This window comes from Bos javanicus, chromosome X (genome assembly GCF_032452875.1).
Source record: "Bos javanicus breed banteng chromosome X, ARS-OSU_banteng_1.0, whole genome shotgun sequence".
Lineage (NCBI taxonomy): Eukaryota > Metazoa > Chordata > Mammalia > Artiodactyla > Bovidae > Bos > Bos javanicus.
This window is the reverse complement of record NC_083897.1, coordinates 90,484,380-90,614,272: the sequence shown is the minus strand read 5'-3', so window position 1 is coordinate 90,614,272 and position 129,893 is coordinate 90,484,380. Positions and strand designations below refer to the sequence as shown.

General features: G+C 39.8%; 2 protein-coding genes across 2 annotated transcripts; both read left to right on the top strand.

Moving 5' to 3' along the window:
* Positions 1–18,687: 18,687 nt before the first annotated feature.
* Positions 18,688–116,830, top strand: LOC133242629 (histone H2B type 1-H-like). Its single transcript, XM_061408796.1, has 2 exons — positions 18,688–19,048; positions 116,775–116,830. Exons 1-2 carry the CDS (start codon positions 18,688–18,690, stop codon positions 116,828–116,830), a joined length of 417 nt encoding a protein of 138 aa, XP_061264780.1.
* A 4,508-nt stretch (positions 116,831–121,338) lies between these two features.
* On the top strand, positions 121,339–121,968 carry LOC133242628 (diacylglycerol kinase kappa-like). Its single transcript, XM_061408795.1, has one exon. The coding sequence runs from the start codon at positions 121,339–121,341 to the stop codon at positions 121,966–121,968; it is 630 nt and encodes a 209-aa protein (XP_061264779.1).
* The last annotated feature ends 7,925 nt before the right edge of the window (positions 121,969–129,893 follow it).

The following is a 129,893-nucleotide window of genomic DNA, read 5'->3' as shown; positions in this document are numbered from 1 at the left end:
GCTGGGTCGGCCATGCTTCTTATATAATTGTTGCAATGTCTCTAGAATATAAAATCCTTTGAGGTTGGCTCCCTATTTACCTATCAAATTCTTCTATCTCACGGCTATCCCATTTGGGCCTCTATCCGCACACACCCTCATGAAAATATCTTGCACAATCCGGGAGGTAAGTAGGGTATTATTTACGACTGTAAGCTTAGAACCAGGTTGTCTGGATTCATAATGCCATTTTGGCCACTTTCCTGTTGTGTGGACTCAGTTTCCTAATCTGTAAAATTGGAATAATAATAGTCTCTACTTCATAGGCTTGTTTCAAGGATTAAATGAGATAGTGCACATAAAGCTCTTAGAATGGTGTTTGGCATAGAGTAAAAATTCTCTAAGTATTACGTAGTATTATTCTTGGCTCTGGGCCTTTCTTATTTCTGTTACATTTTCTTTGAAGAGTTCCCATCCTCTTCTTTCCAGGTACTTCTCAACTAACCTTCAAAGCCCAGCTCAAACCCCACATCCTCCAAGATTTCTTTGACCATCACAACTTTCCAGTACTTAATGTCTGGACATATCACCCACTCTCTGTTCACAGTCCCTAGCCTATGCTTTGAACCTAGAAGGTACTCAGTAAGTCCCTTTGGAGATGCATAAATGTGTGAATAAAGCAGTCATGTGCTAGCTGTTTTCCTTTTTGGTGAAAACTCTTCCCAGCTGCCTTCCCCACTCCTGCCCAATTAAGCAATGCAGACATTCCTGTTCTTTTATAGCTTAGCTTAACAAGACTTGGATTTCAGGGTAGGATTTTTTTGCCCAGGCAACTTGTTCACTTCTCACTCTCTGCCTGGTCTCTAGGAGACAGATTAACCTAACTTGATAACATTTTGTCTTCCTGACTAGGTGCCTTAGCTATATAGTGAGAAAAGTGTATATTTCCTCCTTTTTTTTTTTTTTTAAACTGGCCTGAGGATTTGAGGGGATTATGGGGGATTCTGATTTGAGGTTTTGAAGTTTCTCTTCCAAATCCAATTCATGCCACTCTGTACTTATTCTACCAGGGTGATCGCATCAATTCACATAATTTTAATTTCCACCTCTCTGTTAATGGCTGCCATGAAGTGTTGTGCTGGTAAATATTTAACCATGGGTTCTCTGAGGGAAAAGAAAAACTTCCTGATTTATAGTGTTTGCTAATTTCCATTGCGTAAATACCTCCAGAATGTTGGGTTTCAAGTTACCAGCAGAACATCACTGAACAGAGAGATGGAAAGAGATACAAGATAGCATACCATCATATAACATTTCCACCATACAAACACAAAAATATAAATAATCTCAAGAGCATAGAAAAAAATAAGAAGTGGTGAGTTTTTAGTTTTTACTTTTTTAATAAATTTAATAAGTTTATATAATTTAAATTTCAATAACTATTATATTTAATATCCAGCTCACTAAATCTCTGAAGATTTAGCAGTCTCTTACGATCCATTACAAGCCAGCTCCAGCCCACCACTGATCACATGTGATGGTCTCCCAAGCGATGGTCTCCCAAGCATATGTCTGCAGCCTAGATCACTTTCCTCAATTCCACACCTGTGTACACAATCTAGATTTCACCTCTACATGGATGTTCAACAGATCTCTAACACATCTCAACAACTGTAGAAAGTGAAAATGAAGTCGCTCAGTCATGCCTGACTCTTTTCAACCCCATGGACTGTAGCCTACCAGGCTCCTTCATCCATGGGATTTTCCAGGCAAGAATACTGGAGTGGGTTGCCATTTCCTTCTCTAGTCAACAACTGTATTCTCCATCAATTCTCACTGTCCAAAGTCTACTTCACATTTTGTCTTCCCTGTCTCAGAAAATGGTACCACTAGCCACCAATCACCCAAGTCAGAAACCTGGGAATCATCTTTGACTTCTCTCTCTTTCCCACTCCAGTACTCTTGCCTGGGAAATCCCATGGATGGAGGAACATGGTAGGCTACAGTCCATGGGGTCGCAAAGAGTCAGACACGATTGAGTGACTTCACTTTATCACTTTAAGTTACTCAAATATCCCTGGGCCTTGTCAATCCTAACTTTTTGGCCCTTCCCCCTGCTATTGCCTTAGTTTAGGCTTCTTCATCTCATGCCTAGAACATGACAACAATCTCCCAACTGGTCTACCTGAATTTCCACCATATCTCCCTAGTAATCTATCCTACACAAAATGACTAGAATGAAATTCAAAACTCACCATGTCAATAACAAGCTTAAAACTCCTCAGTGGAGATTGACTTCCAACAATGGCAATGTGAGGAGCTCCACTCACCACTCCTCAGTGAAACTGGTGAAAAGTATTTTGGAAATAATAAATCTCTGGAAATGGTCCTAAGAGCAAACAGCAAATGAAGAAACATCTGTTCAAGAAAAGCTGCAAAAAATCAGTTAAAATGGTAAGAATCTGTGGTGTTTGAACCAAGACCACATCCTCCATCCCCATTTTAGTGCAAGTTGGGTAACTGCACTCCAAACTTCTGCAGCTGATAACACAGGGTTCCTTCTCCCCAGCTCCCAATCAGAGGGTTTTCTTCCCATGAGAAGCAAGACTTCAGCATTTCTCATCCTGTCCTCAGCTACACATTGCTAAGCCTAAGTCCTGGGTGACTGTGCTCAAGAGGTGGTGTCTCACTTCTTCCACTCAGCCTCCACTCATGGCATGGAGACTCAGCCTTAATGAGCCATGCTGAGAATACTGGGGCCCTCATTGTCCTTTCCCTGCCTCTGCTGCTGCTGCTGCTAAGTCACTTTAGTCGTGTCCGACTCTGTGTGACCCTATGGACAGCAGCCCACCAGGCTCCCCTGTTCCTCCATGGCAGGAGAGGAAAGCCAAGAGGACTTCAGGTTACGAAGTGCCACCTCCCCCGCCCCCACCACCAGAAAATTAGCTCCTGGAGTGGGAATATTGCTCAGAGAGAGGACTGCCATTTCCTCATCCAGCTCCAGAGCATTGGCTCCGGGATTTTGCCTGGGGGGCAGGGGAGAGAAGCAACCATAAAACAGATAGATCCTAATCTCTTACCAAAGGAACTGATTCTATTTGCAACAGATCTTGAAGATGTACAAACTTAAGGAAACTCTCAAGAGTGGTGGAGGTTGCAGTGAAAAGCAATTGAGAGGATTGGGAGGTGTTCAAGGATTTTAATAAAGATACAGTCTAGGCTGTGGGCAGGCTAGTTTACAAGAGAGAACTTGGGAATAATTCAGCTTGAGGAGCCCTCTTAGGGTCAGAACGAATATCAAACACTGAACTCAGAAACTATTGCTTCTTAGAAAATGAAAATCCTGGAGTTTAAAAATATAATAATTGAACTTCTTGCTTCTGTTCCTCATAAGGAGCTAGGAACGTTGCCACTCCATCCTAACAACAAGTAAAAAGCTGAACAGATCAAAGCATCAACAAATCTTCTTGAATCCATGAGAGAAAAGAAGACACAAGGCAAACTGCTACTGTTAAGATTAGAGACAGACAGCCAAATAAGGATTATCATAGATTACTTCAGAAGAAACTTACCAGCAGAAACCACCACGGGAACCAGTGCCAGGGGGTTGGAACTGTAACTGACAGTTTTCTGGAGTCTAAATGCAGAAAACTCTGAAAAACTTAAAAACTCCATAGCAACCCAGCTGTGGTAGAGTCCCAGAGTACTTTGGGATTTACCTCCAGGAGCTCAATCAGTTTCCATAGTAAGTACTAGAGAAAAATCCCCTTAGGCTTCCAGCAGAGGAAGGGAAAAAGAACCATTTTGAGGTACTCCAGAGAACTGCTCTTAACAAGGGCTGCCGTCAGGGAAACCTTATTAATCAGAGTAACCTGCTAGAGTATTATCAGAACGTTCCAGTGGAAGAGAAATATCCAAATCTAGCTGTCTCTAGTCATGCTCTCCCACTGAGGGGGAGAGAAAAAGACTGAGAAACACTCATGAAGTTCCAAATCCAGAGGTATATGCATACTAAAATACTAGAACCTACTCATAGAACTATAGAATGTTTCCCATACCCACACTTCACCTCTACATTAATAAAGGCCCATTTGCAACGTATTTTAACCTTGTATATTTTGTTCAGCTATCAAGAAAAAAATTATAAGGCAAGTCAAAAATTAAAAACACAGTTTGAAGAAACACACCAAGCAACAGAACCAGATATGGCAAATGTGTTGGAATTACCAGACAGAGAATTTAAAGCAACTGCAATGAATATGCTAAGGGCTTTAATTGATGAAGTAGACAGCATGCAAGAACACATGATCAATGCAAACAGAGGGATAGAAATCCCAGAAAAAGAATAAAAATGAAATTCTAAAGATAAGAAAACACTATAACAAAAACAAAGAATTCCTTTGATAGGCCTCTTACTAGATTAGATATGGGTAAAAAGGGGATGTCTATGCTAGAAGATATACCAATCAGATCAGATCAGATCAGATCAGTCGCTCAGTCATGTCCGACTCTTTGGGACCCCATGAATCGCAGCACGCCAGGCCTCCCTGTCCATCACCAACTCCCAGAGTTCACTGAGACTCACGTCCATCGAGTCAGTGATGCCATCCAGCCATCTCATCCTCTGTCATCCCCTTCTCCTCCTGCCCCCAATCCCTCCCAGCATCAGAGTCTTTTCCAATGAGTCAACTCTTCGCATGAGGTGGCCAAAGTACTGGAGTTTCAGCTTTAGCATCATTCCTTCCAAAGAAATCCCAGGGCTGATCTCCTTCAGAATGGACTGGTTGGATCTCCTTGCAGTCCAAGGGACTCTCAAGAGTCTTCTCCAACACCACAGTTCAAAAGCATCAATTCTTCGGCGCTCAGCCTTCTTCACAGTCCAACTCTCACATCTATGCATGACCACAGGAAAAACCATAGCCTTGACTAGACGGACCTTTGTTGGCAAAGTAATGTCTCTGCTTTTGAATATGCTATCTAGGTTGGTCATAACTTTCCTTCCAAGGAGTAAGCGTCTTTTCATTTCATGGCTGCAGTCACCATCTCCAGTGATTTTGGAGCCCCAAAAATAAAGTCTGACACTGTTTCCACTGTTTCCCCATCTATTTCCCATGAAGTGATGGGACCAGATGCCATGATCTTCGTTTTCTGAATGTTGAGCTTTAAGCCAACTTTTTCACTCTCCACTTTCACTTTCATCAAGAGGCTTTTTAGTTCCTCTTCACTTTCTGCCATAAGGGTGGTGTCATCTGCAAATCCTCAAAAACCTAAAAGAAAACAAAGATTAAAAAAAAAAAAGATATCCAAGGACTAAGAAAACCTTCCAAACTAGAATCATATGGAGAAGGAAGACAGGAATTAAAGAAATATTTGAAACAATAATGACTGAAAATTTATGCAAATTAATGTCAGACACCAAACCGTAGATGCAGGAAGCTCAAAGAATACCCAGCAGGTTAAATATCCAAAAAGCAATACCTAAGTATATCATTTTCAAGTTACAAAATGTAAAACATAAAGAAAAATCCTAAAATAAGCCAAAGGGGGAGAAAACACCTTACCTATAGAGGAATAAAGATAAGAATTATATCCAGTTTCTCTTTAGAACCATACAAGTAAGATGAGAGTGGAATGTAATATTTAAAGTATTGAGAGAAAGTAACTACTAACCTAAAATTCTGTACCCAACAAAATTATTCTTCAAAAGTGAAGGAGAAATAAAGACTTTCTCAGACAAAGAAAAATTGAGGGAATTTGTTACTAGTAGACCTGCTGCTGCTGCTGAGTCACTTCAGTCGTGTCCAACTCTGTGCAACCCCATAGACGGCAGCCTACCAGGCTCCCTCGTCCCCAGGATTCTCCAGGCAAGAACACTGTAGTGGGTTGCCATTTCCTTCTCCAATGCATGAAAGTGAAAAGTGAAAGTGAAGTCACTCAGTCGTGTCCAACCCTCAACGACCCCATGGACTGCAGCCTACCAGGCTCCTCCATCCATGGGATTTTCCAGGCAAGAGTACTGGAGTGGGGTGTCATTGCCTTCTCCAACTAGTAGACCTACTTTTCAAGAAATGTTAAAAGATGTTCTATGGAGAGAAAGTAAATAATATAGATCAAAATCTTGAATCTACAGGAAGAAAGAAAAAGTATCAAAGAAGAAATAAAGATAAAATTAAAAGTTTTATTTTTCTTAGTTGAGCTAACAGGTAACAGTTTATTCAAAATAAAAATAGATACAGTGTATAAATAATATATGCTTATAGATATTTTATATATATTTAAGTATACTTATATATAAAATGAATAACAAGAATGATACAAGAGATAAGAAAAAGGAGCAAGGATTGTTTTGGTATTATAAGGTACACTACCTTTGAAGAGGTACAATGTTATTTGAAAATACACTTGGATTAGTTACAAATGTATGTTGAAAATTCTAAAGTGTTAATCACTCAGTTATGTCCAACTCTTTGCGATCCCATGAACTGTAGCCCACCAGGCTCCTCTGTCCATGGAATTCTTCAGGCAAGCATACTGGAGTGGTTAGCCATTCCCTTCTCCTGGGGATTTTCCCTACCCAGGGATCAAACCCAGGTCTCCTGCATTGCGGCAGATTTTTTATCATTTGAACCACTAGGAAGCCCTGCAAATTCTAGGACAACCACTAAAAATGTATAACTGAGTGCTCAATTAAAACAACAAAAGGCAAAACAGAGTGAAAGACAATATGAACAAAGAACATACTGATTCTATATCTTGGCTATTGTAAATAATGCTGAAAAGAACATTGAAGAGCATATAACTTTAGGAATTAGTGGTTTTGTTTTGTTTTGTTTTGTTTTTGAAATACCAAAGAAGTAAGTTTGCTTGTATTCTTAACTGAGACACTCCAAACTATTTTCCATGTAGCTGCACCAATTTACAATCCCAACAGTGCATGAGGGTTCCCTTTTCTCCATATACAAATCCTTGTATTTATTGTCTTTTTGATGATAGCAATTCTGACAAATGTGAGGTGATATCTCATTGTGGTTTTAATTTGCATTTCCATGTTGATTATTAATGTTGAGCATTTTTCCTGTGTCTGTTGTACATCTGTGTGTCTTTTTTTCAATGTCTATTAAGTTTCTCTATTTTTTACTAGTTTTTTTTTATGTTGAGTTGTGTGGATTCTTTGTATACTTTGGATATTAAGCCCTAATCAGATATGCCTTTTTCAAACATCTTCTCCCATTAAGTAGGTTGCATTTTCATTTTGTTGACAGTTTCCTTCACAGTGTGAAAGGTTTTTAGTTTGACTAGGTCCCATTTTTTAAATATTTGCTCTTGTTTCCCTTATCTGAGGAGACATAGGCAAAAAAAATATTGCTAAGACAGATGCCAAAGAGCATACTGTCTATGTTTTCTTCTAGGATTTTTATAGTTTCATGTCTTACATGTTTTACATTTAAGTCTTTAGTCCATTTTGAGTTCATTTTTATGTATGGTGTTATAAAGCAAACTGATTCTTTTATGGGCTTCTCTGGTGGCTCAGCTGGTAAGGAATCCACCTGCAATGTGGGAGACCTTCCCTGGGTTGGGAAGATCCTCTGGAAAAGGGAATGGCTACTCACTCCAGTATTCTGGCCTGGAAAATTCCATGGACTATATAGTCCAAGGGGGTCACAAAAAGTTGGATATGATATATGTAGCTGTCCAGTTTTTCCAGCACCACTTGTGTTTTCTCTATTATTTATTCCTGCCTCATTTGTCATAGATTAATTGATCATAGGTGTATGGGGTTATTTCTGGGCTTTCTATTTGGTTCCATTTATCTATGTATCTGTTTTTGTGCCAATACTGTACTGTTTTGATTACTATAACTTTGTAGTATATTTTGAAATCATGGAGTGTGAGACCACCTTTGTTCTTCTTTCTCAAGAATTTTTGGTTATCAAGGGTCTCTAATGTTGTACTATTTGTGGCCATTCTGTGAAAAAAAAATGCCTTTGGTATTTTGATAGAGATTACATTGAATCTATAGATTGCCTTGAGTAGTGTGGTCATTTTAACAATATCAATACTTTCAATCCATGAGCACAGTGTATCTATCCATTTGTTTGTATGACCTTCAACTTCTTTCACCAGCGTCTTATAAAGTTTTCTGAGTACAAATCTGCTTTGCATAGATTTATTCCTAGGTATTTTATTCTTTTGGTGCAATTATAAATGAGATCATTTTCTTAACTTCTCTTAAATTATCTTTCTGATAATTTACTGTTAGTCTAAAGAAACACAAAAAATTTATATTAAATTGTGTCCTACAGTATTACTTAAATTATTTATTAGTTCTAATAATGTTTTGGTGGCATCTTTAAGATTTTATATAGTAAGTTTAGTGTCATGTCATCTGTAAACAGTGACAGTTTTGCTTTTTCCATTAATATTTAGATTCCTTTTATTTTTTTTTTCCTGTCTGATTGATGTTGTGAGGACTTCAAATACTATGTTGAGAAAAAATAGCTAGAGTGGGCAACCTTGTTTTGTTCCCGATTATAGAGAAAATGCTGTCAGCTTTTCACCACTGGGTATGATGTCTGTTAGCTTGTCATATGCGGCATTAATTATGTTGAGATATGCTTCCCCTCTGGCTCAGCTGGTAAAGAATCCTCCTGCAATGAGGGAGACCTGGGTTCAATCCCTGGGCTGGGAAGATCCCCTGGAGAAAGGAATGGCTACCCACTCCAGTATTCTGGCCTGGAGAATTCCATGAATGGTATAGTCCATGGGATCGCAAAAAATCGGACGCAACTGAGTGACTTTCACTTTCATGTTACCTCTATAACCACTTTGTTAATAGTTATTATCATAAATGGATGTTGAATTTTGTCAAAAGTTTATCTATTGAGATTATTATATAATTTTTCTTCTATTTGTAAATGTTGTGTATCACACCAATTGTTTTGCAGATATTCAACCAGATTTGAAACATTGGGATAAATCCCACTTGATCATGGTGTATGATCCTTTTCATGTACTGTTGAATTTGGATTGCTAATACTGTAAGTTCCCTACACATGGAAGAGTTTCATTCTGAGAGTGCAATTTGTTTGAAAGTGCAGCAAAGTTAGCCTAGATACTCAGCTAACACAATCAGCTATATAGTATTGGACTGTAACAGGTTTATAATACTTTTCACACAAATGATACATTAAAAACAAACAAAAAATAAAGAAAACACTTTTAATCTTATAGTATAGTACCTTGAAAAGTACAGGAGTACAGTACAACAGCTGGCATACAGGGGCCAGCATCAAGTGAACAAACAAGAAGAGTTACTGACTGGAGGAGGGAGAGGAGGTAGGAGATGGTAGAGCTTAAGGATTGTCAGGAATAAGAGACAGAAGGCAAGCTGTAATTTCATTCATAATTGATGTTGATGACACAGGTTCTGGTTCCCTGCTGGTTTCAATTCTATCTACCTTCTTGAAAAAATGATCCAGTGATTTCTGGGTAGTAGCCCTTTTTTTCTCATCATAGATGACACGGTAGCACTGGATTGCATTCTGAACAGCTGTCCTGTGCCTCAAAAACTAACAATGCATCCCCAAACAAAAAAATCCCCTGCTATTTCCTGAATTGTGACTCTCTTTGGTTCCTCAGTTATTACTTCTTCCTGATTTTCTTTGTCCTTTCTCTGGGCCTTCAGTTACATCACATCTTCATTAGCAAGCTCCTCATGTTGCACAGCAAAGAGTTCAATGTTATAAGGAACGAGTAACATCTACCATCTTTTCACCTCACTCCACTCTCTCAATTATTTTCACTTTTGTTTCTATCATTATCACTTGATGCTTCTTAGCAGTACTGACTATTACTACATCACCACTGCTTTTATGCTTGCTTCTGGATATCCTGGGTCTGAAATAAAGATACTATACTACTGTATTCTACACAATACTTTACAGTAAAGTGCATAAAGGCACAACCACTTGAGGAGGATGCATGCACATGACAATGTATGCCAGACGTGTGAACCAACTTACGTCACTGGACATGTGAACGCACATTCACATCTTTGAAAGTTCACAACTTGAAGGTTTATATGTAGGGGACTTTTTTCTGACTTGTGTTTTTCTGAGGATTTTTGCATCTGTATTCATCAGAGAAAAGTTACAACCAATATTGACCTGTAATTTTCTTTCCTTATGGTATCTTTACCTGGTTTTGACATCAGTGTGACATGGCCCATGTAGAATGAGGTCAGAAATATTCCTTCCTCTTACATTTTTTGAAATAATTTCAGAAGGGTTTATGTTAACTCTTCTTTAAATGTATGGAAGAATTCAATCATGAAATGGTCTGGTTCAGGACTTTTATTTACTGGGAATACTGTTTTATTCCAGATTCAATTTCATTACATATAATTGTTGATAGTTTCTATTTTTTCCTCAGTCTGAGGGAGGTTATACATTTGTAAAAAGTGTCCCCTTTTTTTGATTGTCCATTTTATTGGCATATAATTGTTCTTAAGAATCTCTTACAATTCTTTGCATTTCTGTAATACCAGTTGTAACTTCTCTCTCTGATTTTATTTATTTGTGTCTTCTCTCTTTTTCCTTGATGAGTCTGGCTAAAGGTTTATCAATTTTGTCTATCTTTACAGAGAACCAGATTTCAGTTTCATTGATCTTTTCTACGTTGTTTTTAGTTCTATTTCATTTATTTCCGCTCTGATCCTTATTATTTTTTTTTCCTACTAAGTTTAGGTTTTGTTTGTTGCTCTTCTTAGAGTTCCTCAATGTGTAAGGTTAGATGATTTATTTCAGATTTTTCTTATTTCCTGAGGTAGGCTTGTGTCACTGCAATTTCCTTTTAAAGACTCTTCCCTTGCATTCCATAGGTTTTTGGATTATTGTGTTTCTCTTTTAATTTGTTGCCGGATATTTTTTTATTTCCTCTTTGACTTCCTCAGTGGTGCATTGGTTGTTTAGTAGCATATTGTTTAGCCTTCACATGTCTTCAGTCAGTTCAGTCGCTCAGTTGTGTTCAAATCTTTACCACCCCTTGGATTACAGGCTTCTCTGTCTATCACCAACTCCCAGAGCTTGTTCAAACTCATGTCCATCAAATCGGTGATGTCATCCAACCATCTCATCCTCTGTCGTCCCCTTCTCCTCCTGCCTTCAATCTTTCCCAGCATCAGGATCCTTATCAATGAGTCAGTTCTTCATATCAGGTGGCCAAAGTATAGGAGCTGCAGCTTCAGCATTATTCCTTCCAATGAATATGCAGGGTTGATTTCCTTTAGGATTGATTGATTTGATCTCCTTGCAGTCCAAGGGACTGTCAAGAGTCTTCCCGAATGCCACAGTCAAAAGCATCAATTTTTTTGGTGCTCAGCATTATTTATGGCCCAACTCTCACATCCATACATGACTACTGGAAAAACCATAGCTGTGACTATATGGACCTCTGTCGGCAAAGTAATGTCTGTGTTTTTTAATGTGCTATCTAGGTTGGTCATAGCTTTTCTTCCAAGGATCAAAAGTCTTTTAAATTCATGGCTTCAGTCACCATCTGCAGTATTTTGGAGCCCAAGAAACTAAAGTCTGTCACTGTTTCCATTGTTTCCCCATCTATTTGCCATGAAGTGATGGGACCAGATGCCATGATCTTCGTTTTTTGAATTTTGAGTTCTAAGCCAGCTTTTTCACTCTCCTCTTTCACTTTCATCAGGAGGATCTTTAGTTCTTCTTTGCTTTATGCCATAAGTGTGGTGTCATCTGCATATCTGAGGTTATTGATATTTCTCCTGGCAATCTTGATTCCAGCTTGTGTTTCATCCATTTTGACATTTTGTATAATGTACTCTGCATATAAGTTAAATAAGCAAGGTGACAATATACAGCTGTGACGTACTCCTTTCCCAATTTGGAACCAGTCTGTTGTTCCATGTCCAGTTCTGTTTCTTCTTCATCTGCACACAGATTTGTCAGGAGGCAGGTAAGGTGGTCTGGTATTCCCATCTCTTTAGGAATGTTCCACAGTTTGTTGTGATCTACAGAGCCAAAGGCTTTAGTATAGTCAATGAAGCAGAAATAGATGTTTTTCTGAATTTTTCTTTTTCTATGATACAACAAATGTTCGCAATTTGATCTCTGGTTCCTCTGCCTTTTCTAATTCCAACTTGAAATCTGGAAGTTCTCCATTCACATATTATTGAAGCCTAGCTTGGAGAATTTTGAGCATTACTTTGCTAGTGTGTGAGATAAGTACAACTGTGCAGTAGTTTGAACATTCTTTGAGATTGCCTTTCTCTGGAATTGGAATGAAAACTGACCTTTTCCAATCCTGTGGCCACTGCTGAGTTTTCCAAATTTGCTGGTATATTGAGTGCAGCACTTTCACAGCATCATATTTAGGACTTAAAATAGCTCAACTGGAATTCCATCACCTCCACTAGCTTTGTTCATAGTGATGCTTCCTAAGGCCCACTCAACTTTGCACTCCAGGATGTCTGGCTCTAGGTGAGTGATAACACCATTGTGGCTATCTGAGTCATTAAGATCTTTTTTAAAATAGTTTTTCTGTATATTCTTGCCACTCTTCTTAATATCTTCTGCTTCTCTTAGGTCCATACTATTTCTTTCCTTTATTGTGCCATCTTTGCTTGAAATGTTCCCTTGGTATCTCTAATTTTCTTGAAGAGATCTCTAGTCTTTCCCATTCTATAGTTTTCCTCTATTTGTTTGCATTGATCATTTGGGAAAGCTTTCTTATCTCTCCTTGCTATTCTTTGGAACTCTACATTCATTTGCATATATCTTTCCTTTTCTTCTTTGCCTTTTACATCTCTCCTTTTCTCAGCTATTTGTAAAGCCTCCTCAAACAACCATTTTGCCTTTTTTGCATTTCTTCTTCTTGGGGAAGGTTTTGATCACCACCTCCTGTACAATATTATGAATATCTGCCCATAGTTCTTCAGGCCCTCTATCTATCAGATCTAATCCCTTGAATTGATTTGTCACTTCCACTGTATAATCATAAGGGATTTGTTTTAGGTCATACCTGAATGGTCTAGTGGTTTTCCCTACTTTCTCTAAGTCTGAATTTGCAATAAGGAGTTCATGATCTGAGCCACAGTCAGCTCCCAGTCTTGTTTTTGCCGAATATATAGAGCTTCTCCATCTTCAGCTACAAAGAATATAATCAATCTGATTTTTGTATTGACCATCTGGTGATATCCATGTGTAGAGTCATCTCTTGCGTTGTTGGAAGGGGGTGTTTGGTATGACCAGTGCGTTCTCTTGGCAAAAGTCTTTTAGCCTTTGCCCTGCTTATTTTGTACTCCAAGGCCAAACTTGCCTGTTACTCCAGGTATTTCTTGACTTCCTACATTCCAGTCCCCTATGATGAAAAGGACATCTTTTTTTTGGTGTTAGTTCTAGAAGGTCTTTAAGTCACATGTCTTAGTCATGTGCAATTTTTTTCTTGTGGTTGATTTCCACTTGCATACTGTTGTTGTTGGAAAAATTCTTGAATGGTTTCAATTTTATTAGATTTGAGGCTTGTTTTGAGCCTAGTATGTGATCTATCCTAGACAGTGTTCCTTGTGCACTTGAAAATAATGTATATTCTTCTGCTTTGGGATGGAATGTCCTATATGTATATTAAATGCATCAGTCTAACATCATTTAAGGCATTTCCATATTGATTTTCTATCTGGATGATCTATTCAGGATGTAAATGAGATGTTAATGTCTCCTGCTAATATTGTGTTAATGTCAACTTCTCCCATTAAGTCTGTTAATATTTGGTCTATATATTTAGTTTTTCCTATTTTGGTTACATATGTATTTATAAATGTTATATCTTCTTATTGGATTGAAGTTTTTATCATTATTTAATGTCTTTCTTTGTCTCTTGTTACAACTTTTGTTGTAAATCTATTTTATCTTATATAAGTATTGCTACTTCAGTTTTCATTTTGTTTCCATTTGCATGAAATACCTTTTTCTATCTCCTCACTTTCAGTGTATGTACGTACTTAGATCTGAAATGAGTCTCTTGTAGACAGCATTTATATGTCTTGTTTTTAATCCATTCAGCCATTACCTGTATTCAATTGAAGTATTTTGTCCATTTACATTTAAATTAATTCTTGATAGGTATATAGATGCTGTCATTTTGTTAACTATTTTCTGGTTTTTTGGTAGTGTTTTTGTTATTCTCTTCTCTATGACTTGATAACTAACTTTGGTATATGTTTGGATTCCTTTCTCCTCTTTGTGCATAGGTTTTTGGTTTGCAAGAGCCCTGAGGTTTATACATGTTGTTGCTGTTCTGTTGCTCAATCATGTCAGAATCTTTGCCACCCCGTGGACTGCAGTGTGCCAGGCTTCCCTGTCCTTCACTATCTCCCAGAGATTGCTCAAACTCATGTCTATTGAGTTGGTGGTGCCATCCAACCATCTCATCCTCTGTCGTCCCCTTCTCCTCCTGCCTTCAATCTTTCCCAGCATCAGGGTCTTTTCCAATGAGTCAGCTCTTCACATCAGGTGGCCAAAGTATTGGAACTTCAGATTCAGCATCAATCCTTCCAATGAATATTCAGGTTTTATTTCCTTTAGGATTGACTGGTTTTGTCTCCTTGAAGTTCATTTAAGTTTATGTACTGTTGAAGCCTAGCTTGAAGGATTTTTGAGAATTACCTTGTTATTATGTGAAATAAGCACAATTGTACAGTAGTTTGAACATTCTTTAAATTGCCTTTCTTCTGGATTGGAATGAAAACTGACCTTTTCCAGTCCTGTGGTCACTGCTGAGGTTTCCAAATTTGCTAACATATTGAGTGTGGTACTGTAACAGCATCATCTTTTAAGATTTGAAATAGCTCAGCTGGAATTCCATCACCTCCACTAAATCAACTAACAGGAAGGGATCACAGTCTCATGCATCAGCAGAAAATTGGATTAAAGATTTACTGAGCATGTCTCTGTCCACCAGAGTAAGACCCAGGTTTCCCCACGGCCAGTCCCTCCCATCAGGAAGCTTGCACAAGCCTCTTATCCATCTTATCCATCAGAAGACAGATGGAAGAAGCAAGAGCTATAATCCCACAGCCTCCAGAATGAAAACCACAATCACAGAAAGCTAACCAAATTGATCACATGGATCACAGCCTTGTGTGGCTTAATGAAGCTATGAGCCATGCCATGCAGAGCCACCAAATACAGATGGGTCATGGTGGAGAGTTCTGTTGTTCACTGGAGAAGGAAATGGCACAGTATGATTCCTTCTGTTGTATTTTTAATTTCGATTATTGTATTCTTGAGCTGTTTGGTTCTTCTTTATATTTTTTAGTCTTTGTTAAATTTCTATGTTCATTCATTCTTTTCCTGAATTCATTGATCATCTTTACAATCATTAACTTGAACTCTTTATTGTGTTGATTGCTTATCTCCACTTGGCTTTATTCTTCTGGGATTTTGTCTTGTTCCTTTGTTCTGAACCAATTTTTCTGTCATCTCATTTTGCCTAAGTTCCTGTGTTTATTTCTATGTGTTATGGAGGTTTGGTTACATTTACTGATCTTAGAGACATGGACTTATGTAGGATATGTTCTACTGCACTCAGAAGCATACTTCCTTCTGGTCACCAAAGCTGTATGCTCTCAGGGTACCATCTATGTGGGCCCTTATGTGTTAGTGGAGCCATCTACTGTGGGTACACAGATGGGTGTTGCTGGTCCCTGGCCCAGTTGGCTTTCAGGCCTGCCTCATGCTGGGCTGCCTGCTTGATGGTGGGCACGGCCAAGTCCTGGTGCATCTGGTTGTGTAGACAAGTAGAACTGGGAGCTAGGTGGCTCCCAGGCCAAGGGGGCCCAGGGCTGGTACCAGCCCCCAGTGCTAATAGGCTAGAGGAAGGACTCCAGAGCTATCATTGTCAGCACCAGTGTCTTTGTGGTAGAATGAGCTCCCCAAAATGGCTTCCAAGTATCTGTGTCTCCAAGGTAAGTCCCAGTAGCCTCCTGCCCTTCAGGAGACACCAAGATCAGCAAGTGTGTATAACTCATATTCCTTTCAAATTATTGCTGCTGTACTGGGACTTGGAATGTGTAAGAGTTTGCATGTGCCGCTGAAGAGCAGAGTATCAGTTTCCTACAGCCCTTCAGCTCTCCTGTACAGAAACCTATTGGCCTTCAAAGCCAGACATTCTGAAGACTGTCTTCCTAGTGTAGGATCCTGAGTCTGGAGAGCATGATGTGGGGTTTGGACCACTTGCTCCTTGGATAGAATTTCTGCAATTGTAATTATCCTCCCTTTTTTGTGGGTCATTGACCCAGAGGTGTGGGTCTTGACTATACTCCATCTATACCCCTTCCTCCTGTCTTGTTATGGATTAAAGCTTTACTGAGCAAGGCAAGCCCACCAGAGCAAGACCCAGTTTTTCCCATTGCCAGTCCCTCCTATCAAAAGGCTTATGCAAGCCTCTTAGCCTCATCCATCAGAGGGCAAACAGAAGAAGAAAGAAGAATCACAGTCTCACAGTGGCTAAAATAAAAACCATATTACAGAAAGTTAATCATGATGAAAAAGCAGAAAGTTATGCCCCAGATGAATGGACAAGATAAAATCCCAGAAAAACAAATAAATGAAGTAGAGATAAGCAACCGTCCAGAAAAAGAATTCAGAATAATGATAGTGAAGATGATCCAGTATCTCAGGAAAAGAATGGAGGTAAAGATTGAGAAGATAAAATAAATGTTTACCAAAGGCCTAGAAGAACTAAAGAACAAACAAAGAGAGATACACTAGATACAAACTAGACACAAGCAGATATACTAGAAGGAATCAATAGCAGAATAACTGAGGCAGAAGAATGGATAAATGACCTGGAGGACAGAATAGTGTAAATCACTGCCATAGAACAGAATGTAGAAAAAAAAAAGAATGGAAAGAAACAAAGACAGCCTAAGAGACCCTTGGGACAACATTAAGCACACCAACATTTCACATTATAGAGGTCCCAGAAGAAGAGAGAAAGGACCTGAGGAAATATTTGTAGAGATAATAGCTTAAAACTTCCCTAACATGGGAAAGGAAATTAGTCAGCCAAGTCCAGGAAGCACAGAGAGTCCCAGGAAGAATAAACCCAAGGAGGAACACACTGAGACACATAGTAATCAAACAGACAAAAATTAAAGACTGATAAAATATTAAAAGAAACAAGGGAAAAACAACAAATAACATACTAGGGAATTCCCATCAGGCTATCAGCTGATTTCTCAACAGAAACTCTACAAGCCAGAAGAGAATGGCTTTAAATTATATATTTAAAGTGATGAAAGGGAAGAACCTACAACCAAGAATACTCTACCCAGCAAGATTCTCTTTCAGATTTGATAGAGAAATCAGAAGCTTTCCAGAAAAGCAAAAATTAAGAGAATTAAGCACCACCAAACCAGCTTTATGACAAATACTAAAGGAACTTCTCTAGGCAGGGAACACAAGAGAAGGGAATGACCTACAGAAAATAAACCCAAAACAATTAACAAAATGGTAATAGGATCATACATATTGATGCTACCTTAAATGTAAATGGATTAAATACACCAACCAAAAGACATAGACTGACTGGGTGGATGAAAACATGTGCATGTATGCATTTTAACTTACCACATCACTCTGCTTGACTCCCCAAATTGTGTGTAATTGTTTTATATTGTTAAGTTAACCATGTTCCCATTATGGCTTGCAATTGTAATTCTCTTTTATTTTTTGTCTGGCTACTGATTGTGAAAACTGATAAATATCTTTTATTATTATGATTATATAACTATTACTCACTTAATACCATTGTATCATGATTGATCAACAGAAAAATAATAGAACTGTATATTGCCAAAAATAGAAAAACCTGCAATCACTTTTTAAATTCCAGATGCGTATCAGAATTATCCTGAAATTTTTTTTTAAAATACAAATGCTTGGGTGTTGCTTTTTTCCTCCAAAGCTCCAAATGTTTCTAATGAAAACAACTAGGCTATATGATGAGCTTTTACTTTTATCTAGTTTGTTTCACTTTTTCTAGTTCATATTCAGTGCTCCCATTTCATTTAGTTTACGTTCTCTAATTTCTCCATCTCTTCTTTTTTTGATGTTCTTTCTCAAGTTTTTATCAAGTGTAGTGGAAAAGCTTTTGTATACATATATATAAATATGTGTGCTTCTCTGGTGGCTCAGAGGTTAAAGCATATAATATATACTTTAGAGAACATGAATTTTTGTCTATCTAAAAAATTATGACATTTTGATTTCACTTGTTTGAATTAGTATGAATAAAATGCTAGATTTTTAATTGAAAAATAGATATGCAACAAGCAACAAAGATAGACTGTATAGCATAGGGAACTATAGTCAATACCTTGTGATAATCTATGATGGAAAATAATTTCAAACATAATCTATGTGTATTTGTATAACTGAATCACCTTGCTGTGCACCTGAATCATTGTAAGTCAACTATACTTCAATAAAATATATATTTTAAAAAATAGAAAAAGTAAGTGGATGGAAAAAATTATACCATGCTAACACTAACTAGCACTTCTGCACAGCAGAAGAAATGATCAACAAAATGAAACGACAACCTATGGAATGGGAAAAATTATTTGTAAGCCATATATTTGAAGATCTTTCTGTGTTGTTTGGTATTGTCATTATAGACATGCCTGAACCGGCTAAGTCTGCTCCTGCCCCTAAAAAGGGCTCTAAAAAAGCTATGACCAAGGCCCAGAAGAAGGACGGCAAGAAGTGCAAGAGCAGCCGCAAGGAGAGCTACTCCGTGTATGTGTACAAGGTGCTGAAGCAAGTCCATCCGGACACCGGCATCTCGTCCAAGGCCATGGGAATCATGAACTCCTTCGTCAATGACATTTTCGAGTGTATCGCTGGTGAGGCATTGTGCCTGGCACATTACAACAAGCATTCGACTATCACATCCAGGGAGATCCAGACTGCCATGCTCTTGCTGCTACCTGGGGAGCTGGCCAAGCATGCTGTGTCTGAGGGCACTAAGGCTGTCACCAGTATACCAGCTCCAAGTAAATATGCCTAGCCGCTGTTAATGGAGAAGGCAATGGCACCCCACTCCAGTACTCTTGCCTGGAAAAATCCCATGGATGGAGGGCCTGGTGGGCTGTAGTCCATGGGGTCGCTAAGAGTTGGACACGACTGAGCAACTTCAGTTTTCACTTTTTTTTTCACTTAATATCCAAAAAATATAAAGAACTCAAACAACTCAACAGCAAAAACCCTAACAATCCAATTAAAAATGGGCATAGGACATGAAAAGACATTTTTCCAAGGAGACATGAAAATGGCCAACAAGTACATGAATAGATATTCAATATCACTAATCACTGGGAAGTGCAAATCAAAAGTACAATGAGGTATCACTTCATGCCTGTTGGAATGGCTTGCATCAAAAAACAGAGTTATTAAACCTGGTGAGGATGTGGAGAAAAGGAAGCCCTATAGCACTCTTGGTGTGATTGTAAAGTGTTATAGACATTTTGGGGGAAAAAATATAGAGCTTTCTCAAAAAATTAAAAATAGAACACCACATAACCCAATAATTCCACTTCTTCATATATATCCAAAGAAAATGAAAACTATATCAAAGAGATATATGCACACTTATGTTCACAGCAGCATTATTTATAATAGCCAAAATATGGAAACAGCCTTAGTGTCCATCAACAGATAAATGGATAAAGAAGTTGCTATACACACACACACATACACACACACACACATACACACACACATGATGGATTATTCATCCACAGAAAGAAGGAAATCCTGCCATATGTGACAACATGGATGGACTTTGAGAGCATTATGCTAAGTCAGACAAAGAAGGACAGATACTATATAATTTTACTTATATGCGGAACCAAAAGAAAAAACATGCATAGGAAAAGAGGTCAGATTTGTAGTTACCATTGGCAGGAGGCAGAAGAGGTAGAATTGGAGGAAGATGGTCAAGGGAACAAACTTCCAGTTATAAGAGAAATAAGTACTAAGAATATAATTTGCAATATGGTGTACAGTGTAGAACACTGCTGTATGGTATATATGAAAGTTGTCAAGAGTGTAAATCCTAAAAGTTGTCATCCTAAAAAAATGTTTTTTTTTTTTCATTTTGTTCTTTTTGTGTATCTATATGAGATGATGTATGTTAACTAAACTTACTGGGCCAATTATTTCACAATACAGTAGCCCCATCCTTATCCATGGGGTATACTATTCCAATATCCCCAATGGATGTTTGAAACCATGGATAGTACTGAAACCTATATATACCATGAATTTTCCTATACATACATATGATAAAACTCCAGGAGATAGTGAGGGGCATGGAGGCCTGGAATGCTACCTTCCATGGGTTTGCAAAAAGTCAGACACAACTTAATGACTGAACAACAAAACCATATGCTAAAGCTGAATTTATAAATTAGGCACAGTAAAAGATAAACAAAAATAACTACTTATAAAATAGAACAATTATAACAACTTTCATGGCAAATAAAAGGAGAAAAGGTGGAATCAGTGACAGACTGGGCTCTAAAATCACTGTGGACGGTGACTACAGCCATGAAATTAGAAGATGATTGCTTCTTGGCAGAAAAGCTATGACAAACCTAGACAGTGTGTTAAAAAGCAAAAACATCACTTTGCAAACAAAGGTCCATATAGTCAAGGCTATGGCATTTCCTATAGTCACATTAGGTTCATGAGAGCTGGACTGTGAAGAAGGCAGAGCACCAAAGAATTGATGCTTTCAAACTGTGGTGCTGGAGAAGACTCCTTAGAGTCCCTTGGACAGCAAGGAGATCAACCAGTCCATCCTAAAGGAAATCAGTGCTGAATATTCATTGGAAGGACTGTTGCTGAACCTGAAGCTCCAGTACCTGGTCACCAGATGTGAGCAGCTGACTCGTTGGAAGAGACACTGATGCTGGGAAAGATTGAAGGCAGAAGGAGAATAGGGTGTCAGAGAATGAGATGGCTGGATGACATTATTGATGCAATGGACATGAACTTGGGCAAACTCTGGAAGATGGTGAAGGACAGAGAGGTCTGGCATGCTGCAGTTCATGGAGTTACAAAGAGTTGGCCATTATTGGGTGACTGAACAACTGCAACAACAATACAGTAAAAGTTATGTGACTGGTCTCACTCTCTTTTTCCTCTCTGAAAATATCTTGATGTATAAATTTAATGCCTTTTCCATCTTAACTGCACATTTATGCACTATCGCCATAAATTTTGCAGTTCAATGTATGACAGCAAAACTAGCATGAATTTCCTTTTTCTTCACAATTTCATGAATAGAAGAATTGTTCTTACCGTAGATCTTAGCAACTTCAGCATATGATTTTTTTTCTTTCCTTATAAAGTCAAGAACTTTTACCTTTTCACTTAAAGGAAGCACTTTATAACTTGTCTTTGGCATATCCAAATTGCTAGCATCACTATTCTTGTCCTTTGGGGCCATTATTAAATAAAATAAGGCTTACTTTGGGGCTCCAAAATCACTGCAGATGGTGGCTGCAGCCATGAAATTAAAAGACGCTTTCTCCTTGGAAGAAAAGCAATGACAAACATAGACAGCATATTAAAAAGCAGAGACATTACTTTGCCAAAAAAGGTCCGTCTAGTCAAAGCTATGGTTTTTCCAGTAGTCATGTATGGGTTTGAGAGTTGAACCATAAAGAAAGCTGAGCTCAAGAGAACTGATGCTTTTGAACTGTGGTGTTGAGAAGACTCTTGGAGATATCCTTGGACCGCAAGGATATCCAACCAGTCGATCCTAAAGGAAATCAATCCTGAATATTCATTGGAAGGACTGGTGCTGAAGCTGAAACTCCAATACTTTGGCCACTTGATGTGAAGAACTGACTCATTGGAAAAGACCCTGATGCTGGAAAAGATTGAAGGTGGGAGGAGAAGGCGACAACAGAGGATGAGATGGTTCGATGGCATCACCGACTCAATGGACATGAGTTTGAGTATATTCCGGGAGTTGGTGATGGACAGGGAGGCCTGGCATGCTGCAGTCCATGGTGTCGCAAAGAGTCAGACATGACTGAGCGACTGAACTGAACTGAATTGAATGCAAGCACTGTGATTACCTCAACAGTGGACTGGATAATTGAGAAGGTGACTAAATGACCAACAGACAGAATACACTGGACAAAGGGATGATTCATGTCCCAGGCATGAGGAAGCTGTATGGTGCTTCAGACAAATGGATTATATGTGTGTATGTATGTATGTATGTATGTATGTATGTATGTGTGTGTGTGTGTATATATATAATGGAATATTACTCAGCCAAAAAAAAAATGAAATTCTGCCACTTGCAGCAGTGAGGATGTACTTAGAGTAATTAGTGAAATTAGTCATATAGAGAAAGACATACTTTATGTTATCACCTATTGTGGAATTTAAAATATAAAACAAATATATATAGCAAAACAGAAATAGATTCAAAGAGAAGACAAACTAGTGGTTACCAGTGGAGAGAGGGAAGGGTGGAGGGGTAAGACAAAGGTATGGAGATAAGAGATACAAACTACTATATATAAGATAGATAAGCAACAATATATATAGTATACTGTATAATACAATATATATTGTATAATACAATATAGTATATTGTATAATATAATATTTATACTATAACATGTAATATATTTTATAATATAATAATATTATGTATGTATATACAATATGTAATATTGTATAATACAGCCATTATCTTGTAATAACTTTTAATGGAGTATAATCTATGAAAATACTGAATCACTATGCTGTACACATGAAACTAATATAATATTGCAAAGCAACTATGGTGGTTTAGTCACTAAGTTGTGTCCAACTCTTATGACTGCATGGACTGCAGCCTACCAGACTACTCTGTCCATGGGATTCTCCAAGCAATAATACTGGAGTGGGTTGCCATTTACTTCTCCAGGGGATCTTCCCAACCCAGGGATTGAACCTAGGACTCCTGCATTGTAAACAGATTCTTACTGACTTGAACTATGAGGGAAGCCCTAAAGCAACCATACTTGAATGTTAAAAATTTATCATGCTACTTAGAATTTAAAACTTAAAAATTTTAACTTCATGAATTATATATTTCTGGAATTTTCTACTTAATATTTTCTGTATACAATTGACCACAGGTAACTGAAACCATAGAAAGCAAATCTGCAGGAGGGGGCCCTAAGATGGCAGAGGAATAGGACGGGGAGACCACTTTCTCCCCCACAAATTCATCAAAAGAACATTTGAAAGCTGAGCAAATTCCACAAAACAACTTCTGAATGCTGGCACAGGACATCAGGCACCCAGAAAGGTAGCCTATTGTCTTCAAAAGGAGGTAGGACAAAATATAAAAGATAAAAAGAGAGACAAAAGAGGTAGGGACAGAGATCCATCCAGGGAAAGGAGTCTTTAAAAAGAGAGGTTTCCAAACACCAGGAAACACTCTCACCGGCGGGTCTGTGGTGAGTCTTAGAATTTCAGAGGGCAACATAACCAGCAGGAAAAATAAATAAATAAATAAAACCCACAGATCCAGCAGAGAAGCAGCCCAGATGCTCGTATCCACCACTAGTGAGCAGCGGCTGGACAGGGAGGCGCCGGCTGCACTGCTTAGGCTAAGGACCGGGCCTAAATGCCCCAAGGGCAATCTGAGGGAATTATCGTGAGATAGCAGCCCAGACTGTGGGATAGCCAGAGAGAGAGAGAGGGGAAAAAAAAGAGATAGAGAGAGAACTATTCAGCGAAAAGCCCTAACCTAAGACACTTCCAGGCCCACTCACAGAACAAAGGACTGAGCAGAGCTAGCCAGCTTCTGACGAGCCCACCCCCCTGCCGGAGACAGGCAGGTAGGGGCAGCCAGAGCCATGATGGGGCAATCACGGCCCCAGAGAGGCATCCTCTACCAAACTACAAGCAGGCTTCATTGCAAACCAAGACTTCTTGGGATTCTGGATGGTGGACATCTGCCGGGAAGGTCGCAGCCAGAGATCAGCTCCCCAGGAAAGACACAGGGCACACCTGAGAAGGCGTGCCCATTGTACACCCAGAAAACCGAGCGGCTGGGATGGGGGAGGTGATACGACACACCCCCCACCTGCGGGTGCACTCGCCAAGCACCTGGTCACCTGAGCTGCTTGGAGCCAGGAAAGGCACAAAACGCAGGCCCAACCAAGTCTGCGCCTTTGTGGAGTACCCAAGAACCTGAACCTGAGCAACTTAGACCTGGGAAGTGCACGCAACCCAGGGCTCGCCTCAGACAGTTCCTGGCAGAGCAACCTAGAGCCTGAGAAGTGTAGACCATCAAAGCACACATGCCGTGAGTGGAGGCAAACCCAGTGTGGCTGTAACACTGCAGAACACTCCCCCCACACACCAGTGATATTTGTTTGCAGTGTTCCTCCCTCCCCACTTCACAACTGAACAACTGAGCCTAAAAAAGTGACCACCATCGCCCCCTTGTGTCAGGGCAGAAATTAGACACTAAAGAGACCAGCAAACAGAAGAAGCTAAAATAGAGGGAACCACTTTGGAAGTGACAGGTGCAACAGATTAAAACCCTGTAGTTAGCACCGACTACATAGGAAGGGGCCAATAGATCTTGAGAAGTATAAGCCGGATCAAGGAACTATCTGAAAATGATCAATCCCACACTATCCACAACAGCTCCAGAGAAATTCAAAGATATATTCTTACTATTATCATTTTTTTAAATAAAAAAAAATTATTTTTAAGTCCTTTATTGCTCCTTTAATTTTCATTTTTATAACCTACTATTACCTTGAAAAAAAAGGACCTGATTTTTAAAGCAAACTTCATATATATATTTTATAATTCTTGTGACTTTGTTTTTTTTTTTAATATTATATTTTTGAGAATATAACCTCTATACTAAATTTTTAATCTTTGCTTTTTGGTATTTGTTATCAATTTTGTACCTTTAAAAACCCAGTCTTCAGAACTGATTTTTACTTGGGGGTGAGATTACTGGCTTGATTGCTCTCTCTCCCTTTTGACTCTCCTTTTTCTCCACCAGGTTGCTTCTATTTCCTCCCTCCCCCTTCTCTTCTCTACCCAACTCTGTGAATCTCTTTGTGTGTTCCAGGCTGTGGAGAACACTTAGGGAACTGATTAATGGCTGGATCTGTCTCTCTCCTTTTGATTCCCCCTTTTCTCCTCTTGGCCATCTCTGTCTCCTTCCTCCCTCTTCTCTTCTTTGTGTAACTCCATGAACATTTCTGAGGGGTCAAGACTATGCAGAGCACATAGGGAAGTGATTACTGGCTAGCTTGCTCTCTCCCTCTTTGATTCCTCCTCTTCTCCTCCTGGTCACCTCTATCTCCCTCCTCCCTCTTCTCTTCTCCATGTAACTCTGTGTACCCCTCCAGATGTCCCTCACTATGGAGAAACTTTTCATCATTAACCTAGATATTTTATCATCAGTGCTGCATAAATGGAGAAGTCTTGAGGCTAATGTAAGAAGAAGACTAAAAGACAGAGTCAGGAGGCTTAAGTCCAAAACCTGAGAACACCAGAGAACTCCTAACTCCAGGGAACATTAATTGATAAGAGCTCATCAAAAGCCTCTATGCTGCTGCTAAGTCGCTTCAGTTGTGTCCGACCCCATGTGACCCCATAGATGGCAGCCCATACCTACACTGAAACCAAGCACCACCCAAGAGCCAACAAGTTCCAGAGCAAGACATACCATGCAAATTCTCCAGCAACACAGGAACATAGCCCTGAGCTTCACTATACAGGCTGCCTGAAGTCACACCAAATCCACTGACATATCAAAACTCACTACTAGACACTTCATTGCACTCCAGAGAGAAGAAATCCAGCTCCACCTACCAGAACACCGACACAAGCTTCCCTAACCAGGAAACATTGACAAGCCACCAGTCCAACTCCACCCACAGATAGGAACCTCCACAATAAACAGAAACCACAAACTGCCAAAATACAGAAAGCCCACCCCAAACACAGCAATATAAACAAGACGAAAAGGCAGAGAAATACTCAGCAGGTAAAGGAATGGGATAAATGTCCACGAAACCAAACAAAAGAGGAAGAAATAGGGAATCTACCTGATAAAGAATTCAGAATAATGATAGTGAAAATGATCTAAAATTTTCAAAACAAAATGGAGTTACAGATAAATAGCCTGGAGACAAGGATTGAGAAGATGCAAGAAATGTTTAACAAGGACCTAGAAGAGATAAAAAAGAGTCAAAATATAATGAATAATGCAATAAATGAGATCAAAAACACTCTGGAGGGAACCAACATTAGATAACAAAGGCAGAAGATAGGATAAGTGAGGTAGAAGATAGAATGGTAGAAATAAATGAAGCAGAGAGGGAAAAAGAAAAAAGAATTAAAAGAAATGAGGACAATCTCAGAGACCTCTGGGACAATGTTAAATGTTGGAATATTCAAGATATAGGAGTCCCAGAAGAAGACAAAAAGAAAGACCATGAGAAAATACTTGAGGAGATAATAGTTGAAAACTTCTCTAAAACAGGGAAGGAAATAATCACCCAGGTCCAAGAAACCCAGAGAGTCCCAAACAGGATAAACCCAAGGTGAAACACCCCAAGACACATATTAATCAAATTAACAAAGATCAAACACAAAGAACAAATATTAAAAGCAGCAAGGGAAAAACAACAAATAACACACAAGGGGATTCCCATAAGGATAACAGCTGATCTTTCAATAGAAACTCTTCAAGCCAGAAGGGAATGGCAGGACATACTTAAAGTGATGACAGAGAAAAACCTATAACCCAGATTACTATACCCAGTAAGGATCTCATTCAAATATGAAGGATAAATCAAAAGCTTTACAGACAAGCAAAAGCTGAGAGAATTCAGCACCACCAAACCAGCTCTCCAACAAATGCTAAAGCATCTTCTCTAGACAGGAAACACAGAAAGGGTGTATAAACTCAAACCCAAAACAACAAAGTAAATGGTGACAGGATCATACTTATCAATAATTACCTTAAATGTAAATGGGTTGAATGGCCCAACCAAAAGACAAAGACTGGCTGAATGGATACAAAAACAAGACCCCTATATATGTTACCTACAAGAAAGTGAAAGTGAAAGTAAAGTCACTCAGTCCTGTCCAACTCTTTGTGACCCTATGGACTATAGTCCACCAGGCTTTTCTTTCCACGGGATTCTCCAGGCAAGAGTACTGGAGTGGGTTGCCATTTCCTTCTCCAGGGGATCTTCATGACCCAGGGATCGAACTCAGGTCTCCCACATTCCAGGCAGACACTTAAACCTCTGAGCCACCAGGGAAGCCCGTCTCTATCTACAAGAGACCCACCTCAAACCAAGGGACACATACAGACTGAAAGTGAAGGGCTGGAAAAAGGTATTCCATGGAAATAGAAACCAAAAAAAGCAAGAGTAGCAATACTCAGAAAAAATAGACTTTAAAATAAAGGCTATGAAAAGAGACAAAGAAGGACACTACATAATGATCAAAGGATCAATCCAAGAAGAAGATATAACAATTATAAGTATAAATGCACCCAACATAGGAGCACCACACTATGTAAGACAAATGCTAACAAGTGAAGGGGGAAATTAACAATAACACAATAATAGTGGGAGACTTTAATACCCCACTCACATCTATGGATAGATCAACTAAACAGAAAATTAACAAGGAAACACAAACTTTAAATAATGCAATAGACCAGGTATACCTAATTGATATCTATAGGACATTTCACCCCAAAACAATGAATTTCACCTTTTTCTCAAGCGCACATGGAACCTTCTCCAGGATAGATCACATCCTGGGCCATAAATCTAGCCTTAGTAAAAAAATTTTTTTTTAAAAATGAAGTCACTCCAAGCATCTTTTCTGACCACAATGCAGTAAGATTAGATGTCAATTACAGGAGAAAAACTATTAAAAACTCCAACATATGGAGGCTGAACAACACGCTGCTGAATAACCAACAAATCAAAAAAGAAATCAAAATATGCATAGAAATGAATGAAAATGAAAACACAACAACCCAAAACCTATGGGACACTGTAAAAGCAATGCTAAGGGGAAGGTTCATAGCAACACAGGCTTACCTCAAGAAACAAGTTCAGTTCAGTCACTCAGTCATGTCCAACCTTTTGCAACCCCATAAACCGCAGCACAGCAGTCCTCCTTATCCATCACCAACTCCTGGAGTCCACCCAAACCCATGTCCATTGAGTCAGTGATGCCATCCAACCATCTCACCCTCTGTCATTCCCTTCTCCCTCTGCCCTCAATCTTTCCCAGCATCAGGGTCTTTTCCAATGAGTCAGCTCTTCATATCAGTTGGCCAAAGTATTGGAGTTTCAGCTTTAGTGTCAGTCCTTCCAATGAACATCCAGGACTGATCTCCTTTAGGATGGACTGGTTGGATCTCCTTGCAGTCCAAAGGACTCTCAAGAGTCTTCTCCAACACCACAATTCAAAAGCATCAGTTCTTCTGTGCTCAGATTTCTTTATAGTCAAACTCTCACATCCATACATGACCACTGGAAAAACCATAGCCTTGACTAGATGGACCTTTGTTGGCAAAGTAATGTCTCTGCTTTTTAATATGTTGTCCAGGTTGGTCATAACTTTCCTTCCAAGGAGTAAGTGTTTTTTAATTTCATGGCTGCAATCACCATCTGCAAGAAATAAGAAAAAAGTCAAATAAGTAACCTAACTCTACACCTAAAGCAACTAGGAAAGGAAGAAATGAAGAACCCCAGGGTTAGTAGAAGGAACAAAATCTTAAAAATTGAGGCAGAAATAAATGCAAAAGAAACAAAAGAGGCCATAGCAAAAATCAACAAAGCTAAAAGCTGGTTCTTTGAGAAGATAAATAAAATTGACAAACCATTGGCCAGACTCATCAGGAAACAAAGGGAGAAGAATCAAATCAATAAAATTAGAAATGAAAATGGAGAAATCACAACAGACAACACAGAAATACAAAGGATCATAAGAGACTTCTATCAGCAACTATATGCCAATAAAATGGACAACTTGAAGGAAATGGACAAATTCTTAGAAAAGTACAACTTTCAAAAACTGAACCAGGAATAAATAGAAAATCTTAACAGACCCATCACAAGCATGGAAATTGAAACTGTAATCAGAAATCTTCCAGCAAATAAAAGCCCAGGACCAGACGGATTCACAGCTGAATTCTACCAAAAATTTAAAGAGCTAATGCCTATCACACTCAAACTCTTCCAGAAAATTGCAGAGGAAGGTAAACTTCCAAACTCATTTTATGAGGCCACCATCACCCTAATATCAAAACCTGACAAAGATGCCACAAAAAAAGAAAACTACAGGCCAATACCACTGATGAATATAGATGCAAAAATCCTTAACAAAATTCTAGCTAACAGAATCCAACAACATGTTAAAAAGATCATACATCATGACCAAGTGGGCTTTATCCCAGGGATGCAAGGATTCTTCAATATTCACAAATCAATCAATGTAATACACCACATTAACAAATTGAAAGATAAAAACCACATGATTATCTCAATAGATGCAGAGAAAGCCTTTGACAAAAGTCAACATCCATTTATGATAAAAACCCTCCAGAAATCAGGCATAGAAGGAACATACCTCAACATAATAAAAGCTATATATGACAAACCCACAGCAAACATTATCCTCAATGGTGAAAAATTGAAAGCATTTCCCCTAAAGGCAGTAACAAGACAAAGGTGCCCACTCTCACCACTAATATTCAACATAGTTTTGGAAGTTTGGGCCAAAGCAATCAGAGCAGAAAAAAATAAATAAATAAAAGGACTCCAGATTGGAAAAGAAGAAGTAAAACTCTCACTGTTTGCAGATGACATGATCCTCTACATAGAAAACCCTACAGCCTACCAGAAAATTTCTAGAGCTAATCAATGAATATAGTAAAGTTGCAGGATATGAAATTAACACACAGAAATCCATTGAATTCCTATGCACTAACAATGAGAAAACAGAAAGAGAAATTAAGGAAACAATTCCATTCACGATTGCAACTAAAAGAATAAAATACTTAGGAATATATCTACCCAAAGAAACAAAAGACCTATATAAGACTCACATCCATCGAGTCAGTGCTGCCATCCAGCCATCTCATCCTCTGTTGTCCCCTTCTCCTCCTGTCCCCAATCCCTCCCAGCATCAGAGTCTTTTCCAATGAGTCAACTCTTCGCATGAAGACTAGAGTTTCAGCTTTAGCATATATAGAAAACTATAAAACACTAGTGAAAGAAATCAAAGCGGACACAAATAGATGGAGAAATATACCGTGTTCATGGATCAGAAGAATCAATATAGTGAAAATGAATATACTATCCAAAGCAATCTATAGATTCAGTGCAATCCCTATCAAGCTACCAAAGGTATTTTTCAGAAAACTAGAACAAATAAGTTCACAATTTGTATGGAACTACAAAGAAACTTCGAACAGCCAAAGCAATCTTGAGAAAAAGAATGGAACTGGAGGAATCAACCTGCCTGACTTCAGTCTCTACTACAAAGCCACAGTCATCAAGACAGTATGATACTGGCACAAAGACAGAAATATAGATCAATGGAACAAAATAGAAAGCCCAGAGATAAATCCATGCACCTATGGACACCTTATCTTTGACAAAGGAGACAAGAATATACAATGGAGAAAAGACAATCTCTTTAACAAGTGGTGCTGGTAAAACTGGTCAGTCACTCGTAAAACAATGAAACTAGAACACTTTCTAACACCATACACAAAAATAAACTCAAAATGGATTAAAAATCTAAATGTAAGACCAGAAACTATAAAACTCCTAGAGGAAAACATAGGCAAAACACTCTCTGACATAAATCACAGCAGGATCCTCTATGACCCACCTCCCAGAATATTGAAAATAAAAGCAAAAATAAACATATGGGACCTAATTAAACTTAAAAACTTTTGCATAACGAAGGAAACTAAGCAAGGTGAAAAGACAGCCTTCAGAATGGGAGAAAATAATAGCAAACAAAGCAATGGACAAAGAATTAATCTCAAAAATATACAAGCAACTCCTGCAGCTCAATTCCAGAAAAATAAACGACCCAATCAAAAAGTGGGCCAAAGAACAACAGACAGTTCTCCAAAGAAGACAGAGAGATGGCTAACAAACATATGAAAAGATGTTCAACATCACTCATTATCAGAGAAATGCAAATCAAAACCACAATGAGGTACCACTTCATGCTGGTCAGAATGGCTGCTATCCAAAAGTCTACAAGCAATAAATGCTGGAGCAGGTGTGGAGAAAAGGGAACCCTCTTACACTGTTGGTGGGAATGCAAACTAGTACAGCCACTATGGAGAACAGTGTGGACATTTCTTTAAAAACTGGAAATAGAATTGCCTTATGACCCAGCAATTCCACTGTTGAACATACACACCGAGGAAACCAGAATTAAAAGAGACACGTGTACCCCAATGTTCATCGCAGCAATGTTTATAATAGCCAGGACTTGGAATCAACCTAGATGTCCATCAGCAGATCAATGGATAATAAAGCTGAGGTACATATACACAATGGAGTATTACTCAGCTATTAAAAAGAATATATTTGAATCAGTTCTAATGAGGTGGATGAAACTGGAGCCTATTATATAGACTGAAGTAAGCCAGAAAGAAAAACACCAATACAGTATACTAACGCATAGATATGTAATATAGAAAGATGGTAACGATAACCGCATATGTGAGACAGCAATAGAGACACAGATGTATAGAACAGTCTTACGGACTCTGTGGGAGAGGGCGAGGGTGGAATGATTTGGGAGAATGGCATTGAAACATGTATATTATCATATGTGAAATGGATCACCAGTCCAGGTTCGAGGGATGAGACAGGGTGCTAGGGGCTGGTGCACTGGGATGACCCAGAGGGATGGGATGGGGAGGGAGGTGGGAGGCGGGGTTCAGGATGGGGAACACATGTGCACCTGTGGCAAATCCATGTCAATGTATGGCAAAACCACTACAATATTATAAAGTAATTAGCCTCCAATTAAAACAATAAATTTATATTAAAAAACAAATATCAAGAGAAAAAAGAAAGCAAATCTGCAGATAATTGGGGTTACTATGTATGCAAATCAAATTATTTTGTTGTACATCTTAAACTTATATAATGGTATATATCAATTATATCTCAATAATACTGAAACAAATGTAAACCCCCTCTGCCAATGAGCATTGTCACCAAATTTCTTTCCTCTTTAAATAGATTAAAATTTTTTTCTCATATTTGACTTTTTTGTCTATTTTATTCCCTAGCACCAACTGATCTCTATATCTAAGCAATTTTATTTCTTTCTGTTCTATTCCTTTCTCTCCAGTCCCATCATTATTGTATCTTTCTTTACCTTTAGCAGCTTAGGCTTGACCTTTTGCAGTAGTCTTCCAACTGCTCTATCTCCATCCTTCTCTGCCCTGTTACCAGTTCCGACTACCCAATGAAGATTACTCAAACAAAAATGTAGTTACATTTACCAGATGACATGCACAAGAATGTTTATAGCAGTACATTTGTGATAGCTCTAAACTCTGTACAACATACCAATAATAGAATGAATACATATATATTCTTCTATAGGCATACAATGCACTGCTTATGAAAATGAATAATCTAAACCTGCAAACAATAAACAGATGGACAGAGAAAAAATTTGATCAAAAGCTACAGAAAAAAACATTAAATGGTATGCTATATAATTCCATTTATATAAAGTTCAGTAACAGGCAAAATTAATATATAATGATCAAAGTAGTATAGTGGTTTTCATTGGTCAGTAATAGTGACTGGAAAGGGAACAGGAGGTCTTTGAGAGCTGGGGAAGGGGAAAGAGAATGTTCTGCTTCTTTATGAGTTTCAGTTGCACGGGTAGTTTCAGTATGTGATTATTTATTACCTTATTATCCATGTGCTTTTCTGTATGCACATTATAATTTAATAAAAATGTTTAGAAAATAACAAAATTATGGAGCCAATAAATCTTTAAATGAATCTGATTCACTCTTTTTCCGAACTTGGTACAATAGAATGAGCACAAGCTTTTGGCATCTGACAGGCCTAAATTAGAATATGAACTCTTCCAGATAATTGTATACAATCTTGGACATATCAGTTCATCAATCCTCAGTTTTCTCATCTGTAAATTGGGAGTAATAACATCTTCCTTGACTAATATTCCACTGTATGGATGTACCACAGTTCATTCATTAAGTCACCTACTGAAAGACATCTAGGCTGCTTCCAAGTTTTTGGAAGTTATGAATAAAACTGCTATAAACATCTCGATGCAGGTTTTGGTGGGAAATAGAATTTCAACTCCTTTGAATAAATAGCAAGGGGTAAGATTGATATATTAAGAGTATATTGAGATTTGTGAGAAATCACCAAGCTGTCTTCCAAACTGGCTATACTATTTTGCTTTCCCACCAGCAATGAATGAGAATTCCTGATGCTCCACATCTTCTCCAGCATTTGGCATTTTCAGTGTTCTGGATTTTGGACATTGCAATAGGTGTATAGTGGTTTCTCCTTGTTTTAATTTGTATTTTTCTGGTGGCATATGATGTGAAGTATACTTTTATATGCTTATTTGCCATCTGTTTATATTCTTTGAAGAGGTATCTGTTAAGATCTTCATCCCGTATTTTAATCAAATTGTTTTATTGATGAGTTTTAAGAGTTCTTTGTACATTTTAGATATTTCTCAGGAGCTTTTAACTCTCAAGATAGTCCACACTGAAACTCTAGAAATTCACTGAAATGATCATTTAGGTCTTCCTCCCATTTCCTTGCTCCAGCAGTTTCTGCTCCTTGTAAGCTGTGTTCCTCTGTAAGTCTCTGTCTCTCCAGATTTGAGTACAGCAGTTTGTTCTATTACCTCAACTCTCTGATAAATCTAAGACAAATAATTGATTTTAAGTTTGTTTAACTCTTACTGTGAAGGTCAGAGTGACCATTCCTAAGTTATTTGCATGTTGGAACTGAAACCAGAAGTTCTCTGTTCAAGCATTTTTATAATACACGCTTTGTTGTTTGCTGTTGTTTAGTCACTAAGTCATGTCCAACTCTTTGTGACCCCATGGACTGTAGCCTGCCAGGCTCCTCTGTCCATGGGATTCCCCAGGTAAGAATACTGGAGTGGGTTGCCATTTCCTTCTCCAGGGGGTCTTCCTGACCCAGGGATCAAACCAGGTCTCCTGCACTGCAGGTGGATTCTTTTTACCAGCGAGCCACCAGGGAAGCCAATGTTTGTGCCATCTTGTTTGCTTCTTTTCCTACATGAGTTGAGATTTTCATCATTCTTTGTATGTTAGTAATTTGGGATTACAATTTGGACATTTTAACTACTCTGTTGTGGGACCTTAGAATTTGTTTAAATCCTCTAGAAAAGATTAATATTTTGTTTCAGCAGACACTTGACCTTGTTTAGCTCAAGCCACAATTTCCAACCTACTTTTTGTAGGCTGTGGTTCCAACGTCAGTTTAGTTTTCAAAGTTTTTGCAGTGCTATTTGGATCTGTCCTGTATGTGCACCACCCAGTGGTCAATCTAGAACCTGGACTGCCGTCTGTCCATTATCTCAGTTCTCAAAATCTGTGTGATGCTAATGGAGATAAAACCCATGCATGAACAAGTCAGGATTTTTGTCCAAGAATTCAAAAACATTTTTATGGGATCATTTTCACATATTCCTTCTCTGCTATCTCTCTAGTGCTTTCTGGTTTCCTGGGTCTCCCCTTTTCTGTCCTCCATCCCCAAACTGCCCACTTGTGTGATTGTGCTGCACCCGGAGTCAAATCAACAGGAGAACTGAGGGCATGTAGAATAATCAATGGAATTTGGCCTGGCTTTCTTAGCATCACAGCTCCACTGAACAGAGCAGAAATTTTCTTTTTTTCATAGATTTGGATCCTTTGGTTTTGTGTTGCCATTCACATTCACTGCTACTTAATCTGCTACTGAGGAGTCACTTGTAGGCTGGGGCATGAGAAAATGGAGAAAAAGGAAAAAAAAAAAGAACCAAGGGATTTCTTCTTCTCTCTGAGTTCTAAGAGTTCCTATTTTCTTTCGTTGATCCAGGAATAGAATGTTTTTTTCCCTATTATTTTTCTCTGTCTTTACTATAGTGCTCACTTTTAGGTTTTGAGTTGCACTGACTTTAGGTCAGAATATTCCAGAAGAGGAAAAATAGTAAATTTGAAGTTAGTTCAGTGTTACTTTGATTTCTGTCAGTTTTCCTCTGTTGATATTTACTTTTCACAGTTCTAAAATAACTGCATATGAATTCTTTCCAGGTTTTATAGTTATACTCAACTGGAGAGAATGGCTGGGCATATATTTCTTCAATCTACCTGGAATCAGAACTCCTTCAGGAAAATTTTTGAAGCATAAATCAGATTATGTCACTCCCCTATTCTCAATCCATCACACTTACAATAAACTTGAAACACATACTTCCATCTAGTTTTCAAGAAAGCAATGTAGGAACAAACAGCAACTTCATTTTATTTATATCAATATCAACCCCTGTCAATGAAGAGATTATTAACAAATATGAATTCTTGCTGTTATATAATACACCCTCTGATTTCAAGAAAGGGGAAGAGAGAAACAAATAATAGTAAAACCAAATGAAAATAACAGAAATGAGACAAGAACTTTCCCAAGGAGAAACAGCTATCTGCTGAATATGTGAGCTCAAATGTAAATCTATGAAATTTCAACAGAAAAAGAGCCTTGTGACTTAAAGTGCTCTTATAAAGCCTCATGGAGGTGATAACACTTGCAAGAACCTCATTCATTCAGCAAATATTTATTGAGAAATTTTTGTGTGCTAGCACTCACTCTGACATTTCTTTTTTATATAATTCTCCCCTTTGGCTTTTGGATGTCTTGACTTATTTAATCATAATGTTTTAAGCACTCAGAGGCTGTTTATGAAATAAAACATTAGAATTAGTGTTTGAGAACATAAGCTAAATATTATATAAGGTATCCCAAGTATTAAGCATAGTGTTTGGCATGAGAAAAACTCTTAATACATAATAGCTGCTGTTATTGAGACCTAGTATAAATAAATATACATTAAATATATCCCAGGCAATGCCTTTAAGGTTAATTATTATTCAAATACATGGAAAAATGAGATGGTATATTGTATATGTTGCAGTGAAAGGGAGACTGTAGAGGGAACATGAAAGAGGGCATGGGTGCAGAAAAATTGAATTCGTAGCAAGAGACTGGTGAAATACGCCACTCTGTTTTAAATGAAAACTTTGCAAAAGATAATAATGGGGTCAGAAGATTAAGGGCCTTGGGTATTGGGCCTGGGATTCTTAACTCTATCCCATGGTGAGTAAAATGACAATGAAGAAACACCTTGACTTCAAAAAACAAACAAACAAACAAACAAAAAGGAACAAGTGCAACAAACATCAATGCAAAAGAGTTACAAGTATCAGATCAAATCAGATTAGTCACTCAGTTGTGTCTGACTCTTTGGGACCCCATGAATCGCAGCACGCCAGGCCTCCCTGTCCATCACCAACTCCCGGAGTTCACTCAGACTCACGTCCATCGAGTCAGTGATGCCATCCAGCCATCTCATCCTCTGTCGTCCCCTTCTCCTCCTGCCCCCAATCCCTCCCAGCATCAGAGTCTTTTCCAATGAGTCAACTCTTTGCATGAGGTGGCCAAAGTACTGGAGTTTCAGCTTTAGCATCATTCCTTCCAAAGAACACCCAGGGCTGACCTCCTTCAGAATAGACTGGTTGGATCTCCTTGCAGTCCAAGGGACTCTCAAGAGTCTTCTCCAACACCACAGTTCAAAAGCATCAGTTCTTCAGTCGTCAGCTTTCTTCACAGTCCAACTCTCACATCCATACATGACCACTGGAAAAACCATAGCTTTGACTAGACGGACCTTTGTTGGCAAAGTAATGTCTCTGCTTTTCAATATGCTCTCTAGGTTGGTCATAACTTTCCTTCCAAGGAGTAAGCTTCTTTTCATTTCATGGCTGCAGTCACCATCTCCAGTGATTTTGGAGCCCAAAAAAATAAAGTCTGACACTGTCTCCACTGTTTCCCCATCTATTTCCCATGAAGCGATGGGACCAGATGCCATGATCTTAGTTTTCTGAATGTTGAGCTTTAAGCCAACTTTTTCAATCTTCTCTTTCACTTTCATCAAGAGGCTTTTTAGTTCCTCTTTACTTTCTGCCATAAGGGTGGTGTCATCTGCATATCTGAGGTTATTGACATTTCTCCCGGCAATCTTGATTCCAGCTTGTGCTTCGTCCAGCATTTAAGTTATATGTGCTTCTCATATAAGTTAAATAAGCAGGGTGACAATATACAGCCTTGATGTACTCCTTTTCCTATTTGGAACCAGTCTGTTGTTCCATGTCCAGTTCTAACTGTTGCTTCCTGACCTGCATATAGGTTTCTCAAGAAGCAGGTCAGGTGGTCTGGTATTCCCATCTCTTTCAGAATTTTCCACAGTTTATTGTGATCCACGTAGTCAAAGGCTTTGGCATAGTCAATAAAGCAGAAATAGATGTTTTTCTGGAACTCTCTCGCTTTTTCAATGATACAGCAGATGTTGGCAATTTGATCTCTGGTTCCTTTGCCTTTTCTAAAACCAGCTTGAACATCTGGAAGTTCATGGTTCACGTATTGCTGAAGCCTGGCTTGGAGAATTTTGAACATTACTTTACTAGCGTGTGAGATGAGTGCAATTGTGCAGTAGTTTGAGCATTCTTTGGCATTGTCTTTCTTTGGGATTGGAATGAAAACTGACCTTTTCCAGTCCTGTGGCAACTGCTGAGTTTTCCAAATTTGCTCGCAGGTATTACCTAATAGATTTAAAGGACTAGATCTGATAGATAGAGTGCCTGATGAACTATGGACAGAGGTTCATGACATTGTACAGGAGACAGGGATCAAGACCATCCCCGTGGAAAAGAAATGCAAAAAAGCAAAATGGCTGTCTGGGGAGGCCTTACAAATAGCTGTGAAAATAAGAGAAGCGAAAAGCAAAGGAGAAAAGGAAAGATATAAACATCTGAATGCAAAGGTCCAAAGGATAGCAAGAAGAGATAAGAAAGCCTTCCTCATCAATCAGTACAAAGAAATAGAGGAAAACAACAGAATGGGAAAGACCAGAGATCTCTTCAAGAAAATTAGAGATACAAAGGGTACGTTTCATGCAAAGATGGGCTCGATAAAGGACAGAAATGGTATGGACCTAACAGAAGCAGAAGATATTAAGAAGAGGTGGCAAGAATACACAGAAGAACTGTACAAAAGAGATCTTCATGACCCAGATAATCACAATGGTGTGATCACTGACCTAGAGCCAGACATCCTGGAATGTGAAGTCAAGTGGGCCTTAGAAAGCATTACTACGAACAAAGCTAGTGGAGGTGATGGAATTCTAGTTGAGCTATTTCAAATCCTGAAAGATGATGCTGTGAAAGTGCTGCACTCTTTTAGCTGTAATTGATTGTTATTATAAAGGAACACTCTTGATGTTGTAGTTAGGTGTGAGAGGAAGGGAAATATTCTATAACCCTAAGATTGGATGCCATTTTTTAGTGGGCTTGTGTTTTTACACAATTTGGTGATCTCTCATTATTTTATTGAATTTTCAAATCCATTAACATTGAATATTATTATTGAGAGATTGGATTTGTGTCTCTTGTTTTACTTTTGGTTTCCTGTATGCCTCATGTCTTTTCTGTCCTCTTTTAATGCCTTTTTTTTTTGCATTGAGTGAGTATTCTTAGTGAAACATTTTAGTATCATTAATGATTTTTTCACTATGTATTCTTAGTCATATTCTTACTGGTTTCTCTAGGAATGGCCACATACCTCTTAACTTATCAGAATCTACTTTAGAATTATACTAACTTAATTCCAGTATGTGGAGTAGAAAATGGCAACCCAGTCCAGTATTCTTGCCTGGGAAATCCTGTGGAAAGAGGAGCCTGGTGGGCTACAGTCCATGGGATTGGAAAGAGTCGGGCACAACTGACTAACTAAACAACAAATTCCAGTATGATGTAGAAACTTTATTCCTATAAACCTGTATCTTCTCCTCTTTTGTGCTATTCTGGGCTTCCCAGGTGGCTCAGTGGTGAAGAATCCGTCTGCCAATGTAGGAGATGTGGATTCAATCCCTGGGTTGGGAAGATTCCCTGGAGGAGGAAATGGCAACTCATTCCAGTATTCTTGCCTGGAAAATCCCATAGACAGAGGAGGATGGCAGGCTATGGTCCACAGGGTCACAAAGAGTCAGACACGACTTAATGACTGAGTACACACATACATATCTATATATAATAAAACCAATATATATTGTTTTAATTATCATATTGTATAAATTTATATACTTGAAAGAAACTCAGAGAAGAAAGAACAGCTAGTATATTTTATACAGTTTATTATAGTAACCTTTTTAATTAACTATTTTCAGTTGTCTTTATTTCTTTCTGTGCATTCAAGCTACCATCTGGTGTCCTTTTCTTACTCCAAATCAGCTTTTTCCTGCCTGCATCCTTTGCCCTTTTATTATCAAATGGATTACATTCTATATGTCATAGGCTCAAAATATGACTGCTTTTTAAAATATCAACTAACCAACATATAAGCTTTATTGGGCAATTCCTGTGTACTAGAACATATTGGGATAAGAAAAATTCCTCTAAGATCTTATGTCATATGCAAAAGGCAGCAGATCTACAATGAGAGGGATTTGGGGTAAGATGCTAGGGCTATCTGTACATAGATATTAGACGGCAAGGATGATTAATGAAGAACAATATCCACAAGCAGCAAAATATTACTGTCCACTTTGCTACAAAAGACTGTTCAAAAAGAAAGATCTTTGTGGTGAGCAAAGTACAAAGTTAAGCAAAGCAATAGTCTCAAGAATCCTACACTGAGCATGGGCTCAGAAATTTGTGGATCCTGAGCTTATTTGGCCTCCTTGTCCATGTAGTTCTTCCAGAATTCAATTAAAAAAAAAAAACCTACATTCAACCTATCATGATGCCATAGAGTTACTACTTTCTTTAAGGTAAAGATGGAGAATATCTGTTTATTCTTATCAGCATAAGTGACACTTGTGTTTGCAGAGGACTCAAACTCCCCTGTTTGGGAGGTAACTTTGATGGGGTTGTGACTTGCTCTCCTCAGGTGTCTCCTGCACACGTGGGACTGACTTACAGTGAGGAGCATGTACCTCAAGGGCATTTCAGCACACCTTACTGACTGTAGGAGGTACAGGAAGAGTTGTTAGCACCAGGCTTCATTGCTGCAAGGCAGTTCTCCCTCTGGATAAACAGAAGTATTGGAATAGTGCCTTACCTTGGTCTGGTAGTCTTGACTCCTGCTGAAATAAGCTTAGGACAGAAGGAGAGTCTTTGACATTCAAGTATATTCAATGGTGTAAGAAAATCACTGGAGTATTACCTAGAAATATCATGGGCCCATAACAATTTCATACATGCAAGTGTCCCATAGCTCATTTGATACAGTCTGTATGTTTCTCATGTCATTGAATGGCTTTAGGTCACTTTAGGCTTCCTCGCTGTAATTTATTTAGTCCTTGATCTGCTACTAGGTTTGTGTATGATCTTGCCAGCATGTTGGGGTGGGATATGTGGTTGCAAGCTGATGTTTAAGACTTTGCATATCTGTTGAAAAATTTGCTTTTAAATTGACTATACTGTTATAATTTTTTACAAAATTACCTTTATAAGTGTTCATTTCTTTCTTATGGATTTTAATTACTATCTGGTGTGTCACTTGCTTTCAGCCTGAGGAAGTTTCTTTAGTATTTCTTGCAAATCATGTCTGCTAACAACAAGTTCTCTCAGGTTTTGCTGATCTGAGAATGTCTTTATTTCTTCTTCCTTTCTGAAAGATACTTTTACTACTTACAGTTGATCCTTGAACAATGCAGGAGTTAGGGGTGCCAACCTTCCTTGTAGTCAAAAATCTTTATATAACTTAAAGTCAGTTTTCTTGATATGTGATTCTTTTATATCTGTAGATACAGAGGAACCTTGGATACAGAGGAACCACATATTTGCACCCTTGGGTTCAATCAACTGTAGACTGTGTAGTATGACAGTATTGACTACTGAAAAAAAATTATGTAAAAGTGCACTGACACAGTTCAAACTCTTTCTGTTGAAAGGTCAACTGTATCAGACACTTGCTTGGCAGACTTTTTACCTCTTTTAAGATGTCATGTCACTGCTTCCTGGCCTCTATTGTTTCTGATGAGAAGCCATTTATCCATCTTATTGTGTCATCCTTGAACATAATGAATCAATTTTTTTCTCACTGATTTCAAGATTTTCTCTTTGTTGTCTTTCAGCATTTTGACTATTGATATGTTTGTATGTGGATCTTCTTAAATTTATTCTTCTTGGACTTTATTGATCTTCTTGCATATGTAGATTAAGATTTTCGATCAATTTGGGAAAATTTCAACCAATATTTTGATGTACTTTCCTGTTCATTTCTCTCTCTCTTCTCCTTCTGGTATTCCCACCACGCATATATTGGTATACTGAATGAGGTCCCATATTTATCTGAATCCCTATTCAATTGTTTTTTGCTCTTTTTCCTCTATGTTCAGATTGCCTAATATTTTAAATATATCTTCAAGTTCACTGATTTTTTTCTTTCTTTTGCCCACTCAGATAGATCTATTGTTGAGCCCTGTTACTGACTTTTTTCATTTTGGTTATTGTACTTTTCAAATCTAGAAATTTGTTTTGATTCTTTTTTATAATTTATCTATTTTGTAAGATATGTCATCATACTTCTACCTAGTTGAACAGAACATCTTTATAATGAGTCTGTGCCTACTTAGTCAATATCCAGGTCCCCTCAAAGGCAGTTTCCATTGTATGCTTTTTTCCTGTATATGAATCATACTCTTCTGTTTCTTTGTATGTCCCAATTTTTTGTTAAAATGGAAATTTTAGATAATATATTAAAACAGTTCTGGATATGGATTCCTTCTCTTCCATTTAGGTTTTTATTGCTTGATTGTTTGTTTGTTTTGTGATTTAGTCGGACTATTTCAGTGAAGTCTATTTCTCCCTTGATACAGAGCTTCTGTTGCTCGTCAGAGGGTACAGCCTTAGACATGCACAGTTTTCCTGCCCACCAGGAATGACTGTAGTTTTAATCTGTCTCTCTTTGACTATCTCTCTTCCTGGTGTTCTTATTAAACTTGTGGCTAATCTGCTCCTATTAGTATTATACCCAGCTGTTGGCCTCTGTTAATTGTTCATGATTGCTCTATAGTTTTCAAGAATGCTTTGCAGTATAAATTGCTCCACGGTCTGATCTAATTGTAGTTGCATTCCTTGGCAGAGATACAGTGTTGCCAGTCTTTTAGGCTTGCTCAGATCTGCTTCTGGGAAGAAATTTTGCATTATAGATCAGGAGCTGGTGGGTGGAGTGGGAATAAGAAATGGGAAACCTGTTAGGCACTAGATACTCCACCTAGATCCTCCCTCTAGTCAGTGGTGTATGTGTGTGTGTGCCTGAGTATGCAGGAGGCACTGATACATGCAGGAGGCACTGGTGTCACCCCCAATTGCTGACACAATGTAGTATGCATTTTTGCAGTCAAGAACTGCAGAAGATAGGATCTGCAATGTTCACTGGTCACTGATTCTACCTGGAATAGGTCTTCCTCCCTGGAAATCTTGGCATTGTGGGAGCTATGACTCAATACCAAGTGCTTAAACAGCTCTCTCATAAGACAGAGCTCTGCTGGAAAGAGGGACTATTTTCTTCATCAGCTGCCCTGCCCTGCCTGGATTCTCCATATATCCTGGGAGTTGGGGTGGGGAACAGGTACATCCTGGCTACTGCCACCTATTGTATATAGATTTTCCACGTAACAGAGCTATGGAAAATGAATTGCTGAAGTTTACCAACTTCCAAAAGCACACAAAATAGCTTATCCATCCCAGGGGTCTGGGGAGATGAGAATCGTCACTTGGCAGCAGAGACTGTTGAAATAGTTCTGCATGACAGAGCTGCCAGGGATGCCTGCAATATCTGCCTCAAAAGCCCTGACTTCTTTCCACTATTCTTGTTTTTATATATTTTTAAAATAAAACCAATACAATATTGTAAAGTTAAAAAATAAAATAAAATAAACATTTCTCAACTTTGTTAAGACCTTTGATCAATCTCCAGAGGCTTTGATAATTTTGCCAGCTTACTAAGTGTTTTTCTGAGGGAGAAATTTCCTTCAGCTCCATAGCCATTCTGGAAGTTGGAAGATCGTCCTTTTCCCTTTTATAACCACTCGTGTACAGTGAGTAGTTTACACTTAGCCTCTCCACTTCCTCATTACTTTCCCTCCTCAACCTACTAAAGTCGGGCTCCTGCCCCTACTATTCCCATGTGGTAGGAATAGTATCTAATACCATGCTTCCTGGTAATCTCCTCTCAGTCAAATCAATGGACACTTTTCAGTTCTAATTACACCTGCAACTCTTAGCAGAATCTGACTTATTGGACCAATCCCCTTTTGAAACTCTCTCCAATGTTAGTTTTTGTAATGTTTTTCACTCCTGAGTCTCCTACTTTTCCAACTATGCTTTGATATTCTTTCAGACTCTTCTTTATTTACCTTCTTCTCAAATGAAGAGTTTTCCAAGACTCTCCTTCTTGTTATTGCTTCTTCCTCTATAAACTCTCCTTTGGAAAGTAAATTCACCCTCTTTGTTTCAAGTACTTCTGATAATAAAGTGCCTCCCAAATCTACATGTATATTATCTTGCCTGGAACTTAATACTTGTGTATCCAAAAGCCTGCTGAAAATCTTCACACTGATGTTTCCTGAGCTCTTCAAATTCAACATCTATGAAACAAGCCTTATCGTCTATCTCCCCTGAAACCTGTTCCTTCTTCTGTATTTTAATTTTCAATAAATTGCTCCATATCCACAAACTCCTCAGTACAGAAACCAGTAAGTCATCCTTAATTGCTTCCCTTTGCTCCCCAGCAATCCAATCAAGTAACCAAGTCCCATTAATTTTATCCTTTTTAAAATATGTACACATGTACACCCATGGTTGATTAATGTCAATGTATGGCAAAAATCACCACAATATTATAAAGTAATTAGCCTTCAATTAAAATAAATAAATTAATTTTTAAAAACTCTCAGATTTTATCTTTAAAACTCTCAGATTTATTCTTTCGTCTTTGGTCTTTCTGCCCCTGCCTTAACTTGGCAACCATCATGTATAGCCTTTACCTAATGGTCTCCATGTTCTAGTCCAACCCCAGTGCCTCCCCATTCTTGATACAGCAGCCAGAATGAGGTATCTATAATATATATAAATGATGTTATTCTTATTGTTGTTCAGTCACTAAGTTGTGTCCGACCCCATGGACTGCAGCTTCCCAGTCCTTCACTATCTCCCAAGGTTTGCTCAAACTCATGTCCATTGAATTGGTGATGCTATCCAATCATCTCATTCTCTGTTGTCCCCTTCTCCTCCAGTTCTCAATCTTTCCCAGCATCAGGGTCTTTTCCAATGAGTCATCTCTTTGCATCAGGTGGTGAAAATATTCGAGTTTCAATATCAGCATCAGTCCTTCCAATGAATATTCAGGGTTGATTTCCTTTAGGGTTGACTTCTTTGATCTCCTTGCAGTCCAAAGGACTCTCAAGAGTCTTGTCCACACCACAATTCAAAAGCATAAATTCTTCAGAGCCCAGCCTTCTATAAAGAAGGAGGACCATAAGGTCCAGCTCTCACATCCATTCATGACTACTGGAAAAACCATGGCTTTAAATATATGGACCTTTGTCAGCAAGGTGATGTCTCTGCTTTTTAATATGCTGTCTAGGTTTTGATAGTTTTCCTTTCAAGGAACAAGTGTCTTAATTGCATGGCTGCAGTCAACATTCACAGTGATTTTGGAGCCCAAGAAAATAAAATCTGTCACTGCTTCCACTTTTCCCACTTCTATTTGCCATGAAGTGATGGGACCAGATGCCATGATCTTAGTTTTTTGAATGTTGAGTTTTAAGCCAGTTTTTTTCACTCTCCTTTCACCCTTATCAAGAGGCTCTTTAGTTCCTCTTTGCTTTCTGCCATTAGAATGGTATCATTTGCATATCTGAGGTTGTTGATATTTCTCCCAGCAATCTTGATTTCAGCCCATGATTCATCCAATCCAGCATTTCGCATGATATATTCTACATATAAGTTAAATAAGCAGGGTGACAATACACAGCCTTGACATACTCCTTTCCCAATTTTGAACCAGTCTGTTGTTGCATGTCTGGTTCTGTTGCTTCCTGACCTGCATACAGGTTTCTCAGGAGACAGATAAGGCGGTCTGGTATTCCTGTCTCTTTAAGAATTTTTCACAATTTGTTGTACTCCACACAGTCAAAGACCTTAGCATAGTCAATGAAGCACAAGTAGATGTTATTTCTGGAATTCCCTTGTTTTCTCTATGATACAACGAGTGTTGGCAATTTGATCTCTTGTTCCTCTGCCTTTTCTAAATCCAGATTGTGCATCTGGAAGTTCTCAGTTCATGTACTGCTGAAGCCTAGCTTGAATGATTTTGAGCATTACCTTGCTAGTATGTGAAATTAAGAAATTGTACAGTAGTTTGAACATTCTTTGGCATTGCCTTTCTTCGTGGTTGGAATGAAAAACAACCTTTTCCAGTCTTGTGATCACTGCTAAAAAATTCTATGACAGCTCCTCATCACCAGAAGGATAACATTCAAATTTTTTATGTTCTATAAAGCCCTACATGACCTTACCCCTGACCACTTATCTGATTGTATCTCTTACCAATTTCTGCCTTCCTCCATCTCTTCCAATCATATATCCAAAGTTACCAGATATTCTGTTAATGAACATCTTTCTTACTTTAGATTAAGTCTCCATTTCTCATGATAACAATTCCAACCAGTTCATGATCTCTTTGTGTTACTCAGCAAATGAACCAGGCTTTTGGTTGCTGTCTCATCTTCTCAGAAGCTCTTTAAAAAGTTAGAGTATCCTACCTACATATCTTCACTGCCTGACAATGTCTATAAATTCTTTAAAATTCATCCCAAAACCAACTCTTTCGTGAGGCCATCCTTGATATGCCTATACTAAATTAGGCATTGTCTCCTTCACTAGGCCTGTAGGTTTCAAGTGTAGTGTTCATCACTGTATCATGAGTCCTAGCACAGTGCCTACTCTAACCGAAGTTAAAGTGAAGGTGAAAGTTACTCGGTCATGTCTGACTCTTTGCAACCCCATGGACTATATAGTCCATGGAATTCTCTAGGCCAGAATACTGAAATGGGTAGCCTTTCCTACTCCAGGGGATCTTCCCAACCAAGGGATCAAACCCAGGTCTCCCACGTTGCATGCGGATTCTTTACCAGCTGAGCCACAAGGGAAGCCCAAGAATACTGGAGTGGGTAGCTTGTCCCTTCTCCAGCGGATCTTCCTGGCCCAGGAATCAAACTGGGGTCTCTTGCATTGCAGGCAGATTCTAGCCTAAGTGGTCTGTAAATGTTTCTTAAGTACATGAGTGATGGTTACCACTTAGATACTCTACCATTGTTTTTTTTTTTTTTTTTTACATGTTAGTGCAACACTTTCAATAACCCTGCACAATTTGTAGTATTATTATTTCTTTTTTGTACATGACGAAACTGAGGCACAGAGAAGCAAAGCCCTTGTCTAAGATCATATGGCTGATCAGTGGCAGTAACTGAATTGTAGCTCAGTTCTTCAGCACTCTGAAGCTTACACTTTATAAACTTCTGGAGTTAACCGCAGGCTGGGGATACAGTGAGTAGTATAAACAAAGGTGCAGAATTGAGAAGATAGAATACATATATGGGAAACAGTAAAGAGTTCGGCTAGTTTATAGATTTATAGAACCTGGCATGATAGGAAGAGATCTGAATGTAGATAGCTTCAAATGCCAAACAAAGAAGCATGGACTCATTTAGCAGACATATATAAGAGTGACATGCTGAATGTGTCCTTTTGAGAATATTAATCAAGTGTCACTGTGCAAGACGGATTTGAAGCCAAGAAATTGGAGGACAGGAAACAAGTCAGGGCTGTTGACGTTGCTCAGCAATCTTGTTCCTCAGCACGTCCCTCTGTCTTTCCTCTCAACATGTTCCAAGCTCTTAAATACATTTATTCAGCCCCTTACCTGCCCCATTGCTTGCACTTTCAGCAACTGACCTTTTTGAGATGAGTTAAAGGACTTCGGTAGGAACGCCTTCCATTCTTGACTTTCTACTGCCGAATTTATCCCTAGCTTGTCCCTATCTATTTTTCTTAGTAATGATAGCTACCATTTTGAGCACTTACTATCTCATGCAATCCTTGAAACTACACTGTGAGAAAGGTTTAGTTATCCTCAGTTAATAACTGAGAAAATTGAGGCCTGGAGTGGTTCAGTGCTTGGCAAGTTCATCCAGATAGCAAGTGGCTGATTTGGGATTTAAACCTAGGGCTATCTGATTCTAAGATCACCGTATTACTACTACGGAATGGGAGTGAAAGGTATACCGCTCTCCTCTTGGGCTCCATTCTTTCCATCTCCTTTCACCTACAAAGGGGGTCTTTTCCAACAGCTATTCCGTTTTTCTCCAGTAAACTGAACCTCTATTTCTGCAGACTTTTCCCTCTCAGTGAATACATACCCTAAATTCTCATGCACTAAAAAACAATATCAAGCCAACAAAAGAGTTCATTTAACCCATTTTTCCCCTATAAACATCATCCTAGTTCATATTCTTCATTCCATGTGCTGTAAATATTTGTCTACCCTGTCTCTACTTCCTCACCTCCTACCCTGGAATCTGGTCTCAGTTTCTACCACTACACGATATCACTTTTGCTAAAGCCACCAAATTGACAAATTTTACTTCAGTCCTTATATTACCTAATCTCTCCGTTTCAGTCTTTTCTCCTTGTTCCACTGTGTCCTCTGTTATTAACTTTCACACCATCACTTTACTTCAGGTCCCCATCATTGCTTGTCTGCATAAACCTTTCTCCACTTTTATCATCTCTCAGATGGATTCATTCTCCACACTGGCCATAAGACTGAGTTTTCTAAAATGTAAATCTAACCATATCATTGCCCTGCTTAAAATCCTTCAATTCAAATAAAAACCTACACAGTTCATTATACATGACCCTTATAGAATTATGGTCCTTCGTCAACATTTAGCTTCATCTTTCTCCTCTCTTTCCTGCATACTCTGTTTTCCAGCCATATTTAATGTCTTTTTTTTTTTCATTCCCTGATGCCTTTCATGTGCTTTGCTTCCTTTTTTCCACACATTTCTTTTCCCTGATCACTAAACTCCTCTTCCTTTAAGAGTCAGTTCAAATGTAGTTTCCTTTGTTCTATCTGACCTGCCTGCCTGCAATTTCTCCACTCCTATCTTTTCACATGTCTCAATCCATCAGACACAGTTTGTTGCTTTGTGCTCTGTTTCAAAACAGGACCTTTAATAGCAGTAACAGATTCCAATAACAATCATTATTATGTTCCTCAAAGACAAAAACTGTGTCACAAACATTGCTGTATCTTCAATGCCTGGTACAGAGCAGATGCTCAATGAATGTTGAATTTAAAGAATGAATTGTATGTGTGTATATATATATAATTTATATGTAAAATAAATGTCCAATATATAAAAATAACAGAGATCCAGTCAATGATAGCAACCATAGGAATATAACAGAAGAGAGAATTGACCTTGACTGGGTATGGAAAAGAGATGAACAAAACATCAAAGGTAATTGGAAATGTTGGTATCAATGGCAGAGAATGGAAAGTTAATAGGATTGAAGCATACATGATGATTGCCGAATTAAGGCAGGGGCAGAAAGACTAGAGACAAAAGAATAAATCTGAGAGTTATTTGAAGGATAAAATTAATGTGACTTGGTGACTTGATTGAATTGCTGGGGAGCAAAGGAGAACAACTAAGGATGACTTACTCTGCACTGGAATGCTGAAATGGGATTGGTTATATTAAAGGTAAACCTGATACATCCAGCTAGCAATTCAGACCACTGGAAATAGAGGGACAAATCTTGGGAAAGAAATTGAGATTTCCAATACAGAACCTGAAAATAGACTTCTCATATAGAAAACAGATGTCAAGGGCTTTTCTGGTAGCTCAGTGGTAAAGAATCCACCTGCCACTGTGGGGAACACAGGTTTGATCCCTGGTCTGGGAAGGTACCACATGCAGCGGAGCAACTAGGCCCATGTGCCACAACTATTGAGCCTGTGCTCTACAGCTTAGGGGCCACAACTACTGAGCTCACATGCCACAACTACTGAAAACTGTGTCCTAGACCCGTTGCTCTGCAACAAGAGAAGCCACCACAATGAGAAGCCTGCATACCACAACTAGAGAATAGCCCCTGCTCTCTGTAACTAGAGAAGAGCCTGTGCAGCAACGAAGACCCAGAGCAGTGAAAAATAAATAAGCAAACAAATAAACAGAATTACTTTTTTAAAAAAGAAAACTGATGTCACAACTGGAATTGGTTTGATTGAAATTTCCCTCTGTCACCTTATCTCCCACAGATTTGGGGAAGATAGTTATTAAGACCTTCCTATGTATAAACTAGGACCAGATTACTTTGGTTGCATGTATGTGATTGAATGAGTGATGAGGATAGACATCTAGGTTCCCTTTCAGTCACCCATTTATTCAACAAGTGCCTACTTTCTATCAGACTCTGTGCTGGGTACTGGTCTTAACAAGATGGATTAAGTGCCTGCCTTCATGTGATACACGGGATTGTGAATAAGGCACCATAAAACAAGTAATCACGTAGATGTATATAAAAGAGATATGTATGGCAAAACCACTGCAATATTGTAAAGCAATTAGCCTCCAATTAAAATGAATAAATTTATAAAAATAAAATTAAAAAAATAAAATGTCAGAGTTAGAACAACAAAAAAGAAATATAATAGAAAATTATGAAAACTATGATGACATGAAAGTAGAGAATAACTAGGGGAATTCCCCAAGAATTCTTTGAGGAAGTGATACTTGAGACCTTAATTTTCATCAACTTCCTCAGTGGTCAGCTACTTAGAAATAAGGCAAAAACCATAAATTAGGAATCATTTAATGTCAGGGAGGCCAGTGGCACATTCAACTGATCCTCTCAACCTCACTCCCATGCATATACACACCACCACCACCATTGTCCTCATCCCCACAAATCTGCCCAGCTGTAGCTTCAGAGAAGCAAAGACTGTTGGAATCAAGGGATAGGATGTGCTTTGTGGTGGCTAGTCTCCAAAAATGACCCCCAGCGAACCATACTTCCCAGTGTTCACACCTTTGCATAGCTCCCATCCCACACTGATTTTGAGCTGGCACTGTGACTCATTTTCACCAATAGTATGTAGCAGAAATGATGTTTTGTAACCTCTGAAGTCAGGTCTTAAGGGATCTGAAGTTTCTGTTTTCGCCACTTAGTACTCTCCTTCTTGAATCCAACTGTCTTGCTATGAGGCAGCCCAAGCAGTCTTGTGAAGAGGGCTGAATGAAGGAAAACCAAGCTCTCAGCCAACAGTCCAGATGATTTCTCAGACAACAGTTAGTAATGTGAATGAGATCATTTTGGACCTTCTAGTCATCCCAGAGGGCTTCCCAGGTGGCACTAGTGGTAAAGAGCCTGCCTGCCTATGCAGGAGACTTTAGAGACAAAGGTTCAATCCCTGGGTTGGAAAGATCCCCTGGAAGAGGGCACATCAACCCACTGCGGTATTCTTGCCAGGAGAATCCCATGGAGAGAGGAGCCTGGTGGGCTACAGTCCATAGGGTCGCAAAGAGTCGGACATAACTGAAGCAACTTAGTACAGCACAGCACAGTCATCCCAGCATCTCAACTGACAGCACATGAAACAAAACTGCCATGTCAACACTGCAGAATAATGAAATTTAAGAAACCATTATTCTTTTAAGCCACTAAATTTTGCAGCAGTGATTGAAATAAGTCCTAACATCCATGAAAGACCAAAAGAAAGATAATATGTTAAACCAAAGGAGCATAAGTTCTTTTATTGTGACTTTTTAGTCTTTGTTTATTTTGCATTTTCCAACCTTTTTCCTTTTATAAATATCAGTAATTTCTTTTGTAATTATAAAAAATAAACTTTCTAAGAATTTTAAAGTAGAAGCATGCTGGGATGATTTGGGTGTAGCCTTTGTCAGAGGATTGAGTGGTCAACTTGGTATTGAATAGATGACTGCCCACACAGTGCTCTTGCTGACTCTCCATTGATTGCATCAGTGTTTTTTACCTAGTCAGAGCAGTATCGGTAAAGTATCTTCCTGACTCATGAATCCAGTCCACAATTAGGGGTTGAATAAAAGGCACTCCAAACTTATTTGGAGATTAAGGAGTAGAACGGAGTAAAGCAAGGAAATACATCAATAACATAGAAAAACCACATCATGTAGCTAAAAGAGGTTGAAAGGTTTGGGGTCTTGGGTAGAGAATAACTGGACATTTCCGGAAATAGTTGAAACCCTGCTATTGGGAGAAAAGTCTGCAGCAGAACTTTAAGTATGTTAACAGAACTCTTGTCTTTCTCAATCCTCACCTTCCTGTTGCTGATTTCTTCGGCAAGAGGCATGCAGATAATGCAGGTAAACTTCAACTTGCCAAATAAGCAGATGAAAATGACAGCTGTCCAACTGATACTCTCTATCAGATAAGAACTCTTCCTTCTCTTGTCAGAAAGACATCCCAGTTGGCACCTAGAAACTTTATGGCAGCAAAACAATGTAGATTAATTGGACACAAAAATGCATTTTCATGTCACTTGCCACAAAAGCAACGAGTTGAAAATTGCTATTTCAGCTTTTAAAAAGACATTTTTAAAAAACTTTCTTCAGATTTACCCCTTTGGCAAAGACAGCTAAGTTTTAAATCTTTCCTCCTCTGTTATTCCATTCAATTAGCAGGTGACAATCCCTTTCCATCCAATATGTTGATTAAATTTGCATCAACTTATTCAAACTCAGTCAACCAGCAACTTAGGTGACAGTCTTCTCTTCAGTATGTAAAATGTAGCATAAACAGATATTCACAGCTTGATTATAAATATTTCTGCTTCGAAAACACAAAAAAATGTCGTTTATTGCCTGCCTCCAAATTAGGAATAAGCTAAATCAAAACCAAGTTCAACATTCAAAATAAAACCAAGGTTATTATGAAACAGCAGAATGAGAGAAGAAATGCTTTAACAATTTCAAGATAAATCATCAGTCTCAAATTTGTGGTTTAGTTAAAAAAGCTTTGCCAAATCCTACTTGTTGAAAGAAACAGCCAAAAAAAATGGACAAAGGGATGTGATTAGTCAGTTCCCTTCTTGTACCTTGATAGTGTGGGTGTTGGACTGTGCATGAGCTGAAGGTGCAAGAAAATGAACTCAACAGTAAAACGCATTCTGCTTCTTAATCAACTATAGTTTGATCACCTCCTTTTTATCTTATACTAGAGTTACAAAATAAAAAGAGTTCTGGTTCAGGAAAACACTCTGTATGAAAATCAAGGTCTGTAGAAGTAAGATACCTTCCTTCAGTGACACCTAGAAAGGCTGGTAAGAAGGTGACTGAGGGATGAGAACTTTGAGAAAATGTGGATTTTGAAATTGATGATGAAAGCTTTAAAACATGACCAGCCACTTCAGGAGCTGGGTATATAGGAAAGGGGCTTTGTTCTAGGTGATTCTGTAGACAGCATCTGAGGAACCTACAATATTTAGAATTTTACATAAAGGGCCTTGTTTATTGAGTCATCAGAAGAGATGTAAGAAAAAGTTCTGGTTTTGAATGAACAGCGGTATTCATTCATTGATTTATTCAAAGCATATTTATTGTGTTACTACTTCATATTATGCCTTGTTATAAGTTCTGGGGATATAGCAGTGAACAAAACAATGTCTTTGCTCTCACAGAACCTGAATTTTAGCAATTAAATTGAAAATGGCAGTACACAAAATTTTTAAATGCTTGTTAAGAGCAGGATTCATTTGTGAGTGATGTCTATAATTTCACTTGTACAACCTGTGCCTGACTCTTGAACTGACTTAAATTCCCTCATTGGTGTCTATATATCAACATCAGGGAGCCACACTGCACCCCCCAAGAATCTTCCCTTTCTGCTTCAGCTCATGACTTCCCATCCTTCAACCTCCTGTGGTTGACTTTTAGAGGGTTCTGGATGCATTAAGAATGTTAACTCCACATTATGGAATAGAACCTGCAGCTTGTTCCAGCCTCAAAGGAAGGTCCTAAGTGTCCCAGTCTATTGGCTGAAGCTCATACTAGATAAGAGAAAGTAGTGAGAGTGAAAGTAGGCCAGAAGGTAGGGGATGGATCTGGAAAAGGAAATGGCAACCCACTCCAGTATTCTTGCCCGGAGAATCTCATGGACAGAGGAGCCTGGTGGACTACAGTCCATGGGGTCGCAAAGAGTCAAACATGACTGAGCAACTAACAATTTCACTTTCTTTCACTTTCCCTTGTTAGTACTCTCAACCAAATTGAACACAGGATAATACACAGTTCTTCATATCTGTGTACGAAAATCATTACCTTCTCCTCCACATTATGGTCTCTTCTTTTCCTGTACTCCCAAACTCAATGAATAAATAATACCAACACCCACCTATCTGCATCAGGTGAAAAACCTAGGAAATTTCCTTTGACACATCCTACCTCTTCATTCCCACTTTATTCAACAAATCCTATAAGCCCAACCTGGCAAACATATTCTGAATTCACCTACTTCTCTCCTGCCATAGATACCTCCACTGCCTCCTCCATAGTCCAAGCCATCATCTCTCATCTGACTACCACAATATCCTCCCACATGCATACTTGCCACCTTCAACCAATCCACGCTGCAGTCAGAGTGACCTTTACAGAAAGCCAATTGGGTTGTGATACACACGTTTAACTACTCAGTGGTTTCCCACTGCTTTTAGAAAACAGAACTTCTTAACATGGCCTTCCATGGCTTGACCCCTACTGTATCTCCAACCACACCTCAAAACATACATCCCCTATTCTCTACAATCAGTCACACTAGCCTTCTTTCAGACCTTCTTCCTTCCCATGTCTCAGTTGCCATGGGGGTCTTTGAATACACTGTTCCTTCAGCCTAAAATGTTCTTTTTCTTCACCTACTTGGTTCTTATTCATTCTCAAATCTCTACTACATAGCAATTCCCCTAAGAAGCCTTACTTGATCTGCCAGTCTCAATTAGGCCCTCATAATTATTCTCTCACAGCATGTGGAAGTCTTTCTTCCCAGTACATTTCAAAGTCGGACCTTTAGGTTTGCCTAAGTGATTATTTAATTGATGTCTATCTCCCTCATTAGACTGTAAGCTGGGAGAAGGGGCAGGGATTGTATTTGTTGTGCTTCCCATTGTATCACTGATGCTTAGCACAGTAGGAAACATACAGTGAGTGCTCAATAGAAATTTGAATCCAGTCTCCTTTATCCCTTGCATTCCAGACATACTAGCGTCCTTTCTATTCCACTAACCTGTTCTTTGAACACTCTCATGCAGGAGCTTTGGCACGTTCTGCTCTTATACCTGTAAAACTCTTCCTCCAGCTCACTTTCCTAATTGTTCAGGTCTATGCTCAAATATTTTCTTTTTGAGCAAATATCTGTGGGGTGAACCCTTGCATAAAGTGTTACTATAGGTGATGGTAAGGATCATTAACATAGTCCCAGTGGAATATAAACTTCATGAGAGCAGAGATTTGGATCTACTTTTTTCCACTGATATATCCCCAACTCTTAGAACAGCACCAGAAATACAATTGGTACTCAACAAATATATGCTGAAAAAAATGGGTTATTCCAAGCACCTAACAAAACTTGCCTATATTATGCAATAAGACAATTTGAAAGACCACTGAAAAATGAAATCATTGGAAAATTAGTGGGAAGCCATCTGAAACAATTTGTGTGAGGAAGAAATGTTGGAATATTTACCTGTTTCTTAGAGATTCCATTAATGAGGGACACAATTTGAGGTCTCTCAGAGAGTGAGGTTTAGGTATGAAGAATTTCTCAGCTTCTATTCTCTTCCTCCCAGAATTGCCTAACATTGACTTATTTATTTGACAAGTTATTCTCATAAGGATTAGTCTGATTTTCCTAACTACTATACAGTGTAAACTCCTTGAGACAAGTGAGTATATTTCCCTCTTCTCTAGGAAAGACTCAATAGTTGCCCAACTCAATAGTTGCCCCATTTAGGAAGATGCTTCTGAAGCATCCTTTTTGCTTCTGCTTGAACTAATGCTCCTTTACCTTTTTCCCTCCTTTTCCAGAAATACTGGAAGTTGTGGGGAGAGAAGAATGGAGCTGTAATTATTACTACAAAAAAAAAAAAAAAAAAAACTTCTGACTGCTCTCAGTTTAATAAGAATACTGTTTTTTTTTCACATATGATCAAACTAGTATATTGCAGAAATAGAATAGAGATGTATTTCTTAATATAGTTAAGAGAAATACAGCATCTTCTCAATGGATCCAAAAGATAATGGACTTATATCTAAAATCATTTGCTGGAAACAAGTGATAGAACCAAATCACAACTCTATACCGCAAGCTTCATAATTCATATAATTGAGAGAGGGAACTGTAGGACTCATCTAATCAGTGTCATTGGGTCCTGAGTATGGTTCAAACATCAGAAACAAAATACAGAGTATGCTAAAAGAAAGTTTTCAGTTTTCCTGAGGTTACTTACTAACAAACCTAAGATTTTCTTTATTTGCTCTTCCATGAGATGTGTGTACATCCTTTCAAGTTTCTTAAACAGAATATAACAAAATAATAACTATGGACTGCAAATAGCCAGACTTTGAACTTCTTGGGTGAATATGACCTCAAACTATCCCTAACTATTCCTTCTAATTATTTCAACATCAAGAGGGAAAGCAGTGGATGTCTTTTCCTTTATTTGTATAAAGCATTGCCAGGCTGTCTTTATAGAGCTGACAGGCTCTACACCTAGAAAAAGAACCAAACACCACAACATACGCCATTCAAAGTCTTCAACCTACCAGGCCCATTTACAATGGTCCTAATGTGTGGGTATGAAAAATGTGCCAGGCAGGGGCCTGTCTTGGCTCTGTGAATTGATTCTTGGTAACTTTCAATCTCCTGTAGAGATGACCCCCTCCACATGCGAGTCAACTCTAAGCCTGTTCTGACACATGAGACACATACCAGAATGCCCCCGACTAGATGGATGAGGGAACGTCAGAATGTGTAAGCAGGAAAGGGAAATGAACTATGACACCAGAACAATCATATACAACAAGAAACTAACTTCACTATCTTTCATAATTGTCTTTGTTTTGTTTTCTCAAAGGTATCCCTAAAACCAACCTATCTATTATGAACTATCCTGCCTTATGACTCAGTAAGCAGTATCTAGAACCAGGCTGCTTCAATTCAAATTTCAGTTCTTCCACAGGAGCCTTGGGTAAATGGTTTAACTTTTGGTGTCCCTATTTCCTCCTCTAAAATAGGGCTACTAATAGTACCTACTTCCTAGGGTTTCTGTGACAAGAAAATATGTTTATAAGAGACTGTATTAAAAGTGCCTAAGTCATAGGACATTGATATTCAATAAGGGTAGCTATCATTATTTAACTAATGGGTAGGGTAATTAGCCAGTTGTATCAGCCACTTCATGGGAAATAGATGGGGAAACAGTGCAAACTGTGGCAGACTTTATTTTTCTGGGCTCCAAAATCACTACAGATGGTGACTGCAGCCATGAAATTGAAAGATGCTTACTCCTTGGAAGGAAAGTTATGACCAACCTAGATAGCGTATTCAAAAGCAGAGACATTACTTTGCCAACAAAGGTTCGTCTAGTCAAGGCTATGGTTTTTCCTGTGGTCATGCATACATGTGAAAGTTGGACTGTGAAGAAGGCTGAACGCCAAAGAATTGATGCTTTTGAACTGTGGTGTTGGAGAAGATTCTTGAGAGTCCCTTGGACTGCAAGGAGATCCAACCAGTCCATTCTGAAGGAGGTCAGCCCTGGGTGTTCTTTGGAAGGAATGATGCTAAAGCTGAAACTCCAGTACTTTGGCCACCTCATGCAAAGAGTTGACTCACTGGAAAAGACTCTGATGCTGGGAGGGATTGGGGGCAGGAGGAGAAGGGGACGACAGAGGATGAGATGGCTGGATGGCATCACTGACTCGATGGACGTGAGTCTGAGTGAACTCCGGGAGTTGGTGATGGACAGGGAGGCCTGGCGTGCTGTGATTCATGGGGTCGCAAAGAGTCGGACACGACTGAGCGACTGATCTGATCTGATCAGCCAAGACAAACTGTGCCTAAACTTTAGATCAGACAGCCATGATTTGTAAACCTATTTCTTTCAATACACTGACATGTTGCTTGCTTTCCCTTAGCTTTCAAATTAAAAAAAAAAAAAAAAAAAAAGGCTTGAGTTCAACTTGTGTCCCTATCACTGTGTGATATTCATTGAGTTACTTAACCTGACTGTCTCACTTTCTTCAATTACAAAAAGAGTATAATAAGAGCACTTTCATGATAAGGTAATGGTGAAGATTAAATGGGCTATTTCACATAAAATTCTTGAGACAATGCCTTCTAGGAAGACTGAGTGGGACAAGGGAAATATTGAAGAAAGCCCAGGGAAGTGAATTTTAACGATGAGGAAACTGGAATACAGAGATTAAGTAGCTTATCTAAAATCTTACAATTAGAAGTGGTATATCCAGGATTTGAGTATAGTCTGAATGTACATTTTCCTCGAGTTTTTTTTCCCCTTCCTTATTGCCCAACTCTCCCTTGCATGAACTTCCTTCTTCAGAGTAGTATAACCACTGGTCCCCAAATGTACCTTTCCCCAGCACACCTTCGTACACACTGCATCCTTTGCTTGAAATGCTGTTTCCCCTTTCTTAGCACTTCTCTTAATCAGATTCTAACTGAAATTATACCCTGCAAAATGGAGCTGCAGTGACTTGGTCTCCAGCCCACACTGATCTATTTGCCTCTCAACTCTGGAATTCTCAGTGTCTTCATCAAACTGTTGACTTTACTACTAGCGACTAACACTTTTTTTTTTTTTTGCCATGAGAAAAGTACTTTATTAATCTTTCAGAAATACATTAGATTGAATCAATTATAGATCTTTCATTAACATAATTTGATTTTTTTTCATCTTTGCACTATGTAGACTGCAATAAACATAAACCAAACATTTTGAGTAAACCTTCATTTTTTTAATATAAATTTATTTATTACTGAGGTGCCTAGTGTTTGCCCAAGTATCATGCTAAGCAGTTAAATGCATGATCTCATTTAATCCTCCCATAAAGCTCAGAGCTAAGTACTTTGATTAACAGCCTCATTTTATAAATGAAGAAACTGAGGCATAGCAAGGCTAAGTTATTTGTTAAGGGCTCATAAATGGAGGATACAGGGTTCCCATTCGGGGTATGTAATCCCTAAGACCACACTTTCCCCCACAACATTCCACTGGTTGATGTCCTTAGGCTTCTCTTCACATGTTTCTCTCAGCTCCCTAGCTTAATTCTTAGCTAATTGAGGGGAACAACTGTGTCTTATTTATCTTTATAGTTCCAGTGTGCCTAGTAGCATAGTACTGTCAAGAAAGAGGTATCATAAATATCTATTCAATAAAAATCGGCTTCCAACTTAATCCACAATTTCACCTTGAATACCAAACAGAAACAAACTTAAATCATGTTTATGGATGAAATTAGGCAAGGTAGTGTGGCTTGATCATCAATTTCATTAGTCATTAGTGGCAGGGTGATGTCTGCATATTCTGGAACCTGAGATAAGCTTCTTTTTGTCTTTCTGTCTTTCTTTCATCACTCACTCATTCAATAAACTGTGATAGAGGTAAAATCATACATAAGGTGCTATGGAAGCACAGAGAAAAGAATTGACTGGGGGTAGGGTGGGCAAGGTAAAGGTGTTAGAAAACATTTCTCAGAGATGGTGGCATAGCCCCATTCAACAGCCACTGCAGTGCCATTTCAATAAATGGATGCATAATAAATGGCAGTAATAATGCCATTACCTAAATAAATAATGGAAATAGAATAGAGTTGGCAGAGATCACTAGATTTTAGAATTCTTAGTGAAAACAAGTTAGAGAAAGGATCTTGAGGCTTAAGGGCATTGGATTTTCCAGGGCTTAAAGCACTGGTTCTTTATAAGAAATAAAAGATGGAGGAATAAAAAAAAATCCCCACGTGCCTCTTATGTGCTGTATATTTGATGTATATTATTTCCTTTAGTACTAGAGTTTTTCTCCCATTTTATAGTAATGATGCTGAAGACAGGAAGTGAAGTGATTTATAAATGATGAAGATCAGTTTAACTTCAGTTTTAGGGCTCTTCATGAATACTGGGAACAAACTCATATAGGCCTTATTAATTATAAAGCATATTTCTTAGGGTGTTACATTTAGTAAGTTGTTTAATTCTCTTAACATCCCATTGAGGTAGGTACTAATATTGCCATGTTATTTTACAGAAAATAAAATTGAAACAGAAGGAAATTAAGCAATTTGCACTAGATCATACAGCAAAAGTGCTTCCCTGATAGTGCAGTTGGTAAAGAATCTGCCTGCAATATAGGAGACCCGGTTCCATTCCCGGGTTGAGAAGATCAGCTGGAGAAGGGATAGGCTACCCACTCCAGTACTCTTGGGCTTCCCTTGTGGCTCAGCTGGTAAAGAATCTACCTGCAATATGGGTGACCTGGGTTTGATCCCTGGGTTGGGAATTCCCTAGAGAAGCGAAAGGCTACCCACTCCAGTATTCTGGCCTGGAAAATTCCATGGACTCTATAGTCCATGGGGTTGCAAAGAGTCCGACACGACTGAGAGACTTTCATTCACATAAAGCAAAAAATGATACAGCCAGAATTCAGACGAGATCAGGTGTGTTCAGGGTGGTATGGCCGTAGACTAGAGCCAGAATTCAAACATGAGTCATCTGTCTCTTAAACCATATATACTAGGCTGTTTCCATTATGTTAGGCCTCCTAGTTAGCTAGGAGGATGCATTTGCTTTCCCAATTCTACCAGAGCATTAGCACAATTCTTCCTGTAAAGTTGAGACTAGGATAGGTATAATAGAGAGAAGGAAAAGAGAACTGGGGTCAGCAGGGGAAACCAGCATTTCTTACTACCTCTTTTCTTCCCCTGCCTTACTCTAAGGTCAGAGAAGGGTGGGGTGGGCGACAGCCAAGGGGCACTGAGGTCACAAACTTCTCCCTCACCCTTGTCACTCAATCTAACAAGGGCATAGTCAGTCTTTTTAGGGATACTCCATGATGAACCCCCTCAACCTTATCCTAGAGAAATGCACAATGACTGACACTAGATCCTTACGTTTCTCCTCAGTTTGCCCTATTTTCTACCCAGAGATACCATGCCAAAGAGCGTTGGCAGAGTTAACTCATGATGGGAGTGTCCCATTTAAGGAAACTTGAGGGAAAGCACGACATTTTCTAGTTCTGAACTGCAAGGACACAAGGTAAGGAGTGAAAGAATGTTCTGAAAGTGAAAGTCACTCAGTCGTGTCAGACTCTTTGCAACTCCATGGGCTATAACAGTCCATGGAATTCTCCAGGCCAGAATACTAGAGTAGGTAGCCTTTCCCTTCTCCCCTGTGAGAAATCACTGTCCTTCCAGCAACAAGCCTGTTGATTTGTTGGATATGGGTTGTCAAAATTAATGTCTTTCCTGACCGCCTCACTATCCAACTTACCTTTCACTTCTGTTGCCTCGGTTTATAACAAAATAGCTGACTATGTGTCATTAACATTTGTCAGGTCACTTTGGTGAATGATTTTCTATAATGTTTTTTAGTTGGTTTTAATAGATAGCCAAGTAGAGCAGACAGAAGGGGCTGGTCCCAACTGTGTCTCCTAAAGGCACTTCCTTTAATGAAGACTGGGGAAGCCTGGTATGCTGTAGTCCATGGGGTTGCAAAGAGTCAGACACAACTTAGCGACTGAACAACAACAAAAGGCACTTCCATCTGAAACACCAATCGCTCGCTGCATGCCACTCAGTGAAATTCAACTCAGGTTCCCCCACACATTTGGAATTGAGTTCATCATTCCAGAGGCTGATTAAGCTGACCAGGACACCCCAGCTTACAGAAAGGCATACACTAATTGAAGTGGGCACTCTCCAATCCTATCATGAATAAGAAATGGTGCATATACTTGATCACAACTCCCTTCACAAGTTTCCAATCTGCAAAATAGTACAGAGAGTGGTTTGTAACAAGCTAGAGAATTACCATTCTAAGTGTTTTTCTGCAGCTTGACTTCATTACATCTTGAATTAAATCAATGTTGTGGCACCCACTCCCAGTAGAGGTGATGAATGGGGGTTAGCTCTGAAGATTTCAGAGAAAGAAAAGAGCTTCTCCAACCTGTAGGCAGAGAAAAGTGTTGGCTGAAACCAAGCCTGAAGCAACTGTTGTGGGAAAAGAAAGGAGGAGAGGAAGCGGGAGGGGAAGGGAGATAAGAAGTGAGAGTGAAGGGTGAGAGTGAGTGGAGTACTGGATAGCAAAGACCAGAGAGAAGGTGAAGGATGCAACAGCTGCTGATCAAGCCCCAGAGCACAGAGCCAATATATATGGGAAATTTTTTTTTTCCCTCTGGGAAATAACTAGATCAGGAAGCATATTAAGAACTTCATTGAGCAGAACTGTGGCTACAGCTGCTTGGAGCTATGGATTGGGGAGGGCAAAAGACAAACTTCTAGGTGTGGGAATGACTTGAGGGGGTCAGGGGTAGAAGAGGATAGAGAACAGAGGAAAATGCAACAATCTGTAAAAGAATAGAAAAAAAAAAACATTAAAGGTGAGATTCAGATGTTGACATTCCCTTTGCTGTTTAGTATCAGAGTCTCACGGGAGAAGAAAGAATTACACAATCCTCAAGGTGAAAGAAAGACATGTGCAGAATCACTGAAGGGAAGAGAAAACATCAGTAAACCATTCAAATGATGATTTGTTGTCAGGATTAGATACCCAGTGATATTAAGTAAATATTCACAAGGAGACTGTGTGGTGGGAACATTAATAATTCACACATTGGGATGCTTTCTGGGGATCTATTTGATACGATTCAAATCTGAGGCATGACAGAATTTGATGTAAGTTGGAAGCCTCAGTGATGGCTGCCTATTGTGGAGTTAGAAGTAAAGCTACAAAGGAAAGAATCAGATGAATTTTAGAACTAAGAAACCAGCTAATTGAATCCTCCCCTTGACAGATAAAGATGCTGTGGTTCATAAAGGAAAGGTATTTGCCTAGTGAATTACTGTGGGCTTTTAGGTCAGGAACAAGTGCTCCCCATACAGTTGATCACTCGTGCTATCTGTGTATGTCTAGAACTGAGGATAATTGGGACAAAGAGACACCAGAGCCAAATGCCATCTCCCACCCCCAAACTCATCTCCAGGAATCAGGAAGTAGATAGATCCAGAAATAGGTGTAAACAAAAGAGAAAAATGCCTGTGAGAAAGGTCTGGCCATCATAGCAAGAAACGGGCTTTCCATCTCATTATCTCAAGTAATTAAATGGAAACAGCACCAAATAACATGCAGTCAAAATGAAACTCTAATGTCATTTATAAATTGAAAAGCATTTTTGAGATGCTTTTATGTATTCCATACAATGTAAGTCTGTGAGAGATGTAGGTGAGACATGATGTTTAATTTGCTCTCCCAAAGGAGATCCTATGTGGGTGAGGAAAACAGCTCTAGCAAGTGAATCTGGCTACTAAAGGCCTGGGTTTTCCAGATCAGACCTCATTTAAAATATTCTACTCCATGATCCCGATTGTATATTCATAGTTGCAAAATAAAACATCTTAAACAACTTGGTTTAGAACTTTTGGTCATTCAATTATTCTATCTATCTATCTATATATATGTTACATATATATATTAGGTGTCTGCTGTGAGGCAAGCATTGCACAAGGTGGCTAGGGATACAGTGATAAACAAGACAAAGTCTCTGGCTTCATGGAACTCATAATCTGGTGAGAGACACAGACAAGTAAACACACCATTATAGACATTGAATAAAGGTTATCACGGAGTGGAACAGTGCTATAGGAACATAAAGGAGGGGACACTTTTATGCTTCTTGGAGGCTGAAAAGACTTCTGAGAGGTGGTGATAGCTAAGGCAATGACTAAAGGAAAGCAGGAATTAACAAGGCAAAAGAGAGAGTTAGGAAGGAGTGAAAGGCTATTCCTGGCAAAGAAAATAACATGTGCAATGTCCCCAAGGCAAGAAAGCAAAATATGGAAATTACTTAAGGTCAACTAAGTGTCAAATTGTTGGTGTATATCACAAGGTCAGAAAGGGAAAACTAAAGGGTTTTTGAAGGGGAGGGGGTGACAAGTAGGAATGAAGTCTGGGAAAAATTCTAAAATACTGGATATTGGCAAATATAATTTTGACTTTCAAAAAATGGGGGAAAGGGAGTTCCACAAACTATTAACCAGTATGTCTGTGTTAACCCAGGTCCATATTTCTAAATGTATTGGTAGTTTAAAAACATATTTAAAAAAAAATAAGTAGGCTTTACCAAGTGTTAGCCATGACAGGCTAACTTCATTTTCTTTATTTATGGAACTTTTAACTTAGGGAAATGCTACAAGCAGGGCATATCTGTATGCCAGACAGTTTCTCCTGATAATTTTTTCAACAACTGGAGAAATGAGGGTGGTTGATAGTAGAATTTGAAGATTCCCAATAGGGTGAATGAGCATCCACAAACATGTAAATGAAATCAGATGTGATGGAAAACTTAATAAGGAGGCACAAAAATCTTTCCTCTTAACCAGGCCATAAGTACTCTATAACTAGAATGACCATATAATTTATCATCCAAACTGGAACATTTTGAGAGTGACAGGGGTAATTTTTAACGATTATATCAGTGAAATATGCATGAACCAGGACTGACCCCAGGCAGATCAGGGTATACAGTCCCTGATCTGTAACAATTTACCACATGAACGAATGTACAAATGCATGAATCTCACCTAAGAATACCACTTCTTAAGTCCTTTTAAGTGTGCTATAGTCAGGAGACGGTATCAAGGATCTTTCTGATTCTCCACTGCTGCTTCCCAAGAACTACTCCTCATATAAAAAAAAAATCATTTTGGGGGGTTTATGCTTTCAGCAAGCAGTCAATATCATGCAAAAACCTCCTGGTCATTCTTCCACACTTATTTAAGACTTTGGAACCTACCCCTAGTTTCTTCCTGTCTCATACAAGTTTCAGTGCCATCCTCAGGGGACTTCAGTGGTCACTAACCCATTAATCCATGTGGCCTCACAGTTCTTTTTTTCTGCTTTTTTTAAAAAAAATTTTTATTTTAATTGGAAGATAATTTCTTTACAGTATTGTGATGGTTTTAGCCATACACCAACATGAATCGGTCACAGGGATACATGTGTCTCCCCCATCCTGATCACCCCCTCCCACTTCCCCCATCCTATTCCTCTGGGTTGTCCCAGAGCACTGGCTTTGGGTGCCCTGCTTCATGAATCAAACTTACACTGGTCATCTATTTTACATGTGGCAATGTACATGTTTCAATGCAGTTCTCTCAAATCATCCCACCTTTGCCTTCTCCCACTGAGTCCAAAAGTCTGTTCTTTACATCTATGTCTCCTTTACTGCCTTGCATGTAGGACTGTTGGTACTGTCTTTCTAAATTCCATACATATGCATTAATATACAGTATTTGTCTTTCTGACTTATTTCACTCTGTGTAATAGATTCTGGTGACCTTCTCTTTTTCTGTTTCAACTGTAACCACACCTTAGACTTTTTTTAACACTTGGAACAGTTCCATTTCTGAAAGTTGAACTTGAATATCCTATTATCTGACCATGCTTTCCTGTTTCTAACTCTCTTACTCCCTAACTCCTAGGACATCAATTTTTCAGTCTCATTGAAACTTTGTTACTTCCTTTAACCACCATAGAACCCTTGAGCAATAAATTTCACCTCTTTACTGTCCTCTCCCTGACATTGCCTTTCCATCTTGTCCCTCCACTGCACCCTAGCAACCAAACTTTTATAGGGTCACCTGCCCTTTCTTCACCTATCCTAGGCTGAATGTGATAGAGAAAAATCACACAAATCTGATTTTTGTGTGAAAAATCACACAAAAAAAATCTTGATCTCCAATCTTTGCCTGATCTTCAAATGACCAGAAAATCTTCCCATGCTACCCTAATCAGATTCCTTTTTCAATACCATCGGTGGCTGTTTGAAACTTTCACCAAGTACTTCAAGTCCCAATACATTCAGTAGATGAACTTGCCTCCTATCTACTAAGAAAGCAGAGGTCATCAGGATAGAAATTCTCCCAACTTTATTTCTCTACCTAGAAACTTATCTTCGTCTGCAACTACCCTAACCTTATCCCTCATGCCTCAGAGGAAAAGAGGTATCTCCTTCTAACCAAGGTTTATTTCTCTATCTGTGCCCTTTATCTCATATTTTGCTTCCTCAAGAATGTTGCTCCATTATCTTTTCTCTCTTCTCTACCTTCAACATCTCCTTTTCAACTGAAATGGCCCTTTTCAGTGTCTCCAATGACTACTTGGACAAAGTTTGTTTGTTTTTTCAAAATTTTGTTTAACTTATTTTGAAGTAATTATAGATTCACAGGAAATTACAAAGATATTATAGAGTGGTACCATGTACCCTTCATCCAGTTTTCCCCAATGATCACATCTTAATTATAGTACAAAATCAAAATAAGAAATTGTATTGGTACAATGTGTGTGTGCCATTTCATCATATCATGTGGATTCCTGTAATAACCACAGCATCAAGATACAGAACTACACCATCACCATAAGGGTCTTCATCATGCTACTCCTTTACACTCCAAACACCTCCTTACCCCCATTATCCTTAACTCTGGCTAATCATGGAACTGTTTTCCATCTCTATAATTTTGTGATTTTGAAGATGTTATATAAATGGCAAATAGTATGTGACTTTTTGAGATTTGTTTTTTTCACTCAAAACATTTCCTTTGAGATCCATCCAAGTTGTTGAATGGTTCATTCATTTTCATTGCCGAATAGTATTCCATGGTATAAGTATACGATAGTTTACCCATTCATCTGTGTAGGATATTATGGTTATTTCCAGTTTGAGGCAATTAAAAACAAAGAATTTTTAAACTATCCTAGAGCCTGTACATTTCCATATAAAATAAAAAATTTGTCTAATGTCTACAAATAATCTTGTTGGGATTTATAAGGACTGCAAAGTATAGCAAAATCAATACAATATTGTAAAGTAATTAGCCTCTAATTAAAATAAATAAATTTAAATTAAAAAAAAAACAGTTTAGGGAGAATTGTCATCCTTACTAGGTTGAATCTTCCAATCCATGAATACAGTATATATCTCCATTTAAATATATTTTTAATTCTTTCATCAGTATTTTATAATTTCAACATACAAATCTTATACATGTTTTGTTAGATTTACACCTAAGTGTTTAATTTTTATTTTTGAGTGATATTGTAAATGGTGCATGTGTGCATGCTAAGTTGCCTGTCGTGTCTGACTCTTTTTGACCCTATGGACAGTAGCCTGCCAGGCTCCTCTGTCCATGAGATTCTCCAGGCAAGAATACTGGAGTGAGTTGCCATGCCCTCCTCCAGGGATCTTCCCAATATAGGAATCAAACCTGCATTTCCTGTGTTGGTAAGCAGGTTCTTTACCACTAGCACCACCTGGGAAGCCCACTGTAAATGGTACTGTATTTTAAATTTTGGTTTCTACATGCTCATTGCTGGTGTATAGAAATAAAATTGACTTTTGTAGTTGACTTCAAATCCTATGTATTTGCTGAACTTACTGATTAGTTCCAGGAATTTTATTGCACCTTCCCTGAGATTCAATACTTAAGACAATCATGTCTTCTGGAAATGGAGAAAATTGTATTTCTTCCTTTCCTATCTGTATGCTTTTTATTTCCTTATTGAACTGGTTAAAACTTCCAGTGCTGTGTTGAATAGCAATGGTGAGAACAAAAATCCTTGCCTTGTTTTAGATCTTAGGAGAACATTCAGTCTTTAACCATTATGTTACCTGTGGATCTTTTGTATATTTTCTTTATCAACATTAGGATGTCTCACTCCATCCTAGTTTGCTGAGAGTTTTTGTTATGAATGAGTGTTGAATTTAGTCTACTGTATTTCCGCATCAATTGATATGAACACCTTATATTTGTCTTTTAGCCTCAGTGTGCTGGATGACATTGCTTGATTAACAAATAATGAAGCCATTTTGAATCCTTGAAATAAACACTTGTCTTTCTGTTAGTGATTTCTAGTTTGATTCTATTGCAGTCATAGAACAAATTCTGTATGATTTCACTTCTTTTAAATTTCTCGAAGTTTGCTTTATAACTCAGGGCATGGATTCTCTTGGTATATGTTCTTTGAGCACTTGGAAAAAATGTGTATGCTGATGTTTTGGAGTAAAATACTGTATAAAAATCCTGTTGAGTTCTTCTATAATCCTTGTTAATGTTCTGAAAAGTTGTTCTACTGATTCGTAAGAGAGAATATTTGAAGTCTACAATTATAATTCAGGATTTGTCTATTTCTTCTTTCAGTTTCACCAATTTTTGCTTCAATATTTATGTAGTTTGTTGGTTTGTTTCTATACATTTAAAATTCTTATGTCTTCTTGATGAATTGATCATTTTATCATGACGTAATATTCCTCTTGTAATAATACAAGAGTTTCAAGGAGGGTTTCAAAGAGGCAGAGGAACCAGAGGTCAAATTGCCAACATTTGTTGGATCATGGAGAAAGCAAGGGAGTTCCAGAAAAACATTGATTTCTGCTTCAGTGACTACACTAAAGACTTTGACTGTGTGGATCACAACAAACTGTGGAAAATTCTCAAAGAGATGAGATTACGAGACATCCTTACCTGTTTCCTGAGAAATCTGTAGGCCAAGAAGCAACAGTTAGAACTGGGCATGGAACAACTGACTGGTTAAAACATGGGAAGGGAGTACTACAAGCCTGTATACTGCACCCTGCTTATTTAACTTATATACAGAGTACATCATGTGAAACACTGGCCTGGATGAATCACAAGTTGGAATCAAGATTGCCAGGAGAAATATCAACAACCTCAGATATGCAGATGATACCACTCTAATGGCAGAAAGCAAAGAGCCCCTTGATGAGGGTGAAAGGGGAGAATGAAAAAGCAAAGCCAGCTCAACATAAAGAAACTAACATAAAGAAACTCAACTCAATATAAAGAAACTAAGATCATTGCATCTGGTCCCATCACTTCATGGCAAACAGAAGAGGAAAAAGTGGAAGCAGTGACAGATTTTATTTTCTTGGGCTCCAACATCACTGTGGACAGTGACTGCAGCTATGAAATTAAAAGATGTTTTCTCCTTGGAAGGAAGGCTATGACAAACCTATACAGAGTATTAAAAAGCAGAGACATCACTTTGCCAACAAAGATTCATATAGTCAAAGCTATGGTTTTTCCAGTAGTCATGTAAGGATGTGTCTATAAAGAAGGCTGAGCACCAAAGAATTGATGCTTTCGAATTGTGGTGCTGGAGAAGACTCTTGAGAGTCCCTTGGACAGCAAGGAGATCAAACCAGCCAATCCTGAAGGAAATCAACCCTGAATATTCTTTGGAAGGACTGTTGCTGAAGCTGAAGCTCCAATACTTTGGCAAAGAACCATTGGGGGAAAAAAAAAAAAAACCTGACACTGGGAAAGATTGAAAGCAAAAGGAGAAAGCAGCAACAGAGGATGAGATGGGTAGATAGCATCACTGACTCAGTGGACATGGATTTGAGCAAACTCTGGGAGATAGTGGAGGACAGAGGAGCCTAATGTGCTGCAGTTCATGGGGCCCCAAAGAGTCCAACACAATTTAGTGACTGAACAGCAACAAATATTCCTCTTTGTTCCTGGTGATTTTTATTTTTTGCTCTGAAATCTGCCTTACATAAATTCAATTTATCCCCTTTTGCTTTCTTCTTTTTTAAAAAGTTATTTGTTTGTTTGTTTGTTTTTGGCTGGGCTGGGTCTTTGTTGCTGCTTGGGCCTTTTTTTTAGTTGTGGAGAGCTACTCTGTAGTTGTGGCGCACTGGGCTTCTCATTGTGGTGGCTTCTCTTGTTACAGAACATCGGCTCTAGGGTGAGCAAACTTCAGTAGTTTTGGTTCCCGGTCTCGAGCACAGGCTCAACAGTTGTGGTGCCCAGAGTTAGTTGCTCTGCAGCATGTAAGATCTTCCTGAACCAGGGATCGAAGTCATGTCTCCTACATTGTAGGGCAGATTCTTTACCACTGGGTCACCAGGCAAGCCTCTTGCTTTCTTTTGATTAATGCTTGTATAATATATCTTTTTTCATACTTTTAATTTCATCCTATATATATATATATATATATATATATATATATATATATAAAAATTATATTTGAAGTGAGTTTCTTGTAGATGGCCTTTAGTTAGAATTTTTTTATTTCAATTCACTCTGTCAATCTCTGGTTTTGAATTGAAATATTTAGACTTCTTGAATTTAATGTAATTATTGATACTAGGGCTCTTAAGCCTACAGTTTTATTTTTAACAAATCTGGTTTTCTGTTATTTGGTTTCTCAGTTCTCTGTTTTTTTCCTTGTGCTGTGCTGTGCTGTGCTGTGCTAATTCACTTCAGTTGTGTCTGACTCTTCATGATCCTGTAGGCGGTAGCCCACCAGGCTCTTCTGTCCATGGGATTCTCCAGACAAGATCACTGGAGTGGGTTGCCATGCCATCCTTTAGGGGATCTTCCTGACCCAGGGATCTAAACTGTGTCTCTAAAGTCTCCTGCATTGGCAGGCAGGCTCTTTACCACTAGTAACACCTGGCCTTTCCTCTCTATAATTTATTTGAACATTTTAGTTTAGTTTTAATTTACTTCTTTGTATAGCATTTGAGTGATTAATCTTAGTTCTCCATTATACATGTATAACAACACATTCTACTGGTGTCAGTGTTTTTCTAGTTACAGTTAAGTATAGAGACCTTACTTCTCTTTATGTTCTTTGCTCTCCTACATTTATAACATAATTGTCTTAAATATCCCCTCTATATACATTGAGTACAGCATCAGTGTTATCATTTTTCTTCAATCATCAAGTATAATTTATAAACTTATGAGAGGGAAAGTGTATTAACTCTCTAGGGCTTCCATAACAAAATACCATAAACTGGGTGATTTAAACAACAAAAATTTGCTTTCTTACAGTTCTGAAGGCTCAAAGTCTAAAACCAAGGCATTTTTTTGTTTGTTTTTCCAAGGCCTCTCTGCTTAGCTTGTAGGTGGTCATTGTCTTGCTGTGTAGTCACATGATTTTTTCTTTGTTTGTGTGCATGTCTGTGTCCTAAGCTCCTCTTCCTATAAATAAGATCACCAGTCACATTGGATCAGTGTCCACCCATATGACCTTATATTACCTTAATCATCCCTTTAAAGTTTCCATCTCCAATGCAGTCACATGCTGAGGTCCTACAGGTTAAGACATCAACATCTGAATTTTAGAAGTACACCATTCTCTCCATAACAGAAAGCTTATTGTATTTACCTATATTTTTGCTCTTTTGGCTGTTCTTCCTTCCTTTCTTATGTTTCAAGATCCCTTATTTTATAATTTCTTTTCTGTTTTGAAAACTTTCCTTGCCATTCTTTTAAGGTAAATAGGTCTGCTAGCCCCAGTTTCCTTCCTCTGAGGATGTCTTTATTTCTCCATCGTATCTAAAGGATATTTTACTAGGTATAGAATTCTGATTCAGAAGTTAGCTTTTTTAAGTTCTTAAAAAATCTTGTGCCATTTCCTCCCAACCTTAATGGTTAATTCACTATCATTCTAGTTGTTTTTCTCTTGTAGGAAACACATTATTTTTCTGTTACTTTAAGATTGTTTTTATTTGTCTTTAATTTTCAAATCTTTTACAATGATGTGTCTTGGCACAGATTTCCTGGCATGGATGTTTTGAGTTCACTTACCATCTTGAATCTGTAGGTTTGTGTCTTTTGCCAAATTAGAAGAAATTTCAGCCATTTATTTTTCTCCAAATACTTTTTTAGCCCCACCCTTTTTTCCCTCTCCTTCTGGAACACCAATAACATGGAAGTTAGTGAGGCCTTCTTTGTTTTCAGTCTGTTATTCACATTGGGTATTTTTCTATTGCTCTAATTTCAAGTCCACAGAGTCTTTCCTCTGCCTTCTCTATCCTGATATTAAACCCATCCATTGACTTTTTGAATTTGGTTATTGTTTTGTAAGTTCTAAAATCTCCACTTGCTTCTTCTTTATATCTTTCATTTCTGTGCTGAGAATTTCTATTTCTTTGATAAAAGTTTTTCTTTTTTCATTTATTTCAAGAATGTTTGTAATTACTCACTGAAGCATTTTTATTGACATTTATTTATATTTGTTTTGATAATTGTAACATCTCTTGGTGTCATCTTGCTGTTGGTGTCTGTTGATAGGTTTTTGTCATTCAAGTGGAGATTACCCTAGTCCTTAGTATGAAGAGTCATTTTTTAAAATTGAAACCTGGACATTTGGGGTATTTTGTTGTGGGACATGGGTTTTTACTTAAACGTTCTGCTTTACAGGTCTTCTTTGATACCACTCTGGTGTGGGAAGGGTGGGTGCTGCCATTACTTCCATGCAAGAATTAAAGTCCAGGTTCTCCATAGGCCTCCACTGATATTTAGGGGGAGCATTGTTAAGAGTCTCAACTCTCCACAAGGCTTCTTCTGACATCACTCCAGCAAGTAGAGGGTGAGGTCTGTCATCACCGCCAGGTGGAAATGAAAGTCCAAGTTCTCCCTGTGATTTTCACTGACATCCTAAAAGGGTGGTCCTATCACCTCTTGGTGAGGATGAAAATCCAAACTTCCTACTCACACTCTCTGACACTTCCCTGGAAGGAGGTGGTGTGGGGTTGGGTACTTTGTTACAGCCTGGTCAGGGTGAAATTCTGCACTCATTTTGTCTTTTCTGACAATGTGGGTGGGGGAGTGGTCCACAGATTTTTCTGTGGTGTTGACTTGGAGTTTTCTATCTTGCTATTTTCCCCCTCTCCTGGTCTTTTGTCTGGAGATAACAAGCTTTTCTAGGCTATTTTTTCCTGTACCTATTGTTGTTGGCTTCTCTAACACCCAAGCTGGGATATATGAAACACAACAGAAATCAGTCCAGTGTCATTCCTTTGGATCCAAAGTTTCTAGCTGGCCTGCCTTCTTCTCTCTACCTAATAGTCTTTTTGTTCTATAGAAAATTTCCAGGGTTTTTAGATACATTTAGTGGGCTTTCCAGGTGGTGTAGTCATAAAGAATCCTCCTGCCGTTGCAGGAGATGCAGATCTGATCCCTGGGTCGGGAAGTTCCCGTGGAGTAGGAAATGACAACCCGCTCCAGTATTCTTGCCCGGAAAATTCCATGGACAGAGAAGCCTTGTGGGCTACAGTCCATGGGGTCACAAACAGTCGGACATGACTCAGTGACAGTACGAGCACAAGTGGGCAGAATAAGGAAAACTATGTCTACTCAATCTTACTGGAAGTACGAATCCCATAATCCCAAATAATTATCTTACATCTTTGATTTATTTGACCTCCCTGCAACATTTGACACTGTCAACTACACCTTCCTTCTTGAAATTCTCATATTTTGATTGCTATCCTATTCTCTGCTTTCCTTCAGAATCATCTTGCTGCTCATTCTTAATCAACATTATGGATTTCTTTTCCCCACTCATTTGATAAATTTTGGAGTTTCCCAGGTTCTACATCAGATTTCTAATTTTAGCACTCTATGCTCTATCAAGATTGACTTTCAGACCTATCAAGTTCAGCTTTCTTGGTCAAACTCTCCATGTGTATATCCAGTTGCCTGCAGGGCATAAACAGCGTAAATATCTATGCTGCTGCTGCTGCTAAGTCGCATCAGTCATGTCCGACTCTGTGCGACCCCATAGACGGCAGCCCAACAGGCTCCTCTGTCCCTGGGATTCTCCAGGCAAGAACACTGGAGTGAGTTGCCATTTCCTTCTTCAATGCATGAAAGTGAAAAGTGAAAATGGAGTCGTTCAGTCATGTCAGACTCTTAGCAACCCCGTGGACTGTAGCCTGTCAGGCTCCTCCATCCATGGGGTTCTCCAGGCAAGAGTACTGGAGTGGGTTGCCATTGCCTTCTATAAGTACCAGAAATATAAATACCTATAAGTATCAGAAATTTAACATGTCAAAAACTAAACTCATCATTTTTCACCTGAAACCTGATATTTTGCTGGTATTCTTGAAGGGGTGGTTAAGGATATAGTGGTTAAACATACATACTCTGTAGCCTAGATTCCCAAAGTTCAATTTATTACTAGCTACATAGATATGGGCAAGTTATTTAATTTTTCAGTGCATCAGCTTCATCATTTGTAATGCGAGATAGTAATTATCTCATAGGTTAAAGGATGGATCATTATGACTTAAAAATTTTCAAAGGCTTTCCCCCTCCTTCAGGATCCAATTCAAAGTCATTATCAGAGTAAATAAAGTTCAGTCCCATGTTTTGACACTTTCCCTGTCATTTCCTCCTCTGACATTGCTCATGCAGTCTATGCTGTATTAAATTTGTAGTTTTCAGAATGTACCATGTTCTTCCTATCCCTACTGCCTCAAACAGTTTGCCTGCCCTTTTAAAATAAATATTTTCTAAATCTTTTAAGAAACTACTCAAATGCTCAAACTCAAACCCCTGAAGAGCCTTTCTTGATTTCTTTAACACATATGTAAAGTTCCACACACATCAACTCATTTTATTCCTACAATTCCATGGATGGATGATATAATTATCCTCATTTTATTGATAAAGAGAATGAGGCACAGAGGGATCACACAACTAATAAGAGGTTAAGTGAATATATCACTCTAGGCTCATCCCTCCCAAGCCCAAGCTGAGACTTGGTACCCTTTTTATGTGCTTCCATTTAACTCTAAACATGAGATCAACTTAGCATTTATCTATTAGTCTTTAAATTGTCTATTCCTACCACAATATGTAAAGTTATGGGGCTGTTTTTGTATCTCAGCCCTGGCACAGGACCTGGCCCTCTAAATGTTTTCTGAGTGAATGAATGAGATAATGAGTTGAATGAAAAAAAAGTTAACAGGACTGAATGTAAGGGGTTGCCTTTGAGTCCCAAGAACAAGCTATACAATGTAAGATGGGCAGTGTATCTTAACACCAGCCTGTATAAGAACTATATAGATGTGTGGTTTGACAGGTATCCCTATTCCAATCAACAGTAGGGTGTAGCTGTCAAAAAAAGTCTAAAGGAACGGCGACCCTCATTAGCTCAGATTTTCATAACTAGAATCACTGCAACTTGGTTCTGTCCTCATTATGTGCCTTCCTGGCTTAGATAAGGCACAGTAGTACATTTCAAGTCTAAGATGGCATCAGGTGGAGGCTATTTCCAAATTTCAAAAGCATAAAAATGCAAAATGGCTGAGGGCCATTGGAAGATGCCATTAACTTTAAGACCCATTCTGTCTTCAAAGAAGACACCTTAAGGTTAAAACATGAGTATTTGCAGTCTTAGCCTCACCACTTGATGGGACCTAAAAGAGCTTCACTAGCAATCCATTGGCAATGCTAAGTCTAAGCACAAAGCTTTTGTATAACCTCTGAGTTACAGCACTTCCTTAAAACTGATTTCCCTTTTCCCACTTCCTCTCACTTTTTTATATTAGTCCACGCATTACAACAGGGAGTCTGTCCATCTCTATTTTTTTCTTAAGATTCTATTTCTGTGGTCTTAAGGCCCTACTCCAAACCCAAAGCCCATGGATGAGACTGAACCCAGATCTCTGAACTCCCCAATCCCCAAATGCAATCTATAGTTAATATGGTAATTTTCAGAAGCTCTTGACTTTGAGGACCCCTATAACCTTTGGACTTCTGACTATCAGCTTTTTCTGGTGGCCAAAGCTTGTCTCATCCTTTGGACACAGTGCTTTAGACCCACTGATGGCCCCTCAAAGGCTGGCCTCTGCAGCCCAGTTAGTGTCCACAGTACTGCTTTGCTCCACTATGAAAAACAGTCTCACAGCTGTGACAAGAGCAGGGCCAAAAAGCACTTCATCATGGCTTGAAGCCTGCTGCAGTGTTTAAAGCATATTCGCCACTTGATTATCAGCCTGTGGATCATTTACTTTGTGAATTATCTGTGGTCATTTAGAGCCCTTGTTTGCCCCTCCTCCCAATTGCAGAGGCTGCATCCAGGCGCCTCCACTCCCAACCACCAGGCTCCCCTTCTCCCTTTGCCAACAATTCTTATGTGCTCAGGAAATGCAAACTCATTCTAATATTGGCCCAAGAAAAACAGAATTAGGAACAGCGGTGGCTATACGGAAACTCTTAAATCCATCTCTAAGACAAAAAGAGAGAATTCAGAGCTTATCAATATCAATGATAACCTCAAGTAGTGCATATAATTAAGAGTGGGCTTGATTCTCTGAAGGCATGCTGAGGTACATATAAACATGTAATCTGGTGAAACTCATGCAGCAAAAATAGGCACTGTATATATTGTAGCTGTCCAGAGGTAGATCACTTTTGATATCTGGCTGAGAATAGACTAGAAATCAGAGAACTAGATGAAACACCAGAGAAAAAGGATGGAGTGGTCTGAAAGCTCATTGCCACTGAAAAATAAAAGATTTATAGATGCTAAAGAGGTAGGAGTAGGGAGATGAAGAACTAACAAATAGGAAAGAAGGGAAAGAAGAAAAAGTGGTGGGAGAAATACTTGTAGATACCCTGGGGATATTTGATGATAACAATGATGAAGACTGAGAAGAAAATCAGCAGTACTGACTTTCTGCCTGCTGTTGGTTAGGGTAATGCAGGGGACTCCAGGGTAGTACAGTGTGGAGCAACTGTAAGTCAGTATGGGGTGGCTCAGGGCTGTCTGCAAGGATGAGCTATAGGTATTTGCATTCATTGTTCAACAGGCTCAAAATAAAAAGGACATCAAAAGATAGGGGAAATAGTTAAAAAAAAGAGAGAAGAAGAAAAGAAATGATGAGGAAAACCAGAAACTGCAGCCCTAAAGAAGCTGGGAAAAGGACAAAGAGAAGCATATGGCAAAGAGTCAAGCTAAAAAGTACTTAAGGTCCAGCTATTTTAAGAGGTGCCTAAGGTGGAGAGCCAAATGAGACATAACCTTAGTCATCATTGTGCCCTAAATGCCTAGTTCAGTGCCTGGCACATTGTGAGTATTCACAAGGATTTTGTGTGATTTGGGATAGGTATATGTGTGCATGTGCACACAGGTACATATGCATACTCCTGTAGAAAGTTAGGTGCAAGCTAAAGAATAAAATTCTCTTCAGAGATATGACAAACCTAGCAGAGTTTATGCCTATCTCTATCTGCATGAATGCTTGATCCTCCAGACCACATCAAGCCTCAATCATGCCCCTCACCACTTGGGACTCTGATTGCCCTGTTTATGGTTCCCATCTTGCTCTGAGAGTCTGATTATACAGGTTGTTGCCTTTTCTGGGTACTCATTGAGCATAGAGATCTGTTGACCACAGCTCTTCCTAAAACAGAACTAGACACATAATAGGTGCTTGAAAAACAGTAGACTGAGTGAATTAACTAAGTAGAAAATCCCAGTATTCTTTAGATAAATCACAGATTGATCTTATTCTCCAAGAAACTGTCTTAAAGTAGAAAGGAACAGCAACTTCCCAGTAATGGTGGCTGAAGGCTGCTTATTGCTTTGGAGAATATATTGGGAATCACAAAACGGTTCTTAGTCAACCTACCTTCCTAGAAGAACCCCTTAATATATTCCTACTGAGTGATGACAGCTCTGCTGCCTACAAAATGTAACCTCACATTTTAGGACAAAGGCTAATTTTAAGGCATTTTTATTTTTATTTTTTCTCTAAAACAAATAAACTCTGTGTATTATTTTAAAGAGTTTCTAAGGAGTTTCCAAGGATGAATCTTATTTTGCACATAACCAAAAAGGTCCTTAGAAATGCCTTAACAGAAATAGGTCTAGGAGATGATAATGACACCTAACACTTGTGAGACACAATCTAGTTTGCAAAGGTTCCTCATATCAATTGTCACATTTAATCCTCACAGCAAGTGTGAGGTACAGTTTATATTACCATTTTATAGATTAAAAAATACTGAACCATAATGGAAAAGAATATATATATATATATATATACATATACATATACACACACACACATACATATATACACACACACACAAACGTATACAAACACACACACACCCAGACGTGTGTGTGTATAACTGAGTAACTTTGTGACTTTGCTCTACAAAAGAAATTAACACGACATTTGTAAATCAGCTATATCGCAATAATTTTTTTAATGTAAAAAAAAGCTGAGGTTTGGAGAACTGAAGTGACTTGCTGGTAAATGGTAAATGTAGGAATCTGCATTTATTGCAGGGATCAACTCTATCTAGAAACTTTAGCTGCCCAGATCCAGATCCATCTGCAAGAGCAGCTTGTCATGCCCTTCTAATAACTATGATTTAAAGCTCTTTCCTTTGGGAACTCTCTTATCCTATAAGGAGTCAGCCACAGCCTGGTTTATCCCCTCACCCACCAGCCTTCTTTTAGAGGGCCCAGTCTTTGGATGCAGATGAGTGATCTATGTAAGGCCTACCTGGATGCAAACGAACAGGTCACTAACCACTATGAGCCTCATCTCATCTCCATGCAGCAGTTATGAGGATAAAGTGTGACAGTGCACACCAATCTTCCAGCACAGTACTGATAGCAATGACAACAATGGTTGTCCACTATGTGATCAACTATGTTTCATTTTTAAAATATGACACACACACACACACAGAAATTCATGCTCACAAATGTTCATGCACGCATGTACATACACACAGGTGCACACATTATTGCAGATCCAATGGTGCACACTTTCCAATGGTTTCCAGGGGGTGCAGTTGTTTACATTAAAATAATTCAGAAAACTAAGATCATGGCATCTGGTCCCATCACTTCATGGCAAATAGATGGGGAGACAATGGAAACAATGAAAGACTTTATTGTTTTGGGCTCCAAAGTCACTGCAGATGGTGACTGCAACCATGAAAAAGTAGCTTGCTCCTTGGAAGAAAAGCTATGACCAACCTAGACAGCCTTTTAAAAAGCAGAGATGTTCTTTTTCTGACCAAGGTCCATCTAGTTTAAAGCTATGGTTTTTCCAGTAGTCAGGTATGGATGTGAGAGTTGGACTATAAAGAAAACTAAGCACCAAAGAATCGATGCTTTTGAACCATGGTGTTGGAGAAAATTCTTGAGAGTCCCTTGGACTGCCAGGAGATCAAACCAGTCCATCCTAAACGAAATCAGTCCTGAATATTCATTAGAAGGACTGATGCTGAAGCTGAAACTCCAATACTTTGGCCACCTGATGGAAGAACTGACTCATTGAAAAAGACCCTGATGCTGGGGAAAATTGAAGGCAGGAGGAGAAGGGGATGACAGAGGATGAGATGGTTGGATGACATCACTGACAGGATGGACATGAATTTGAGCAAACTCTGGGAGTTGGTGATGGACGGGGAAGCCTGGCCTGCTACAGCCCATGGGGATGCAAAGAGTTGGATTAGACAGAGCAACTAAACTGAACTGAATGTTAAACAATTTATGTTTCATGCATTTTTCTGTGTGTATTCTATATTTCACATACACACAAAGTTGTTGTTTTTTTTTTTTTTTTTTTTTGTCTGTTGTTTCCAATTGACAAAGTTAAGTATATGCTTGTGGAGATTTTTTATGAAGTATTAAAATGTAGAAAATGATTATAACATAGTGCTTCTGAAATATATAAAAGTAATCGGTTGTCTTTATTATCTCTGGAACAACATGTCACAAATGATAAGACCTCCATTAACTCTGAAAGCCCCATAAAAGGTCTTACTTTGCCCCTTTTTAAATGAAGGCAATAACCTCTAGAAGATCCACAGAGATTGGTTTGGGGTACAAATCTCTGAAAAAAAATTGTGTATGTGTTACTGTCCTCTAGAATCCTGTTGACATTGCATGCATGCTTAGTCACTCAGTCATGTCCGACTCTTTGCGACCCTAAGGACTGTAGCCCACTAGGCTCTTCTCCAGGTGAGAATACTAGAGTGGGTTGCCATTTCCTCTTCCAGGGGATCTTCCTAACCCAGGGATTGAACCTGTGTCTCCTGTATTAGAAGGCAATTTTTTTTTTTTTTTTTTTTTTTACCACTGAGCCACCTAGGAAGCCCGTTATCTGAAGCCAAATGACTAATTTGCAGCCCACTCCAGTACTCTTGCCTGGCAAATCCCATGGACGGAGGAACCTGGTAGGCTGCAGTCCATTGGGTCGCTAAGAGTCGGACATGACTGAGCGACTTCACTTTCACTTTTCACTTCCATGCATTGGAGAAGGAAATGGCAACCCACTCCAGTGTTCTTGCCTGGAGAATCCCAGGGACAGTGGAGCCTGGTGGGCTGCTGTCTATGGGGTTACACAGAGTCGGACACGACTGAAGCGACTTAGCAGCAATGACTAATTTGATACAATGCTGCCATGAAAAAAACAAACACCCAATAATGGTCATCTCACCTCTCTTTCCCAACCTACCCAGGACTAGTTGGGAATATAAGAATGGTGGTAGCTATTGCGGTATTTGTTATTGGATATTTCTTTGACTTAACCAAAGACACTTCATTACCAGTGGCTAATGAAAAGAACCTGATTGCTAAGGAGCAGCTGTACAAAATCTCTTACTGCAGATTCAAACTATAGTAACACAATAAAATGTCACGAAATTATTATCTTCAGTCACCATATCCTCTGCCTCTGTCTTCCTTTCCCTGTATACACCCTCAAGCCTTATTATATGCTGTTTCCTCTGTCTAGAACACTGTCCCCCGTTTTCATCCCAGCTCTTACTTTGCTAACCTATATTCTTGTTGTTGTTGTTCAGTCACTAAGTCATGTCCAAGTCTTTGTGACCTCATGGACTGCAGCAGACCAGGCTTCCTTGTCCTTTACCATTTCCGGGAGTTTGCTCAAATCCATGTCCATTGAGTTGGTGATGCTATCTAATCAACTCATCCTCTACCTCTGCCTTCTCCTTTTGCCCTAAGTCTTTCCCAGAATCAGGGTCTTTTCCAATGAGTCAGCTCTTCACATCAAGTGGCCAAAGTATTGGAACTTCAGCTTCAGTAACAGTCCTTCCAATGAATATTCAGGGTTGATTTCCTTTAGGATTGATTGGTTTGATCTCCTTGCTGTCCAAGGGACTTTCAAGAATCTTCTCCAGCTGCTGCTGCTGCTGCTGCTAAGTCACGTCAGTCGTGTCCGACTCTGTGTGACCCCATAGATGGCAGCCCGCCAGGCTCCCCCGTCCCTGGGATTCTCCAGGCAAGAACACTGGAATGGGTTGCCATTTCCTTCTCCAGTGCATGAAAGTAAAAAGTGAAAGTGAAGTCTCTCAGTCATGCCCGATTCTTCGCGATCCCATGGACTGGAGCCTACCAGGCTCCTCCACCCATGGGATTTTCCAGGCAAGAGTACTGGAGTGGGGTGCCATTGCCTTCTCCCATCTTCTCCAGCACCACAGTTCAAAAGCATGAATTCTTCAGTGCTCAGCCTTCTTTAGAAATGGCAACCCACTCCAGTATTCTTGCCTGGAGAATCCCAGGGACAGAGGAGCCTAGTGGGCTGCCATCTATGGGGTTGCACAGAGTCAGACATGACTGAAGTGACTTAGCAGCAGCAGCAGCAGCCTTCTTTATGGTCCAACTCTCACATCCATACATGACTACTAGAAAAACCATAGCTTTGACTATAAGGACCTTTGTTGGCCAAGTGATGTCTTTGCTTTTTAATATGCTGTCTAGGTTTGTCATAACTTTTCTTCCAAGGCTACCCAAGCTAGATTTGATGCCATTCCTCTTTACTCCCATAGCACCCTTTACTATCCCTCTCATAGTCCTGATCACACTAGATTGTACTGGCTTGTTTATGGTCTGGTTTACCATGGTAGTCTCAGCATCTATCACAGATTCTGGCACAGTGGCACAATGAAGGCTATTGAATGAGCAAATGAAAGAAAATTCATTTCTATGAAGCCTCCCCCACCTCTCTCAGTCAGGACAAACTGTTCTTTCCATGTTTTATAGCACTTTTTTACAGACCTCTATTCTAGGCTGTCTCATGTTATAATTAGTTGCGTACAAGATGTCTTCCCTCACAATGTTTCATGCTTCTAGGGGCAAGGAATTAACCTTATCTATCTCTGTATTTTCCCTAAGACCTACACTCTTCCTTATTTGTACAAAGTAGACCTCAATAAATGTTTGTTGAATTGAATTGAATTTTTCTGCCCTCTAGCCCCACTGTCACACAGTTGATGATTAGTAATGAGTGGTTCATGATCTGTAAACAAAAACTTAACTGCACTAGAGAAATTGCTATTTTAAAGAACCCCTTAGCAAATGTTTGGGGGTAGCAAAAAAAATATGGATGGTGTAATGTGAGTAATTATCTCTTAGTTTAGCTGGTTTGTAAATCCAATATTTCATAAATAGATTCTTTTTACTACAAAAAGAGGCATACTCTTGTGATTACTTCAGATTTTTCAATTTTACTGTTTTGCTTCTCAGAATATATATATGTATATGAAATGGTCAGGATTAACCTATATATATTTGTGTGTGTGTGTGCGTGTGTATGCCAGAATTAATTTAGAGAACTAAATGAGAAGACACTGAGATGTCATATGCATGCACACACACACGTATGGGAAAAGGTTGCAAATTAGAGAGACCTTTTTGGTCTTAGCTCTAATCTGAGAGGGCACAGTTAACTGAGATGAGAGGCAGCATAATGAACATAGCCTGACACTTTTGCAAGGCACTAATTTAAACTCAAGGCATGTATGCTGCTGCTGCTAAGTCGCTTCAGTCATGTCCGACTCTGCACGACCCCATAGATGGCAGCCCACCAGGCTCCTCCATCCATGGGATTTTCCAGGCAAGAACACTGGAGTGGGTTGCCATTTCCTTCTCCAATGCATGAAAGTGAAAAGAGAAAGTGAAATCGCTCAGTCGTGTCCGACTCTTAGCGACTTCATGGACTGCAGCCTTCCAGGCTCCTCCGTCCGTGGGATTTTCCAGGCAAGAGTACTGGAATGGAGTGCCATTGCCTTCTCCGCAAGGCATGTATATTCATTCTTTAATTTGTTGCTTATATTGCATACTTTGGTCACAACTTTGAAAAATTAAACAGAACATTGCCATCTCTACTCTACCGGTCTCCCAGTAGAAAAACTTTCCCTTGCGCAGTCCGTTTCCCACACAGCTTGCCAGAGTTTTCTAATGAAAACATAAATCATATCACATATGTATACTGCTTGCAACTCTCCAATGGCTTTACACAACATGAGGGCAAAAATACAAACTCCCTATCTCAGTCTAGCAGATCTCAGATGACTCAAACCCTGCATACTTCTCTTAACTATTCTCCACCTCACTCTGATTGTTGTTCAATTCCTTGAACAAGTCAAGCTATTCCCAGCTTAGAGACTTTGCAAATAGTTTCCTTGCCTTGAATACTCTTCTCTTAGCTCTTCCCAAGGCTGATTCCTTTTCATCTTCCTGGTCTCCAGTCAAATACCATACCCTGACCACTTTACTTAAAGAAATACTCCATCCCAACATTGGTCACTTTCTAAAGTCATTACCTTTATAGCACTTGGGCTTCCCTGATAGCTCAATTGGTAAAGAATCCACCTGCAATGCAGGAGACCCCAGTTTGATTCCTGGGTCAGGAAGATCCACTGGAGAATGGATAGGCTACCCGCTCCAGTATTCATGGGCTTCCCTTGTGGCTCAGCTGGTAAAGAATCCGCCTGCAATGCAGGAGACCTTGGTTCGATCCTTAGGTTGGGAAGATTCCCCAGAGAAGGGAAAAGCTACCCACTCTAGTATTCTGGCCTGGAGATTTCCACAGACTGTATAGTCCATGGGGTCGCAATGGGTCAGACATGACTGAGCAACTTTCACTTCACTCTACAGCACTTAACTGCCATCTAATATCATTATCTTATTTATATACTTGCTTATTGTGTGTCTTTTTCTTTAAGAAAGTAAGTTCTATTAAAGCAAAGGCCTTGTACACTGCTGTATCCTCTGCAGCTAGAATAGTGCCTCATACAGAGTAAGTGTTTAATAAATATTCATGAAATAAATGATTGTGAAAATCAGTTGGGATCCTTTTCAGTACTGAGATAGTTCAGTGTCTTGCCAAAGGCTGAAAAATTCAATCTGACTCAATTTAATTTAGTCCAGCAAGCATTTATTTGTGTTATTCACCTCTGATTCTCTAGAACCTAAGAATAGAGCCTGGCACATTGTAGATGCTCAACTAACCATGGTTAAATGAAGGAACAAGCTGTGCACCTACTGTGTGCAACAATGAGATAGGGATAGTCCCTGGGAAAGGGGGCCACAATAATGAAGAAAGCAGTCCAAGAATTATTTGTTGACTACCAAATGGCCAAAGGCAGAGGCTTGGTCTGGTCTCCATGGCAACCTTTCAACAGAAAGCATACGAAGGAATCTATCTTATACCCTTCTGTGAGGCCAAATAGGAGCTGTAAAGAAGTAGAGAGAAGGAAAGGAATTTTTTTCCAAGGCTCTATGTCACCTCTCCTTTCTACTAACAGGGTGTGGATCTTCAAACTGCATGCGGGAGGTCTGTTTGGGGAGAGGCCTCTCCGTCAATCTTGTTTCCACCAGAACTCACTGATGGAGGAGTAAGTACAGCACAGCACCAGTTTCCTAGTAAGGGGATCCCTGGAGGCCTACCTGAATCACTGCGGAGGAGGAGTTTCCATGGAGAGGGCTTCTTCCCTTAACTCCATTAGGCCTAGATGAAAGGTGGGGATGGCAAGTGGGAAGGGGCCTAGCCTGGATTAAAGCTGCAACTTACAAAGCAGGAAGGAGGCTCTGTGCCACTTCTTCCTACAGCTGCATCTCGCCCCTGCTGCCCTATTGGTGACATGTTCTGGAAAAGTACTGTCTATACTGTAGATTGTACAGAAAGTCTCTTTCTAAAAGCATCAGTTCAGCAGGGCTGAGCTGGATTATCTATGAAGAATTGGTCCCGAGATATGTTACTTCTATTTTTCCAAACTCTCCAAAGAAGGATAATACTGGCCTCATTTTACAAATGAGAAAACTGAGACTCAAGTTAAGTAGAAGTTTAAAAGTTCAGACTCTGAAGCCAGACTACCTGAGCTGAGTTCCATCACTTAACCCTTCAGAGCCTCAGCTTCCTCATCTCTAAAGTCATGGTGAAAATCCACAGGTATTACACAAACACACACACACACACATGCACACACACTAATCCTGTGAAAGTGCTTAACACATTATCTAGTAAATAGTACATCATTGTTCAATAAATATTAGCTGCTGTCATTATCCAAAGTTACCCAAGTAGTGTGGAGTCCAGATTCAAACCCAGCTCTGTCAGGCCCCAAAACCCAATTGCTTTCATTATACCATGGGTTCTCAAATCTTAGCATGCACCAGAATGACTTAGAGCATGAGCTAAAACACAAGTTACTAGGCTTTGCCCCTAGAGTTTTAGGTCTCGGTGGACTCTAAGAATTTACATTTCTAAGAAGTTCCCAGCTGCTACTGCTGCTATTGGTCTAGAGACCTTACTAGGGACCACTGCACAAAACCCCTAAACTGGAGGTTTGCTTTCAAAGAACATCTAAAACCAGTTCAAGAGATTTTAGATGATAATAAGGTGTGAATTCTTCCAGAGCAACTGCATTTTAAATAGGGGATTATAGAAGCTGAGAGACTGAGGCTCTGCCTACAGAGAACCACAAAGTAGGGCTGCATTTTTAGAGCCAGGAACTTGCCCCTCCAATCATAAAAACTATATGCCTGCTCTTCATCTAGAGACTATACAGCTACTGTGTGCAACATAAGAAGGCCCAAGGGGATAACCTCCTCTTGACTGCTCATCAAAGCCACAATGGCAAACAGCCAACCCTTGAGGGGAGGTGTTCAGGACTTTTCTAGGGCTTTTTGGGGCTTGTCCAAATCACATTATTGGCATTGGTTCAGGCCTGAGCTCACACCTTGGGGATTTGAGAGCTAATGGGATATATGGAGCCTATAGGTCTGTTTTAACAGTGAATCCACTTGGCTGGGATGGACTTTTCCTTTCAGTGGAACAACTGTAAAATACTGTCTCACCAACAATTCATTTCAAAAAGGATGGAACATAGATACATGGGCCTTTTCAGTTCTCCCACTAATTAAAGTATATGTCTGGGAATTCTGCACTCTGGAACATCCATATCAACTTTCCTAAACTCCTATCTACAGTCCAGCTACCATTGGAGGTAATAATGCATCACATAGGGCTTATGCAAAGCCCCTCTCCCCACTGCTTCTTAAGACTCTCTGTGCTATGCTTGATGCCCATAATAACTATCCACTTCTACTCTAGACTCTCAATTATTTATTTCCCCCTTATAACAACACCATCATAGGTATCCAGAGACCAGATTCAGATCCCTGATAGACAATATTTCCCTAATTTTCCAAGAAACATTGGTTCAAAATATAGTCTTTTGGCATAGGCTGCTCAAAATACAAACATCCCTGGCAGAATAAGACTTCAAAACACAATAATTCTTAATACCTTAATGTCAGTGATTCTGGAAGTCCTTTCCAAGTGTCAGCAAGCTAGGAAAAGATGGGGCATACAATGCAAGCTTCTAAAGAGCTGGGCCTATGGTTGCCATATCTCCATATTCATATTCCCAGGAAGGTCCTGCTTTTATTCTGCCCTGTTTCTTTTCATATTTTGTTGTTTCATTGGGAAAGCCAGTTAAGAGTGTGCATGCATTAGCTACTAAGTCTTTCAGAATGTATCTATACATTGAAAACATAGACATTTTACCTTACTGTGCCAGGTCTCCAGTTTTGACTTTTGTAAACAATAGATAGCTTTCTTTCCAGACAGTGTAAGTCCTATCTGGCTGTCTGTCTGTCTCTCTCTCTCTGTCACACACACATATACATGTCTCTTTATGTAATGTTACAGCTGGAAATGCCTTCATGATCATCTATTGCCCATGTTTCTCAGTTGGAGGAATGTATTAGAATCAGCTAGGTCACTTTATGGCCGCAAAGAATATAATCAATCTGATTTCAGTATTGGCCATCTGGTGATGTCCATGTGTAGAGTCTTCTCTTGTGTTGTTGGAAGAGGGTGTTTGCTATGACCAGTGCATTCTCTTGACAAAATTCTATTAGCCTTTGTCCTGCTTCATTCTGTATTCCAAGGCAAAATTTGCCTGCTACTCCAGGTATTTCTTAACTTCTGACTTTCACATTCTAGTCCCCTATAATGAAAAGGACATGTTTTGGGGCGTTAGTTCTAATGAAAAGGGGCTTCCCTTTTCACAACTAAGCAACTTCACTTTCACTTTCTAATGAAAAGGACATCTTTTTGGGGTGTTAGTCTTGTAGGTCTTCACAGAACCATTCAACTCTAGCTTCTTCAGCATTACTGGTCAGGGCATAGACTTGGATTACTGTGATATTGAATGGTTTGCCTTGGAAACGAACAGAGGCCATTCTGTCATTTTAAAAATTGTATCCAAGTACTGCATTTTGGACTCTTTTGTTGACTATGTTGGCCACTCCATATCTTCTAAGGGATTCTTACTCACAGTAGTAAATATAATGGTCATCTGAGTTAAATTCACCCATTCAGTCCATTTTAGTTCGCTGATTCCCAAAATGTCGATGTTCACTCTTGCCATCTCCTGTTTGACCACTTTCCATTTGCCTTGATTCATGGACCTAACATTCCAGGTTCCTATGCAATATTGCTCTTTACAGCATTGGACCTTGCTTTTATCACCAGTCACATCCACAACTGGGTATTGATTTTTCTTTGGCTCCCTCTCTTCATTATTTCTGGAGTTATTTCTCCACTGATCACCAGTAGCATATTGGGCACCTACCGACCTGGGTAGTTCATCCTTCAGTGTCCAATCTTTTTACCTTTTCATACTGTTCATGGTGTTCTCAAGGCAAGAATACTGAAGTGGTTTGCCATTCCCTTCACCAATGGACCACATTTTTTCAGAAGACCAGGAGTTGACTATGGCTCAGATCATGAACTCCTTACTGCAAAATTCAGATTTAAATTGAAGAAAGTAGGGAAAATCACTGGACCATTCAGGTATGACCTAAATCAAATCCCTTACGATTATACAGTGGAAGTGATAAACAGATTAAAGGGATTAGAGCTGATAGAGTGCCTGAAGAACTTTGGATGGAAGTTAGTGACATTCTGACTTCCCTGGTGGCTCAGATGGTAAAGCATCTGTCTACAATGTGGGAGACCCGGGTTCAATCCCTGGGTCCGGAAGGTCCGCTGGAGAAGGAAATGGCAATCCACTCCAGTACTATTGCCTGGAAAATCCCATGGACAGAGGAGGCTGGTAGGCTACAGTCCATGGGGTCGCAAAGAGTCGGACACGACTGAAGTGACATTCTACAGAAACAGGAATCAAGACGATCCCCAAGATAAAGAAATACAAAAAGGCAAAATGGTTGTCTGAGGAGGCCTTACAAATAGCTGAGGAAAGGAGAGAAGCAAAAGGCAAAGGAGAAAAGGAAAGATATACCCATTTGAATGCAGAATTCCAAAGAATAGCAAGGAGAGATAAGAAAGCCTTCCTCAGTGATCAATGCAAATAAATAGAGAAAATCAATAGAATGAAAAAGACTAGAGATCTGGTCAAGAAAATTAGAGATATCAAGGGACCATTTCATGCAAAGATGGGTACAATAAAGGACAGAAATGGTACGGATCTAACAGAAGCAGAAGATATTAAGAAGAGGTGGCAAGAATACACAGAAGAACTATACAAAAAGATCTTCACAACCCAGATAATCACGAAGGTGTGGTCACTCACCTAGAGCCAGACATCCTGGAATGAAAAGTCAAGTGGGCCTTAGGAAGCATCACTATGAATAAAGCTAGTGGAGGTGATGAAATTCCAGTTGAGCTATTTTAAATCCTAAAAGATGATGCTTTGAAAGTGCTGCACTCAGTGTGCCAGCAAATTTGGAAAACTCAGCAGTGGCCACAGGACTGGGAAAGGTCAGTTTTCATTCCAATCCCAAAGAAAGGCAATGACAAAGAATGCTCAAACTACTGCACAATTGCACTCATTTCACATGCTAGTAAAGTAATGCTCAAAATTCTCCAAGCCAGGCTTCAACAGTACGTGAACCATGAAATCCCAGATGTTCAAGCTGGTTTTAGAAAAGGCAGAGGAACCAGAAATCAAATTGCCAACATCTGTTGGATCATTGAAAAAGCAAGAGAGTTCTAGAAAAACATCTATTTCTGCTTTATTGATGATCCCAAAGCCTTTGACTATGTGGATCACAACAAACTGTGGAAAATTCTAAAAAAAGATGGGAATACCAGACCACCTGACCTGCCTCTTGAGAAATCTGTTTGCAGTTCAGGAAGCAACAGTTAGAACTGGACATGGAACAACAGGCTTGTTCCAAATTGAGAAAGGAGTATGTCAAGGCTGTATATTGTCACCATGCTTATTTAACTTATATGCAGAGTACATCATGAGAAACGCTGGGCTGGATGAAGCACAAGCTGGAATCAAGATTGTCTGGAGAAATATCAATAACCTCAGATATGCAGATGACACCACACTTATGGCAGAAAATGGAGAGAAACTAAAGAGCCTCTTGATGAAAGTGAGAGAGGAGAGTGAAAAAGCTGGTTTAAAACTCAACATTCAGAAAACTAAGATCATGGCATCTGGTCCCATCACTTCATGGCAAATAGATGGGGAAACAATGGAAACACTGAGAGACTTCATTTTGGGGGTTCCAAAATCACTGCAGATGGTGAGTGCAGCCATTAAATTAAAAGACACTTGCTCCTTGGAAGAAAAGCTTTGACCAACCTAGACAGCATATTAAAAAGCAGAGACATTATTTTGCCAACAAAGGTCCATCTAGTCGAAGTTATGGTTTTTCCAGTAGTCATGTATGGATGTGAGTTGGACTATAAAGAAAGCTGAGCACCGAAGAATTGATGGCTTTGAACTGTGGCGTTGGAGTCCCTTGGACTGCAAGGCGATCAAGCCAGTCTATCCTAAAAGAGATCAGTCCTGAATATTCATTGGAAGGACTGATGTTGAAGCTGAAACTCCAATACTTTGGCCACCTGATGTGAAGAACTGACTCACTGGAAAAGGCCCTGATGCTGGGAAACACTGAAGGTGGAGGAGAAGGGGATGACAGAGGATGAGATGGTTGGATGGCATCACCGACTCGATGGACATGAGTTTGAATAAACTCTGGGAGTTTGTGATAGATGGGGAGGCCTGGCGTGCTGCAGTCCATGGGGTCGCAAAGAGTCAAACATGACTGAGTGACTGAACTGAACTGAGCTGAGGTCACTTTTTAAAACAAGGCACCTAGGCCTTATTCTGTATTTATTGCGGCTCTAACAAGGAGACCTGAGCAACTAGATCTTCTAATGCACACAGTTGGTTGATCTAGTTCAGGCTCTTCATTTTTAAAAAATTTAGAACGTGAAGTCCAGGGAGGGAAGGCACTTGCCCAAGGTTACATTGTCAGTCATGACAGAACTGAAATAACCAATCTTGAAATAGCCAATTCATTGCCTTGACTCACAAATTTGTCCAGAACTATTCTGGTGACCTACAAGTTTAAGTGTACCCAACAAAAGCTATGAAACAGTGAACACAAAGATAAGGGATAAAGGAAAAACAGGGAGAAGGAAAAAGAAAGCACAGTGGATTTCAAATGATTCAGGAGCTTTGATGGGGATAAGGACCTGGGAAGTTGTGAAATTTCCAAAACTTACTAACTGAACAGAATCTGCACAGAAACTATTTGCAAGTCATACTGCAAATTCTATTGGGAATTATATGATCCTTGAGCTCAGTCACTGTCATCTTTGTATTGCTATTAGTCACCTTAGGTTGGTCTTCCATTCCCCCACTATAATCTCTTCAATTGTCCTTATCCCCAGGCTGTGCTATGTGACACTTTCACCCCACACTGAATTCTACCCAATCTTCTGTCTCTTTTTGGGTCAGACAGGCTCCCATCTATCCTTTGGTGTTACAGCCACTTGTGGATGGGCAGAGACAATGTCCCTACGGACTTATTTACATGAGTTAGTTTTCTTTTCAGATTTATTTTTGAGAAGGAGGGAACTGAAAGGCTCCAAAGCTTTTTCTACCAACACATCAATGATATCCCAATCGAGAGGAAGGATTTTTTAGTTGTCACAGCTGTCTGTTTGAAATAGGGTCCTGAAAGAAATTAAACTATTATAAATTCAAGATTAAGGAAACTGGCTAGAAGGCTTGTAGCATCAATTACTCAACCATCTTAACCTTCTATCAATACACAAGTAACCCCTACCACGTGCATTTGTGATTTCTGCCCTTCTGAGCCTTGATAACAGAGGTCATAAAATTATGCTGAAGTCATTTTCTTCAGCTTTGAGTTTTATTTTATTGTGTGAAATACATGTATAGTTACAAAATTGAAAAGGTACAAAAGGATATAATTTTACATGAATCACTTCCCCTTACCCACTCCCTCCCCGTTGCTGACCTCCACCCTTTTGCTCTGTCATTCAGTTCTGTGTACACAAAAGATACATAGTTTACACTCTTGTTTATCTTGCTTCTTTTACATAATATTTCTGTATAGTTTCATATCGATATGTATGAAACTACCTCATCCTTACTGCCTATAGTAACCATAACCAATTGGTGGGTAGTTCAATTCCTTATCTTATGCTTTTACAAATAATGCTATATTGAGTAATCTTGACCATACATCATTTTGCATACATACATCTTTATCAATATGATAAATTCTTAAGAATAGAATTATTGGGTCAAAGTCTAATATTTTAAACTAAGTTTTAAATTAATTTTCTGTTTATACCCAATAGGAGTCATAATATTCTAGATTTTCTGAGAGAAATAAGGATGTTTTAATTCTATTTTTTTAAACTTTTTATCTTGTATGGAGTAGAGCTGATTAACAATGTTGTGATAGTTTCAGGTGGACAGCAAAGAGACTCAGCTGTACATATACATGTAAATTCTAGAAACTCCTCAGCGTGTATTAAGAGCAAGACTTGAAAGCCTATACATAATTTTACTATAAGCAACAGTATATAAAGCACACAGGATGACAGATAGGAAATTTCTGTCACACTAAAAGAAGAAATCTTTTCCAGTGCTGAGAAGAGCCATAGGTCAGTGTCTTCATTCACCTACACACCTTTTCAGAGGCTGAAAATGAAAGTAGGAAATGGAGGTGCTGATGATAATAGTGATCATGATAAAAAGAGCTGGTTAGCTTCAGAAGGAAATCTGAGAACAACAGGATTGCCTTAAAAAATTGACGCTTTAGGGATAGAGAAATTCTAAGAGGGCTGGTCAGCTAGTCAAAGCCTATAAACAGAAAGCCTAGATGCCACCGAGTACCTGGACCTCAAAGCCAGAGGTTCTCAAACCCATAGACTATAGCAATATTCAAGGTCATCTCTCAGCTGAAAAGACCAGCCAAATCTCAGCTGACACATGCATTGAACACCTAGTGCTTAGGTAGAACGGCAAATGTCTAAGGTGAAGCCAGTTAGTTGCCTGGCCTACGGCAAGTGAATCACCACTGGTCTCCCCTTCCCCATGACTATGGGACAACTCAAACATCCTCCTTTTAATTTGCCACTATCTTAAAAAGAGCTTCTCCAGTGGCCCAGTGGTAAAGAACCCACCTGCAATGCAGGAGATGCAGGTTTGATCCCTAGGTCAGAAAGATCTCCTGGAGGAGGAAATGACAACCCACTCCAGTATTCTTGCCTGGAAAATCTCACGGACAGAGGAGCCTGGTGGACTATAGTCCATAGCATCACAGAGAGTAAGACACGACTTAGCAACAACAACACAACTTAATGACAATACATCCCAGGAAAAAAGAGATTTGGGGAAATTCCTTAAAGAGATTGAACTTGTAATTGAATGACACAAGGAAGTTAAGAAATTTTGTGTGGGATTTGAAGTAGAATACGCTCTAAACCAAGGAAATGGCATTGCGTCCAGTACCTTGAGTTTTTTGTTTGCATATGCTGAAGTCATTTTATACATAGATTTTGGCTCCTCCATTACATTCCCTAGAGTATTCATCACATATCTTCTCTACTCAGTCAAGCCCCCCTCTACGCAATCCTGCCTACCACTTTACTGAAAACATCATTCTAAGTGAGCACCATAGAATTCCCTTCTCCTTACATTTCTACCCAGCATTCTGTTTCCTTCTTTGTATTAACTACCTTCTCTGCAAAAACTGTCTATGTCCCTCTATTTGCCCTTTCCTTAACCTCCAGCCCTTCAGCTTCTAGCCCCACCACTCTCCTATACTCTTCTACTTTTTTTTTTCTTTTTTTAAATTTTATTTTATTTTTAAACTTCACATAATTGTATTAGTTTTGCCAAATATCAAAATGAATCCACCACAGGTATACATGTGTTCCTCATCCTGAACCCTCCTCCCTCCTCCCTCCCCATACCATCCCTCTGGGTCGTCCCAGTGCACTAGCCCGAAGCATCCAGTATCGTGCATCGAACCTGGACTGGCAACTCATTTCTTACATGATATTTTACATGTTTCAGTGTCATTCTCCCAAATCTTCCCACCCTCTCCCTCTCCCACAGAGTCCATAAGACTGTCTTACTCTTCTACTTTTATCAGTAAACCCATGAAATGAAATAATAATTTTAGAGTATATGGCACAGTTCATGACACAGAATTCATGTTTGATAACATTGTAGGTTTCCTCAAACATATGTGTATGTGTGCACCCATGCATACACACACACACACACACACACACACACACACACACACAGAGTCAACTCCAATGACTTTCCCTCTCTCATTCTTTACCTCTTTGTAGCATTTGACACTATTGACCACTCTCCTTCCATTTCTCAAAGTTTCTCTCACTTGATTCCAGGAACACTACCCATTAGTGTAGTGCCATAATATTTTTCTCTTTTCCTCCTATCCCCTCCAAATACAGTCACAGCCCAAGGTTCACAATGGAAATCCCTTATGTCTCTACATTGTCTCTCCCATAAAGCACTGCTACACAAACCATAGTTCATGTATCAGTACTGATACTCAAATTATTAGTTACTAGTCCACAATGAGATAAGAAGCTTGTCCAGAATGTAAATCACTCACATCACTAAGCACATAGATTAGCCCAGCTGGCAGTTTTGGGTAACAAAGCTTTCTCCATGAAGAAAGCAGTGCACTGATTTACATTCTACCCAAAGCGTCTGCTCTCATCACAGTCTGGTGCCTTGAGAAGTATTGCCTTTGAGGTCCTACATTGTTATGGCTTCACTACTGGCTTCTAGTCAACATCCCTAACCCCAGCTTCTCCCCCAAAGTTCCAAACCTGCATCTCTAGCTGACTGTTAGACCCTAACAACCAACAACAACCTGGATATTATATTAGCTCTTTAAACTCAACAAATCAAAAACTAAACTCATACCTAAAATCCTTTTTTGAAACACATAAAACTACAATAAAACCAAATACATCTTTTTATATAAATTTTTATCATATGCACAATATATGCATTCATTTTCCTTATAAATTTTTTGATGTTACAGATGAGGCTCATTCTGCATAACCATTAATAGTCAAGGTCCACTCCTTTCCTCCTCAGAAATAATCCTTGTTGACAGTTTGGGTTTTGGTATACTTCTAGATCTTTTTCTACATGTGTACATATATACATACAGAATATGTACTTATAGAAAACATAGGCATTTGGGCTTTTTCATCTCAGTGTTATATTGCAATGTATCATTTAAAATCTATCAGTGGAATGTGAATGGAAGTGATACATTCTACTGCTAAACCTTGGTGCTAAAATACAAGTCCTTCTGCTCTCTCTCTTTCCCTTCTATTGTGACCATGGGGCCCATATGTGGAAGATAGTGGTTTACAATATGGCAGAAACTGGATCTCTGGATGACTGTGAGAAGCAGATGATCCTTCACTGGCTTCATTGGACCATCTGTGTGAACAATATATCATTGGTCATATATGAACAAACAATATATTTTTATGGTTTAAAGTCACAGAGATTTCAGGGTTGTTTATTACAATATCTAGCATTTATTATCCTGATCAATATATACCTGTAGGTTGTCTTAAAGCTTTTGCCACTTCAAATAATGCCAAAATGAACAAGTTTTGCACATGTCCATTTGCTTTCCTGTGATAAATTCCTTTCTACAATTTATCCTCTACTTTGGCTCAAACTTCATGGTCATTGTTAACTATTTACAATTTTGCCCTCCTCCCCATCCAGTTAGTTATAAAACTTTGGTAAATTTTACTTGGTAATGTCTCTTACATTTCTCCTTTTCCCACCCCCTCTAATATCAACTCAGGTCAACCTCCTATCTGATCTCACTGCCTTAGTCCTCTACCTGCTCTAATCAATCCTCACAACCATAGTTGATCTGAGTTTCATACACTTCCACTTTGATCAAGAAATTATCATGAGCTCCTCATTCCATATACAATAAAATATAAACCCTCTGACCTGACACTTAGTCACAATCCAGTCCATTTCTACCTTTCCAACTTTAACATTAGTTACTTCCCCTAAGAAACTCCACTTCAATCAGAAATATTTTCCTTAAATATAAATTTGCTGCCTATATTTACAATGCTGCTTCTCTTTAGTTCCCCTTTCTATATATCTGAGTCCTACTATTTTTAATGATCATTATATCCTCTCTCTTCTGTGAAACTATTTCTGACCAGTTTACTTCACTGTAACTTCCAAGTCCACTAATTCCATCAGCAACTTTATTTCCTCATTTGGCTCATAGACACTCTCTGGTTTTTAATCTTTCAAACAATCAATTTCATATCACCACCCACATCAAGACCTTTATGTAGAATAATACAGCTTTCCTGCTTCAGGACATCATCTGTTCTGAAATTTTCTACCATACATGTATTTTCTTCCCACTTAGGAATCCTGTGTTACCTCCTTTTTGTCTCTGTTCCACCGTGTATTTCTCCTTTTGGTATTTTTTCATAAATATTCTTATATCTTCAAGCACAGCAGCATTTCTCTTCTGGCACTTTTCCATTGACCCTAAAAGACTCCCTCATTTTCTCTTGTCCAAATATGGGTCAAAATGTGTAAGACTGGACGCTTACAACTTTTGCTACTTAAAGGAAAGTGGAAGCAGCAAAGATCTTGTGGTCATGTTGGGCAGTTACTGGGGATTTTATAAAAGAGGGCAGAGGCTAGGTAAAAAAATATATATATATAGAAGTCACTTCAGGAGTTCCAGATAAAAGAAATGGATGAAGCAGTCTGGAGGAGGGAAAAACCAAGGCAGAAAGAAATTGGAAGAGCTATACAACTAGGGAGAAAACAGGCTGGATGGAAACTATGGACCAAGTGTTTAGGAGGTGAAAAGGTAACCAAGAATCTATGATACCTACTCCTAGGTAGCCAAAAATCTATGATAGACTTAATGTTTTCTTCTTTGTTCCATTTCTGATTCAACCAAAGGCTATAACTATGGTTGATGAGTGTAAAAGCAGTGCTGATGCAACCAAATTAATGAATTCAGAACCATGTGCTTTAAAGTGAAATTAAATATGGTAGAAAAAAAAACCTGTGCAACGTCTTCTAAAGTCCTTAAAAGTGCCAAAAGTCCTATTTAGAAACTCTACTGAAGCCTTCATCTTATTTTATCCCATTCCTAATTAAACCAGTTTCTCTTCAAGTACCAGCACTAAAACACGTCTTAATAAACTTTATAATTTTATTTAATTATCAGTGCATTATTTCTCTTGCTTGACCACATCCAATATACCTTGATTCATGGACCTAGCACTCCAAGTTCCTATGAAATATTGTTCTTTACAGCATCAGGCTTTATCTCACCACCAGACACATCCACAACTGAGTGTCATTTCTGCTTTGGCCCAGCCACTTCACTCTTTCTGGTCAGTCAGTCAGTTCAGTCGCTCAGTCACGTCTGACTCTTTGCGACCCCATGAATCGCAGCACGCCAGGCCTCCCTGTCCATCACCAACTCCTGGAGTTCACCCAGACTCACATCCATTGAGTCGGTGATGCCATCCAGTCATCTCATCCTCTGTCGTCCCCTTCTCCTCCTGCCCTCAATCCCTCCCAACATCAGAGTCTTTTCCAATGAGTCAGCTCTTCACATGAGGTGGCCAAAGTATTGGAGTTTCAGCTTTAGCATCATTCCTTCCAATGAACACCCAGGACTGATCTCCTTTAGAATGGACTGGTTGGATCCTTCTGCTCTACCCCAGTAGCATGTTGGACACCTTCCATCTGGTGGGCTCATAATACAGTGTCATATCTTTTTGCCTTTTCATACTGTTCATGTTCATGGGGTTCTCATGGCAAGAATACCAGAGTAGTTTGCCATTCCCTCCTCTGGTGGATAATGTTTTGTCCGTGAATCAAGGTAAATTGGATGTCATCAAGCAGGGGATGGCAAAAGTGAACATCAACATCTTAGGAATCAGTGAACTAAAATGGACGGGAATTGGTAAATTTAATTCAGATGACCATTATATCTACTTCTGTGGGCAAGAATCCCTTAGGAAAAATGGAATAAGTACTCCTCATAGACAACAAAAGATTCAGAAATGCAGTACTTGGATACAATCACAAAAGTAGGAAGTCAAGAGATACCTGGAGTAACAGGCAAGTTTGGCCTTGGAGTACAAAATGAAGCAGGTCAAAGGCTAATAGCGTTTTGTCAAGAGAACACACTGGTCACAGTAAACACCATTTTCCAACAGTACAAGAGACAACTCTACACATGGACATCACCAAACTGTCAATACTGAAATCAGATTGATTATATTCTTTGCAGCCTAAGATGAAGAAACCCTTTACAGTCAGCAAAAACAAGACCTGAAGTTGACTGTGGCTCAGATCATCAGCTCCTTATTGCAAAATCCAGGCTTAAATTTAAAAAAGCAGGGAAAATCACTAGGCCATTTAGGTATGACCTAAATCAAATTCCTTATGATTATACAGTGGAGGTGACAAATAGGTTCAAGGGATTAGATCTGGAAAACAGAGTGCTTGAAGAACTATGGACAGAGGTTCATAAAATTGTATAGGAGGCAGTGACCAAAACCATCCCAAAGAAAAAGAAATGCAAGAAGGCAAAGTGGTTGCTGAGAAGGCTTTACAAATAGCTGAGGAAAGAAGAGAAGTGAAAAGCAAGCGAGAAAGGGAAAAATATACCCAAGTGAATGCAGGATACCAGAGAATAACAAGGGCAGATAAGAAGGCCTTCTTAAGTGAACAATACAAAGAGAATGTGAAAGACTAGAGATCTCTTTGAGAAAATTGGAGATATCAAGGGAACTGTTCATGCAAGGATGGGCATGATAAAGGACAGAAATGTTAAGGACCTAACAGAGGCAGAGAGATTAAGAAGAGGTGGCAATAATACATAGAAGAACTGTACCGAAAAAATGTCTTAATGACTGGGATAACCATGATGGTATGGTCACTCACCTAGAGCCAGACATCCTGGAGTATGAAATCAAGGAGCCTTATGAAGCATTACTACAAACAAAGCTAGTGGAGGTGATGGAATTCCAGCTGAGCTATTTAAAATCCTAAGAGATGATGCTGTTAAAGTCTTGCATTCAATATTTCAGCAAATTTGGAAAACTCAGCAGTGGCCACAGGACTGGAAAATGTCAGTTTTCATCTCAATCCCAAAGAAGGGCAGTGCCAAAGAATGTTCAAACTACCAGACAATTGTGCTCATTTTGCATGACAGCCAGGTTATGCTCAAAATCCTTCAAGCTAAGATTCAGCAGTACATGAACTGAGAACTTCCAGATGTACAAGCTGGATTTAGAAAAGGCAGAGGAACCAGAGACCAAGTTGCCAACCTTTGTTGGATCGTAGAGAAAGAAAGGGAATTCCAGAAAACATCCACTTCTGCTTCATTGACTAAGCCAAATCCTTTGACTGTATGGATGACAACACGTTGTGGAAAACTCTTAGAGACAGGAATATCAGACCACCTTACCTGTTTTGTGAGAAATCTGTATGTGGGTCAAGAAACAACAGTTAGAACCTTACATGGAACAATGGAGTGGTTCAAAATTGGGAAAGGAGTACATCAAGGCTGTAAATTGTCACCCTGCTTATTTAACTTATATGCAGAATACATCATGAGAAATGCCAGGCTGGATGCAACACAAGCTGGAATCATGACTGCAGGGAGAACTATCAATAACCTCTGATATGCAGATGACACCACCCTTATATCAGAAAGGGAAGAGAACTAAAGAGCCTCTTGATGAAAGTGAAAGAGAGTGAAAAAGCTGGCTTAGAACTCAACATTCAAATCACGAAGATCATGGCATCTGGTCCCATCATTTCATGGCAAATAGATGGGCAAATAATGGAAACAGTGACAGACTTTATTTTCTTGGGCTCCAAAATCACTGCAGATGGTAGCTGCAGCTTGCTCCTTGGAATGAAAGTTATGACCATCCTAGACAGCATATTAAAAGGCAGACATTACTTTTCAGACAAACTTCTGTCAAGTTGAAGTTATGGTTTTTCCAGTAGTCATGTATGCATGTGAGAGTTGGAACATAAAGAAAGCTGAGCACTGAAGAATTTATTCTTTTGAACTGTGGACTTGGAGAAGACTCTTGAGAGTCCCTTGGACTGCAAGGAGATCAAACTAGTCAATCCTAAAGTAAATCAGTCCTGAATATTCATTGGAAGGACTGATGCTGAAGCTCCAGTACTTCGGCCACCTGATGCGAAGAACTGACTCACTGGAAAAGACCCTGATGCTGGGAAAGTTTGAAGGCAGGAGGAGAAGGGGATGACAGAGGATGAGATGGTTGGATGGCATCACCGACTTGATGGACATGAGCTTGAGAAAGCTCTGGGAGTTGGTGATGGACAGTGAAGCCCAGCATGCTACAGTCTATGGGGTGGCAAAGAGTTGGACACGACTGAGTAACTGAGCTGAGCAGAGTACATCACATAAGGTGCTGGGCTGGATGAATTACAGGCTGCAATCAAGATTACTGGGAGAAATATCAACAACCTCAGATATGCAGATGATACCACTCTAATGGCAGAAATGGAAGAGGAACTAAAGAGCCTCATGATGAGGGTGAAAATGGAGAGTGAAAAAGTCTGCTTAAAACTCAACATTCAAAAAACTAAGTCATGGCGTCTGGCCCCATGACTTGATGGCAAATGGAAGGGGGATAAAGTGGAATCAATGACCCATTTTATTTTCTTGATCTCCAAAATCACTTCAGACAATGACTGTGGCCGTGAAATGAAAAGATGCTTGCTCCTTGGAAGGAAAACTATGACAAAGCTAAACAGCATATTAAAAAGCAAAGACATCACTTTGCCAACAAAGGTCCATATAGTCAAAGCTATAGTTTTTCCAGTAGTCATGTATGGATCTTCCCAACCCAGAGATTGAACCCAGGTCTCCCACATTGCTGGCAGATTCTTTAAGAAGAATGTTTAAAAACATTCTTTAAAGAGAAGGTTAAGTGCCCAAGAAATGATGCTTTCAAATTGTGGTCTAGAGAAGACTCTTGAGAGTCTCTTAGAGACTCTCAAAGAGATCAAACCAGTCAATCCTAAAGGAACTCAACTCTGAATAGTCATTGAAAGGACTGATGCTGAGGCTGAAGCTCCAATACTTTGGCCACCTGATATGAACAGCCCATTCATTGGGAAAAACTCTAATGCTGGGAATGACTGAAAGCAAAGGAGAAGAGGGCGACAGAGGATGAGATGGTTGGATAGCATCACTGACTCAGTGGACATGAATTTGAGCAAACTCCAGGAGATAGTGAAGGACAGGGAATACTAGTTTGCTGCTGTCCATGAGGTCGCAGATTTGGACATGACCTAGCAACTGAACAACAACAACAAAAGCACATTATTTCTCATACTAATTTTTATAACAAATATACAGCATTTCAGCTATGTCATGGGACAAATCATATTTGTGGATGCACCTTTATCAGATCAGATCAGATCAGTCGCTCAGTCATGTCCGACTCTTTGCGATCCCATGTATCACAGCACGCCAGGCCTCCCTGTCCATCACCAACTCCCGGAGTTCACCCAGACTCACATCCATCGAGTCAGTGATGCCATCCAGCCATCTCATCCTCTGTCGTCCCTTCTCCTCTTGCCCCCAATCCCTCCCAGCATCAGAGTCTTTTCCAATGAGTCAACTCTTCGCATCAGATGGCCAAAGTACTGGAGTTTCAGCTTTAGCATCATTCCTTCCAAAGAAATCCCAGAGCTGATCTCCTTCAGAATGGACTGGTTGGATCTCCTTGCAGTCCATGGGACTCTCAAGAGTCTTCTCCAACACCACAGTTCAAAGGCATCAATTCTTCGGCGCTCAGCCTTCTTCACAGTGCAACTCTCACATCCATACATGACCACAGGAAAAACCATAGCCTTGACTAGACGAACCTTTGTTGGCAAAGTAATGTCTCTGCTTTTGAATATGCTATCTAGGTTGGTCATAACTTTCCTTCCAAGGAGTTGCGTCTTTTAATTTCATGGCTGCAGTCACCATCTGCAGTGATTTTGGAGCCCAGAAAAATAAAGTCTGACACTGTTTCCACTGTTTCCCTATCTATTTCCCATGAAGTGGTGGGACCAGATGCCATGATCTTCGTTTTCTGAATGTTGAGCTTTAAGCCAACTTTTTCACTCTCCACTTTCACTTTCATCAAGAGGCTTTTGAGTTCCTCTTCACTTTCTGCCATAAGGGTGGTATCATCTGCATATCTGAGGTTATTGATATTTCTCCTGGCAATCTTGATTCCAGCTTGTGTTTCTTCCAGTCCAGCGTTTCTCATGATGTACTCTGCATATAAGTTAAACAAACAGGGTGACAATATACAGCCTTGACGAACTCCTTTTACTATTTGGAACCAGTCTGTTGTTCCATGTCCAGTTCTAACTGTTGCTTCCTGACCTGCATACAAATTTCTCAAGAGGCAGGGCAGGTGGTCTGGTATTCCCATCTCTTTCAGAATTTTCCACAGTTTATTGTGATCCACACAGTCAAAGGCTTTGTCATAGTCAATAAAGCAGAAATAGATGTTTTTCTGGAACTCTTGCTTTCTCGATGATCCAGCAGATGTTGGCAATTTGATCTCTGGTTCCTCTGGCTTTTCTAAAACCAGCTTGCACATCAGGAAGTTCACGGTTCACATATTGCTGAGGCCTGGCTTGGAGAATTTTGAGCATTACTTTACTAGTGTGTGAGATGAGTGCAATTGTGCGGTAGTTTGAGCATTCTTTGGCATTGCCTTTCTTTGGGACTGGAATGAAAACTGACCTTTTCCAGTCCTGTGGCCACTGCTGAGTTTTCCAAATGTGCTGGCATATTGAGTGCAGCACTTTCACAGCATCATCTTTCAGGATTTGGAATAGCTCAACTGGAATTCCATCACCTCCACTAGCTTTGTTCATAGTGATGCTTTCTAAGGCCCACTTGACTTCACATTCCAGGATGTCTGGCTCTAGGTCAGTGATCACACCATCATGATTATCTGGGTCGTGAAGATCTTTTTTGTACAGTTCTTCTGTGTATTCTTGCCATCTCTTCTTAATATCTTCTGCTTCTGTTAGGTCCATACCATTTCTGTCCTTTATCGAGCTCATCTTTGCATGAAATGTTCCTTTGGTATCTCTAATTTTCTTGAAGAGATCCCTAGTCTTTCCCATTCTGTTGTTTTCCTCTATTTCTTTGCACTGATGGCTGAAGAAGGCTTTCTTATCTCTTCTTGCTATTCTTTGGAACTCTGCATTCAGATGTTTATATCTTTCCTTTTCTCCTTTGCTTTTCCCTTCTCTTCTTTTCACAAGAAGATGGGCGGGTCATGGTGGAGAGATTTGACAGAATGTGGTCCACTGGAGAAGGGAATGGCAAACCACTTCAGTATTCTTGCCTTGAGAACCCCATGAACTGTATGAAAAGGCAAAATGATAGGATACTGAAAGAGAAACTCCCCAGGTCAGTAGGTGCCCAATATGCTACTGGAGATCAGTGGAGAAATAATTCCAGAAAGAATGAAGGGATGGAGCCAAAGCAAAAACAATACCCAGCTGTGGATGTGACTGGTGATAGAAGCAAAGTCCGATGCTGTAAAGAGCAATATTGCATAGGAACCTGGAATGTCAGGTCCATGAATCAAGGCAAATTGGAAGTGGTCAAACAAGAGACGGCAAGAGTGAATGTCGACATTCTAGGAATCAGCGAACTCAAATGGACTGGAATAGGTGAATTTAACTCAGATAACCATTATATCTACTACTGCGGGCAGGAATCCCTCAGAAGAAATGGAGTGGCCATCATGGTCAACAAAAAGAGTCAGAAATGCAGTACTTGGATGCAATCTCAAAAACGACAGAATGATCTCTATTCGTTTCCAAGGCAAACCATTCAATATCACAGTAATCCAAGTCTATGCCCCAACCAGTAACGCTGAACAAGCTGAAGTTGAACGGTTCTATGAAGACCTACAAGACCTTTTAGAACTAACACCCAAAAGAGATGTCCTTTTCATTATAGGGGACTGTAATGCAAAAGTAGGAAGTCAAGAAACACCTGGAGTAACAGGCAAATTTGGCCTTGGAATACGGAATGAAGCAGGGCAAAAAGTGATAGAGTTTTACCAAGAAAATGCACTGGTCATAACAAACACCCTCTTCCAACAACACAAGAGAAGACTCTATACATGGACATCACCAGATGGTCAACACCGAAATCAGATTGATCATATTCTTTGGAGCCAAAGACGGAGAAGCTCTATACAGTCAGCAAAAACAAGACCAGGAGCTGACTGTGGCTCAGACCATGAACTCCTTATTGCCAAATTCAGACTTAAATTGAAGAAAGTAGGGAAAACCACTAGACCATTCAGGTATGACCTAAATCAAATCCCTTATGATTATACAGTGGAAGTGAGAAGTAGATTTAAGGGCCTAGATCTGATAGATAGAGTGCCTGATGAACTATGGAATGAGGTTTGTGACACTGTACAGGAGACAAGGATCAAGACCATTCCCATGGAAAAGAAATGCAGAAAAGCAAAATGGCTGTCTGGGGAGGGCTTACAAATAGCACCTGTTATACTACCCATCTTTAGCAAGTTCCTGATATGAAGTGCACTCTAAGTTCCAAGCAACTGCCTTACAACCAAACTTTAAGAAGCACCACTTAGTTTTCACTTTTCTACATGTCTGTTTCTTGCCTCATCAAATACTCCATTTTGCACCACAGAGTCAGGAACTCTGCCATTTTCATCTCTTATCCGTCCCCAGTGTTCCCTTGACACAGGGCTAGGCACACAATCCACATCTTCTTCAAAAAAAAACAGAGTTCAAATAAGAATTCAGTTAAATGGCAAAATACACCTGTATTCTTCAAAACTGTTCTTTCCACTTTCTCTCTTCCTTTACCACCACACTTCTGGTGTGTCTGTCAGGACAAGTCACTTGACCTCTCTGACTTTGTTTCCACATCTGTATCCTGGGAACACAGTAATTTACTTAATTGATGTAAAATGTCGAGGACAATGTCTGGATATTTAATAAAAGCGGTCCATCATTATTATCTCTCTTCTTGGCTATCACTGAATTATTATTTCTGATACTGCAAATCAGACAACCCCACTCTTTGTGTGATAGAGTGAGAAAAGGATTAAGCACCAGTGTCTGAGATGGTTCCTCCATGGATTTCAGAGTTTAGTCTTCATAACTGCCTTGAGAATCCCTGATGGACTCAGAAGTGCTCCTCAGTCTTGATTTGCAAAAAAGTCTTTATGCCTATAAAAAGCACACAGAAAGAGCAATATTCTCAGCATGCATTAATTCAGATGATTCCAGGAAAGATTCATACCCTACAGAATAACATTCCCTCTAGGTTAGGGAGCTTTTTATGTAGGTAGAAGCTTTTCTTAAACCAAAGGAGTCAGTAGGTCTATGAACCTTACTCTCCAGATGGGAGTTCCTACACTGTAATTGTGCTTACGGTAAAGCATCTGTCTACAATGCGGGAGACCCAGGTTCGATTCCTGGGTTGGGAAGATCCCCTGGAGAAGGAAATGGCAATCCACTCCAGTACTATTGTCTGGAAAATCCCATGGACAGAGGAGGCTGGTAGGCTACAGTACATGGTATCACAAAGAGTCGGACACGACTGAGCAACTTCACTTTCACTTTATCAGAAACCAAAGCACCCTCATATATGTATCTTTACTTATGTGTATATTATGCAAACCACAGTACAGTATACAAAAATAAATACTAAATGTGAGATTCAGATAAAAAGCATCCATTGCTAATCATTGCATCTCAGTGTACAACAGACTCTCGGGGTAAGTTTTGTTGTTATTGAAATGTTTATAAATCCATAATGCAAAGTAAACACAAAAGGGTAATCTCTCAGTCTCCACTTCCTTTCCTCCCATTTGTGTCTCAACCCCCTTAGCCTGGGTTGCTTCTGGTGCAATTCTACTGAATATGCTCTCTAGTACTGAATCATGTGGGCCCTTCTCCTATCATCATCTTTCTTGACCTCTATATAGTAGTTGACACTGGGGACCAGGCCTTTCATGTGTCCAACTCTTAGTGACCCCATGGACTGCAGCCTACCAGGCTCCTCCATCCATGGTATTTTCCAGGCAAGAGTACTGGGAGTGGGTTGCCATTGCCTTCTCCACTGAACATTCTAAACCCCTTTATATTTCTGTTTCTTCACAAATACCTTTTCTTATGCATGGAATGACTTTTCCCTTTTTCTCCTTCTTTGAAACATATCTCAAATGTCACCTCCTTTATGAACACTTCTCTGGTCCCCCTGGAGCAAAGATAGATTATTCCTCTTCTGAGTTAGCATTTCATCTAGGCATCTAATCCTATTATTCTGTATTTCAGTGATTTGTGCATGCTTTTGTCTTAAAGAGAGATCTGTCTATGAAGCTGTAGTAGTATGGAAGGCAGTAAATTGTAGGTGGCACAGTGGTAAAGAATCCCCCAACCAATGCAGGAGACTCACGAGACAAAGGTTCGGTCCCTGGGTTGGGAAGATCCCCTAGAGAAGGAAATGGCAACCCAATCCAATATTCTTGCCTGGGAAATCCCATAGACAGAGGAGCCTGGTGGGCTATGGTGGGGGTGGGGGGTCCCTCCCATAGGATCACAAAGACTGGACACAACTGAGTGACTGAGGATAACACAGCACATGTGTCTTTACACCTTTAATACTTATTACAGTAACTGGCATAGAGTAGATGCTCAATAGGTGCATGGTGAAAGGGTGAATATGGTTGACTGCCTAAACAGGCACTAAGCCAAAAAGAAAATTAATACAAACTACTCCCTACCCAGAGTTGCATGCATGCACTGAGACTCATTAATTAGTTGAAACTCAAATGTCTGGGTTCACAGTCAATGGCTACATGAACTCTACTCTAAAGGTGCCTAGGGCAATAATGGAAGATTCTATAGCAGCAACCTAAACTATAATAACCCAGAAAATAAGTTACTTAGTTACTTATGGCACTGTGATTTTTTTTTCATTCTTTAGTACCTTCATTCTCAGTGCAGAAGAAAAACATTCACCCTTAAGGCTAGTGGTGGAGGTGGGAGTGGAGTTGGGGAGTCAGGATTAGTTGACTTCTTGAGTCTCATTCACACATTTCAGTTTCCATGGAGGAGAGAGAGAGAGCACATATGTGATGTAGTCAAGATTACAAAATCTTCCCTCATCATTCTTGTCTCCAAAGAAGTCAAATCTCTTTTAAGAACTCTATCCTCTGACTTCCACTCATCCACCTTTACTAGTCAAATAAAAAAAGACCTTTATCAAGGGAGGAAAATATATGATATTTCAGTATGTAGTCAATCAATCTAGTCATCTCTTTTATCATCATACCAGAAGTATGTCTTGATGAAGCTTAATATAGTACAGAAGAATGAGATTTACAGAGAAAGACTAAAAATCTAACCAGAACTCAGCAGAAACAAAATGGTTAAAGGCAAAGAGTGAGTCATCTCTACAAGCACTGCCATAGCTAGTGGTACCTAGGAAAACATGGACATGCATGCAAACCTCACCTGTGTTTGAGACAACAACCTGACTTTGTTTTCAGTGCCTTGTGTTCTCACTCTACTGATTAACACTGCAAGAAGGGGGAGGTTCGATGAGGACCCCACAAAACAGTTTGGTCTTCCGCCATGTACTGAATTGTGTCTCATGAAAATTCATAATGCTGAAGCCTTAACCCCTAATGTGATGATATTTGGAGGTGGGGCCTCTGGGAGGTAATTAGGCTTAAATGAGGTCTTGAGAGTTTGTTTGGAGAGGTTTGACAGAAAACGGCAAAATTCTGTAAAGCAATTATCCTTCAATAAAAAATAAATTAATTTTTTAAAAAATGAGGTCTTGAGGGTGGAGGAATTAATGCCCTTCAAAGAAGAGACAACAGAAAGCTTGCTCTCTCTTCACTGTATGAGGACATAGTGAGGAGGCAGCCATTTGCAAGCCAGGAAGAGAGCTCTCACCAGAACCCAGCCATCTTGATCTCAGACTCCCAGCCTACAGAACTGTGAGAAATAAATTCCTATTGTTTAATAATGTCAACCCGTTAATTACATTTTGTTATGGCAACCCAAGCTGACTAAGACATCCTCCTAGGTTTTCCCAAGGGTCACAACCCCAAGTAATTAATGGTGAATTAATTTAGTGTATACTGTCTATTCCCAGTTCTCCCAACTATTCCACTTCTCAAGAAGCTCAGGAAAAGTTCCAAATTGCATTAAAATCACTTCTCCCAGATCCCCTTGTTTGTCTTCCTGCAAGCTATGTTCACGTGAACAATTTAAGACATTTCCATTCTTAAGTGCTTTATTCCCAAAATTGTACATTAGCTTGCAAAGTCCTCTTCATCTCTATTCTAAGTCTCTATTTCTCCTATGAAGAAGTTGTGGAGTAGAATAAGGCTGCAGTTCTGTGCTGCAGATGGAATAAAGCATAAGAAAGGATTTAAAAAGGAAAGAATGGCAAGGCAAGAATGGGAGGAAGTGGTTTATGGGCAGGGGAGGGAGAATTGATAAAGAGCAGATGTCTCTTACCACAGGTTTGGAGTGTACAGCAAATGATTAAGAATGACAATGGCTAATGTAATGCCCTTTTATCACTTCTAGAGATCTGACACAATTTGTAGGGAAAATTATTCTCCCCAGACCTTGATTGATTTAGAAAGTATCCACTTGAAGGATCCAACAGTAATAAACCATAGTTGGTATTTATCTCCCAGGGCTGTTGGGGAAATTAAATGAAATAATATATATAGAGGGTTTAACAAGGCTTATAATAATTACTCCATAAATGGGAGCGATTGTTGCAGTTGTTGTTGCTGGTGGTGCTGTTTAAATTAAGATAACTTAATTTAACATGGTTACTGTGTTCCTGGCAATGTTAGATTTCTCTGAGTCAGTTCTCTGGTGACATCAATTGTGGTAGTGAGGGGAGACAAGTGAGTTGATAGCAGTCCTGGAAAACAACCTGACAGTAAATCAAGAAATAGATGAAATGTACCATCCATCCTGCTACACGAGCTTGAGAGTCATCAGTGACATCTCTCTCTCTCCCCATCCCCTCTCATACATGCACCACACACACACACACACTCAATCTACCATCAAGCTCTATTTCTCCTCTTAAGTAGCTCTTGACTGGCTACCTAATTGCTCTCCCACCTTCTCTTATCCCTCCCTCATAGTCTATTCTTCACAAAAAGGTCAGTGTAATCTTCTTAGCATGTAAATCGTAACATCCCACTGACCATAAAAATTTGAACATACACATTTACCTCCACTCCTTTGGCAAACTCAAAGACAGTAATTAGGGAAGAAATGATGATAACAATATATATATTTTTTTGAGCTAGAAAATAGAAATACAAGAAAAACTGCCTTTGCATACCGGAGGAAATTGAATCCAAAACTGGCAGTGGGGGAAGTTGGTAAGTTCACAACTCGAAACAAAGAACCTCCAAAGGCTTAGCAATCAGTGGTATCAGTACTTCTATAAGTGAAGGTGAATGGGAGGTTTAAAAGAAGAGTATTACTTGAAACTTTTATTAAGCAGTTAGATCACAAGATCCCCTAAAAAACTTCACAGTTAGGTGATTGTCTCTGCCCTCCTCCCTACCAGAAGATGTGAAGTTTATTCTCTAGAGAGAGTAAAACATAAGTTCTCTGGACTGGGGAAGCATTGAGCATAGCTGAGGCAGAGGTATTATATGGAAAACTTAAAAATTTCACATTTTGATGGTTGAGACCCCTAGTCCCTTATCTCACTTGGTTCTCAGAATGTTGGCAGTCAGCTGTTAGGCAGAGTATTGGAATATTCTCCTTTAAGAATATGAGAAATCTAAGAAAAGACTTAAACACGCTGGCATATGTGGTTGTCCAATGAAATGACCCAACCAGATCATCTTGCAGTGAAGCTTCTCATGGTAGATAGACCCTAAGGTGATTGTCAATGAGTCCCACCTCCTGATATTCATGCCTGTGTATAATTTTCTTTTCTTAAATGCTGTTGAACCTGTGACTTGCTTCTAACCAATGGAATATGGCAAAGGTGATTCATTCCCATCTTTAAGTTATGATATATAAGGTTCTGCTTAGCAGATTGGAGCCAGAGTCTCTTCTTCTGAACTAAATGAAATCAGAAGTCATGTTGGGTAATTCCACATGGCAAAGAACTCCACATGGCAAAGAACTGCCAGCAGCCTTAAGGAACTGTGGGTGGCTTCCAGGACCTAAGGACGACCTTCAGCCAATAGCTAGCAATAAGCCAGAGTCCTCAAGTATATGATCACAAGGAAATAAATTCTGCCAAAAAACTGAATGAGTCTGAAAGCAAATTCTTCCCCAAATTTTTAGATGAGAATGCATCTTGACCCACACCTTGATTCACCCTGTGAGACCTTGAACAAAAGACCCAGCTATGCTCTACCCCTCTGGATGCATAGAAACTGTGAGATAATCAATGTGTCATTTTAAGCCACAAAGTTTGTGGTAATTTGTTATACAGCAATAGAAAATTTGTGTACTGAGATAGTCTACAAGTCTCAATAAGCACCCTGATCTTCTAATCACAATTTTTAGGAACTTATTCATAAATATGAGCAGGAAGCTAAGGATGATGAGGTATCTGAGAAAAGTCTCTGATATCAAGGTAGAGATCTAAACCAACAAATAAATCAAAAACTTAAAAGAAATAGGGAGAGAAAGAAAATATTATCCTCAAAGAAATTCCAGAAGCTGATGCCTCCACCAACCAAGAACAGGATGATACATAAGGGCGGGGGGAGAGAACACTCAGAAAACAAATTAGTCTTAAAAATTCCTGCTTTTGAATTTCTTATTAGAAATTGTCATAAAATAAGGAATCTGTCTGGTCTCTATCCCAGGATCCTGGGATGGAGCTTCTAAACTCTTGGAATTTCTTGAGTGATAAGATTGTCTTTGTTATTCATGGTAGGCCTCTGGGACTGTGCCGAAATTTATGCTAATTAGGTAACTGATGGGATGACTGTAGATAGTTTCAGGATGGGAGCCGGCCATGCTGGAATGACCAACCATGTGACTAGAGAGGCAGGGCTTTGAGCCAATTATATAAGTCCAACTTGATATCTGGGGAGGGAATGGAGAGCTGGAGATTGAGTTCATAATTCAACCAAACATATCTACATAATGAAACCACTAAAAACTCTGGACAGGAAAGCTCAGGTGAGCTTCCTGATTGATTGAATACATCAAAATGCCAGGAAAGCAATGCATCCTGATCCCATGGACTCATGGGAGGAAGGGTATGGAAGCTTCATTTTGGGGACTCCCCCCTCCCCCACCCAGACTTCATCCTATGAATCTCTTCATTTGACTAGTCCTGATTTGCATCCTTTATAATAAAAATGTAATTGCAAGCATAGCACTTTCCTGAGTTATGTGAGTTGTTCTAGGGAATTACCAAATCTGAGGGGATACTGGGAACCCCTAAGTTTGTAATCAGTTGGTCAGAAATGTGAGTCACATGGAGACCCCTGAATTTTGGCTGGTGTATCAAAGGAGGGTGATCTTATTGGAAACTGTGCACCTAACCAGTGAAGTCTGTGCTAACTCTGGGTAGCCAGTGTCAGTATTGCAGAAGGTTTGGAAGATAAAACTGAGGAAATCTTTCAGAAGTAAAACAGACATAGAGATAAAAAGAGATAGAAAATAAAATATAAGCAAATTACAAGATCAGTGCAGGAAGCTCAATATAAGAATAACATGACTTCCAAAAAATAAGTCAGAAAAATTGGAGAGAAAAAATATGAAATAAATAAAGAAAATTTATCATAATTTAAAGGACAGTTTTAAATTTTAAAGGGCCCAAAAAATGCCCACCACAATGGAAGAAAATAGATAAGCACTACTAGGACTGTGAAGAAAGCTGAGCACGGAAGAATTGATGCTTTTCAACTGTGGTGTCGGAGAAGACTCTTGAGAGTCCCTTGGACTGCAAGGAGATCCAACCAGTCCATTCTGAAGGCGATCAGCCCTGGGATTTCTTTGGAAGGAATGACGCTAAAGCTGAAACTCCAGTACTTTGGCCACCTGATGTGAAGAGTTGACTCATTGGAAAAGACTCTGATGCTGGGAGGTATTGGGGGCAGGAGGAGAAGGGGACGGCAGAGGATGAGATGGCTGGATGGCATCACTGACTCGATGCATGTGAGTGAATTCCAGGAGTTGGTGATGGACAGGGAGGCCTGGTGTGCTGGGATTCATGGGGTCGCAAAGAGTTGAACAGGACTGAACGACTGAACTGAACTGAACTGAGGGTATTTCAGTGTGATATTGCATATTAAAGGCAAAACAAAAAACCTAACAACTTCCAGAGAAGAAAAAAATTGAAGGTCACTTATAAGATACCCCAGGTAGCTCAATGATAAAGAATCTGTCTGCCAATGCAAGAGCCGCAGTATCCATGGGTTCAATCCCTTGGTCGGGAAGATCCCGTGGAGTAGGAAATGGCAACCCACTCCAGTATTCTTGCCTGGAGAATCCCATGGACAGGGAGCCTGGCAGGCTATAGTCCATGGAGTTGCAAAGAGTTAGACACGACTGAGCACGGATGCACCTTGTAAGATATAAGAATGGCTTTAGGTTTCTTAAAAGTTAGGAACTAGAACACCATGAGGCAATGTCTTCAAAATTATTTAGGGATATCATGGGATGAGAGCAGTACCACAAATCTACAGTGCAAACAGGCCATACTGGAGAAATTCAAAAGAATGTCTTCCGAAGTTGAAATTGATAGAAGAGTCAATGTTCTCAATGCTTTCAATCTTCACATATTTGGAGAATATTTAGTTAATTGGGGAACAGGTTACAGATGAAGTAATGTTGAGTATATAGAAAATTAAGAAATTGAATAAACAAGATAATTATCAGGTCCATTAAAAACAAACAGATGTGCAAGAAAGCAAAGGTAATCACAGCATGCTATATAACTTTACTGTGAATAGAATTTCCCTAGTAATAATAACATAAACACTGAATATGGATGTAATTAAATTATGACATAATTATACCAGGAAATTGGTGAAATGGGAAGTTTATGTTTGTGTGTACATGACGGCTGATGGTGATGATGAGCTAACCTCCCCTTTTCCATAGAATACTTTAATCTGAAAATTATGCATTAGCTTTATAAGCATGCTATTTGACTAAAGGGGTTGAAAGTAGTTGCCTTTGGGAGGTAGATAACAGGAGTGGGCTTCTCTGATCGCTCAGACAGTAAAAATCTGCCTTCAATGTGGGAGACCTGGGTTGGAAAGATCTCCTGGAGGAGGGCATGGCAACCCACTCCAGTATTCTTGCCTGGAGAATCCCTGTGGACAGAGGAGCCTGGCGGGCTGCAGTCCACGAAGTCCCAAAGAGTAAGCACAGCACAGCACAGCACATAATAGGAGCAGGGGACACTGACAGCTGTGACAAATGATTTTCTCTCTTTAAACTGCATATAAAGTAAAAATTTTAGAAAATAAAAACTACTTTTAAAAGAAAATTCAAGTCGTATCATGTCACCAAATTGTTTAAAACTCTTAGTAGTTTACTATTGCAATTAGAATAAAATTCTAACTCTTTCCCATGATGTATAGGGCTCTGAATCATGTCTAACTATCTTACTTCAAGCATGCTCTCTTCCAAGAAGCTTTCTCTGATTCATTCACAGGATCAGTGACATTTTGTGCTAGAACAGACTTTAAAGCTAGCTGATCAAGTTCAACTATCTTACTTTATCTCATACCATTCCCCGCATCACCAGTATCTAGGCCCCAGCCCCTCTGGTCTACTTTCTCTTCTTCAAACACAACAAGCTTGTTTCCAACTCAGCGCCTTTGTGGTCCCTATTCCCTCTGCCAGAAATCACTGTCGCCAGATCTTTGCATGGCTGAATCCTTCTTTTCATTCAGGATTCAGCTGAAAGTTGCCCCTTTAGAGATGCCTTCCACAATCAGACAAACTCCAATTGAGGAACAGTCTGAAAGTCAGCTGACCTGGGCTCTTCAAAAATGTCAGTGTCATGAGAGAAAAATTAAAGCTGGGACTAGTCTACATTAAAGGAGACTAAAGAGACAAGAACAGTTACATGCAATTTATGATTTGACTCTTTATTTCTGTTTTTATAAAGCTATACTGAGCATTATTGGGACAACTGGAGAAATTTTAATATATAGTGTTTAAATAATAGATAATAGTGTTATTGTTAAAATTCCTAAATATGGTAATTATATATTACCATGTATATATTAAATATGTTAAGTACATATATAAATTAAATATGGTATATATTACATATATATTATATATAACATATATATATTAAATATGGTAAGTATATATGCAAGAATGCTTTTGTTCTCATGAGATATATGCTAAAATGCTTATGAGTGGAGTTCATGATGTCTGCAATTAATTTCCAAATGATTTAAAGCAGAGAGGGAGAGAGAAAGTTTATAGTTTATAGATATCAAGTAACTGTGGCAAAATGTTAACAACTGGTGAATATTAATGAAGAATATATGTGTTCACTATTTTATTCATGCAACTTTTCTGTAGAATTGAAAACTTGCCAAATCAAAAGTTGGAGGAAAAAAATCTTGAACTTTACTTAGTAGGTTTGTTGATAGTGTATTTGTGAAGTAATTCCAAACTACCTTGCATATGTAATAGGATTAGGCAAATGAGTAAAAATATTGACCAAAGGAGCCCTCTAGTCACTTTTTATCGCGTTATCCTGTTTTGTTTTCATCATTACATTTATCATCTCTACAGCATTCATTTTATTTGTGCATTTGCTTAATGCATAAAGCCCCTACCCAATAAATGTTATTTAAGCAGAGATGGTGTCTGTCAAATTTACTTTTGAATTCTCAGCATTCAAACAAGTGCCTACCTAGCACATTGATATTTGTCTTGTTTATTCAATTTCTTAATTTTCTATATACTCAACATTACTTCATCTGTAACCTGTTCCCCAATTAACTAAATATTCTCCAAATATGTGAAGATTGAAAGCATTGAGAACATTGACTCTTCTATCAATTTCAACTTCGGAAGACATTCTTTTGAATTTCTCCAGTATGGCCCGTTTGCACTGTAGATTTGTGGCACTGCTCTCATCCCATGATATCCCTAAATAATTTTGAAGACATTGCTTCATGGTGTTCTAGTTCCTAACTTTTAAGAAACCTAAAGCCATTCTTAGATCTTACAATGTGCATCCGTGCTCAGTCGTGTCTAACTCTTTGCAACTCCATGGACTGTAGCCTGCCAGGGTCCCTGGCAGCCCCCCAAAACCCTTGGGTAGAAATAATGGAAAAGGAGAACTGCAATTTTGCCCCTACGACCAAGGTAAGGCTCTGACGCACAGTTGCGAAAGGGTCTTGTTATTTCAGAGACCTGTGAAGTTGAGATAGGAAAAAGAGAGAAACTCAGCCTCATTCTGGCATGTGGACTGTGCTTAAAGGTAATAACCACTACCTGAAATGGCAGTGACCCCAAAGGTTACAACTACAGGATAGGGACTTAAAACTAAAATGTGAATGATGATGGAGAGGTCCTGGAAATGACTTTTAATGCTTTAATCTCCATCTAAGACACCTGAGTTATGTGACACCTTGTCCTTGCAAGTCACTTCAATTGTGTAAAGACTTCCTGAAATTCCCTCTTCCCACAGAGCTGATGAATGGTGCATTTCCAGCTAACTTTCAGTAATGGAAGAGAACTACAGGGAAGAGAAAATGAGGCCCCTAAGAACACAGTTGGTAATTCTTTGGAAGAAAGGAAATCTCCCTTACTTCTCAACTCTTTTCATCACAGCAGTTTTGCCTATCAATGTCTTTTTTTTTTTTTTTGTGAGACCTTAGTTCCCTTGCCTGGAGAATTCCATGGACTGAGAAGACTGGTGGGCTACAGTCCATGGGGTCATGAAGAGTCGCACACGACTGAACAACTAACACGTTTTTTAGTTTCACGAACAAGGATTGAATCCGGGGCCATGGCAGTGAAAGCGCTGTGTCCTAACCACTGGACTGTAAGGGATCTCCCCAGCCTCTCTTTTTCTTAATCTCCTTTCCCTACCTGTTTCTCACTCTTCCATCATTCCTCCCCACCAGGTTGGTGCCAGAAAGAAGTGCTTGTGGAGAGTGGTGGGATAATAAAGTAATTACGTGCACGGATAATCCTTACTAAAACAATCTCTATTTTTTTCATTTTTGGATAAAGACACAAACATGCACACTCAAATACAGAGAATGACTAATGCAGTTGTCTGCTTGCCTCCATTATTGACGTCATACCATGAGGGTTCTAAGACAGAGTCTTTTCTAGTCATTCCAAACACTATTACCTCAGGAATGCTATCAGCTCTTTGCTTTCCCTCATCCTACCCTCCCACACACCTGTGATCTGTCACACTACTGCTTTCTCTATGGCATTAGAGCAATCTGTTTTCTCTTATTACTCCTAGCTCAGTTTAGATCCTTGGCAGTTCTTGACTGGATGGCTGTTGCTCATCAGCTTTTCCCCATGTTAAAGCCATAGTAAGTCAAAGATACTACAAAGATCCACTTTTCTTATCCTCCTTCAGATTGTCCTCAATCTCTTAAACTGCTTTCAGGTCCACAACCATCCCACTCCTGCCTCCTTAAGACTTTTCTCTCATCTCCTCTAGTCTGTTGGTCATTCCTTATTGGTTAGAATTTCAAATTAGGAACTCCATTATGATGTTGAGCCCACTGAAGTCAAATGACCCCATTATGGACTGAATCCAAATGTATAGGCAAGTGGTTAAGCAGGTTGGGCCAGAAGCCTTGGCAGTAAATACACAAAACTAGAGGCTGCAACAAAAATAAAGAATCATAATTTCACAAGTGACCTGAAATTAACTGGATACCAACTCAAAGGGAGCAAAGTAGATTTTGTACATGCTTCCAAAACTAAATGCACTGTCAAGGATAATTTTTCTCACTAGTTAGTTTTATCATTTTGCCATGTCACCCCTACTCAAACAATATTCATTGACTCCCAATTACCTTTACAATAAAATTTTCAAATCCTTCAGTCTGGCATTCAGTGTCTTTTACAACCTGCCTTCTTCCTACCACTTACACTTACTCTGCTCTAAATTCATCTTTCATCAGTCCTTGGTAGGGTCCCCCTACCTCAACCAATGACATATTACCACCAGGTTTCAATCCCTGCTCCTCTCCCTTCAGCTTCCTTCTTATTGATTCATATTAACTGCATCATTCAAGATCCACTTCAAGTATGCTCTCTTCCAAGAAGCTTTCTCTGATTCATTTACAGGATTAGTGATATTTTGTGCTAGAACAGACTTTAAAGCTAGCTGATCAAGTTCAACTTTATCCCTTCACCCCCTTTTTTCAGATGAGAAAACTTTAGGCCCAAAGATAGTAAATGATTTGTATAAGGTCATGCTGTAAGTTTCGCGGTAGCAACTTAATCTGAAGCCAGAGTTCCTGACTCCCTTTGCAGTTTCCTTTCCACACTGTCACACTTTGTTCCACTGCTACACCCCATGTGCACAAAGTGTGAAGTCATAATCATAAACTGACATCTGTGCTTGGATTTCTTTTCACCTGTATTTGTCCTGTTTCAATCACCAAGTTCTAAAAATTCCTGAGGGAAAGGACATTGTCTAATATTTCTGCTCCATCTTCTCCTTCCCCATCGCGGCTAAAAGGGCTGTATATACCTCGGACTGGCAGTAAATGCCAGTTAAATCTTAACTGTGGAATGCTTCACTCAAGAAAATAAAAAACAGAACCAATAAAACAAGTACACACTGGGTGAATTATTATATTACATACATATTCAAAAAGATTCCTCTAAGCAGGGGCCTCCTATAGTGAGGTTGGCTACAGATCATTAACTACCATCGAGAGAAAGAGTGAGAGCTGAGAAACCTAAAGGTAAAAATGTAAGAATCACTGCTCCTCTTACAGGCTCAAGAAATAGAAGGGCATTAAAGCAGGGTTCCTGCTTTGTGATGGAGAGGATTCATGCAGCCCCTGTCTCACAAACCCCAACTCAGCACTACACTCTGGGAGTTGAGTGACACAAGTTCTAAATGTCTGTTCCACCACTAATTATCTCTGTGACCTAAGACATATCATTTAATCTCAATGGACTTGTGTTTTCTCATCTGTAAAAGGTTAGAGGGATGTGGAATGGAAGTCCAGACTTGCTTTGCCTCACACATTTGCTGTGAGGCTCAAGTGAGATAATACATGTGAATGTACTTTAGAAAGCAAAGGCTCTATATGAATACAAGATATTAACTCTTAAACCCCCAATCTTGGATCAATTAAATCCTATGGGACTAGAGCAAGTGAAAGATAATGGGTTTGCATGTTAATCCCATTGAAATTAATTGTCTGAATCCTCTACCTTCCTCAGTAAACACTGTTCTTCATCCCATCTCTTTATTTTATTTAGTAGAGTATTCTAAAGGTTGTTATTTTGGCTTTTCACATTGCCAAGGTGGCAGAAGTGGGGGAGACTGGCAGCTAAGACTCAGTAAAGGCACCTATTTCATCCCCAAATTGCTCTAAAAGGGAAGGTTTAGGAAAATTGAAGCTATGGGTCAAGGGAAAAAGGGGCTTCCACTTAGCTCAGCAGTGTCACACTCTCACTCAATAGTGAAAAGAAAATGAAAAAAAGGAGTAATAAGAGCTTTAATTTGGCCACATTTCTTGGGTTTTCTCTACTTTGCCTCTCCAGAATTTCTAACAAGCCTGGAATCAAGGATCTCTGTTTTGACTTGGATTTACTTTATTTTGTGTGGAAGTGGGATAAATGCTAGGGGTGGGGGTGAGGTAGCATATTGCATACCCAAAGGTATGAGCCCACCATACTGATAAATCCTTCATCCTGCCCAATTGGGTAACATATATAACATGCCAAAAAGTCCCAGCTGAGGGACCATGTCTGCCCTGGGACACACAGAATCATGTCCACTCAAGCCTCTGTGGAGATGGTCGTCATTCTTACTCTTATGTAGCTCTTGGCCCTTTTGTCAGTATTGTTGAATTAGAAAAGAGCCTCTTAGGAGATCATCAATCATCTGGAATATCAAATACTTTTTAGAAGCAATTCAGAGGAGAAAGACATCCTAACTGGTAAGCTGCACATCCATTTAGCAGACATTTCCTGAATCCTTACTATGGCCTCAGCACTGGGTTACGTTTTAAAGAAAATACACAAGCATCCAAGTAAAACTTTCTCTCTAGGAGACCAGTAGACTATGGGGGAGAGGAAGGTATAGATAAGATACAGCAGAAGTGTCTCCCTAACTCAAGCACCAATCAATCCATTCTAACCACCCTCCCCTTCTCTCCCCCGCCCCACTCCGCTGCAAACCGTGGTCCCATGCAAAGCACTGCATTCAACACTGAGCTGATGAGGGAATAAAAAGCAAAACAAAACACTGCTGACACATAAGGCAATAAGGCAGCTTCTGATGTGCTGAGAACTTTCTATTAAATTAATCATAATACAATCTAGCCAATATATCTCTAGTAACACACCCTAATGGAGCAAAAGTCACCCACAAACAACTATTTTAACATTCACCCTCAAACTAACCTTGCAGCGAGACTTTACATCATACATTTTGGACTCCTTGTGATTAAATATAGAAGAATAGACAAGAGTATCAATTAACATATATAAAGCAATAGCTCCAAGTTTTCCTCTGGTGGTGCCCTGCTTGATGACACCTGGTCTATGCCAAACTGCACCCCATCACTCTCTAACCCAAGAGGTCATTCTACTCAATGACTCCTCTGCCTTCAGCTCTTCTAATATGCCAGGGCCTAGTGAAAATAAGATTTAAATGTGAGATAATGGCCCTTTCTAAGGTTAGAGATTTCACCAAAGCCTAAAAGCCCAAGAAGTGAGCTCCAAGCATAGGCTTACTGGCTGGTCAGGTCTGGCATCTGTATGTTCAGTCCTGAACCCTTAGGGGTAAAAGCAGCTTGGCTGCTTGAGTAAGGGATAGGAAAGAGGAAGAAAACCCCAAGGAGGATGAAGAGGATGAACCGTCTGTGTGGATTTACTGGAAGGAGTTCTGCCATCAGTGAAGAACTTGATAGAAAAGGTTCACCTCCCCTGGACTTCTCCAGCCCCAGAGGTTAGAGATGGTCCCTGTGGTAGCTTAGTAGCTGTCAAGCAGTGTAACCCTTCTCCAGAAGAGTGGGTTGAGGCTGGGATGCTGCAGTGAGGATCTGGGAAATGCAGCTCTCATCAGAGATTCTGGTCTTTGGACGGGGATAGGGGAGACTGTCTTCTGAGGTGTTAATAATAATAATAAAGCAAATATTATTAATATTTAGTGCTGGGATGTGGTGTGGGAAACAGAAAAATGTTGCAGATTCTAGAAAATTCCGGGTGGGTCACTGTCAGTTAGCAAAAGAAGAGGGATTAGTGGAGGATATGGTCTGGGAGGAAACGGGGAAAGGAGGGGCTGCAAAAGAAGGGCTGCCATCCACAACAGCAGCATTATGTGTGTCAGAGATTAATTCAATTGTCATATTTCAAATTAGGTTTATAGGTGCTCCTTCCCCCACTCCCACAGAGCAGTGACTTAACGAGCTGTCATCTCAATTTTTAATTGCAATTTTTCAGTATATTAGCATCTAAAGTCTAGCTCTGACTGAGGTGATAGTTTGTATGTACGTGAACATGTACATGACTAACAATCGAGAGAGCTTCTAAAGTCTCCAGATGCGGTGGGAAGGGTGATGCGGCAGGCACCGGCCGCTCTTTTTTGCAAGAGTATGCTTCGGAGGTATCAGGAGGTGAAAAAGGTGTGAGTGTTGCAGTGAATTTCCTCAGCCCAAGATGCACACACACACATTAACAAGTTCAGTAAAAAGTCCTCCTGAAACCTGACAAGTCCAGCTAAAAGCAAAAGGCAGTCTCCTACCGTAAAGGCGAGCCAGACAGACGCCCGGCGGATCGCTGCGGATACCCGGGCAGCCTCAGCTCAGGAGAGCACAACCAAGCCGCCGCTACCCGGGCACTCTTGTCTGGTTCTTGGGCTACATCCGCGGGCTGCGGAAAGCCAGGGCTGTCGCCCAGTTTCATAACACACGTTTCCCGAAGCACTCTCAAACCCTGTACCCTACGGCAAACCTCTTGGATCTGGCAAAGGTCAGAAATGCAAAAACTGAGACAGGGGACAAATTTTACTTCAATGCAAAAGATTGACCACACACACACCCATTTTACTTCAACCCCAAAGACTGAACACATACACAGACACAGAGAGAGATACACACACCCCCAACCCCGTGCCACCTAATTTCTTTTCCCTGGTTAGAAAAAAAAGGATTACTTGCCCACAGAGGCTTGGAGATGGGGGGCAAGAGGTTGGTCCGAGGCTAGGTTCACCTGCTGCTGAGGTGAGAGAGCAGTCACAGGATGGAAGCCGACCTGAGCAGCAGCTCACAGCTGGGTGGTAAGGGGGATTGCAAAGACCCTCAAGTTCGCTTTTAGCTTTTTATTTTTTATTTTTTTCGCATTTGCGTCACTAAAGGGTTAAACACAGCGGGGCTCCAACACCCCCCTCTCAACGCCTCCCCACTCCCCCTCCCCTTTGTGTCTTCCCCCTCCCCTCCCGCGCGTCGCTAGGAGGTCATCAAGCGCTCTGTCCAGTCCGCGTTCTCAAGCCCCTCCGCTTCCCGCCCATCCGGCCCGTGGCTGCTTACGAAGAGGTGTGCGCTCACCGAGGGGCGTGTTCCAGCACTGGGAGACGCCGAGCATCCCCCGGTTAGACCTCAGAGCAGAGCCAGCCATGGAGCGGGGCGGGGGAAAGTTTGGCACCTTGAAAGGGGTTGTTGAACTCGGGTGGGCGGGGCGCCCGAGGGTACTTTAGCTCTCCGAATTCAAGGGCGCCCGCTGCCCGGACCTGAGGCGGTGTGCGGCCATGGACCGCGGAGCTGCGGCGGCCCAGGGCACTGCCCCGCCTCAGGATGGAGAGCAGCCCGCGGAATCTCCAGAGCCGCCGCCGCCGTGGCCGCCGCCGCAGCCGCTGCTCCTGCCGTCGCCACCGGCGCGGGCTCCTCGGCTGCTCCGCGCGCCTTCGCCGGAACCGGCACCGCAGTTCTGTCCAGAGCTTGCTCCAGAACCTGGTCCGGAGGCGACCCCAGAACCAGCCTCAGAACTCGACACAGAACCGATCCTAGAACCAGATAGAGAACCAGCCCCAGATCCAGACCCTGAGCCGATCCCAGTACCAGCCGTAGAACCGGCCCCCGAGCCGGCCCCAGTACCAGCCAGAGAACCAGCCACAGAGTCCTGCCCTGAGCCGGCTCAAGTGTCCCGTCTGGAGCAGAGCCCAGCACCACATTTATTGCAGTGTCCGGTGGTCGCTCCAGAGAAGGGTCTAAGGACCTCGCCAACGCCGCGAACACCAGTGCCAGTGCCACTGTCCAGTATAAAGGTAAGAAAAAGACCCCCTGGGGCGGGAGGGCTCGTAGCCAGGCGAGGCCGTATGGCTATCCTGCTTTCGGGACTCTGGGCACCCTTAGCATCCCATTTGGTTGCCACGGACTAGCAAAGATGCTCGGAAAGATGCGGGGATGTGGGAGCCCAGGGAAGAGGGAAGCGGTTGGGAGGCGGGAAGCAACATGTGGAAGTGAGAGTGGGCTGTTAGGGGTCTAGAAACGGGGGTGATAGCACCGGTTGGGAGTCAGAGCAGTGTTTCCTATGAGAAGTGACAGTGCGGTGAGCGCCTATATCTTGAAAAAGAAGAGGAAGATGACCCAGGGAGCGAAAGAGACCTAGAGAGGTGTTAGCGGCCGGTCCACGGTACCCAGGGATGGGATTGAGTGGGGGCAGTGGGATACACCTATTAGCCGCGGTCACTGCCGCAGAGGCCCAAGCTGTGGAGCCGCAGTCGTTTGCTTGACCCCCTCCCTGCCACTGGAGAGGGAGTCCTCAGCTCGGGCGCAACTGGCAGCGCTCCAGGGAAGGGCCCGGAGTCTCTGTTGCCCGCTGGGCGCTGGTAGTCGATTCGGGTGGGGATTAGGGGTTGGGCGGCGCCCACGCGCACTGCAGGGGAAGGGCAGGGTTCGCCCGAGAGGACTGGGAGAGCATGCGTGCGTCGAAGCCACCATTCCATCTGTTTGCAGGATTTCCCGTCAGGTAGGTGCAAACACAGTGTTACAGTGATGGGCCGCGTCACAAGCGGGCGACTGGCATCCCGCACTGGTGCCAGTTGAAATGGTACAGGAGTCCTGGTTTAAGGACAGGAAAATAGGAGTTGATATTTGAGAGCGTGTGAATGGGAACCCTCCTCTCTTCCAGTCTTCAGAGACGCCTTTGTAAATGTTGCACTTCACCGGGATCCTCCCGCTAAGGGGGGAGGGGGAAGAAAGAAGGTTTTCGGTCTTTCTTTGGACCTTGAAACCCCCAAAACGGCGTCTGATCTTCAGGAGTCTGTCTCTCATGCTTTCTTTGTGCTCCCCCTACTCTTCGTTTTCCTAAACTTCGTTCCACAAGATTGTGAAAATCATAATAATGTATACATACACCTTCATTGAGCTTAGCCCCAAAGAAAAACAATACAAAACACAGAAACAACACACCACACCAACCTGCTGCTTAGCAGGGCATAGGGACAAGGCTCAGAATCCTGTCACTCTGGACCGCACACTTGTAGAATGTAGGGGAATGGGAGACAGAGGTTGTCATCTTAAAATGGAAATGGAAGCGCTGGTTGCTTCCTGAGTTACGAATAGGGAGGCTTGAATTTGCGAAAAAGAGGAACAATGAAGGGAAAAGTTTCACAGGGGAAAAAAGTGCACAGGTTTCAAAAGAAAGAAAACAGAACTGCAGGAGATTAAGATTAAAAAAAAAATCCAACAATCCCGCTTTCACAGAGAGTGGATCTCCACGCCCCACCATTTCCTCCTGCAGCCCTTCCCTGCAGTGATCTCTAGGGCAGCTGGGCCTGGGAAGTCACCCTAACCAGGTGCTTGCTCTTGTCTTTTTGGGAGAGTTTGCATAAAGCTGATAAGAACAATAAGGCTGACCTGACTTGTGGCCTTCTTGAGATTCCAACAGCAGGACTGAGAAACTGACACCTGAAGGCTTAATTACCAGGATGGTCAGTGAATGTATGGCCTCTTTGGCCTCTGAAAGACTGACTGGAGGCCGGGAGCTCCAGGGATGAGCCCTGTGACAGAGGGAAAGCATCTCTCACCAGCTTGACAAGAAAATTTCTATTGCCAGACAGATAAGGAGTATCAAGGTAGGTGTTAGCTTGTGTTAGCTTCCTCCACACAGTGTCCATTCAGGCATGCTAGCCAGCTGACCCACAGGTACTTGGCCGTCTCAGCAGGTGACCATGACCACCTCCCTCCAGTTTGATTTTGCCAAGTAGAGCTGGTCTTTTGTTCAGTCACTTATCTTGTAGAGTGAGTTTCTTCCCATCTGTGAAAAGGGTCATATACACGAACCCTAGAGGGTTTTGAAGGATGCAAAACTCTGGATAATGCTAAAACTGCCAGGAGCAAACACTTCTCCAACAGTCTAGGTGTTGCTATGCAATTGTTCCCTGGTGCAGATGAGAATACCTGATCTTCAGTGATAGGACCATTCTCGGCTGCATTCTCCTCAGGCAAATAGCACCCATAACCAGCTGACTTGCATCTTAACATTCAAGGCAAACGGGCTGCCATCTTATCTAGGGTTTTGTTGCATTGTTCTCAGACACTGCCTTCTTGAGGCAAGCTTGGGGAATGACATACACACACACACACACACACATATATGTACACACACAGAGAATCTTAGAGATCAAAACAATATATAGCTCTATCATACAATGAAATCCTACATGGTAAGGCACAGTCAGTACCAGTAGCATGAAACTAGCCTGATAAATCAAAGGACAAAATGAGTGAAACTAAGGCTTTGAATGTGACTGCAAATTTCTCCCAGATAACTTTGCTGACCAATACTGCACTAAAAAAAGGTCTTCTAGTGTGTAGTCTGCTCTCTTTGGGGGTTTCAGAACCTGCTGGTTGCAAATCTATGACAAGCATAAGGGTAGAGACAGAGAAAAGAGGGCTAGTATTTTCTTTCCAAATAGCTACCAGAATAACAGACTGTGAACCAAATTTATTTCCTTCCTTTCTGAAATGGTTTAACTTCCAGGAAATGAGCCATGGTCTCCCACCTGGTGGCAGCAAGTATAAGTAAAGATGTGTGAATTGGTTCTTTAACAATGTTATAACTCTCTTGGGTGGGGCGGGGCGGGGGGGGGGGGGGGGGGTCCTACATGTGAACCATATTTGCTTCCTTTCCTTCAGCTGTGGTTGAAAAAAGACCATATGTATTTTTATTCATTGGGTTTGATCAGCTATGAAATTATAATCACACCACACAGGTGACTGATGAAATACACTTTTGTGGCTTTTATTTCTAGGGTGGAGAGAGGCCTCTGTATCCCTCACTCCTAATGACTACTCAGCAGTGACCATTATACCCCAAACCATAACAGAACAGTTTCCTGGTATTTTTGCACACATTTTCTTGAAAAGCAGCAGGCATTTGCTTATATGACACCTGGTAATTCTTGCTGGAATGCTTTATTATCTTACCTATGACCAAGCTTCTCAAAGGTAGATACCATCTCTCCTTCCCAGTGCCCAATACAATTCAGCCCTTACTATTTTTGCTCAATAAACACTCGCTGAGGCTTGAGACCTATCAATTCCATTTTCAGCAATGACATAGAGACTGCTTCTGTGAATGAATAAAAAATGCATTCTCACTTATTTCAGTGGGATAAGTAAATGCTTATTTAAATAGCCTGGAATATATAGCCCTTGGGGAAATGCAGTCAATCTTTCCATTTTCAGAATGAATGTTAGAATCATAATTAAGAAGCAAATTACTAACAATTAAAAAACTGATTTGGAAAGTGTCCTTATTCCCTGCAGTCTCAGCAGCAGCAGACTAATGATGTTGTTGATTTCAGGGGTAATACATTTTTTTTCCCTAAGTGAACAGAATATCTGCAGTGACTGTAAACAGCTTCAGGATTGTAAATTCGAATGTTTAACCTGTTGAAGGTCAGGATGAAATTACTTTCTTTCCTCTTAGGCTCTTTCCCCCCTCCTTACCAGGTTTTGATGACACCATCTGATATATTTGGTATATTCCGAGAGCGCCTGAGCATTTGCTGCAGGATGTTCTAAAAAAGTTAATGAGATATTTGGCCAGTGGTCTTTCTTTTCTGAGAATACAGTTCTGATGTGTTTATTAAAATCTCCAACTGGGGCTTCTGGGGATCTGCAGCCCAAAAGGCACAGGAACAGCTGAGCCATCAGTTACCCAAAGTGCTTCCAGGGAAAGGGGGAAAATCCACAGAGGCCAGGAAAGCATTCAGGGGCATTATAACAAGGATTATATAATGCCTACTGCTAGTATGGTACTCTACAGTTTGCAGAATGCTTTCCTCTGCATTATTAACTCTTTTATTCCCCTGAAGAAGGCAGCAGGGTGGGAGAGAGCAAAAATAGAATGTGATACCCAATGAGTGCATGTATGCTAAGTCACTTCAGTGGTGTCTGACTCTTTGTGACCCCCACGGACCATAACCCACCAGGCTCCTCTGTCCATGAGATTCTCCAAGGAAGAAAACTAGAGTGGTTGCCATTTCCTTTTCCAGTGACACCTAATAGGGTATAACTATCAATTTATCTATTATAGACTTTTTACAAATCCAACATATGCCTTTCTGTGACACACAAGATGCTCATTTGTTTAAGAAAAACTTTTAAGCTGACATTCCATTAGGCTTGATTTTTTCCCAAAGTAGTAATTGCTGTTCTCTGTGTGATGCTCCCAGAGGAGACCATCATAGAACAGGAGCCTGAGGAGGAAGGAGAAGAGGCACAAGACCCTGAACCTATTACTCCCAAAGAAGCCCGCCTTTTTTTCTGGAAAGAAAATAAATAGAAATTCTGCTAGGGATATGGTTCCCAATCTTTCCAAAGCCTGCCTACTATAATCTTCTAAGTGGGAAAAAAAAGCATTTAAAAAAGAAAGCAGTCATTCCAAAAGGGAGATGCCCCCACCCTCACCAAAGCAAATAAACCTTATTCTCAAAATAGAAGAAACAAATTTACAAATTTTTAAAAAAAGAAAGGGACAATGACGCCAGATAATGAAACTCCCCTGAAAATTATTTTAAGAAAAAAAAAATTCTAAAGGGAGGAGCTCCTCTCCCTCGACAAAGCCCATGAAACATGTCCCCAAGAGAAAAATCTTAATGAAAAGAATGAAACAATAAGAAATCATGTCAAGGTAAACAGTATTTTTCACCCTAAAATTTTCTTGAAATTTATAAACTTTATTTGCACCTCATGGCCCATGCCCAGTCTCTCACAAAACCTATGGGGGTGAAAATAAGTTGATGTCCACCAATCTCATCAAAGCTCCCTACAGTCATCTCTTCCAATTATCTGTGATGTCCAAAATAAGCAAATCCTTAGAGACAGAAAGTAGATTAGTGGTTGCCAGGAACTGCAGTGGGTGGGAGGGCAAGTGTGGCTGATAGCTAAAAGGTATAGGGTGTCTTTGGAGGGCGATAAAAATGTTCTGAAATTAGGCAATGGTGATGTTTGGGAGGGGCTTCCCCAGTGGCTCAGTGGTAAAGAATCTACCTGCAATGCAGGAGACACAGAAGATACAGGTTCCATCCCTGGGTCAGGAAGATCCCCTGGAGGAGGAAATGGCAACCCGCTCCAGTATTCTTGCCTGAAAAATCCCATGGACAGAGAAGTCTGTGGGCTATAGTCCAAAGGGTCGCAAAGAGTAGGACATGATGAGCACAAGCACGATGTTTGCACAGCTTGTGAATATACTAAAAACCACTGACTTGTATGCTGTAAAATCATGAATCTTATGGTATGTGAATTATATCTTAATTAAAAAGATAAGAGATTATTCCTCCAACTATATGATAATAAACCTACTACCTTCCCACAAATAAGCAAACAAATGAATAAATTTTAAAAGAGAGGATCCTCTTAAGGCCTTCCAACCTCACCAAGAAAAATAAATTTTATTCACTTCCATTTTTTTTTCTTTTGAGAAAAACAAAAGGGGAAATCTCTTCAAGGGCATATACTTTCAAAATCATCAAAATTAATGAAAGTTATGAATCCCTCCACCCAAGTGCATGTAAACATTTTAACTTAATAAAGAAAGAAATATTAAAGGATAAGGTTCCTAATCTTACCAAATCCCCTGAATGTTTAATTCCCATGAAAGGGGGGAAAACAAATAAATAAATAAGGGGAGATGCCCCATCCTCACCAAGAACATGAATATTATTTCAAAATACAATTTCTTTAGGATTTTTAAGATTTAAAAGAAAATTAATGATGGAAAGACGTGTGTTGGTGGATGGGATTATATCAAAGAAATGAATACAAAATCCTCTTAAAAAGAAGCTCCAATCTCACAGACACATGAACTTTTCTGTCAAAATACAATGAAAACAAATGCAAACAATTTTTTAAAAGAATAAAAAAAGAAAAGGAAATCTTCTTCTAGTGAGAGGTGACCTGAATTCATCCAAACCCCAAAGCTTTATTTTTAATACAAGAAATTTTTACCTTGGAAAGGTAAGAGAGAAACAGAAACAAGACCAAGAAAGTCCTCTTAAGGAAAGATGTCCCCAGTCTCCACAAAGTTCCCTTTTCTCAAAACAAGTAATGCATTTAGAATTAGAGGGGAAAGAAGAAAGAAAATAATATAACATTTTAAAAGAGAAATCTCCTTTTTAGGGAATGATGAAGCTCCCAAACTCACCAAAGTCCCTGAACATTTTTTCTCCAAAGAAAGAAAGAAAGAGAATGAGGGAGGTGGGAGAAGAGGAGGAGGAAAGGGAGAGAAAAGATAGGAGGGGAAAAGGAGGGGGAGAAAGGAGGGAAGAATGGAAGAGGAGGAAGAAGAAAATAAATTAAGGAGTAATTTTTAAAGGAAAAAATTCATAGGGGAGGTGAACCAATGCCTTATTGAAAATAATGAATGTTATTTCTGATAATCAACCCACCCCACCCCACATAAAAAGGAGAAATAAAACACAAAATCTCTTTATAAAGCTTCTTCAAAGGGAGATACACCCAGTCTCACTGGAACCCTGGTACCTTATCTATCTTCCATCCTTCAAATATTATTTTTTATTAAAAGGAAAATAAATTCTTTCAAAGACAAATGTTCCCAATCTTACTTCTTCCAAATAGATTACTTATTTTAAAGAAAGAAAGAGAAATCCTCCTGAAAAGGGCTCCCCAATCTCATTAAAGTCAGTGGCCCTTAGAGCTCCTGTCCACAATACCTGTTAAAAAAAAAAGGAAGTCCTCCAAACCTAAAGAGAGGTGCTCCCTCTAAAGAAAAAATTTTCCATCATAAGAGATACCCTCAAATTCACTAAAATCAATAATGATTCCTCTCCACATTCAAAGGGTTTGGGAAAAAAAAGAAATTTAAGAGGAAAAGAAGAGAAACCCCCCTAACCTAAGGCAAGTTGGCCATAATCTCACCAACAGCCTTGAACTTTATTCCCCTAAAGAAACTTCTTAAAGAAAGAGCAAAACTGAGAAAAAAGACCAGTCTTTTAAGAAAAAGTACCCTCTCTACCCACCCCACTCTAAAGACTAGAAATTATTACACAAAGAAAAGTGGTCACTCAGTTGTGTCCAACTCCTTGCGACCCCAAGGACTGTAGCCTACCAGGCTCCTCCGTCCAAGGGATTTTCCAGGCAAGAGTACTGGAGTGGGTTGCCATTCCCTTCTCCAGAGTATCTTCCCGACCCAGGGGTTGAACCCAGGTCTCCCGCATTGTAAGCAAGATGCTTTACCGTCTGAGCCACCAATGAACTATGCAAGGAAAAGGTTATATCATTCTAGAACCAGTGAGCCTAGGGCTTCCCAGGTGGCGCTATTGGTAGAGAACCTGCCTGCCAATTCCAGAGACCTAAGAGATGTGGGTTCGATCCCTGGGTCAGGAAGAACCCCTGAAGGAGAGCAAGATCCGTGGAGGAGAGCATTGCAAACTGCTCCAGTATTCTTGCCTGAAGAATCCCATAGGCAGAGGAGCCTGGTGAGCTAAGGCCCATAGGGTTGCAAAGAGTTGGACATGACTGAAGTGAGTTAGCATGCATGGCACGCACACCAGTGAACCTTAAATTCAGAACATGAAGCTGAAGAGTTTGTTGTTGTTGTTTAGTTGCTAAGTCATGTCCAACTCTTTGCCACGCCATGGACTGTAGCCCATCAGGCTCCTCTTTCCATGGGATTCTCCAGCCAAGAATACTGGAGTGGGTTACCATTTCCTTCTCCAGGGGATCTTCCTGATCCAGAAATGGAACCCATGCCTCCTGCATTGGCAGCAGAATTCTTTACCACTGAACCACCAAGTAGGCTGAAGTGTAGTCAATGTTTAATTCCAGGCTGGCT

Excerpts from the sequence above, each read along its gene's own strand:
- LOC133242629 (XM_061408796.1), top strand. The coding sequence starts at position 18,688 with ATGCCTGAACCGGCTAAGTCTGCTCCTGCCCCTAAAAAGGGCTCTAAA. Across the intron at positions 19,049-116,774 it reads GGGCACTAAGGCTGTCACCA|ATGAGAAAACTTTAGGCCCA; the intron begins GTATACCAGCTC and ends CCCTTTTTTCAG.
- LOC133242628 (XM_061408795.1), top strand. The coding sequence starts at position 121,339 with ATGGACCGCGGAGCTGCGGCGGCCCAGGGCACTGCCCCGCCTCAGGAT.